This window comes from Tiliqua scincoides, chromosome 6 (genome assembly GCF_035046505.1).
Source record: "Tiliqua scincoides isolate rTilSci1 chromosome 6, rTilSci1.hap2, whole genome shotgun sequence".
NCBI classification, from domain to species: domain Eukaryota; kingdom Metazoa; phylum Chordata; class Lepidosauria; order Squamata; family Scincidae; genus Tiliqua; species Tiliqua scincoides.
In genome coordinates, this window is record NC_089826.1 from 67600026 (window position 1) to 67701998 (window position 101973).

The following is a 101973-nucleotide window of genomic DNA, read 5'->3' on the forward strand; positions in this document are numbered from 1 at the left end:
AAACAAAAGCACCCACTGACCATTAGCAGAAAAGAACACCTTTAATCTTTTCTCTCTCTCTCTTTTTTTTTTTTTTTTTGCTTTATTACCGAACCAAAACGGATGTATCCATCAGAAGCAACACAGCCTTCAAAAATAAGGCTTCGGCAGCCTAGATCTTCTTTCTCACGTTGCTTTCTCTCCGAGCACTGCCCTAATTTCGATTGTAAATTCAGCGGGGCAGGGACCTTTTTACTTTTTGCTTGCTGGCTTTTATTCTGTGCATTGATGGAGTTCCCCTCCCCCGCACCCCGGCAAGTGTGAAGTAGCTTCCAATTTCCTAATTTCGATGGTATGTAAAGTCATCGGGTCAGGGACCTTTTTTTCCTTTTTGCTTCCTGGCTTTCATTCTGTGCACTGATGGAGTTCAGAGTAGGCATGCCGCAGTACTGCTGAGCAAGATGCGCAGCAGAAGCGGCCAAGATCAGTCCCCCTCCGCACAGAGAGCCTTGTCCTCAGCCGGGCGGCTCCCGGTGGCTTCCAAGGCAGCCGCGAAAGCCGTAAGAGGGGCTTTTGCGCATCCTCGCCTGGGTGCGCGCGCCGCTTTGCCTGCCCGGCCCAGAGGCGCCTCCCCGGGCAGCTGCCCAGGCCCTGTGCGGGGTGTGGCGCACGCGAGCAGCAGCAGCAGGAGGACCCCGCTCGCGCTCTGTGCCCGCGGAGGCTCTTGGTGACACTCGCCTCGCTCCCTCTCGCGGCGAGGCGGAGGAGGACGCGAAGATGGCGGCGGCGACTGCAGGGGCCGCAGCCGCTTCGGAGCAGGTCGGTAGCGCTCTCCCGGGCTGCAGGCAGGGTCCTCGCTTCGGGTGGGTCTCCCAGGAAGGGAGGAGAGGCGGCCGGGCTCGCGCTTGCAGAGCCCAGTCCCCTGCAGCGCTCCTCGGAGGTACGTGCAGGGGACTAGCTGCCAGGAAAGTCTGGGCGCGCTTCCCCGGGAGTGGGCTGCCCTGAGCTCCAGGGGACTCGCTTCTGCGGAGACGCTCTGGGCTCGCAGTCTGCAGGGCGCCGAGGGGGCTCCGGGCGCTTCGTGCCTGGGCGCAGCGCCTGCCGCCGCCCCTCGCTCTCCCCCAGCACATTCCGGGGAGGGAGGCGTGTGTCTGTCGGTGCCTGAGCCGCGATGAGCCTCTGTGCGCACCCCAAGCAGGGGTGGAGCCAGTGTGTGTGTTGGGGGGCCTGGGCACTCCCTGAACTCCAGAGCCCAGGTCAGCCAGGCGGGTAGCCCTCCGGCTGCCCTTTGGAGCTGCCTCTTCCAGGCAGGTAGATCTGGGCTCCCAGTTGAACTGGCCTCCCCTGCAGAGGTTTGCTGGGCAGCTAGATCTGGGCTCCCTCCTGGACTTGCAACCCATATCTACCTGCCAGGTAGACCTGGACTCCCATTCTGCCTTTTTCAGGCAGTAGGCCTGGGTTCCTAGCTGTGCTTGGGCTGCCCCCAATCTCAGGGGCAGTCTTTCTCCACTGGCGCAACAGTTTGGGGGGAGCCATGCACCCATAGCCCCCCCTTGGATCCATCCCTGGCAGCAGGTTACTCTGGGCAGGACTTTGGGGATACTGGTACGGACACAGGACAACAGCTCTGGGGAAATGGGAGGCCTCATGGCGCATAAGTACAGTTTAGGAATTCTAGTAAGGAGAGGAGCTATGTGACTTCTGAATACAAATAGCACAGGATATTCTAAAAATATGACCCCGGCCTTTACAGAGAGCTGCGTTGATGGTTGTTCCTCTCTTTTAAAAGTAGTTTTAGGACACACAGAGGTAAAAGCACACAATTGTATTTGTGTTTCAAACACCTCTCACAAAAACTACAACCTTCGTGTGGTAAAATGCTTTCACTATTTTAAGAATGATTTAGGCTTACGTATTTCGCTCATGCTTTTAATATGCCTTCCCCCCCCCCCAAAGTGTTGATAGACACTATACAACTGGTTTGTTTGCCTCTCCCAGTTCTCAGCCTGTGTCTAGAGCAGTGATCATCAACTCTTTTCATCTCACAGCACACTGACAAGGTGTTAATATTGTCAAGGCACACCTTTGGTTTTTTTTACTACTTATAGCCTGTCTTTCCCATGCCAAAGCAAATGCCCAAGGTGGCTTCCAAAGCTTCATGTACAGGCTCCATGTCCATGGTGCAAATGCGTTTTTACAGTAATTGTTCTACAGGCAGCTAGTAGAACCCTTATCTTCCGAACGGAATCCTTCACAGTGTGGTCATCGCAGCTGGCATCTGGGTATGCCTTCCAAGCTTCTAACAGGAGCAGTTTCAGGTCAGCCAAGCTGTAAACAGCGACTCCTCCTGGCTCTGTTGTCTCACATCAGTTGACAAGGCACACCATGCTGCCAGTAGGGGTCTTGCATCTCCCAATGGCCTTATTAATAAAGGACCCACCCCCAGTGTGCCTCTAGTTGAAAATCACTGGTCTAGAGTTTCACCTTACTACAATGGTTCCCAAACTGTGAGCCATGGCTCTCCAGGAAGCCGCAGAAACCAGCCAGGGGAGCTGCAGAATCCTTGTGGAAAATCCACTGCCTTATACAATGTATAAGATTGTAGCACTAATGGGGAGCTGTGACCAATGGCCCAGTACTCCAAGGGAGCCACTCATCAAAAAAATGAGGGAACCACTGCCTTACTGGAAGAGCATCTTGTGATGTGTGTAGGTGCTGTTATTCTAACTGTTCATCTTTAGTATTATTATAATTATGGTATAGGGCCAAATCCTGTCCAGTTTTCCAATGCTGATGTAGCCATGCCATGGGGGTGTGCACTGCATCCTGTGGGGGGGGGGCAGTCACAGAGGCTTCCTCAAGGTAGGGCAGTGGTTCCCAAACTTCTTTGACTGACTTGACATACTGGGTCATCGATCACAGCTCTTCATTAGGGCTATAGTCCTATACATTGTATAGAGTGGTGGGTTTTTTGTAAGGATTCTGTAGCTCCCTAGGGAGACACAGCTCACAGTTTGGGAACCACTGAGGTAGGAAATGTTTGTTCCTTTCCCTTGAGACTACATTATGGCTGCATCAGTACTGGAAAATTGGATAGGTTTGAAACCTTAGTCACATTCAAGCCAGCTATTAAATGTAACTGATAGAACTTCTGAAATTTGCAGGAGCAAATTTTCAAGAGACATTTCTCTTTCATTGGCCTCTTTTTAGCTGTATTACTGTTTCTTTTTCTTTCTTTTTTTTCCTTTTGAGCAGGTGGGCATACTGCACTTGAGTTTTGGTTTTATTATATTTTTATGATTCATTTTTGTTATTTTTATGTTGCCTTGCTTTAATGCAGTGGTTCTCAAACTTTTCAGTGTTTGGAGTCCTTTATATTCCTACATGGAATTTTGGGATCCCCACCGGTGCATGCATGGAGTTTTGGGAAGCCCCAGAGTTCCTCCACATGCACATAGTGGTGCAGTGCCAGTCAGATGGTGGCCACTTATGGTGTGCTTAAGAACATAAGAACAGCCCAACTGAATCAGGCCATAGGCCCATCTAGTCCAGCTTCCTGCATCTCACAGCGGCCCACCAAATGCCCCAGGGAGCACACCAGATAACAAGAGACCTGCATCCTGGTGTCCTCCCTTGCATCTGGCATTCTTACATAGCCCATTTCTAAAATCAGGAGGTTGCACATACACATCAAAAAGGGCTCCTGCTTGTGGAGCCCCAGGGCTTAGGAGCACACTTTGAGAAACACTGCTTTAAAGGGACTAAAAGGCAGCAAGTATATGTTTTAAATAAATAAAATGAAGAGCATATAAAGGACCAGTGTCATGGTCCTACTACTTTTGGGTGCAAAATGCTTCCTACATTGCCTGCATATAAAACAAAGGCAAGCACATCGTTTTTCTGACATAGAATAGCATGTAGAAAACTAAGAATCTCTGGAGCATACCTACAGCTCAATTTCCCCAGAATGTAACCACTGCCTGTAAAAAAATCAAATTTCTTATACTCTTTTGAAAATATTTTTTTCTGTTTCTTCTTCTACTAGTTAGATTTTTTCACAGTTCCACCTCAGGAGGCCATATTTTTCAGTGGCTGTTGCTGGTCTTCTATCTTTTTTTAGATTATGAGTCCTTTGGGAGCAGAGAACCATTTGATTTATTTTGCTATGCAAACTGTTTTATGAACTACAGGTGTGCCCTAGTATGTGCGTGGGTTCCATTCTGGACCTCCTCCCACAGATACCAGGGATCCATGTATACCAGGGACACCCTTTTAAAAGGTAGGGAAAGTGAAAGGGAGTGTTAAAATATATTTGTTTACATTAGCGCAGTGAAAACTGCTACATTTTCAGGGCTATAGGCAGCCTTTCGAGCTGCCTGAAGCCTTTTCCTGGTCACTTCAAGGCTCTTCCTTTCCCCAGTGTTGCTCCAGAATGCATCGCGACCAGGAAGAGAATGCATCATGATGCATTCTGGGGCAACATTGGGGAAGCCTTGGAGTGACCAGGAGGAGGATGCAGGCTGCTTGGAAAGCTGCTTGTAGCACAGCAGATGCAGTGGTTTCACTATGCTAAGGTAAACAAAGCTACTTTTAACATTCCCTTTCACTCTTCTTATCTTTAAAAAGAGCATCCCAGGTATCCGTGGAACTGTGGATAACTGAAACCATGGATACTGAATCTGCAGATTCATGGGTATGCTTGAACTTTTTGTTGAGATGCGGTATATAAAGACTCTTAACAATAGTATTGTGTTGAAATGGAAAATACATATTATTTTGTTAGAAATGTGCTGAGTTTGACTTAATTTATTCTTTCTGGATGAAATTTTAGCAAAGCTCTAATGGTCCTGTGAAGAAATCAATGCGTGAGAAGGCTGTGGAGCGGAGGAATATTAACAAAGAGCACAACAGTAACTTCAAGGCTGGATATATTCCAATTGATGAAAATCGTCTACACAAAACTGGTTTGCGAGGAAGGAAAGGCAACTTGGCTATTTGTGTGATTGTCCTCCTTTTTATTTTGGCTGTCATCAATTTGATTGTAAGTATAATTGTCTGCAAAAGACATCTTGCTTGTACCGATATTGTTAATTGACAGAAGTTGCAAATATAGTATACTTTTGGAGCTCAGAATGCGTTTAACTTGAACATGGCCTGACCGATTGGATACAAGGTGAAAGCCAGCATTCTAGTCAGTATATATTTACATGTTTTAATATAATTAGTTATTTAATAATACTAATAAACACAAGGCAACTAATAGTATAAAATAAGCATAATAAAACTATATCAATTAAGACCAGTATAAAAATGGCAACCTAAAAATACGCATGTATAAAAACTGCAATCTGAAAACAGATAAGCATTTCACTGATAAAACAAGACTGTAAACAAAAACCAGGAGAAAAGAAACATTTTTCAGCTGCAAAAGAGGGAACTGCTATAACTCCCTAGGGATTGTTTAAGAGATGGTGCTACTAGTAAAAAGTCCTGCCTCTGATATCTGCCAAGCATATTCCAGTTAGAAGCAAGCAAGAAATCATATCAGTGAGGATGATTTTAGAGATTGAACAGGTTCTTATGGGATGGCAGGCAGGCCTTAAAGTAACCTGGCCCATACTGGTTTAAACAGTGGCATCCTGGCTACTGTGGCACCTGGGAGCACCCTTCCAGAGCTGCCAATCTGACCTGGAGGTGCCTCCCCCCATGCCTGCTGCCTCCCCCGATCCTCAGAAAGCCTTTAAATGTAAGCTGGTTTTCTGTTTAAGCCATTTCTGCCCAGTGTTGCATATATGCAACGGGGACCAAATGTGTACAGCTCTGGACTGGGCAAAAATGTGTTAAAGACCCTCCAGAGGCCTTAGAAGGGCTTCTGAGTTCTAGGGAGGCCACATACATCCTTTTTAGCCCTCAGAACACTTCTGGGGGGGGGGGGAGCAGGTTCAGGCAGCCCTTGAAGCAGCACGGCTGGGGTGGCAGAGTTGCCTACCAGCTATTCTGTCTAGGTCACTTGTACCTGAAGACCCTCACCCCAAGAATGCCACTAGTTTTAAAGGCCAAAACCAGCACTTTGAATTCACCTCAAAAGAATTTAGAATTCAGCTTACCTTCAGTCTTTTATCTGTTTGATGGATTGTTCATCAAAGCTTAATATTGTCATTGAATTTCTACAAAAGAGGAAGTATGAATGTGTGTGTGAAAGCAAATATAAGATTTACAGCTTAGTTCTATATTTTATGTGTAGTGGTGTATTAGTAGATTTTAAAGTGTAGGGCCTCATTGTGATACCTCCATAATTATGTCCCATTAAGACTAAAAAAAAAACAAAAAAAATCAACTTTAAACTTCTTCATTAAAGTGCTTTTCTTTATTAACATCATTTAGCAATCTAGCACATTTCATTCCAGAGTGTTTGAGTGGATTGTAGTAGTTTTAAATGGAGTTTTAAAAATCTCAAATCTATAAAGTTTTTAGGGTCTAATCCTATCCAACTTTCCAGTGCTTTCCAGTGCAGCCTCAAGGTAAGGGAACAAACATTCTTTTATCTTGAGGAGTCTCTGTGACTGCCCCCTCCATCGCAGGATGCAGCACACGTTCTGTTGGTACAGCTGCATCAGCGCAGGAAAGTTGGATAGAACTGGGCCCTTAAAGTGCTAGCTAGTAAAGTGTTTACTCCGAAGTGTGTCCCACTGTGTTTAGTAGGACTTATTCCCAGCTAAATTGCATAGAATTGTAGCCTTAACACAGCGGTCTTCAGACTCCAAACTGAAGACTGCTTCATTCTGGGAAAAGCTTCACCAGCGCAAACAGAACGCTCCAATCTACCAGGGAGCCTCTTTACTGTGCTGCCAATCTCCCCCAAACTGCATGCGGGCCAACTGCGTCTGCCCAGAAATCTGGGCGCAAAGCCTGCTCGGGTGACAGATCCTGGAAGCAGCTGGCCAGTGCACCGTTTGGGGGAGATCAGTGATATGGTAGGGAGGCTCCCCAGTGGAACAGAGTGTTCCGCTCAGTTGGGGGATGGATTCGGCTATGCACTGGATCCACCTACAGGACACAGTATGGAAAGCTCTGCCTTAACATATAGGGTAGCTCTTGGGAAAGACATGCCACTGTGATCTCTCAGTTTGCCTTCTGCTGAACCTGATGCTTCTTGATTCAAGTCCTTTTGAAAGCTGTTTCAAAGGGCGTCTGAATGCTGAGCATTCAGTCTGAGCATCTGAATGCTGCTGCTGATGTCACTGCTTCTGCTGTAGAAATCCTAGAGCCCTGCTCCCTCTCACTACAACCCCATATATATGTTTACAATTTGATAGTAAATTCCATAGTTTAACTAGGCTCACTCCTAAATAAGTGTTCATAGCATTGCAGCCTTAATTTCATTTGCTGAAAATGAAATTTCCTTTCCTTTTCCTTTCACTCACATGGGGATGCGCTCTCATTTGCTCAGTCAGGCTTCCACAGTTCAAGAGTGTCCAAGCTGAATACAGTTGGTTAGATTTGCATTGTGGTCTGCCAGGTGCTCCATCACTTGGCTGTTTTTGCAGTTCTTGGGTAAAGAGCAAAAACTGAAGGCTTGTCAAGGCTCTGGTGGTCCATGTTCAGCTTGGTGGGATTACAACTTGTATATTTCTTTAGCTACGTAAACCATTTTTAAAAAAATAATTTTCTTAATTATAGTAAAGGACTATTTTTAGAAGAAAACAGTATTTTTCTTAAAAGTGTTTGGTTCAAGCACAAATATATTTTACAAATAAGAAAGATATTTTGTTTTATTCTTCTAGATCACACTGATCATCTGGACTGTGATTCGGATTGGGCCCAATGGCTGTGACAGCATGGAGTTTCATGAGAGTGGCTTGTTGCGATTTAAACAAGACTCTGACATGGGAATTATACATCCATTGTATAAGAGCACAGTTGGAGGTCGACGTAATGAAGATTTGGTGATTGTTGGAGAAAACCAGCCAGTAAGTTATTTTATGACACAGAACAGCAGTTCTGCTAACAACCTTAAATGCAAAAAAGGAAATTTTCTACTTTGTAACACAATGTACCTAATTTGTTTTTGAAGATTGTGTTTCAGCAAGGGGATACAAAACTCAGTATTGAGAAGAATGTAACTACAGTTACTAGCGATATTGGTATGGAATTTGTTGACCCTCGGACTCAGAACACATTGTTCAGCACTGACTATAATACTCATGAATTTCACTTGCCAAGTGGAGTAAAAATTTTGAATGTCAAAAGAGCATCTACTGAGAGGGTATGAATTATATTTGGCTTGTTTACTTCCATCTGCAGGTTTTATAATGTATTCTTTAGACTTACACTTGTAATTCAATTTGCTTAGTGACTAGGACTTTAAGTACCATATGACAGTGTACTCCTGTGCGTGTTCACTCAGAAGTATGTCCCACTATGTTCAATGGGGAAAAGTGTGCATACTTTTCAGCCCAAGTAATTAGCACAATCACATGTTCTGCGCACAGCAAAAGAGCATGGTGTACTATATTTCTCTTAACCAGTTGACCACCATGTATACCCCATTTGGATGACAGCTTTATTTAACTAGGTTTGCATACTAATCTGAAAATAAATCTCATTCAACTCAGTGGGGCTTTCTTCTACATATGTAATGTATGTATTGTATCCATTGTATGTATAACCTGCTGCCCAAACTTTTGAGTAAATAGTCTGGTAGCAGCCTACAGGAACAATTGTCTCTGAGCTGGAAAAACCCCAGCTTTTAAAAAGTCTGTGGAGGTAGCAGTATCCTGTTCATTTGTCAAAGGCACGGGGAAAACAGGAAAGAGGGGCTGGCGCAAGCACCTTCTCACTATTTATTTGCAAGGCAGCATTAATTGCTGATTTTTTTTCCCTTGAAACCATGTGAGATGGAAGCCAGATAACACCATGCAGCTGGGTCCTAGACATGTTTACTTAGAAATAAGTTCCACAGCTTTCACTGGAGCCTAATACCAAAATAAGTATGTACAGGATTGCATTCTTAGGGCCCAATCCTATCCAACTTTCCAGCACCAGTGCAGCCATAATGCAGCTCCAAGGTAAGGGAACAAATGTTCCCATACCTTGAGGAGCCCTCTGTGACTGCCACCACAGCACAGAATGCAGCGCATGTTCCATTGGCACAGTTGACTGGCACTGGAAAACTGGATAGGATTTGGCCCTTATTCATTTTACAGCAAGAAAGGCACAATTTATGGTTAATTGTTGTGAACAGACAACACTGACATGCAGCCCAATCTTAACCATGTTTACTTAAAGGCAAATCCTACGGTGCAGCGACTCCTATGGAGTACAGTTTGGATTGTAGCCTCAAACAAATATTTTAACTTATTTTAATCTAGTGGTTGAACAGCACTGCTTGGAACACTGTGCATTGGGTGGTTGTTATAAAATGTTGCTATTTTTAGTAAGAACATTAAACAGCTATGTTCTTTCTTCTCAGATTACCAGCAATGCTACCAGTGATCTAAATATAAAGGTTGATGGGAATGCTATTGTCCGTGGAAATGAAGGCGTTTTCATTATGGGCAAAACCATTGAGTTTCATATACGGGACAATATGGAACTAAAAGCAGTGAGTAATTCCTGAGTTTGCACGTGGGTACAAGAAGCCATTTATTTAAAATATTTGTAACATTTGAAGAGGCACTGTCCTGCCTCTTCAAAGCTTTTTTTTAAAAAATGCAGTTAAAACAGCAACCCTGTGAAGACAACAAGAACTATAAAATGCCGAACTGCAGGAATAGCTACACTTCATTAGAAATCAGTGGCCAAAAACCTTTCAGAACAGGCAGGTTGTAAATGTCTCTCTCTTTTTATCTTCTGGAGAACTCTGTCTGACCCCCATTGCGGAGGATGTTCCACCACCTTGAGATAATTGCAGTAAAGGCTGTGCTCACTATCTTTAATCACGTAGAACAGGGGTGGCCAAACTGTAGCTCGAGAGCCACATGTGGCTCTCTGATATATAGTGTGTGGCTAATGGACATATGTTGGCTGAACTCCTATCTGCATTACAAGTAATATAAAAGGTAAATAAGAAATGTTCAAGCTTTAGAATTGTTCACCTTTTATGCCAATAAAGGTTAAATGAATGAATGAATAATTGTTTACTGGGTATAAACTTAGATTCCACAGGATTAAAGCATAAGTTTAATGTTTTTTGGTGAGTAAATATATTTAAGAATTTAAATGCTTCTTAAACAGGCTTTCAGACATCTGTCTTGCGGCTGTCAAATATCTGAGATTTATTGTATGTAATTCTTGCATTAAGCAAGTTTGGCCACCCCTGGCATAGAGCATGTACATTGTTGCAGTTCACCTGAATTATTTTTAACTGTTCACATACTGTTACCTATATATTAGAGTGATTCATCTTTCTACCTTGTGTCTTGATCCTAGAAGTTGATATTGATACTGATATTGCCTTATTTTTTGATGAGAGTCAGCCACAGTCCTTGCACAACAGAACTTGATCATAAGTGAATGCATAAAACTCCATTTATATACTGTCAGGCCATTGATTTGTCTAGATCAGTGTTTCTTAACTATTGGTACTGATACCACTGGTGGTACTTGAGGTGGTATCCAGTGGTACACGTAGGATCCCCCAGACCTCCACCGCCTAGAAGTGAGACCAGCAAAGCAACATGACAAGCAGCAGTAGGTGTCTCGATTCAGTGGGCAGAGCTCTAGTGTGTGTTTTTTGTGCACTCAAAAAATCCCTCCTGTCCACCCTGCGCCTCTTACTGGTTGTTGCATTGCATCTGGCCTCCCAATCCAGAAATAACTGGTAATGACATCACTGGAAGTTCCAGTGGTACTTCCAATAAGTGAATGATGCAAAGTGATATGGCAGGAGAGAAATGTTGAGAAACGCTGGTCTAGATCAGTGTTGCTTATGCTGACTGACAGTAGCTCTCCAGGTTTTCAGAAGGGTCTTTCCCAGCCCCACTTTGAGTAATCAAATCTGGAGCCTTCTGCATGCAAAACTCTACCACTGAACTATACAGCCTTTCCCTCCTCATTCATTGTTGCGGCACCGATATTGAGGACAAGCATGTTCCTGATACTGAAAAGCAGTACACATAATGGTCAGAGGATAGGAAGAAAGGAAGAGGCTATCTATGCTGGTGATTGCAGGGAAACAGCATGTCTATACTGATGTAGAGATAAAGGGCACAATCCTAAGCAGGTCTACTCAGAAGTTAGTTCTGTTGTGTTCAATGGCGCTTACTCCCAGGAAAGTAAGGATAGGATTACAGCCAAAGTTCTTAACGTTCCTAAAGCTGCAGAAGGGGTTTGACGAATACAGACATGTAAGCAAACTACAGCACAATCCTAAACATTCTGTGCTCAGAAGCCCCACTGAGTTCAGTGGCACTTACTCCCAGGTAAATGTGTACAGCATTGCAGCCTACCTGTACCTAAGGGGGGGGGGGTTCAGAGGGAAATGGAGAGCAACCAAGACAGGGATGCTGCAGCATTAGTGGCCTTTCTACACTACTGAACTAAAACTTCTGTTTTAACAGGGAGAATGACCATAGTTCAGTACTAGAGTAACTGTGTGGCATGCAGGGGGTTGCAGGTTCAGTCTCCATTTAAAGCAGTGGTTCCCAACCCATGGTCTGTGAGATCCTGAGAAGTGGTCCAAGAGGTTTCAGGAAAAAAAAGATTGCCATTGATCACTTCCAGCATCTGGCCAAGCGAGCACTCCCCCATGGGCTGCCCACAGTCACAGCTGGCACTGAAGTGTCGACTGCAGCTGCGGGCAGTCTGTTCTCCATTGTCACTGGTAATCCATGGAGGAGTGCTTGGGAGACACTTTCCCATGAACCATCAGAGAGGGTGGAAAATGGACTGCCTGCAGCCGGCACTTCCGGTGTCACACTGAGCTCTTCCCCATGGACTACCAAATTCAATTTCATTTTTTGTGTGCAGGGGGTAGGGGGATTGTATGTGGTCCACAACAATTCCAATTTGTGCCTTGTTGATCCACTGCCTCCTAAGGGTTAGGAACCATTGAGTTAAAGGATCTCAGGTAGCAGACTAGGAAAGCCCACCTAACACCCTGGAGAGTTGCAGCAAGTTGGACTAACAATGCTGGGGAAAATGGACTGGTATCCTTCACTCTGTTTTAGGAAATTGTAACCAAATACACAACTGAAAGTTCTACTTATGTCCAGTTTTCTATTAGACTAGAGCAGGGGTGCCTAAACCCCGGCCCGGGGGCCACTTGCGACCCTCGGGGAGCCCCCAGTCTCCAATGAGCCTCCAGAGATTTGTTGGAGCCCGTGCTGGCCCGACGCAACTGCTGTCGGCAAGAGGATGACTGTTTGACTTCTCACCTGAGCTATGGGACAAGGGCTCCCTCCACTACTTGCTGTTTCATGACTGTGATGCAGCAGTGGTAGTGAAGGAAAGTGAAGGCCTTTTATAGGCCTTGAGCTACTGCAACACCTTCATTCATTCATATAAGTTCCATCTCTAATATATTCATCTATGTAAATTTATTCAAATTTTAAATAGTAAATTAATTCCTTTTTCCCTGGCCCCCAACACAGTGTCAGAGAGATGATGTGGCCCTCCTGCCAAAATGTTTGGACACCCTTGGACTAGAGCATGAAAGTAGATCTATGCTTAGTATTTCCATATGAACATTAATTTCTACAAATGTTCCTTTGACAGGACAACAGCATCATCCTCAACGGAAGTGTGATGATCAATCCATCTCGCTTGCCAAGTTCTTCTTATGGGGAACAGTTTAACAACGGTGACTGGGAGCGCTACAAACTCTGCATGTGTGCTGATGGGACTCTATTCCGTGTTCAGGTCAAGAGCCGCAACATGGGCTGTCAAACCTCAGTTAACCCATGTGGTAATACATACTAAAGGCAAAGCTGGGTGCTATGGAAAAACAAAAGAATCATTTGTATTTCCTCTTTAAAGTGTTGCATGTTGGATTTTTTTTTTTAACAGCCCTTTGGAATAACATTACATGAAGTGCTTTTAATAGATGATGCTACACTTTGCGTTGACTCCATCAGTCAACATATTCAGAAGAAGACTATGCTACCTACATGTGACTGCATTTCAGTAGTTAGACAGAGGCATCACTTGAGAGGTACCTTGGCCATTTTGTGTGTGCTGAATTCTGCATTCCACTATCCAGAGAATGTGGATTTATATTAACATTTTTAAGTTATCTTAATTGTGGAGAAGCAGATCCTGCCCATACACTATAAGCTGTAAGAGGCTCAAGTGGCTATAGACTGTGTGGCTACGTGCCAGTTATTCTTGTCTCCTTCCAGCTATATTCTCTTGCTAGGTTGCATGCATGTACACAGTGGCCCAGTTTGCATGCAAGAAGATAAGAGTGAACACTTTGTTTTCACATTAAAACCAACTACAGTTCTGCATCATAGCACCTTGGGAACTGTGGTTTATTAACAAGCTATATATAGAACCATCCAGGATCCCAAACTATGATTTAGTCCTGGCTTGTTCCAGCTATAATTAGGTAACTTGGGTACGCACAGTGGCTGTTTCAGGTATCAGGATTGACAGTCATCTGAAGAACAGGATGCCATGAATGTTTGTTTCACCCAGTCCTACTTCACAGGTTCTGGCTTTTATTTGAGTATTGTAAACCAGTTATTTTAAATTTTTACTTTTGGCTGTAATGTTTTACTGGAGAGGAAAAGAAATTCTTGATTTTTATAAAAGCAAGGAAGCATTGGACAATCCAATGGCAAATGTTAACAGATACACCGAATTACTTTGGCTTTTCTCAGTGAACAGCTTGCTTACATGCACTAAGTGAAAAATGTTTTTATACAGCTTGAGAAGTGTTTTGAGGATTTTGTAGGTCAGCTATGACTGAAGGAACCCTTAAAAAGGGCATATATGTACTAAAGCAGGGGTGTCAAACTCTTTCCATATGGTGGGCAGAAAAGCATTCATGGTGCCTGCATGGTAACATTGTTTGATTGTAGGCTACTAGTCTGTTACCATATACCTTCTTCAACACGCTATATTTGTATTTAAATAACTGGCCCTTTATACAGGCTAGCAATACTGACCAACTTCAGAGGCCTATTGTAAGATTGAAGGATGTCAGTTTTTAATGTGTTGTGAAATTCTTCGATCACTTGAAAAGTGTCATGTAAGTGCTAAGTATTATAAATACAGAGCTGGCTCTGGCCCTATAGGCAGGGGGGGGGCACACAGACACCTCAATCATCCCATCATAATTCATACGGTAGTTTGTATGCTAAATTAAAACTTTGGTGCCTGCGATGCCTTGGTTTCTTTACCCTTGCATGGTCCTGGAAGTTCCTAGATGACCTGGAAGCAGGAAGTGGGCAGAAACCTTAGAAGAACTAAATAAAATTATGAAAGTCACTATTTAGATCAGCTATTTTTGACCATGAGTGGTCTGCAGGTGTGCTGCAGGAGTTTGGGGTTGGGTCATTTATTAGTAGTGCCATTGGGGGATGTGAGCACCCCACCTACAGCATGGTATGCCTTGTTAATTGTAAAAAAAACCAATAGTGTGCCTTGACAATTTTAGCAACTTGTCAGTAGGTACTGAGATGAAAAAGGTTGAAAATCACTGATTTAGATTGTAGACACTTGTAGGAAAAGAGCTAAGTGATTGGTTTGCTGAACTTTGCCAGATTCTAATGCTCGCTGTTGGAGTCAGAGCCATATCCAACCGAACTGCCTACCAAGCCAATGCTCTAACAGCAGTTACAAGAACTGCACAGAGCTTGCAGATACCCATTCTGCTTTCCAATATACCCGGACAATCTCTCCCTGCCCCATTTTTTTAAAAGACTGCTCATTAATAGTAACAAGATATTGGAAGATCGTATCATTTACAAACTAATTTGGAAACCTATTTGAAAGGTGCGTACATGGATCCCTAAATAAAATTGCACTAATGCTGTAGTCAAATTGGTAAAGCCACTAAATAAGTATATTAATTCTGGTTTACGGCACTGTATAATTTTTAAACAGACATCTGTTTATAGTTCAATTAAAACAATTATAGTCATCACATTACAGTTCCTTTCAGAAGACTTAATAGCAATCTACTGACTTAACTATTTTAGTTTTGCTCATAGTATTGTATTACTCATAATGAACTCTGTTTTGAAGATGACTTGCATCCCTAAATGTAACCCATTTCTGCCTGACCCACAGGTATACGCATTTGGTCCCTGTTCCGTATATGCAACATAGGGCAGAAACAGCTTAAACAAGGTTAGGATCCAAGGTTCTGTAAGGTTGCACCTAAAGCACTTTTGAGCATACCCAGCCAGGGCTCCAGTTGTTTACTTCGGCATCAGATGATGCTTCAGAGGGTTTTCTCTCAATTTTCAGGAACAGCTTTGGGAAATATAGAGGTTAGAAAGATCTAAAAGTTAAAATATTGAAGCTTTTTAAAAAATTATGCACAATGTGAAGCTTGATAGTTAGCTTATTTTATAGGTGAGTTGTTTGCTTCAGACCATTCTTTCACAGGGTGTGCCAGTTAAGCAACCAATCAACTTAGACAAATGCATTTGTCTAATAACACACTCCTCTAAAGGCATTGCTTATCAAAGCCAACTTTTGAGAACCTTTAGTCCATTGTACAGAATTGCAAGAATGCACAACTTGGTTGTATGTATTAGAACAAAACCTAAACACAAACCAAAAATTAGCAATAGATGGGCTCTTAACTGAATATTCCAAAACTATCTTTTCCTATTTTTTCAAACTGTGGTGCTGTTGCTATTTATTTGTTGTTACTAATAGGTCAGTTTATACAGACTGAAGCACTGCTGTACATTGTGTTGACTAATGTACTACTGTGTATAAAGCTTGTTTGAGGGAGTTGAGTTTTTTCATGGCTTCAGTTCAAATGTGCTGTGTGCCTCTGTATTCTGAAGGAATTTGAACTTCTAACAATCAGTAAGGGAAGTTCTCTTGTATGCATTTGTAAAACTTTCCTTCAAAATAAACTGTATTAAACTAGTCTGTTTGGAATAAAGTTTAAACGCCTGAATCATAGCACTAGAAGTGTAGAATTAGAGGGGCAAGCTTCTCATAACAGCCACCTTCCCCCTTTCTACAATAGAAATATTTTGGCCTAATTTAAGAGTAGTAAGAAACATACTGGAAATGTTTGAGCACTAACACAGGCCTGTACAACTTATAACCTATAGTGCTGAACATAATCACGAATTGTGGTCTGCCATATTCCAGAAGCATGGTCCCATTCCCCTCAGTGAAACCAGGCTTATAGAACTGTGGTGATCAGCTAGTTGGTGGATTGCTGTATGTTTATTGAATCACGAGCTGGGCAAGGCTGCTCTAACATACTTGGTTTAAATTGCAGTAGCTTAACTACATGAAATTATACTCACGTCAAAACAGTCCACTGTTCCTTTGCTTCATCAGATCTAGAAGTGTAGCAATTTAACAGGTGACATACTAAATTCTAGGCATAGGCTGTGATGAGCTTTAGAAGAAACAAGTCTCACTTGACTATATAGGAAAGGGCAAAGGAATTTGTCAATATTATGCCATCACTAGGAGTCCAATGCACACAAGGTTCTTGACTGCATCAGTAGAATCCATTCTCTTTAAACTGTGGGTCTTGTTCATGAACTTAACTAGCTCTGCAATCTTGAAACAATTTAGAAAACAGACTACCACAGATGGTAGTTATGAACCATATTACTCTACAGAAGAAGAAATGGTCAAGGCTTCAAAGTTATTCACTGGTAAATCAATAAAAGATCCTACTAAAATGAAGCACATTTGTACAAATACAATACAGTTTGTTTTAGGCAACTTAATTTAACCCATAATTAATGCTTCATATTTGCAGAGTGGTTTGAGTCTGCAAAGCTCTTCTCAATGTATTTCAATAAAACTATATATAACCTCTTAAAGCAGAGGCCTCCAAACTGCACTAGCAGCACATGGGCAAAAGGGACCCTCTGGACAGAGAATGCTCCTTCTATCCACAGAAATATTGCTCTGATGGTATTGTTTACAAAGTTTGTGCTTCTGTTACACAGAAGTAACATTTTGTCCAAATTAAGTCAAGATTCCTTAGCACTACAAGTTGTGTCCTGCTGTGCTTCTGCTATGTTACATTATAAACAGGCTCCACATGCGATGCAACTTTTTAAAATTAAAGAATTGTTCCTTTTTTTCCCACAAGAACAGCATGCTTTCTCTTAACACAGCAGGGCATATGGCCACCTTGCTACTGGCATGATTTTAATGTTATGTGAAAGATGTGCAAAGACAACACTGATTTGCAATTGTGCAACTTTGCATGACAAGTTCAGGAATGAAGGATTTAAGAGCCACATAAATCAGTTTCAGAGACTGAGACACAAGTACTGTTTATTTGTGGAATTTTTTTTGAAACACAAAACTGCAGTGTACTGAACTCTAATTAGGTGATCTAACACTACTTTAGTCAGGTTGAGCCACAGGACTTTAAGCACACCTCAAGTTTGCAAAATGAAAATACCCAAAGATGTAAAAAGCAATCACGCAGTCAAACTCTTTGTTTCTGCAACAGCAGTGTGTTACAGTAGAAATTGTGACAACACAGCCCACGTTTTTTCATCTCAAATTACAGTTTAAATCTCTGAACTATGCATTTGTAAAATCTTATGAAGACAAAGTCCAATGCTTTTAAGAGGTATTTTGCAGTTATAGTTGGTCTGTGTAAATCCTTACAAATTTAGCTTTGGGGTACTATTAGATTCATAATTGGGAAAGAAAAATAAGGTAACTTACTTTCCAATACCCCCCCAAGAAGGAAATATGCAACCCCTCACTAATGTTTAAAAAGTCACAGGAAATTTAACTGCCAGCATAGAGAGAAAATTGGTTATGCAAAATGATGCATTTTACAAGGTCTCCACTTAAAGAGCCTGACATGTACTAATTATGTAGAAAGGCAAAATACATTAGACACATTTAACTAAATTTTTGGGGGCTCATACCATTGCAGATTCTTCTAACAGAATGCTTTTCCTTATTGTTTTGTTGTTCCATATTTACAAAAACAGGGACTGATTTACACTACTCAACACTACTTTGAGTTACGATGACCAAGTTTAAATTTCAGTCTATATGGCAAGAAGGAAAATTGTACTGGTGGGTGTTATTTTGCATTACTTGATAATTCGATGTTTAATTCTGAAAATTGGTCAAGAGTGCTAACAAAGTGCATCAATCTTTGGTATTGTAAGGATTCTATCAATAGTTTCTGGATTCTGATTTCCCCACTGACCAGTTTCCCACTCACTTATCAGTTAATACACTAGGTCATTAAAAAGATTAGTAACATTAATCATGTTTATTTTACATCAGAATAATGCATACACAAACATCTTGCCAGAATGGTTTCTGTAGAAAAGGGACATTTGCATCAAACAATTTATTGAACAACCACCCTTAAATGAAAAAGCATACCAGACATACACTATTCAGAGAATTCCAATGATTTTCTCATGAAATGAACAGCTGCAACTGAAATTTGCTGTTTACTCAGAAAATATTGCACTAGTGAAAGGGAAAAAGGCTTTAGGTTTCAACCAAACATTTCCCCCCAACAGAAAAAAGTGTCAACAGTGTCAATGATTTAGGTTGTGTGCCATTCTGAACAAATCTAAAAAGGCAAACATGGAAATCTGTTAAATGGTACAATCAATACTTTTAGACATCAGGGCCAAAAACTAGCTGGGTCTTGTTTCTGTTTCTTAACTACATGTATAACAAAAGAAAAGAGACCATCAGAACACATTTACACAACTGTCTAGAGTGTTCACAACCAGATCCAAGGGCCAATTCTCACTTTTTGCAAATATGATAGCATAGTACCAGATGAATCTCTTGCTGCAGTGTGACATAATCTCACGTTAAAAATCCTGCACGTCCCCACAGTCTCACAGAACCGTCTACAGCAGCATTCCATGACTTAAGGATTGCTATTGAAAGGGAAGCAAGATAGTAACCTCCTGCCTTTGCACACATGAAAGTGTTTCGTACATGTCTCCTTGGGTCCCAGCCAACCACATTCTGTGCAACTTTGATTACTTCTAAACAATCTGATAGCTGCTGAAGTAAGGACCCCATCACTTTCCAATTTTTGCTTCCTTCTTAAGTAGGCCAGCAGAACTTTATACACGTGCTCTTGCACAATTTGATGAACTGCTCATGTCTTGTATTTCACTAGCCACATCCAAGTAAAAAATATAATGGAAGAGTCTGCCTCAAATCACAATTTTGACTCTTTGTACAATAGTTTTCATTTCCAAACTTGTTTACATGAACTTTTGGCTGGTATCCCCATTTTTGAAAGCTTGTTTTATACATCAGTAAAATGATTTGCAATAAATCCTGCAATTTTTAATTTTGGATCTCAACAAGTTATTTCCACCATGTCAATACGAGTTATAATACATACAAGTAGGTCTTAAAATCAGTAGTTTAAACAAGCAGCTTACTATAAACATTAGATTCTGCAGACTGCCTCATACTTGTAGATTATGTAGTGTACTGCATACAAACAAGGAACCACAGGATTTCTGTATCTGCTTTTATATAAATGAACTAAACAGATGAAATATGGGTCTTTTAACAAGAGCACAATTTGAACATATTTAATCCCAAGCTTAAAGACATTCTAGACACACCACTTTTTCAGGGAGCTTGATCTTGAATAAAATAATTTTCCAAATTCTGAATACTATTAAAGCTTCCATGGCTGGGATCCCTGGTGCCTTTGGGAAGATACCACCAAGGGTACTCTTCAGCCTCCTGCATTCCCCCCAAAAAACTGCTGAAGGGCAGGATAGGGCACATATATTCTAATGTGGAGGAACAGCACACACACCTCACTCCAATAAAGAAACACATTGTGAAGGAGCCTCTTTGAATCCTAATCCATTCCTTCTAGGGCACCTTTGATTGTTTAGCAGTACTCAGTCCTAAAGGGACAGATTCCTATAGTCGTTTTACCAGTAAGTCCAGTAATTTATAAAATTAGGGAAATTTGTATTGTATGATCCTCAAAATGATGAGATTTTAGAATATTTATGTATTTAGATTTCTGGGGGAATGCTCCCATACTCTCACATACACAAACAAAAATAAACCCCAACACCCTGCTGGCATTTTATTGCTAATTCTACAGTTATCACACTGTTGGTTTAATATACACCACTGGGGTTTTAAAGATATTTCCACTGTTCCTTCAGTGCAAGAACAAAAATTTAATAGCACTATCCCCTTAGCAAATGTGCCAAAATCAGTATCAGACTTGATAAGAAAGCTGAGCCAAAGATAACATGACATGTCTTAATCCATCCATTCAGCTTCCTCAAGCAAGCAATGGCTTGAACTTTCCTGTGCAAACAGAGAAGCAAAGTGGTCCCAAATGAACAGCAATGCTGGTGATTAGTGTGCCCATTGCCTGCAACAGGCATTCTAGCAGAGAAATTCCTGGTATGAAAGAAATCAGTATTGTTCTTTAGATTCCCATGTTGTAAGGTTTTGGGTTTAACAAAAAAGTCAATCCCAACACTCACTTGCAAACTTATTTTGTTTAATTTTACAAGATGCTTCATTTTGCTTGTATCACCAAGACTGTAAAAACATGGGAACGACAAAATATTGTTGAAATAAAGGAATACTCCAATTTATAAGTCTAAAACCCTCTTTAATAAGAATTTGTTTACCTGTACCTGTTTGCAAATTACAGCAGGTTGAATATCAAGAAGTCAGCACTGTCACCATGCGGAAGTCAGCACTGTCACCATGCGGAAATCAGCATGTACAACTCTATTCAAGCTATTACTATTTCCATAGGTTTTCAATTTAAAAGAGAGAGATGGCCAATACTTGCTTACTAAACAAAATGGGCATCTGCAGGTGATGAAATCATACTGCAGGATCTCAAAAATTGGCAAATAATGTTGCTAACTGACAATAGTGCCGCATGGGTAACCGTCCAACAGTCAATATTTTTTTCCTGAAATGCTACGTCTGAGACCAAGTGAAAATTAAAAATTAAGTTACATGGTTATTGAATGCAACTAGAAATATGCCACAAAATTATTTTTACAATACATTTCTGCTGAAATAATTCCTAGGTGAAGCTTTTTTATACACATATACAAATTTAGACAGCAATATACACATAAATCACAGTGAGGATGCTGGTAAGTTCACCATCTGTAGTGTAGATACAAAATGCAAAGCAGCCTTCAAAGAGAACAATGCTACACAGCAAGCAGAGCTGGCCTGTTAAACAGCAAAACACCAAAAGGTCCCTGAAAATGGGATACAGTGCAGGAAAAGCAGCATGCGCCTTTATACAAATAGCAGTTTATGGCTAATGGTTGACATAACTGTTGTAACAAAGACTCTTGAGCGGCTGTGCATAGTTAAAATTCCTATGTCATTTGTTTCTCTTTATACCACTCCACAAATTCATCCAGCAAGACTGGCCCTGAAAGAAAGAAAGTCACAAATAAAAAACCTCTTCTAAAAATGCACATCTTTTAAAGGAAGATGTGGGGCGAAAAAGTATCTGAGGGCACAAAGAGAAAGCAAAGAGTGATTTTTGTTTTTCATGCCATACGTACATGCTCCATCTTCATCATAATTGCTGAGGTCAAGATTAATGGTTCTGCTGAACTCCAAAACATTGCACCATTGGTCCTTGTTGATAACCTTGTACTTAGATTGCTGCTTAAAATGAGAGTGATAGTTACTGAAAATGGAATTCAGCAATTTTATTGTATTCCTAGAGTCTGAAGACACTTCAAGAGGTCTTATGAAAAATGGTTTACACTCAAGGCCATTATAGAAACCAGTTTTAGACATAACAAATGGGCTTAATGAACTGAAATGCCTTATGAAGCGTTAGGAATGGTCTCCTGAAAGATCAAATATTAGACATGGTGACAAAGCCAAGATGACATGTTGTAGAAGGATACGCTACTATGGGAATCTGAAAGCAAATTCTGCATGTTCAAAGACCACACACAACAAATTCTGGTATTGAAAAATACCAGAGTTTGTTGTGTACATTTTTGAACATACAGAATTTGCATTATTGCACAAGTAAAAGAGTGTAACAGAATTAGTTGACCTGATTCTTTTAAAAAAAACAAGGCCGTGCTAGTGAAATGCACATCTCTGGATAGGGTACAAAAAGTGAATAGTTTACACTCAAGGCCATTATAGCTTTTCAATGGGAATACATATACTTAGAAACAAGCCATTTTTACTGCTGATCATAATCAAGACAGAAAAAGAAATGTGTAAAAATCCTAGGATATGACCTCACAAAAGATCCTAAACTCATCCTTATACACACTGTAGAAGATGACCTCCATAACAGGTACCCACAAGATTCTCTTGCTAAATGTTTGACTAGCAGCAAAAATTGTGCAGGCTATTCGCTGGGAGCATACTATAACTGCTGCATATTGACCATAACCAATTAAAATACGGGGAAGAGCCATCATGTCAAAATTGACTTCAGAAGTTTGGAGACGCTCAGAACAGAAAGAAACCATTGGCTTCTATGACATTTGTCCTCCATCTCCCACTTTTAAAATTTCCTAGAACCTGCATCCCCCTAGGGAGGAGATCAATTAAAGCCAATTTGTACACCATCTCATTGGTTGCACACCATCTCATTGCTGTATCATCTTGAGATGACTATATACTTAAATCTAAGTGATAAGCATGTCTGAATTCACTTCTGTTCATTTATTTGTGTGTGGGTTTTTTCTTCTTCTCTGCTTTGCTTTTTGGTTTGTTTTATTTATTATTGAACTGAAAATTAAAATTTTCTAACACACACAAAAATTCATAATCTCCAGAACATCCTATAGCCATTTAAATTATATTTACAAAACGTACTAAGTATTCAAAGTACCTTAAGCAACCAGCAAGGTCATGGCTAATAAAAACTTCTAGCCAATTTTAACTGTTGGTATTTTCAGTCTAAAATATAAAAAGGTTTTACCACTTATACCTCTAGGAACTGGTGAAATACTGGGAACAGAGGCCATGTTTTTCCTAAGAGGAGTCCTAACATACACTTGGCAGTATTTATATCTAGGCTTCGCTGGTCCTTTTCCTATTAAAAAGAAAAAATAAAACAAAATTTAATTGCAGTATATTTCATTTCAGTGAAAAACAAGTCAGTTCATTCTTCACAAGACATAACTGATGTAAATTATAACTGATTCTCTTTAGTTTTCTCTTGCATTTTTCATATTTGTTTATACACAATGAAGCCAGATCTCCTAACTGAAGCTATTTAGCATTAAATAACTAAATAGGAAACTGGAGGAAGCTAGCCAGGGGTATAAATTTGAAGCCAGCTCTACAAGCATGAGGAAGCCACATGACAAAGCAACAAGGCAAATGTGGAGCAATCTGTGTGAGGCTAGTTAAGCATCCGTGTGAGGAGATGGTTAAGAACTAGTACTTATTTAACACATGAAATTTTAAATGAGGATATAGCAAGGAAGGGCATTTGTTATCAGCAACTGAATCCTAGGAAGTTAACTAGCTTTTCAACATTACTATAATAGAAGGTTTGACTGGCTGCAATCAAACTGAATTGGAAACATCAAATTTGAAGGGGAAAGCTAATATATAGATATTAAATTAAGAAGTGCCACAGTGTAGATTTTGCTAGACACATGTCAGTTTATAAAGCATCCTAATAGCAAAACACCAAAGTAAATACAGAAACAAACAGTTTTTTAAGCATATATGCGAATTCAGCATAAGGGTAAGGAGACCAGGGCACTGGCATTCCTTCTCCCCCTTCAAAACAAAGTTCTCTAAAATAAAATATAGAGTAGGATTCAGTTTTCAAGTAAACAAGCCATAACAAATCACAGAAAACCACAGTTATGAAAGTAGAAAGTCAGTGGGAAGAGTCTTTCCAGAGTACTGCACAGAGTGCCATGTATACGACTATCTGCCTAATGGGCATAAATCATGGGTGTGTTCTCAGAGTAATGTTCCCCAAGAACCAAGAGCTCAAGTTCATTCCCTTGAAGCCAAAGTAGCTGACCTGGAGAAGCTGAGAAAGACAGGTATATGGATGTGGCTATCATGCGAGAGAGGTGGCCCTTCACTGCTATCATGGAGAGAGAGAGAGAGAGGGAGGGAGGGAGTCTCAAGAAAGGAGGCAGCTATTCTGATGAAGAGTAAAATGAGCCTTTGAAAGGAGCCATTCTTTGGATGATGACTCACATCTTCTCATGCGGAGAACAGTGCTTGGGGAAAGGAGCTCCTAGTAGTAGATAATTTGATCATTCATGAAACAGAGAGTTAGTGATGGAGATGCAAACTGCAGGGTAACTTGCATGCCTGGTGCAAAGGTTGCAGATGTCATGCATCATCTGGATCAGCTGGTAGGCAATGCTGAGAAGGGGGTAGCAGTCCTGGTGCATGTTTGCACCAGTTACAATGGGAGTGCAGCTGGGTGGTTCAAAAGTTGAATTTAAATTGGTAGGTAGGATGCTGGAGGCCAGCCCCAACCGGGTAACAACTCTGGAAATGCTACATGTTCCATGCACAGGCCCACCAAGAGCTGCAGAAGTGTCTCAATATGCAGGTGAAAATATGGTATCAAGGGGGGGGGGTCTGGAATTGTTTGACACTGGGAAACATTTAAGGACAGGTCAAGTTTGACCAGGGTCCCCTACAGCTGCCATCTACTCTTTAAAAAACAAACAGAATCTTACAGTCTAAATCTTATAATTTAAGTATGATAAATGTGACTATGCATTAAGACCTAAAGAACATTCTTATGATAGTACCCCTCTGTGTTGTAATTGCTTTGGCCTAGTGGACACCCAAGAGTCATACCTTTGCCCATAGGAATTACAGTGGATCCTCTGTATCCACAAGAGATCCATTACAGGATCCCCCATGGATACTGAATTTCACTAATAATGAAATCATCAGGGATGGCGGCATAGCACCACAATTACTTACCTTGATATGGTCTCCTCAGAAGCCTCCTGGATGCAACTGGAAGTAACTTCTGGTTCACACTAGCAACTTCTGAGTCACAGCCAGGAGGTCTACTGAGGTGTGAGGAGGCTGCACATGGCCTACCTGTGCTTCAGAACATCTTGAATTAACTTAGCTGTCATAGAATAAAACAACAGGCCCTACAGCGGACGTGGTGTTCCTCAAGGGACAGTTGCTTTTTAACTTGTTTACAAAGCATCAAAGTTATTTGCAGATGACAGCAAAATATTCTTGGTGGCAAAAACAAAGCAGTTTGTGAAGTGCTCCAAAGTGACTTTTTGAACTGGGTGAATGGACAATCAAATGGCAAATGTAAAGGGATGTACATTCAAGTGACTCGACACATTAGATTATATATGGGAGTAAATTTCAAAAGACACAAATGGATAATTCTGTATAATGAAGAAAGCATAACTGACATAGAATTATTAACTCCAGAAATTCCTCTCCATAGATGCAACTGTATGGAATGTCATGAAAATGAAGTGATCAGAACTTTGGGCTACTCACACGAGCGAAGTCAAATGCATATCTGTATATAAGTTTAAAATTTGTAGGCTCATTTAATAAAGATCTCAAGTAATCCAAAGAATTTCGTAGCTTCTCTGTTGTATCACATCTGTAAAATTAGGGGAAAAGACTATTATGGACTTGGAGCTTTAGTTGATCTGACTGCTAATTACACTATATCTCATTACTAACCCCTTAAAAAAGCAACAGTTACAAATTTACTTAAAAAACTCAAGGATATACTGAATATACTGAACATACTGACCCCTCTGTTAAAATCCCCCTCCTCTCCCCCCTCCCCCGTTCTGGTGAGCTACTGTGAGAAACAAGATGCTGGAGTAGTTGAGTTTTTGGCCTGAGCCAGCAGCACTCTTATGTTCATTTACTTTGTACTCTCAGCCTCAAACATAGAATGATTTCCCTACTAGACTAACAGGTTTTCCTCACACATACTTCGTGAGGTTTCATTTCCTTTGATGCCACATGTTTAAATTTAGACCCACCAATCTATAGCATACTGAAAGTTGCTGAATCAGAAACTACAGAAAGTTTCTATGAATAATGATGTTAAAATTCCTAAGACAGAATGCAATAGATATTGAATCTGCTGAATCTACTTTTCATTTGATGATCAGGATAATACTTACTGCAGGGATGTCATTCCTTTTAACCATTCTTGCAAAGTAAAGTAACCCATGTTCTGAGCATCCAATTTCCAAGCTAATACAAGCATAACTACCTGATTTTTAAAAATACAAAAGACAAAAGCATTAGAATATGAGTGCCAGAAAGAATATTTTTAATGCTTCTGAATTATCATAAAGGCTTTATCACCAATCCCAATTATTTCTGCTAGCCCAGTGTTTTTCATCCTGTGAACCCCACTGGGGTTGCAAAGCTTCATTTGGAAGGTTGCAGCAACTATTCAAAGCCTGTCCAAGAAAGGGTGTGGATACAAACCATTAACTTTACTGCCTTATCACAACTGAGTTATTGATATAAACCTACATCTGTCTTCTTGCTGTCTTCCCCTGCAGCTCCTAAGGCCAGCTCTGCTTAGGCTGCTACCTCACAGGCTTGTTGTGAAGACACAAGAGATCAGAGAAACAGGGTGGGCAGGGACAGGCAGCAATGGAGGTAGGCAGATGGATCCCAGGAGAGGCGGATGGGATCAACAGTTGGTCCCCAGTCTCATACTTTATTTTTGAGGGTCATGACATGAAAAAGGTTGAAGACAACTGTGCTGGGCCACAAGTTTATATTCCTTTAATTGGCACCAAGTTGAATACTCTTGCAGCACACTCCTAGGCATGTGTACTCACAAGTAAGCCCCTGTGTTTAATGGGGCTTACTCTCAGGAAAGCGTGTACAGAAGTGGTTCTCACACATTTAGCACCAGGACATAACGAGTATCTGTTGGAACCCACCGGAAGTGATGTCATGACCAGAAGTGAAATATTCAAGCAGGAAAATTTTTTATTATCCTAGGCTACAATCCTACCCACACTTACCCAGGAGTAAGTTTCCTTTACTATCATTGTTAAAAGAATATACATAGTAGTTTGTTAAAAGTACAGGTCTATAACATTTCCCCAAATGAGTCACATATCATGGTAGCATCAAGTCTAATATACGTATTAAAAATAAAATATTGAAATGAATAGGGACACACCTGAAATTGTCTCGCGACCCACCTAGTAGGTCCCAACCCACAGTATGAGAAACACTGGTGTACAGGAATGCTGCCTTAGAGGCTCAGAAAGATTTGTCCTCTGTCTTCCTAGCCAATTCCCCCAACAAAAATGAAAAATCATATACATAAGCACCTAGATCGTGTACACTACTCACAACTTTTGGAATAGACAAGGATATAGACAAGTGAGTGAATAAATACACATCAACAAGACCACATATTCCCATTTTTCATTATGAGAAAATGAGTAAGTACTTGGTACCCATAGCAAGCCTGAACATACATTTTCTGGTTCAACTCCTATATCCTCACAGAATTTCTCCATTCCTTCAGGACCCACAATATCATCTGTCCCTACAACCAAACAAAACTGTGTTATTTTCACTTGAAAAGTTACAACTATGTATTTACAGTATTCCAAAATAAGGGATTGTTCAAACATTGCTCTAAGCCCTGAAGATATATAGCAGGCACAAGGCTCAAACATGTGTTTCCCACCCCTTCTCTACCTATAGGTGTCTAATTATATACACCTACATACAGCCTTCATACATGGCAAGTTCAAAAGAAGAGATTTCTAAGTTGGGGAACTTTAATAAACATTCTTAATCTCATTTGGAACTGCCTCTTAAAAAAGCGTGGTTCTAGACATAAGCAAGCTGTATTTATTTCATGGTTGCTGATTTACATACACTGCACCAAACAAGAGAAACTTCTATCCAAAAGTTAAACTTTCAGCTACTTAAACATGACTTAGAATGGCAGAATTTTATACTGTGTTTGCTATAGCAGAATTTTCATTAATTCACATAAAGTGCAATTTTAATCTGCAATTTAAAGCCAAGATTCAAGTTGTGTCAGCTCTGAAATTGGTATTTATTCATGTCTTATTCTTTCAGGTGGATACATTGCTTAAACATTGCTTTCCTGTTTAAGTTGAAGAATTAAATAATCTTTATACTTTGTTGTTGATCTTTATATTCAAACTAAAACCGATATCAATATTTTTTCTTGAATTTTTATTAACTATTTTTGCCCAGCCCACATGTGTGCACATTTGATTCCTGTTGCATGAACATAAGAACATAAGAACAGCCCCACTGGATCAGGCCATAGGCCCATCTAGTCCAGCTTCCTGTATCTCACAGCGGCCCACCAAATGCCCCAGGGAGCACACCAGATAACAAGAGACCTCATCCTGGTGCCCTCCCTTGCATCTGGCATTCTGACATAACCCATTTCTAAAATCAGGAGGTTGCGCATACACATCATGGCTTGTACCCCATAATGGATTTTTCCTCCAGAAACTTGTCCAATCCCCTTTTAAAGGCGTCTAGGCTAGACGCCATCACCACATCCTGTGGCAAGGAGTTCCACAGACCGACCACACGCTGAGTAAAGAAATATTTTCTTTTGTCTGTCCTAACCCGCCCAACACTCAATTTTAGTGGATGTCCCCTGGTTCTGGTATTATGTGAGAGTGTAAAGAGCATCTCCCTATCCACTCTGTCCATCCCCTGCATAATTTTGTATGTCTCAATCATGTCCCCCCTCAGGCGTCTCTTTTCTAGGCTGAAGAGGCCCAAACGCCATAGCCTTTCCTCATAAGGAAGGTGCCCCAGCCCCGTAATCATCTTAGTCGCTCTCTTTTGCACCTTTTCCATTTCCACCATGTCTTTTTTGAGCAGTAATATTGGGCAGTAATGGCTTAACTGGAAAACTGGCAACATGCATTGTATACCCATTGACTTACCTGCATATTCATAGAACCATTCTAAGCACCTCTTGCTTGAGAACATGTCATCTTCTGTCTTTATTCGAGCAGAATCAAATTTTCTATACATTCTAATGATGAAAAAGTCAAGAATATAATGTCATTGATTTCTAAATAAAAGATATATAAATAATGTTGATTTTTACTGCCAAGCATTTTACATTGGTTTTTACTCCTAACATACATACACCCGTTTTCAGGCCATTACATGAAAAGGAGAGAAAGGTGACAGCTATCTAAAAGTTGCACAGTAGACCATCCTATTAACTCACCATTTTCTATATCAAAATCTAAAGCCATAATTGTTCATACTATCAGAACATAACAGCATTTATTTGAACTGCATTCACACTGCAAAGTTATCAGGGCCATAGCTAAAGGGAAGTGAGAGAAGAGAAAGGCAAGCAGTACAGTAACCCAACCTATTTCCCTCAGTAATACAAAACCTATTTTTAAAGTTGTAACAAATATTTGAATGGCAGCAACGCTTGAGAATGGGAAGACTCACCATTTAGCAAGTATAAAGCGGCTTATATTAGCACATCTCATGTTAAGACTACCAGTTAGAGTACACCAAGGTTCCAAAGCAAACCAGAGATGAGCTTAAACACAATTACTAAAATTAAAAGGTTTAAACACACCTAATTCTGTGCTGAATTGTGCCCCAAGACTGTACTCCTATGCAAAGTTACTGAGATGCAAGTCTAATTCAAGTCAAACTATCAAACCAAGTTATAAATAGATTATTATACTTGACATTTCAATATTAATTTCATTGTTCTGTTATCCTGCTGACAGATTAATTGTTCCAAGACAAATGCTGAAGAGTGTTTGTGGACTTGTTTTTTAGATACTAAAGCACAAGAGTCTAACACTGGCCAATTTAAATGTATTGTATTATACCCACACGAGTATCTTTTGTATTAAATTTTAATAGTCTCTCATAATCTTAGCAATTGGACAAACTTTAACATATATGCACATATTCATATATATGATATAATTGAGAGCACACCAATTAAATGTCCACTGAAAGATACAAAATGAACAAAGCAGATAACATACCCATCATGTCTACTTTTTTTAGCTGATAGGTCATCTCCAGCTGCAGGTCGCCTCTTTTTTCTGGGTGGCATCACTTTGTTAAAGCAGTCCGATGAACTGCAAGACCTGAGACTTCCTATGGAGCAATTTAGAACAGTACATGGATCAGACAAATGCTAAACTTTAATAGTACTGTACCCTTAATAGCCACCATTCAAGCTCCACAAGCCTTCTATATGCAGTGTGATAAACTAGAATGTCAAGCTCGACGTAGAGAAACTGAATTCAATAACTGCCATCTTTCCTAGGCCTTTAAAACAGTCTTTAAGATATTTACTCTCTATGAGCCAATTCATTCTTGATGACAGAACGCATGTAATCTCATCCTGCCTCACCTGTACTGTCTCCCTTCCCCATCAGCTAGTGCAAGCAAAAGCAGCTGGACATCCCTCTTGAAGCACCCTCCCCTCCTCACCTTGCCCCATGCTTCTAAAAAGAGTTTGCTACCACTATTGCTTATCCTGCCTAAGCAAGGATTGGAGAGCAATACCTCTTTTACACAGATTCAGTTCCTTGTTCCGGTTGTTTGCAGAGCCCCTTCCTCCTGTTTGTATAGGGAATGGTTTCTACTCAGGGAAGATCACCCACCAGAGCAAACATAACCAGTTCTAAAAACTGCAAATTTTTAACCAGACTGCAAGCTGCATTTATGGGTATATTTTTTTCCTCAAAAGAGGCAATATACTGGCTGCTTCTCACATTTTAAAACAGGCATCTTTAGCCCCATATCATACCATTTTTGTACCTTTTGAAACTGTTGGGCGAGTGCAAAATTATAAGATTTTGTGATTTCTCCCTCACAAAAATCTGCAAGCTTACTTATACAGTTATATGAATGCTTCAGTGCTTTTCCATTAATGTACTTTTTCTCTTTCTTATAAACTGAATATGATTTGTCATATCTTTGACTGCAGCTTATCTTCAGATGCAGAGACAAATTTGAGCTTGTTCAGCCAACAGCAAAATCAGTAGCTATTTAGGCACTATTAGAACATCAGGCTTGCTCTAATCTGACTGTGAACCCATTTTACAAACAGTTTCTTATAAAGCCCAATTCTATGCAAGTTTATCTATAAATGCAGGGCTTACTCACTTTTTTCTTGCTAAGTTGTTCCTCACCTCATGAAGATACAGATAAGTCCAAAACCCAGTTGATCCCCATCTTATATCCTGTGCCTACAAACCTTGTTCCTCCCATATACAGCCAGTCACTAATACTCCAAATGAAAGCCTATAGGAAAAGCAAGTGTCAGTGTATAGGTAGGTGACCACTGTCACTGTATCTTTGGTGTTGGGTCATCGTTATCATCCCCACTTGCACAGGAAGAATGGTGGGGTTGAGAGACCAAGGAAAAACATGAGTACGTAGATCTTAAGTTGGAAGTAAGCACATTATACAAGACTACAGAGACATTCAGGTGAAATCAATTCAGGTGAAGGTTTTTTATCTTAGAATTTAAAATATATTAAGCAAACCAACTGAAGAATCATAGCTTAGTGACATAGCAAGTTCTTCTCTTGTAGAAGATCCTGGGTTTGATGTTTGGCATTTCTAAAAAAAATCTAAAGTAGTAAGGCTGGAGAAGATCTCTGCCCGAGACCTGGGAAAGCCACTTCCAATTGCTACTGGGCTAAATAAACAAATAGTCTGACTTACTATAGGGCAGCTTCATATGCCTAACATAAGCTCATAATACATTTGTCTCCATTGATGTTAGTACAGGCATGCAATGCTTAGCGACATACTGCTTAAGGACTGACCACATGTATGATGGTAATGCCCTAACTGCCTATATAAAGGAAAAGACTGTAAATCAAAGATGCTTGTGATTTCATTGCAAATTAAGGTTTTGTTTCAGGGAATACCTAACATAAGCTCATAATACATTTGTCTCCATTGATGTTAGTACAGGCATGCAATGCTTAGCGACATACTGCTTAAGGACTGACCACATGTATGATGGTAATGCCCTAACTGCCTATATAAAGGCAAAGACTGTAAATCAAAGATGCTTGTGATTTCATTGCAAATTAAGGTTTTGTTTCAGGGAATGAACCAAACAAATCCTAATACTGTTCAGATGAGTAAATCACCAGCTAAAGGCAACACATTATGGGTTTTAATCCTTTATTCTGCCTTCCAAACAGCAATTGCAATACCAGTATTTATTATAAAACATACACGGTCATTTTGCTCTTCATTATGATAATTCTTAGGAAAGATAACCCACTGTCCTCCTTAGTACAGGTGTGCACCACTTAACGATGGGGATATGTTCTCTGATCCCTGTTATGCGATTGAGTTGTTAAGCAAACATTCAGCCCAGTGCCTTAGTTGTGTAAACAGACACTCCCTGTCAGAAACTAGCTGGCTGCACAGGTTACTGGAGATAGACTACCTCTTCTTTGCATTAAGAGCCTCGTTGTTGTGTAAACAGACACTCTGCTGCAGGCTATGGGAGATCTGGTTGCCTCATTGTTGTGCTTTGACCACAATCATATATGTGGTCCGTCATTAATTAATTAATTCATTCATTCCACCTTTATTGGCATAAACAATCCAACAAGAAAACAAAATTAAAACATTCAGGGTAGCCACCAATCATTGATCAGGCAAAGAAATATAGAGGAATTTACGCCTTGACAGTGCCTTAAAAATATATTTTGCTACATTTGATGAGCGGCACTCATTTCTCCTGTCCAACAAGTACCAGACCAAGTCTGTAACTGAACCATGAAAGTTTTCCAGGAATGGATATAGAAATCAATGGCATAAATCATTATAGTGGGTACAATAGAAAAGTACATGGGTCAAGGACTCTTGAGGTCAGGTCGCAAGAACATGACTGGGGACTTTCCAGTGGTCTATTAAATCTTGCTCTTAGTACATTTGTAGGTAAGATATTAAACCTACCCAGTGTAAAGGCTCTATGAATCTGAGGTGAACACATGAACGATAGATAGCTTGAACCCAAATCAGAGGGCCATGAAAGACCTATAGAGGCAAACAAGACTTATAGGCTGCAGCTTGCAAATCCTGTTTCTCTACATCGAATAGTCGGGTCCAAGTAAGATTGTAAGCCGCAGAAATGGGTAATCCTCCTATCAGATCAGTTGATAAACCTAGGAGCTGGAGTCTTTTGTGAAATAAGGTTAGACCAGGGGAAAAAGAAACATCAGCAAGAATATTGGAGAGCATGATGTTCTGATTTGCCTCAAAACCGACCCTTAGCCAAAATCTCAAGAATCTCAGCCAGGCCAGCGTTTCAATTTTATGCAGACCAGCTTCGAGGCACAATGCTGCGTAAGGGACACAGTGAGGTATCGCAAAGATCTTATAGAGGAATCTGGATTGAACACGCTCTACTAGAGTGGAAATGACTGAAATCCAGATAGGAGTACCAAACAGCAATTGTGCCAGAACCTTGGACTTAAAGATCTGCACTGCTGCTGGGATATAAGAATTGCCCCAGGTGTAAAAAAAACCACAAAGTAGCTTGAACTAATAAACTGCTTGAGTTAATAGTAGCCTGGCGATGGGGTGACCAAGTATGCATATGATGAAACAGAATTCCCAGGTACTTGAAAACTTTAACCTGTTCAATTACCTTCCCACCAAAGGACCAAGAGGTAGGTTTCCATTGGGAACCAAAAACAACTATTTTAGACTTCTCAAAGTTTAATTGCAACTTATTGGAAGTTAGGTATTTAACACATGAGTTGATTAAACACTTCAAGCCAATTTTCATACGGGACAATAGCAGCATATCATCTGCATACAACAGAAGTGGGAACGGTAAATTACCTAATTTAGGAGGATGGGCATCAACTAAGGACAAATGAGGAGCCAGATCATTAATGAATATGTTAAACAGCATAGGGGCTAAGACACATCCTTGTTTGACTCCTAAATTAGTAGCAATGGGGGCCGAAAGTTTCCCACATGGTGTCAATTTAACACAGTAGCTAGTCTCCGAGTAGGGCTTCCTGATTAAGAGAAGGAGTCTCTTGTCCAGACCTAAACTGTACAGTTTTAGCCGAAGTAGCTCCCTGTCAACCGTGTCAAATGCGCCTTTTAAATCCAGGAAGGCAGCATAAAGATGGAAATTTTTAGATTTGGCATACTTAGTGACTAAATGGGATAGGGCTAAACAGTTTTCCAAAATAGGTTTACCAGGTAAGAAGCCTGTTTGTTCTGGGCCAATAATATTATTTTCTTTCAGCCACTTGGTGAGCCTGTCCAAAAGGTATTTTGTGTAAATCTTGCCCAGAGAGGATAGCAAAGAGATGGGGCGATAGCTCCCTGGGTGCTTTCTATCCCCTTTTTTATAAATGGGCAAAATGATTGATTGGGTCCATGAGTTGGGCATAATACCAGTATTATTTACAACTGTGAACAGGTCTGTCAATAGTGGTGCCCACCAATCTGGGTCAACTTTGAATATAACAAGGGGAACAACATCCAGGCCCACAACCTTCCCAGGTTTCAAAAGAAGAAGTTGCTTTACTTCAGACTCAGATACAGGAGGCCAATTATGTACTTCAGAGAATGAAGCCAGTGGTACAGAAGTGACTTTACAATCATCATAAAAAGTTGATTTAATATAATTTTCCCAAATAAATGATGAGATTGGAGAGACTGGGGAAACATAATTATGGAAGAAACCTGAAGTAATAATGCCAAAATTGTTCAGAATTCTTAGACAAAACAGCTCTATGGAGTAAATTCCACCTTGCAAGAGAGGATTGTTGATGCGCAAATTCAATAGCCTCTCTAAGTTGACTTCTCAGTTCAAAATAGCGTGGAACTAGAACTGAAGCCCCCGATCCTTTGAAAGTTCTGAAAAGCTTTCTAAGTTCTAATTTGGTCTCTAAAAAGGGATCACATGAGACTACATTTGCCCCACTCTTTTTAGGGCCCAAGTTCTGAGGCGGGGATAGTTTTAAGGCAGGGATAAATAATTCTAAAAAGGCTTCAAACTTGGCAGTGAAATCAGAAGGGGTCTTTGACCATATAAAAGTAGATTTGGCTGTAACTACCAAGTCAGAAAATTGTAAATTTTTAAAAATTCTTAAAGATGTTTCATCCCAGAGAATTTTGGGGTGAGATACACTAAAAAAGGAAGGCATATCTTGAGGAGAAGGAGAAGAAAAGGTCATTGTGAGCAGCAAAACACAGCTAAGGGGGAGGTGACCGCTAAGCAAAGGTTCTCCCACTTCAAATTCTCTCACAGAAGACAACATGGAGGCAGGAATCAAAATATAATCAATTACACTATTACCATGTCTAGAGATAAAGGTGAAATCTCCTTCATCACCCATATCTAATAAGCCATTGAGCCATATCAGACTCCAGCGTAGGCTGAATTTAGCTAAGTAAATACCAGTCTCATTGATCACTTGGTCCTTTGATTTGCGTTCAAACAGACAGTAATAGCGAAGATCTAAGTTATCCATGGAGTTGCAAATATGTGAAAAGATTACATGATCTGGACCGGTTCTCGCATTCAGGTCCCCCAAAATAAGAATTTTGGCTCCCACAAATCTGTGTTCAAGATCTCTCATAATCTGATTGAAATATTTCCATTGGTGCTTCCGAGAGGCTTTGGTTTGTGATGGTGGAATATAAATATTGACTATCAAAACGTCCCAGGGCAACGATGACAGTTTGATAACCAGTTTCTTACAGCAACAATCAGACATAAAAATAAAATCAATTGGGAAATGCGATAAAGACGGGATTGCCAGACCGCCTGAAGGATGGCCTTTGGCTTGAGACTTAGTTGCTGGTAAGGAGATAACATTATACCCTTCTAGAGTAATGGGACGGACTGTCCAAGTTTCTTGGAGACAAATTATATATTTTTTAAGAGAAGGTATAAAATCAGGGGCCTTGAGCTTAGAAGCCCAGCCCGCCACATTCCAAAGAAGAAATCTAGCCAAATTGGTATCTGTTGGAGTAGGCGGTTCTGTCGATCAATCCCTGTAATCTAAAAGGTCGGGACCAATTGTTAGGGACATCTCAAGAACATCAGATTGTGAGGGAACTGAATGTCTGGGAGTCTGTGGGGAAGTTGGAGCTAACCCTGACAAAAAGCCAGGGACTTGCTGGTGGCATGCAATAGTATAGGTAGCAGGGCTAATGGAATCATTTAGGCCGGAATCTGGGAGAAGGGTTTCTGTTTCTAGATGCAGAGAATTCTGATAAACATCACGAAGTGGGTGGGAATACTCAGAAAGATCTGCTTTAAGATTACATGTCTCTGCAGTAGTTGCCATAGGATCTTCTTCTAACATAGCAACAGTTGTAAGGTGGGGGAGATGATGAAGGTCAGGAGCTTCCTTCACATTGTGCCTGTTTGATTGAGATGGATTCATAAGGACTGGAGAATCCATCATGGATGGTTGGACCAGGTAGACGCTCCTGAGAACAGGTGGTTTCTTTGAACTGTCCTTCTTCCAGCCTCCTCTCTTCAGAATCCCTGAGTAATTCTTCTCTTACCTTCTCAAAGACATTAATGACCCTCTGTTGTTCCAGGTAAGGAAGTTGCTTTGTAGCCAACACCGCTCCATTAATTATGTCCTCCTCCTCAGGGTTGAGACTTAGCAAAAAGGCTTCAATAGTGCCCTTGGAAGCTGGTCCCTCGGTTGGAGGCATTCCCTCACTACTATTTTGTCTGTAGTCCCTTTGTCTAATCAAGGATGGAGTGAAGGGAAGTGGCATAACAGTCTTTTCGAGATGGACTCCATGAGCTACATCTGCCACAGTCTCCTCTAGCTCTACCATCTCTACAGAAGGAACTCTTATCAGCAGATCGTTAGCAGGAGGCATTCTCACACTGGTTTTGTGTCTTTTGTTCTCTTGTTTACTGAAGGGCCAGGTGAGGGATGGAGGCACAACTGCCTTTTCAGGTGGGGTAGCATGGGCTGCAGCGGGCGATGTCTCCTCTGCCACCTCCACTGACAGAACCCTTTTCAAAGATTCAGCACCAGTCTTAAGTTTAGCAAGGGATCTCTATAGATGGCGAGTTATTTCCTCCAGCTCGTCATTGGCTGCTTTAATTGGGCTCTCAGAGATAGATCGTGTCAGCTGCTCTTCCTGAGAATTAGTATTACATTTCTCCAAAAGTTTATCAGTTGCATGAGTTCTTGGTTGGATGCTAGCATGTACTAGCCTTGGTATCCTTACTGTAACAGGTGGGGATGTTAATTTCCCATTTCCAGATAAAGGTGATGTCCGGCCTGTGTTCATAAAAACTCTCTTAGCCACTATATCAAATGTGCTCAAAAAGTTCCTCATTCTAATGAGCATCAAGGGGATAGTTGCAGGTGTAAATTCCATCAACAGCCTGGTTTTAGAGGGAGGTCCTGATAGTTTTTCAATAGATCCCAAATCAATTTGATTAAATTCCAGCCTCAGCAGCCTGGCTTAGGAGTCCAAAACTTGTCGTCTGGTGGACCATCAATTAGAATTCCAGAAACTGCACTGTATCTCCAAGATTACTTGCTTAGTTAATAGGCGGTGAGTAGTTATTGTTTCCCCTCCCCCGCGTTCCAAAGCTGTAAACTTAGCGGATCTATGCTCCAGTCTAGGCGATTCCCTCCCGTTTCTCGCACGCAGCTGGTCTTGCAATTGCTGCAACTCCACAAGGCACTTGTTAAAGCCTTCCTGCAGGGCATGAACTTGTGTTGTCACATTTTTTATTTCCCTGAGAACAGCCAAAAGTGTCCTTCCAGTCAAGGTACAATGCTGCCCCATCAAAGCCAACAGAGAGTCATCAAACAACAACAAACCCTCCTTCACTTCACAGGGCTTGGAAAGTTCATCTTTAGCAGCTGTTTTCCTCTTTTGGACAGAGGAAAAAGGTGAGGTAGCTGTGCTCTGTCCCTTATCCAGCCACTGGCTATTTGGGGAGGAGAAGGAAGAGTTTTCCTGTGAGACAGCATTCTCCTCATCAGCCGCTGTAAGTGGCTCTGACTCCAGCACAGTAAAAATATTTGATGAGGTAAAATTAGTAGTTGCAGTCATTGACTCATGCCAAGAAACAAAGTCATCCAGACAAAGCTGTTTAGATGCTTTATTTGGAGAGTCCTGGCCAGGGGAAGCTCTAGTTCTCTTCTTCTTCTTCTTCCCCATTATGTTCCGCCTGAGGTTGCAAAGTAATTCGATGCAATCCTCAGTCTGTAGGACTTGAAGGTCAATAAAAACAGCAGAGCCTTAATAAGGAATCCTTGTCAAGAAAGGATGTAAAAAATTGTGGAGACTCACGTCCTAACAATTGTAAACTGGGGGAGAATTAAGACACTTTTCTATTGTGGAAATGTTAGCTAGCAGCCATCTTCCTCCAGAGCCTTGGATGCGAAATCATGAGGGGAACTCAGGTGACAGCTGCTGACCATCTTGGGAGCCTTGTTCGTGGCTGGGAATGGTGGCACAAGCCACTGGGCTATGAGTCATGGGCAAAGAGCCCTTTGGCCCTTGCACTTTGGCTCGCACCAAAGGCTCGCTCCTCTGGCAAGCCCTGCGATGAAATAATATACCTGTTCAACCTGCAGAGATCCTTCTTCCTTCTCTCTCCTGCCAGCAGCTTCTCCAGCCACCACAGCAATAACTTGTTCCTCAGCAGGTCTTGGGAGTAGCAGCCACACACCAATCTCCAGTAGTTTGTTCCAGTAATTCTCAGAAGTCCATTTACCCATCTGTCCATCAACCGGTTCAGTCAGTCCATTAATCTCTTAGTTTCCTTCCTCCAAGCTTTCCCCCTCCTACTACCCACCCGGCCCATCATTAAGTGGAAGGTTGTTAAGCTGTGCACACCTGTACTGACTTCTAATGGCCAGCAGTTAACAGTTTTAATTAATTTTCCCACACTTTGTATCCTTAAACACTACAATATATTTTACATTTAAGATCTCCAACCTGTTTGGCGATCGTCTTGACCAGCGTCCTCTGTCAAGTTCTGTAAAACATTAAGTCAATGCAATTAACTGTAAATTTAGTGATAACTACTTAATTTTCACATATTACAATCAATGCTGTAAAGCTGTAAGCCATTTTTAAAATTAAGTCAAGGAGCTTAAAACTACAGTTTAGGAAAAAAACAGGTGGACAATTCCTTTTCTTAAAGAGATCTTTCAGTTTCTTTATTTAAAAAAAATTTCCTATTCTAACTTTCACTAGAAGCTTCCAGAGCAACTTAGTACTGAGCAATTCACAGGAAGAAGGCATTCACCTTGGAACACTCTCTCTCTCCAAGGAAGAGTATACAAGCCCTAAAAAACCTACCCAAGATTTTATGCTGTAAGATGGTCCCACTGCACAAAAATTCATAACTGTTCTGAAAAAGGATTCAGGAATACTTATTTCCCTTTGACGCCTAAACTGTCAACGTGCAGATTTCAGACCAACTTTCCAGAAAAAAAATCCCAAGTATTTCACAACTAAGGAGCTGCAGTTTAATTTGGTTCCCTCAAACCAAACATCTATAGCCTGTTTGCAATGTGCTAGTTAACTGACAAAACAGCATAAAAAAGTACTAGCTCTTGATGAAGAATTAAGGACTTGACACAAAACTTTAGGCCCAGAAGTCTGCTTGCGAATTGGTTTGGGAAACAAGATGTTAATAAGGAAGAAGAAATTCAGAACACAAACTTGTCAGTATGGACCCAGATCAGGCACTATGCAGAACCATGGTTTAACCATGGCTCAACACAACTTTCAGGTGTCTTGAGTTTGTGCAGTTCCCACATGAGGGGGGACAAAGTTTTAAGCTTCTGACCCAGATCAGGATCCAAGCAGCAAGAGGCATAGTCAACAGTTCCAGAAATGACAATTAGATGAGGCAGAAAGGGTCTGCTTTTGCTACTACTCATAGTAATAAGCTGCTCAGACTAATGGGCCAGCTTGGAGGTCAAGGCCTTATTGGCCTGGATGTGCCAGAACTGATATGTGGGGCCAGCTGACACTGAATGCAACATCTACTAGGTTAGGTTTGTAGGGGAAGCAGAGTATCAGTGGAGAAGGAGGTGATGTGCAGGGTTCTGACTGCTGAATGCCCTGATACGACAGTCAGCTAACAAGATCCTTGGCAATTTCAGCAGGGTTGGCAGGAGCTTCATTTTTTCCCCAAGGTGTTGATAACAAAAAACCTATTCACACCTTGGCACTTTCTCCAGCAGAAATTCCAACAATCATCCTCCATTTCGCATAATAGAAGTAAGTCCCCTTCAATACATAGGGAGCAGATAAAACAAAGTGTTGTGATAAATGGATAAGCTTTGTGATGCAACTGTTTGAAGTAGTGTTTTCAATAAAATTTCAGGGCTCTGTCCTTGTCATATACCTATTTGCAAGGGCACAGGCAGCTCAGGATAATCTGTTTGGCAATATATGGTCATAGACACACAAAAGAGGTCTCAAATTACAATTACAGATTGTGGGTTACACAACACACATGAAGAAAGCAATTTTGTTTCTTCGCATAGTTGAAGAAAACAAATGTGCCCAGCTGCCTTAAAGTAAGGGGGGGAAACTTGACAATAGAATAAAACCAGAGTAAAATTCTGGCTGTGGTCTGAGAGTTCCTAAACCTATCTGCTATAAGCGTTCTTGCTTCATTTCATGGATAGCATCTAGCATCATAATCACTGTAACAGTTCAGGAATTAAAATTAGCATATGAAGCCTAGGAGCAGATAGGTCTCCAAGGTAAGGGATATAGCAAAAAAAGGCACTACTATGGCAGTGCTGATCAACTGTCCAACTTTGTGAATTTTGCGTGTCTATGACACATGAGAGTTGTTCACATATGATTAGTGTGAATGGACAAGTGAATGTTTTCACTTGTCCATTCTCACTAATTACGTCAAACAACTCACATTTGAAATACGGTATCTAACATACATCTTTTAAAGCCAGTGGTTCTCAAACTGGTGGACCTTGACCCACCAGTTCTATAGCCTTTAAGGGGCCTTTAAGGGGACCCTTTAAGGGGCGGGGGAAGGGGAAGGAGGCAGCGAAGCAATCCCCAGGATCATGTCGCTAAGGGGAGCGAGAGGGGGTGCTTTGCACTTACTTCAAGAAGGCAGGGCTGCAGCAGGCTGCAGGAGGCGCAGGGAGCCCTGCGCAGCCCTGCACAGTGCTCCCCAAGGCTTAGAATGTTCACTAAAAGTGGGAGCAAAGTACTTCTGTTTTGCAGGAGGTGCTTTGCGCCCACTTTCAGCAACCATTCCAAGCCTCGCAGAGCACTGTGTAAGGCAGTGCAGGGCTCCCTGCACCTCCTGCAGCAGCCCTGCCTACATAACATGAGTGCAAAGCACCTCCTCACCCCCCCCTTAGCGAAGCGATCCTGGGGAACGTGTCACTGCCCTAGCCCCTCCCCCGCAAGAACTTACTGAGGGAATAAAAGCTCCCTCAAAGTTTGAAAACCTCTGCTCTAAAGCAATTCATTTTTCTTTTCATAGAAGAAGAATTCCTAAATATGCATTACTAGATTAGCAGATTTTAAAATTGCAACAATTACCAGCCTATTAAGAGTGTGATAAATCTTGTGAATATTTGCCAGTGTTGATAGATGAGAATTCAGCTGAAAATCTAGAGAGGAAAAAATAAAATAAAGTTTTTCTGATCTTGGTTACGCGACCCTATTACAATGCTTAATCAATACCTTTCTCAATTATTGCACAGATCAGGCTCAGAATATGAAAACCTAACGATAGGCAATCTAAAGATTTTCAACCTGCCTACTGTCATCAGAAACAATATATCTACTTCTAAAAAAATCTCCTCTATTTGTTAACATTCCCAAATGCTGTATGGATCCTAAATACTCTCCAAATGTACATTTCTCACCAACTATACACTGCAGCAAACAGACTGGTGAAGTAGTATATATTGAGATTCGAGCATGATCCCTCACCTCACTTTGCAGAAGGGAAACAAGAAAATAACCTACCTCACAAGCTTGCTGCCAGGAGAAATAAAACAGGGATTTGTAAAGCACACTGCTTGCAGGGAGTACTATACAGAACAAGTATTTAAGTGCAGCCCTGCTATAATGTGTACAATCTGATATAGTGATACAAGCCTGCTCTGACATGATTCCACTTGGACTACTTTTGCATATTGACTAACATGTTAAAAAGCAACTTTTAAAAGAACAATCATTTATGCAATCTACATGCTGTGGGAGATGACAAATCGGGATATTTTGTATAAATTAAGACAAAATTTTTCAGTAAGCGGATAGCAGCAGACTACTGATAGATGACTAAGATATCAGTCACATAACCAGCACTGTATCTCATGCACTGAAAGAGCAAGTAGGCCTTTCAAGTAAACTCTGAAGAAAAACTTGCCTATATGAAGCTACACTGTAACGACGGAAGAATTGGCAGTCCTGTTTGAAACTTATTCAGACCATGATTAAGAGACAGGCAGTGTTACATCCACATGGGCTACAAACAGCAATGCACAAATCCAGACTTTGCTAGGAGCTATGAGACAAGGGTAGCTGGAACACACATAACACAGATACAGAGAGCCAACCTATGCAAGCCAAGCCAAGCAGAACTATGACAGACATCAACTGCAATAATACTGTAATAGTTTATGACAGACATATTTGAGCCAACATAATTGGTTCCATGGCAACCAGCGTCTCTAGAATTGTGCATAAACAAGTCACCTAAGCTAAAGCTTAGATGCTTAAAGCTAGTTTTAGTTCAGCTTAAAGCTATGCACCACAAAAGCTCTGCATTGCTGTAATACATTCAATTTCCTCCTAGGACAGCAGCTTTGAAGCATCTCCCCTACACCAGCGCAGAATCCAGACCTGTTCAACAGCAGACAATATCTCTCAAGCTAAATTATTTGTCAGTACAGTTATAGTATATAATCCCCTAACAGTACCTTTTAGGAAAATACTTTTTTAAAACTAAAATTCTAGACCTTAAGGTCACCTACCTCCCATAAAAACCATTGCATGATCCTGTGGGAATATTTTACTTGACTCTCTTCAGCTCCCAAAACACAGAACACAATGTGGAGAAGTTTTTCGTCTTCAATATTCTTCTCCAATGCAAAAAATGTTATATGAAAAAAGCTTTGCTCTGAATCCATACCAAATGCCTGAACCAAATGCCAATCTAGTCCCTATAAGCACACAGAGTAGCTCAGACAGAGTTAAAATGGTCAATCAAATTATTGCTTATGTCACAAAAGGAAGTGCAATGAGGTTCCGACATGGGTCTAAAGAAACCAATGGAGTCTCTAAATGCACAACTTAAAGAGACTGATTCTGTGATGAAACAGGATTGTTTATGCAGGTTACATCAACAGATGCATTTATGTGAGGCACTGGATAATTCTTTGAACCAAAGAAACACCATAGTTAGAGAGAAGGGTGGCCTTTACATCTAATGCAGTTTTTGTTTTAGGGTCCAATCCTAACCAACCTTCCAGCACCGATGGAGTCACAATGAAGCCCCCAAGTAAGGGAACAAACATTATCTTACCTTGAGGAGGCCTCCATGACTATCCTAGCCACTGCAGGATGCAGTGCGCACCCTGTTGGCGCAGCTGCATTGGTGTTGGAAAAATGGATAAGAGTGGGCCCTTAGTAACACTACCAGAAGAACTAATCCCAAGATTAGATCTTAGATTATAAGATCTCTTATAAACTATTTTGATCCTACTAGGAAGGATTTTTTCCAACCCTCCATTTCATCAGGGTTTACTAAATTCTATCTTACTTATACTGTACAATTGCCTGAATGAACTGTTACTAATCCCTGAAACACTCGTTCTTGAAGACAATCTCACATAAGGCAACTGGCTGTAACTTGACATTTGCTGTTGGCTTAATAAGATTATTCATAAAACAGAAAGATCTGAAGATACACAAGAGTCATCTTCAGTTCCTATTTCATGAGTGACTACAATGCTGTAACAGCATACTGACAAGGTCTGGTTTGGATGTCCGCTTAAATGCAAAACAAGCCTCAGAACACTGCAAAGGGCACTGGATGCATTTTCAATTCACATGGGCAACCAGGCAAAAGCAGGAAAGCCTGGAATTGTATGTTACTTTTATCATGGCAAGCTTTATGGCTGGAAATTGATCATAACATGAAGCACTCCATCTTGCTTGTTATTAAACAAGCAGTGCTTTACAAACACTTGACTAGTGTATCTTACCACACATATCTTGATTAGTTCAAATGTAGCCTAAACTATTAGAGTAGTAAAATCACACAAGCATAATTCTTAGATAAACTGGGAGTTTTTCTAAGAGTTAATTACTTGTTCCTAGTTGATTTCTTCAGGTTATTTGATCCAAGGATTTGTGACAGGCTCCCATTTAGAAGAAAATAAAAAAACTGGTCATAGAAAACCCACTTCATGTCTTAGAGCACAATCCTATGCATGCCTATTCAGAAGCAGCGAAGTGCAGGTTCATGCTTTCCTCTTTCTCCACAAGCAGGGAAAAGAAATAGAAAGAAAGCTTCCACCTTTGTGCTTTTTGCACAACCCACAGTTTCTTGTAATTCTGCACTCTGAACGTGGGAACCTGTGGTTCATTAAAAAAAACAGAGTCTCAAAATCATACCTAGATCTTTGTTTGAACTTACTGCATGGTTAGAATAATTCCTGTTCAGACATAATAGGAAGTTATGGTTGATTTAAACAAACATGGAAGCTTTCCATTTTTTCTACTCACACACAGAGAAGGAGATAGTATGCAATATGTGGCTAATTGAAATACCCTCATTTAAACCATTGCTTAGTATAACACCGTGGCTAGATTATTTCTTTCAAAGATGTTGTGATACCTGAGGGTTAAAATATCTATTCAACTCTAGTATACCGACCAAGCAGTGACATTGCTGTAAAGTGGACAGGAGCAGGTTCTCTTTCTTTTGGGATGATGCTGTGCCACAACTGATTTCAATGGTACTTCTGGGTTGATGGAATAGTGAACATTTTTGTAAGCTACTAACATTTAAGGGCGACATCTCGATTCAACCATTAGGAGTACCACCTGCAAACTGAAGCTTCTTCTTTACCAGTAATCCAGTACACACTGGATTACAGAACAAAGACTAATTTTTCTGTAAGAAGTTCTGAGTATTTCTGATACCTATAAATGGACTGCCATGATTTGGTCTAAACTAGTGGTTCCTGAACTTTTTAGCACTAGGATCCACTTTTAAAATGACACTATCAGGACCCACACAGCTTTACAAGAGGTTTATTGGACTGGGACCATTCTGGTGGCCTTGCATTCCTCTTCGCCTGGCCCTCAGTAAGTTCCAAGATATGGTCACCTACTCATGTGTAAATGCACATATGTGGCTCAATTTCACTTTCCATAGGGCTCAATACATTTTCCTTGTAAACCTGGGGGGATGGGGAAGACTTCTTTCTCGAGAGTTTGCTGGGGCCGGCACCCATTGACTGCCGCCATTCTGGTGGCATTGCATTCTCCTAGACCTGCCCTTCAAAGTCGACCAAGGCACAGAAACCTACATATGAGAAAACACACACATGTTACTCTGTTTCAATTTCCAAAGGGCTCAATACAGTTTCCTTGTCAAATATCAGTTTGTTAGTTTTTCAACCAACCAAAAATCAAGCCGCAACCCACTGGTGGGTCCCGACCCACAGTTTGGGAACTGCTGGTCCAAACAATTATCAATTCTCACTCAGCCTCATGCCAGCACATGCCTGCTAATGTTGGGTAATTTGGCAAATGTAATGAACACGTATCACAAAACATTCTCTTCTCATATGTACAGGTCCATGTTGCTTCAAAGCTACACAATAAATTCCATTCCTAATAAAAGCACACATACCTCCCTACAGGTACAAAGAATGCAAAGTCAGAGGCCAAAGAATTTACCAGACAAAAAAAATAAGTGGGACTGAAAAGTTGCAGGATGTATAGTCACTAGTGTAAAGTCACTAGTATAAAGTCACTAGGATGTCACTAGTATAAAGTTGAATTAATAACAAAGCAAGTCTGCACTTAAACATTATATTGTCTAGTTGCTATGTAAGAAGACAAAAAGGAGGTCGCAATCCTATTTATACGTACTTGGGAGTATGCCCCACTTAAGTTACATCTGAGTAAACATGCACAGAAGTAAGCTGCTTTTCTAGCTAAAAAGGGAGCCAATTATGCAGACTTTATTCACATAAGAAAACAGTTGTTATAAATCAGCAGTCTCCAATAGTGGGACCTCTGCACAATGTAAAAGCCCTCCACATTTCAAGTGGCACTTACCTTTCTGCCCTGTTGATCTTACCAGCCAATCTGTACAGAAAGACGCTCTGGGCAGTCACATTTGCTGCCCATTGCCCCAGCAGGCTTTGTGCTCAGATTTCCAGGCGGACACGACTGCCCACAGCGTTGCTCTGTACAGGCTGGCCGGCAAGATCAGCAGCAGCATGGTAAAATGGTAGGCACCACTCATGATGGGAAGGGCTGTTCTGCTGCACTGGATCTGGCCTGCGGGCTGTAGTTTGGCAAATGCTGTTCTAGATCAATATTAGAAGACCTATAACTGGATACAACACTTTGAGAAAATAACAAATCTAGATTGATGTATAGATGATCTCCAACCAGCATAATACACCCATTTTCATTTTAAGGTCATTTAATAATAAAAGCATATTTATTTAAAATAAATTCTATGCAATTATTTGTATTTAGATTATGATGTAAAAGACTACAGAAAACACTGGGAGATTTTCCTCAAAGAAATACACTTTTTGACCTATTCTTGGGTATATTTGGGGCGCTGATTCAAAAAAATGGCGTTGGTATGGCCATATCACCTCTAGCTTTGGAGAGATAGCATACCCACCTTGGATGCTGATATGCAAAATTATTGTATATTATGAATGGCAAAATTGATGCCATTTTTTGAATCAGCGCCCTAAATATATCCAAGAACAGATTTAACTTTAAAGTAACAAAAATGTGTTTGGCAGTATAATACAACAAACCGAATTAGCAGTTAACACACCTCACCCTTATAAACCTCTCAAATTTATAGATCTCTAACTCTTTATAATAACACCATAAAGATTAACAACCTAACACTAAACATGTTTATCCAAAATCAAGTATGTTCAACGGAACATAGATTTAACAAACTATTATATTCCCAACAACTTGTAAGTTGTAAATCCTGGATTAGGCAAAGTTTTATTTTGGAACCAATCAAAACAAATTGAAAAACCATGCACTTTTGAATTCAGAATTCATCATCAGGGAGGTGGTAAGCAAAACGTCTGACAGGGGATGGAAGGAACTCCTGTAGCCTGTACAGCACAAGACAGCATTCTGGAGGATTTTTGTAGATTTGAATCAGTTTGAGAGGTGAGGCAGTTTCAATACACACAACAGAGTGCTTAAACAAAGGAAGCAAAAGGTGGCTTAATCCCTCCCCCCCCCACAATATTCTGGAAATATAACATCCAGTCTCCAATGCTAACTTGAAATTCATAGATTTCTTTTGAAATGAAGATCAGAAGCACAGAACAAAGTTAAACTCAGCACCTGCTTTGGGAATATAAGGTTAAAGTGATGCACTAGGTAAATTGAAGCTACATTCAATGCACTACCTAACATAGGAGGGAATTTCACCTACTCAAAAATAGGATCCTATCATCTGATGATCAAGGAAGATTCTTTTTGATCCAGAATACACACTTAGTAAACAATTGCTGCACTTTCAATTTTAGTAGCTAAGTACCAATCGGCCTGAAAGTGGAAATGGAACCAGTACCAAAACCCTGGTACTGGTTTCTATATATTCAGTGGACTCAACTAAGTACGCAGAGGTACCCAAGTTTGTAAACTGAAATAAAAAAGTCCAAATACCACCCTTGTCCAAGAAAAAATATCCAAAAGCTTTCAGAACATTACTGACTATTAAGGGAAGAGAGAAGAAAATAATGGAGAGGTGATTTCCAATCAGCCACTCCCAGATCTGACCCTCTAGTGCAGAGGTCTTCAACCTTTTACGTGGCATGACCCTAATCAATCAATAAAGTATGAGACAGGGGACCAACCTGCTCCCTCTCAGGATTCAATCAACTGAGGGCATTTCAAGCACCATCTTAGCTTAGGGGAGAATGTGGATAATCATGTAAAATAAGTGAGTGATGTTCCAGTAAGTGGTGGGCTTTGAAAGGTTGCCACGACCCTCCACAAATGAGGCTTCATGACCACAGATTGAAAACACTGCTCTAGTCCTATACAGTAAAGCACAGCACAGTGAGTCTTCAAGCAACGGAAAAATAAAGTGTCATTTTCGCTTCCTTCCATAAGGTCTGAAGAAGGCTACTCTACAGATGGGGCCTCAGAATCTGCAAGGGATCCATTCTCGGAGTTCTTACTGATACCAAAAGTCACAGAGAATCAAATCTGCAATTTTCTGCAGATTTGATTCCAATGTATGAAATGAGCAAGACGATTTACAGTAGGAAACTGAGGTCAAATCCTATTGCTGGATCACATCTGTGATTCTTTAATTTCTAAGACTTATGTTTTTTAAATGACAGGGGTAGAAAAATAGCAATGAGGAACCTAGCAAAACATACTACTGATTTTTCTTTTTTAGCCCATGTACATTATTCAGTCTCTAAACATTTTTTTTATTCTTCTAGGTATGTACTCTAAGAAAATCTTGAATTATCAAGTGAATTCTTTCAAACCTGACATGAGAGTTGGAGACTGACTAAGCTTCTATGTTAATATATCTACTATGCCAGAATCCTCTATAAATATCCCTAGAGTTTTCTGGAAAGCATGCGAAATACACAGAAAATTAAAATACTTTGTCAGTGCTGCATCTCAACTAGCAGTAATTTGCAGTATGGCAGGTGGCTCTTGGCCCCACTGCCATGGTGACCATATAACATTGCCCTACCTGGTCCAACCCTACCAAAAATGGAGATTGTCGAGGCAGTGCTGCAACCAATGGGCAAGATGAGGTTGTGCAGTTAAAAGGGAGGAGGTTGTGCAGTTGTCAGGTCCTTAAGAGGGGAAGCATGGTTTGCAGAAGAAGTGTGCAGAGGAAAGCCCCAAACTGCAGGGCAAACCACTTGCTCCTATGTATACTTGCTGGAGCACTACAATGTGAGCTAGCCTCTATGGCTGGAATAAAGCTGGACAATGTAATTTTAATCACTTCATAATGCAATTAGACTAGCTGGCTTTCACACAGCATTTAAAAATTATAACCTACACTGAACTCTCGTTATAGCGCAGATTTCAGATAACTTATTCTGCATTTCATACTGGAGCAAAATGCATCTGAGGTTGGTGTATTTATTACTAACCTTAGTTCTAAAGAATACAATAAACCTGAAAGAGGAAAGCAGACAAATCCTCTGCAACTCAAATTCAGTCTTTAGAAAAACTAGTTTTTACATAACTTCCCCTTTATCCAAAGAAAAATATAAATGAAAATCATACAACAAATCAGAAAATGAGAACGATGAGAAAAGACAAAGTTTGCACATCAGAACATATTCAGATGAAAAAGCTACTGAAATCAGTGAGATATACTTCAATCAGATGTGTTTAGGACCAAGATATTACTGCAATTGATCCTGAAATTAACAAGGCAACCTAGAGAATGTGTGTATTTGATTTTTGTTTTTCAATCTGAAAATTTAGGAAGAATTCTTGCTTAGGACTATCTACAATGACAAGTCAATGCTTAGTAACAAAGAAAATAAAGTGTTATTTTTGTCACATGAATATGCTACAGAGTGACATTGTATATTCTGTAGACCTGTGGTTCCCAACGTTTTTTCACTTGCACACCCTTCATATTAGTAAAATACTTGTAATTAATATCATTGATGTTATTCTAAATGTATATGTCAGCGTGTGAGGCAACATGGCCAGAATGATGACCAGACAAAAAAGATTCATCTGAAATGTAGCGTGTTCTTGAAAGAATGAATTTATTTTTTATTGTCAAAAACCCCCTCTGAGGTATAGAGAAAGCCTGCCCATATAAACCTCTTGAATAAAGTCAAAGGAGTACTTCAGTGATAAAAAAGACAGTTTATAAAAACCAGTATTATATGTTTTCAACTACTGATCCAGATCTGATAATACACAAATTGATGACCAGAAACTAGCAGTGGCTGGAGCTTTCCCAGACAACTAGCTGTCTCCCTTCCTGCCTTGACAGCCCCACAAGGCATTCTAAAAGATCTGTCTTTTTCCACCATTATTCAATTCTTTTTTGAGCACCCCTAAAGGTTCTGACAAGTACTCCTGGGGGGGGGGGAATACATGTACCACAGGTTGGGAGCCACTGCCATAGACCTATGACAGATTTATATGAAAGTATGATACTGCCTTCGAAGAGAACTTCCTTCCATGAGGCCTGCTTGGGAACACAGCCAAAGATAGTTTTACTTCTCCCCCTTTAACCCATTTCTGCTCAGCCCACAGACATATGCATTTGTTCCCTGTTGCATATAAGCAATGTTGGGCAGAAATGGCTTTTAAATGACTTCTCCAGAATGCAGACAATGACAGCAAGGTGATAGGGAACTTTGCCCAGTACAGGCAAAATGCTATGGAGACAAGGAGACCTTAAACAAGTTAGAGAGCAGATGATCACCGAAACTATTAGGCTTATCTAACCCCCACCCCACCTGCTTCCCCTAAGCAAGTATACCCTCAGTGAAACCCCACCCCCAAGCAAGTATGCCCTCAAATAGTGTACCCCCCACCCCTTCCCACCCAAAAGCAAGTATGCCCTCAAACAGTGAACCCCCCACCCACACCTCCTTTCCCCCAAGCTAGTATGCCCTCAAACAGTGTACCCCCACCCCCAAGCAAGTATGCCCTCACAGTGAACCCCCACCTCCTTCCCCCCAAGCAAGTATGCCCTCCAACAGTGACCCCCCCCCATTTCCCTCAATACCCTGGATAGGACCCACCAGGAGGATCCTTCCTACCTGCGTTCCCCCTCCCCACGCAGAGGAAGGTCCTTGAGCGCCTGGCTGCACCTCAGTGACCCAACCGAGGAAAGAGCGAGGGAGGAGAAAGGAGGGGGTGTGTGTGGAGGGGGAAAGAGACAGTTGGCAGCAGCACGCGCTGCACTCTGGGAGTTGTAGTGCGCAGGTACCACGACGTTCTGCAGGAGCCCAGAAAGGGGACTCCAATTCCCATAATGCAATGAGAAGGCAAAGAAGAGGAGAGGGAGTGGGGGTGCTCCATTCTCTCTCTCACAGACGGGCCCCAGAGCCGGGGAGACGAAGGAGCCTTCGGTCCCCCTCAGAGGGAGGGCGGGGGGAGGGGTGCGTGGGGAGCCCTCCCGCTCTCCCGAGGAACCCCTGACTGGAGTCGGGCGAACTGCGTCACAGCCATTTCTCCTCCACATAAAGGCAGTAGCGCCGCCACCCCCTCCCATCCTCACGCCCCCCCTTCCCCGCTCCGGCCACGGCTCCCCTCGGCATCTTCGGCCGCGCCGCTCCCTCCCTGCTCGCCTTCCCCTCACGCGCCCCCTCCCACCGCCTTCGTTGTTCCCCGAGAACAACGGTCCCTTCCCAGCCGTCGCTCGGAAGCCGTTAGCTGTCAATCACCCCGCTACTCACTGACAGCGGCAGCATCCGAGTGCATTTTCGTGCAACGGCAGCGCACCAACTGCCCCGTGCGGCCGGTCTGACCGGCTCCCTCGCTTCTCCAGCCTGCTCTCCCCGAGCGCCGAGGCCCCGCCCCCTTCGCCCCACCCACGCCAGCACGCCATTGGCTCGCACCTCCTCGCGCAGGCGCTCCGATGGGGCGCTTCGGCCGCCGCTCCTCCAGGCGCAGCCCGCACGCCCACTGTGACGGCTCGCGCCTCCCCATTGGCCAGCGGGCCTGGAAGAGCTCCGCCCTCCCCGCTGCTCTGCATTGGGCCCAGCGAGGCGTCGATCATCGCGCCCAGCGCGTGCAAAGGATTAACAGGAACAGTCGTGGGGCCGGCGCGGCCTGATTGGACGGGACGCTTTGGAGGACACGCCCATCTCGCGCTCGGATTGGCTGAAGTAAGCCATTGATAGTCATTCGGAGTTTCTTGCTGGTGTGGCCAGGTCGATTGGAGGAACTGCAATCTGGAACTGCAAGCCTAACGTCACTTACCTGGGAGTAAACCCCATTGGTTGTAATGGGATTTACTTCTGAGTAGGCTTGCATAGGATTGGGCTTTCAGGCTGCAATTACCTGGGAGTAAACCCCACTGATTCTTAATGGGACTTACCTCTGAATAGACATGCATAGGAATGGGCTCGAACTGGGTATTTAAAAGTGGAGGGGCTGTTCACATTCATTTGTCAGTTTATTATCCATATTCTTAATAATTAGCGTTAATAATTAATAATTAAATATTTTTATAAAATCTTAATAGTGATGACTAATAATTGTCAATTACTAATTGGCAATAATAATTTTCCATACTCTTAATTATAATAATAGTTTTGTGACATAGAACAAAGTACAGAATCATTTATGTAAAACTTAGTGCAATTTTCTAAGTCTTAAATTCCTCTTTTTTTAATTTTCTTATTCTGTAAATTTTGTATTTTACTGCCCAATCCTATGAATGTCTACTCAGAAGTAAGTACCATTAGAGTCAATGGGGCTTTCCTGGAAGTGTGGATAGGATTGGGCTGTTAGTCTTTTTATAAGCTGTGTTAGGTGCCCTATTTTTCTACTAAGGAAATGTGGGGTATAAATATCTTAATCCGTGGACTAATGGTACACAGACAGGGGTGGTTGATGATGATGATAGTATTTATATACAGCTTTTCAGCTGAAAGTTCACAAAACAGTTTGCAGAGAAAGTCAAATAATTAATGGCTCCCTGTCCCAAAAGTCTCACAGTCTAAATCAGGGGTGCCCAAACCCCGGCCCTGGGGCCACATGTGGCCCTCAAGGTCTCTCAATGCGACCCTCAGGGAGCCCTCAATCTCCAATGAGCCTCTGGCCCTCTGGAGCTTTTTTGGAGCCCACACTGGCGGAACACAACTGCTCTCAGCATGAGGGTGACTGTTTGACCTCTCACATGAGCTGTTGGCTTCCTCCACTGCTTGCTGTTTCACATTTGTGATGCAGTAGTGGCAGCAAAGAAAAGACCAGCCTTGCTTTGTGCAAGACCTTTTATAGACCTTGAGCTATTGCAAGACCTTCATTCATTCATACAAGTTCATCTTTAATATATTTGATTATGTATACTTATGTAAATGTATTCAAATTTTAAATGTAAATTAATCCCCCCCCCCAGTATCAGAGAGATGATGTGGCCCTCCTGCCAAAAACTTTGGACATCCCTGCTCTAACTGTTGCAAAAGAACATCAGCAGACAGGCACTAGAAAAGACACTTTTGGGGTGAGGAGGGCCAGTTATTCTTCCCCTCATAAATAAGGGCCCAGTTCTATCAACTTTCCAGCACTGGTGCAGCCCCAAGGTAAGGGAACAAATTATCCCATACCTTGAGGAGGCCTTTGTGACTCTCCCCCTGCTGCAGGAAGCAGCACATGCCCCATGGGTACAGCTACACCACTCCTGGAAAATTGGATAGGATTGGGCCCTAAAAGAGGAGCACCCACTTGAAAAAGTCCTCTTACCCAGTTAGCAGGGAGCACTAGCAGGTTGCAGTTAGCTAGCAACACTAGCTAAAACAAATATTGTAAGTGAAGATTGTATCAAATGCTACACTATGTTACACAGGTTACACTATGTAACCTGTAGATGGCACCCACCACATTTATAGCTGATGCTTTGCCATAAAACTGAAGGTAATTGAACACTGCGTCAGAGTATAGTCTGGCATAGAGGATAGTTGCAGAGTTTTCTAGAGGAAGCAATATAAAGTACAGCATATTGCCTCTTTTGTTAGATCAACTTCTTTCAGCATAAGAGTAATCAAATCCTCAGATCCTCAGATATTTCAGTCAGGAATGAAAGCAGGTACTTGTCACCTGGACACAAAGCAAGGTTTTATTTCCATCAATTTTTAATATCTTTTGCAGGTAGATAAAGTCCATCAGCATATAACTAATAGCCTTTCAAATGCTTTATATCGGTGATCTTCACCCTTTTTTTGTGTTGTGACTCCAATAAATAAATAAATAACTGAAGTATGACACTGGGGACCTACTGCAAATCCCACCCCCATCCTGGAACCTGGTTTGCCCCCATCACTGCCCACCCCCTGTCCTCACCTGCCCTGTTCCTCCACCTCTTGCATCTTCACAACAACCCTGTGAAATAGAAGCTTGAGCAGGACAGGCTTTAGGAGCTGTGGGCAAGACAGCATGAAGAGACTGCAGGATTATATCAAGAACTCAGTTTGGATACATCAGTACCATTTTGGATGGAAACCAAGCCGTCTCTTGCACAGCCTTTGAAAGTTTGCCACGACCCCAAAATGACACATCACAACCCCACTGGGGTCCTGACCCACAGGTTGAAGAACACTGCTTTAAATTGTGTGAGTGTTTGAAATGCTTAAAAGTTGCATGATGGGACCATTAATTGTTTGCTGCAGCTGTGTATACTGCATTTCCAATAGGAGAGTTAGGATAGTGTAGTGGTTGTGGTGTAGGACAACCTAGGAGATCCAGGTTCAAATTTCACATAGCCATGAAGCTGCCTGGGTGATCTTGGGCCAATCATTATCTCTCAGCCTAACCTACCTCATAGGATTGTTATGAGGAAGGAACCATGTAAACATCTGCAATTAGTGTAATTAGTGCCCATGTGCTTGCTGGAGGTCAGTGGTTTGACTGTCAGGTCACTAATCCAGCAGCTGCACTGGCTGTCCATTTGTTTCTGGGCCCAGTTCAAGGTGTTGGTTTTGACCTTTAAGAGCCCAATCGTATGGTCGGCGGGACGTAAGGCATGTTCACGGGGCTCACCGCCGGGCTCCCACCAGTGCTACGCAGCACTGGCCAGTGCTGGGCTAGCACCTGGCAGTTGCCCAGGTCCCATGGCTCAGCGGTCTCCTGGACTGCCGGGCTGCAGGACAGTAGATGGGGGCTTGGACAGAGGCGGGAGAAGGCGTTCCAGGGAGGGGGGAGGCGGAAGGGGGGCAGAGAGAGGGCGGAGGGTGGCATGCCAGGGGGCCTGTAGGAGGTGTGCCAGGGAATCTGCGGAGCTGTGCTCCGCAGGTTCCAGGGCGCTCGTGGAGGGCTGTGCACGAGTGCCTTTTCCTTACCGCCGACCTTTTGGTCGGTGGTAAGGTGAGTAACCCCATTGCAGGGCTGCTTACCTTACTCAGGGGAAGGGGACAAATGTCCCCTTCTCCCAAGGCGCCCCCCATGGTAGCGCAGGAGGTGCTGGATTCAGCGGCAGCCTCTCGGTGCCGCCAAGCCTGGGCAGCTCAGGATTGGGCTGCCCAGCCCTATAGGACTTGGGGCCAGGATATCTGAGAGACCGCCTTCTTCCATACAATCTGTCTCACCCTCTTCAGTCATTGGAGAGTGCCCTTCAGTAGGATTCCCTCCCCCTTAGCTTACAAACTGCTCCTTGCTTAGAGGCTTTCTGGTGGGGCCTAAAGATGCTTCTTTTTATATTTGCCTTCTGAGTTTAAGGCTTTATAGGGTTTTATACTGTTTAGTGGGCTGCTTTTTATCATTTTACTGTTGGTTTTTTTTATTCTACTCTGGGTTTTTAATGAGGTTTTCTTTAATTTGTTTTTTGGTTGCTTACTTTGTTAACTGTGTGTGTGTGTGTGTGTGTGTGTGTGTGTTTTTGACAACTTTCTGGAAGTTGCTTTGAGTGCCTGGCAGGGAGAGAAAGCAGGGTAAAAAAAATCTGTAAATAAATGAACAAACCACCTTGAGCTCCTTGGAAGAAGAGCAGTATAAAAAAATCTGAAAAATAAAATAAAAATAACTGTGCTTTGTGTATGTGTGAGAGAGAGTTGTCTTTGTGTCTTGTAACAGAAAAAAATTTTTTTAACTAACTTATTTTTGCACAGATTTTTGTGAATTAGAGCCTTCTTCATCAAGTGCATGGAGTGGCTAAAAAGGAGTAGATGCAAACCAGTGATGGTATTGGAGTTTAATGAGGAGGTTCTTCCTATTACAAGATTTCTTCACACAATTATTTTAGAATGTGGCTAAAATACTCTAATCTGAAAACATCAGGCTTTTTGATGGGGAGCAGATATTCATTTGTAGGAGCAAAGTTGGAAGGATGTATGTATGTGTAATCAAACCCTCCCCCTCCCCTACTTTTTCTTCTCTACTGTCACTTAAGCAGTCATGTGCACATCCTTGCTCTCTCCTAGTGGTACTCCATGCATTCTGTGGCCATTTGGCTCTGCTGTTCATAAATTTCTATGTGTGCATGTACTCTTAAGTTAACACAGAAGGTCTTGTTCCTGCTTGACCTATAGCTGAAAACTACTTTTTTTCTGACCAGTGTAAAGTGTAATGTTCTGCAAGTGTTTGTATATGCCTAGCTGTAGCAATTCATCCAGTAAACTATCTTGAAGGCTTCCAAATAGGGATATTGTGTCTTGTGTCCTCTGCACAGCTATGGTACTCCCAGATGCTGTGAATTTATTGGTCTTTAGGAATGGTGTTCCATTTACATTGCATCTGCCTTATTGCTGGGCTTGCAAGTCCAACATAGAAGAAAGCGTTGCAAGGCAAACTATGTTTCCACTTGTTGATGAGGGTTGTCATATTCTCTTTTCTAGCAGTAGCCTCCATCCCAAAAAAGCCCCCCTAAAGGTTGGAGGCCCTCCAAAGCAGCAACCCTGTAGCATGTGTAACAAAATTGGCCACAGATGTCCCCTGCAGAAGACTTTTGTGTTTACATGGGCCTCTGTTGATTTAAGCCAAGTATCTTTAGCTCCTACTAAGGCATTTTCCAGTTTTTATTTCAGCAATAGATTTGCAGCTGATTCAGCTGCAGTAATTCCAAATTACTGGAAGAGCAGGTACATTTAAAAAAAAAAAAAAGGAAAAGAGCCGATTTAAAGTAATGGAGACAGAATTATTTTTATACAACAAGAACAATTCAGAGTTAAGCATTTCAAATTCCTGTTCATTTAAACTGGAGAAAACCAAGAATGTGCATTCTGGATGAAAAAGGTGTCAGGTTCAATCCCAGGTGGGGCTGGGGAGGCTAGATTACTGACTGAGAACCCAATCCTATCCAACTTTCCAGCACCAATGCAACCCCAAGATAAGGGAACAAACCTTCCCTTAAGGAGGCCTCCATGATGGCCACCCACACCCACAGGATGCAGCTCATGTCCCATTGGTATGGCTGCATCAGCACTGAAAAGTTGGATAGGTAGCCCTGAAACCCTAAAGAGCTCCTGGCAGGCGGTGTAGGCAATACTGAGCTAGATAGACCAATAGAATGAAAGCTGGTTAGTGAATTAGGGATTTTCCTTCATCACAGTGAGGCTAACATTAGGCAGAGGTGGCAAAGGATTCAAAATATGCAAAAAATGGGGTGTGACTAAAATGTCCGAGATTTGTACTAAAGCCTTATTATCCTGCATTGCATAAAAGTAAACCAGTTGCAATCATAGAACAAACTGTAGCTGTTCTCATAACTAATACACAGTAAAGCATCTCCATGCAGCTATATATCAGGTACAGAATCATACCGAGAAAATAAGTTTGTAAGCACTTCACTTCTTGTGAACCTGCTCTGAGCCACAAAATGTCTACCCCATGAGGGTGTGTGCAGATACAGAATTTTACTATAGTAGATGTCAAAACATTGCTATATTTATGTGTATTTTTGAGTGATTTTGTCAATTTCTTTTTTTAATGTGCGTACTGAATCTGTGCTTCAGAGCTGAGATTCCATTGGACAGCTTTGTGGAATGAAAATGGAAATTAGGGGTCAAAGCAACCAAAACAAATCAAACTTGCTGATCAAGTTTCAGCCCAAAGTCTTTAGCCCAGGGTCCCTGTTCTGCCAGATTCCCAGTTCAAGCTCCACCTGGAGAATTACACCCACTTTAAGCTCATTAGCACCCCTTCTTTCCTCCAAAATGACCCTAGTTCTGCCTTGCAGTCCAGCTGGACCCCACCTCCAGGGTAGCTCACCTGTTCAACCTGCAGAGGTCCTCCCTCCTGCCAGCAGCCTCCCACCACTACAGCAGCCCCTTGGTCCTCAGCAGGTCTTGGGCACAGCAGCCACACACCAAACACCAGCAGTCTGTTCCAGCAGCTTCCAATGCCCATTCACCCATCAATTCCTTAGTCCAGTCTGTCTTTCCTCAAGGTTTCCTCCTTCTGTTACCCACACCCCCCCTTCCTGCCTCAGGTGCTCCTTATATCCCTGAGGGCCCTATTGCCTTCAAGTGGTTGCAGCTGTGTGGCACACGCTGCTGGATGCCCAGGCCTTACCCTTAAAGGGGCCACTGCTGACACCACATCTACCTCCTCGCCAGATCTTCCGAGATTCCAATACGGTCCCCAGAAGCCTGGAACCAGTACTGAAGAAAGTGTTCATCTTATTGACTTAAGTAGGGCCAAGTGACTTAGGACATTTATAGTTCACCTTTTTTCCATAATGGAACTCAAAGCAGTGTTGCAGTGTACTGCAACGGTAGACTGAGGGCAGGCTGGGTGCAGTATACAGCAGCTGATAACTGGCTCCCTGGTCTCCACTTCACCCTTTTACTGAGTAAACTGGGAATGAACTGTGGAAAAGGTAGTTTGCTGTCACCACTCAAAGCTGGAGACCCCAGATAGAAAGACATTGCTTTGGAAAAGCCTCCTTCAGGTTCATAGGGAGTTCCAAATCTGCCTGTGTGCTTGTGCACACGAGAGAGAGAGAGAGAGAGAGAGAGAGAGAGAGAGACCTTATTGCTGCTACTTGCGGAAATCAGGTGAATTTCACAGTCCAATGAACTGCATAGTGATTGTTCACCTTTCACTTCATTTTCTGCTGTTTTTCCCTTCCCATTGTTCCTTATGGGGTTACACCTACTTACACCAGCTCTATTGCTGATGTAGTGTTTTTCTGGTGTTGGGGACATATCATGGTCTGAAGGGGGGTTAGGATATGGCATGCATCAACTCCTCTCATGTTCCTTCCATGTTATGTCCCAATCTCACAATAGCTTTTATCTTTACTTCTTCTGGCAAGATTCCAGCTGAGTTTAATCTTTCACCTGCCATAAGTTTGTTATAATGGTTATTTCAAACTGACATTTTGCTTTTTTTAACTTGAGATTGTTTGCACTTGCAAAGTCCAATACTCTCTGAAGTCCTTCATGGTGTTTTCGTGGTAGTGTCTCAAATTATATTATTATACACTTTTACATCTAGAGCACTTTGCAGCACCTGGCTCATGGTATAGTTTAATGTTTCAGCTGCTGAACATGGGTGAAAAAACAAACAAACTGTTATCTGCCCAAAATTATATTGGAGGTGCAGACCTTCAAGGTCTCTGTGTCCATTAGAATTTACTAGTTTTTTTGAAGAATTTGGCCCCTGCCATTTCTGACAATATTTTGTAGCTTGATGGAAGGGCTCTGTTCTTACCTTTTTTTCTAGCTTTTTGGGATCTATGCACAATGTTAGTATCCCATCTTTCTTCAAATACTAGAGAGTGAACCCAGTCCTGTATTCCAGTGGTTCTCTAACTTTTTGGACTCAGGAGCCCTTACACTCCTCAACAGTCTCAGGGAGCCCTGCAGGTGCATATGTGGAGTCTTGAGGAACCCCAGTGTGCTGGCAAATGCACAGAGTGGTGCAGTGCTGGTTAGATGGCAGCTACTTAATGATGTGGAGCCTCTAAAGGGGTCTCAGGGAACCCCAGGACTCCTAGGAGCACATTTTGAGAAACACTACTGTGTTTCTTTGACTATGCCTTCTGCTATCATTTTTGTAGCCCTTCCTGTGCAGTTTTTTCCTTAAGGCTTGTGATATATTTCTTATGGCATATCAAAGATACAACATCTTCCTTCAGCTGTATTTTATTTGTTACTCGAAAACATCATTGTGTGTATTCTTACTGGCCTCTATCAAAGTGCTGATACTTCAGGACTGGCCATGAAATGCAGTGACGTGAAATTGCCTTGGAGTTGGAGTTGCCTTGGAGGAGAGGTCAGATGTATGAGTCCCCAGTTCACCTGCCTGCTGTTCCCCAATCCATCTGCCTGCTGTGTACTACTACTTGACAGATATGAACAAGCACAGCATGGCAGGCAGGAGTTTTGCAGCTATGAAACTGACTAAAATATTACAGTATTTTAATACACTACTTTCAAATGTATTTCACTTATTCTGAAAGAGAATTACAATTTATCCAGTGGAAAAAGGGAAAATCCTCTTTTTAAAAAATCTAGATTTCCTCCCATTTTTATTTCCCCCCTGGTTAGGAAGAGGTTAATGGAAACATTATATTGGGACAGTTTGAGGTGTAAAATATTGTTCTCAAGTGTCTCCAACACATCTCACTTTGTTGTTTGGTCTTTTTGCATCCATTTCTTTTATTGATGTCCTGTTCTGTTTTGGCTTTTACACTACCCAAGTTTTTGCTACTGAAAAGCTCACAGAAAACCAGCTGCACTACTTGTTCTTCCTTTGAAGGTGCTGCGTAGTTGCCATTCAACAACAAAAAATCAGGCCAAAGGCAAAAACAAACCAGTCAGGCAAAGTAAGGTGTGTTTCAGTTTTCAGAATGTTAGCAAGCAGTAGCTTGAAACCCTGGAAGTCTTTGTTTGCCTGGATTCATAGACTCCCCTCCCCCCCAGCAAGTTCCACATGCATATGAATGTCCCTTTCAGAAATAAAATTTCCTTCCAGATTTGTAAGAATACGAGCTATGTAAAAAATAAACAAACAAAAAAACAGAACCAGGGGACATCCACTAAAACTGAGTGCTGGGAGAGTTGGAACAGACAAAATGAAATATTTTGTGATTTGTAATCCAGTGTGTAATATGGAACTCCTTGCCACAGGATGTGGTGATGGCACCTGGCCTAGATGCCTTTAAAAGGGATTGGACCAATTTCTGAAGGAAAAGTCCACCACAGGTTACAAGTTGTGGTGAGAATGTGCAACCTCACACACACACCTGTTTTGTCTGGCATTTGGTTACTGAGTGGATATCTACCCTCTGCGCTCTGAAATACTGCTGTGGCTTGACTGATCCCCTGGACTAATCTGTTCCCCTGTGGCAGTGATATGTGTTAGGTTTTGCTTTGTATTTAAGTTTCACTGTTTAATGTTAAAATTAACTTTTTAATGCTCTATTTGGTGTCTTTCTACTGGCTGTGATATTTTGTACATTTATTATGGAGCTTTGTGAGCTGCTTTGGGCACTTGCTTTGGCATGGGAAAAATGGGATATACAGTTCTCGAATAAAAAGAATAAATAAACCAGGTGCCAGGTGTAAGGGAGGACATCACTATGCAGGTCTCTTGAGGTCTTGTGTGCTCCCTGAGGTATCTGGTGGGTCACTGTGGGATATAGGAAGCTGGATTAGATGGGCCTTTGGCCTGATCCAGTTGGGGCTCTTCTCATGTTCCTAAAAAAAAAATACAAAACGTTTTGCAATAGCCAGTGCAATCCTCAGTGTAGGTCAAAAACAAAGGACATCTATTAGGAATCTCAATGAACTGAGCAGCCCTGTGTGAAAAGGAGAGGCTGCAATCCAAACTGGAGTAGCAAAGCAAACTCTAGTACAGTGATTTTCAGCCAGTGTGCCCTGGCACATTGCAGTGCCCTGAATGGTTTGCAGGTGTGCTGTGGGAGGGAGATCGTAGGGCTATGGAGGGATGTGAACCCCCTACCAGCAGCATGGTGTGCTTTCTCAATTGTCAAATAACTGGTGGTGTGTCCTGACAATTTTAGTGCCTTGTCAATGTGCCCTGAGATGAAAAAGTTTGAAAATAGCTGCTCTAGTAAATCACTGGACTGGTAAATCAGTAGACGTGTATACTGTGCGGAGACGGTAGCATGTCCCAAGATTTATAAGTTAGGCTTCAGTGGTGTAGCTAGAGGGGGTGCAAAGCACTAAGGGCACAAGCCTAACCAGGTCTACTCAGAAGTAAGTCCTATTTTATTCAATGGGGCTTACTCTCAGGAAAGTGTGGTTAGGATTGCAGCCTAAGTTTTTCAGGGAGCCTCACCGCAGCATGCTAGGGGTCCCTCTTGCACGCTGCGGTGAGGCTCCCCTGCAAACAGCAGGGAGGCTGCGGTGAGGCTCCCAGAACAGCAGTGTTCTGACCCCTAGGAGGAAGGGGCCGCTTGCATGCTGCGGTGCGGCTCCCTGCAAAACTGAGTGCTTTGCACCCCCCCTCTAGTTACGCCACTGGTCGGCTTCTTTAGAATATATGCTGGAGCAGCTGCGCGGACCACCGACTGGGAACTGCAGCTAGATCCAAGCTGGGCTTGTTGTTTCCCAGGAAGCGTCCCCTCCTCCAGCTTCTGCTGCACAGGAGCCCTTGGCCAGGCGCAAAGACGAGAAGGCTCCGCCTCTCCAGGGCATCCTGCATAAGCGGCTCGCGCGCTGGGAAGGTCCGCCCCGGGGCGGAGGGCGGGGAGCCCCCAGTGGAGGGAGCTGGAGGCGGAAGAAGCGGAGGCAGAGCGCGAGGAGCCTTGCCTGGGGTGTGTGTCGGACGCCAGAGGTGAGCGCGGTGGCGCGGCCGGAGGGCTGGGGCAGGGCTGTCGTCACCTCTCCAAGGCAAAGTGCCCAGGCGCAGGGCTGGCCGCAAAGACCTACCATCTTTGCATGTCTACTCGGAAGTAAGTCTCATTGAACTCAGTGAGGCTTGGGCTGCAATCCTGCCCACACTTTCCTGGGAGTAAGCCCCATGGACTACAATGAGACTTATAGTAGACGTGCATAGGATTGGGCTTGCTGGCTGCTATCCTATCCGCACTTTCCTGGGAGTAAGTCCCACAGAGTATAATGGGGCTTACTTCTGAGTAGACATGCGCAGGCTTGGGCTCTTACTCCCAGGGAAGTGTGTAGAGAGGATTGCAGCCTCGGAGATGCAGGGGCGCTGATTGTGATTAAGGGACTGCGCTCCGATCGTTTCAGGGGCACTCTTGACATGCTCTAGGGATGAGAGGTTGTGCTGAAAGCAGTTTGCGGGGCCGAGATCTTTGTAAGAGCAGCCTTATGCCTGACCACGTTTTGTGAGAAAACACACGAGTGACGGCATAAGTGTTGCGCACAGTAAGGGACATATTGAAAGCACTACTTTTAATCTGTAAGAGCCTATCCCCGATATTGATCTGACTAGGGATGCAATCCTATCCTCACTTACCTGGCAGTAAACCCCATTGCCTATAATGGGACTTACTTCAGAGTAGTCGTGCATAGACTGGGCAAGGCTGTAAGTCTTCAAGGCACGTGTTGTGTAGTAGACTGAGAATAAGAAACTGGGTCAAGATCAGTGCTGAATAGGGGCAAGGCTCAGGTGAGGTGTCTAAAGTTACAATATATTCCTAATTTGATGAGTAATCCAGTTATTCCTTTTCATTGTTAATGCTTTATTTCTGAACTGAGAGGTGCTGGCTGGTGCTCCAGCCCAAATGACTTATCATAACTTTTATATCTCCTTTTCTTCAAAGAGGTTGGATTGGTGGACTTTGAACAATGTCTCCTATAAGTAGAATTGCCACTCTCTGCTTTTTCCCCCTCCCCCAGGCTGCTCCTCTATTATTGCCTTGCATTAATTATGTCTGTCCAGTTTTTCCCCCTGTTCAGTTATTCCTACCATGGACATAAAAATAACTTGCTGAATTTCAATGTACCTAGCTATTGTTGCAATACAGAAGCTGGGCCTGTAGAAAAAAAAGTTGGCAACACTGTCCAGCCTCTCTGTCCCATTCAAGATGGGTAGAGCTACTCATTGAAAAGAAAACACCCTCTGTGCATGTTAAGTGTGTTGTTGATGTCATTATCATTCTACACTTTCCAGAGCTGATATGTAGCATTAAAACAAATTTTTTTTGGGGGGGGGGGTGAGTTTTACCTGAAATTAAGCCCCTTGTGGCTGACACTTATTTTACAAAATATGTTGGGAGTTATTAATAAACACATATAATTGTACATGCTGTGTTTCATAATAATTTTTTCTAAGTTGCATAACCATTTGTAGAATTATACTCAAGGTTACTATAGAACCATATTAAAACTACACTGTATAAACTGTATAAAACTAAACTATAGATCAGGGATGTCAAACTCATTTTATACAGAGGGCCGAAGTTAGAATTCATAGAGCCTGCTGGGGGCTGGAAGTGACATCATTAAGCTGATGATGGCCAGAAATAAGCAGTTTGTTCTCACATAGAAAATGTGCAAATCTTGTTTATATTTTCAAATATGAGAGAGCCCAATTAGAATGGGGGCTGGATAAATTGCTTCTGTTGGCTGCCTTCAGCCCACAGGCCTGCTAGGCCTGGTCCTAGATGGTCCTAGATTAAGGATCTCAACCAGAGTTGGAAAGGGCTTCCACCTTGGAGAGCTACCGGTGAGTAGACAGTACTGAGTTATGATAGACCAGTGGGCTGGCTTGTATAAGATAACTTCATATGCCTACATGGGAAAAGAACAACAAATGGAATAGTAGAACATATTGAAGTTGCTTTGAAATGCATGTTGTTGAGTTCTTCTTAACAATTGACTTTTTGTTTTAGGAAACAGTGTTGCTACATCCAGCTTGCTGGAAGGTATAAGCCATGGCTTCTGTTCCAGATGAAGGGAAAGTGCAGGCCTCGCCAACTGAACAAAAACCAAAGGTTTGTCTTTTCTGTTCCACTTTTGGAGACTAATCTGAGATTTCCTCTTCTACGGCATAGCAGGAGCCCTGTCACTTCTCACTTTTCCAAAGCACTAGTGATGAGAAAAGAAGAAAGAATATATTGTTCTAATACACTGGAGCAGCAGTTCCCAATCTTATCAGTGCTGCGACCCACCTCATTCTCCACAGTGAGTCACAATGTTCTTGGTGGTGCCAGGGAGGCCTCTTCTTGGACATGGCTCACAGGCTAGGCTCTCCCATCCACCCTTGCATTTGAATGGCTCAAAATCAGGGCCATTCCAGAAGCATTGGGTGGCCCCCGAGGCTTCTTCCAGGTCAACCTGGGCTAGCAACCCACTCTACCAGCCTCTGCAGGGCTCAGAATGACCTGTAGAAGCCTCCAAAAGCCACTTCCGGTTTTCAGAGGAAAACTAGAAGTTGTCTCTGAAAATGGGAAATGGACTTTGGGAGCTTCTGTATGCAAATTGCATACAAATGCATACAAATCCATTCAAATGCAAAGTGTCTTTCAGTGGGACCCCTCTTCCCTATGTGCCATGGCTGCAGCTTGCTGGAAAGAACTCTGCCACAAAGGAGCCCTATCCTCCCTGGATTAGTCTTGAGTTTGGAATCAGCAGTGAGCCCTGCTGAGGCACTGAAACCCTGTCATCTGCTTAAGGGTGCTGCAGAAGCCCGCTTGAAAGACTAGCACCATTTTCCCCCTTACCTTATGTAAAACTCCTCAATACCAGTTGAGATTTGCAAATTAAGGAGAAAAACGTTTGAGACTAATACTCTCAATCTTATGGAATGATATTGTTTCAGTCTGGCATTGCATGATTGCTTGTATTGCCAATTACAATGGTAGAATATTTCTAGTGATCTTGCATGTTTACAAAAAATTACTAATTTCCTCCCTCTTTATGTTTTAATTTTACTTTGAAAAGTAATCTGTGATATGACATTGGAGTCTGTCCTAAAGGATTAAGTCAGAGATTCCAATTGGCATGGCCAAGACTTCCTTTTAATCCAACCTTATTTTTATTGAAATATGTTTACATTTTAAAAAACCCTTATCTAGGCTTCAGTTTAAGTACACAAGGGGTTGTATCCTAACTGATTTGCACAAAGAAGAGGCATTCCTGACCACACAAGAGAGGGGCGATGATGATTTTTTTGCAGATTCCCCTGCCCTCCCCAGCTACTCATGTTACATCCCATATTGTTCTGGAGGGTCCCCTGGCCCTCAAGAATGGATTTTCATGTCTCACTGGTACCAGGAGTGGGGAGGAGGTGGTGAAGTTCCTGGGTGGGAATTGTCTTCACATGTGCACAGGTTAGGATAAAACCCATAAAAAACAAAATAAGTAGTAGAACATAGATTTATTTATATTCTACAGAGGGAAGATTTTAAAAAAGGATGCTGCCCTCTTTATAGTTCTCTAAGTTCTTATAAAACTAACAATTGTTTTTATTTTCAGAGTCTACTTCATTGTCCAATTTCAGGTGCTGCTCCTGAAGAAATTGCGAAGATCCGTCAACAATGTAAAGAGGAAAGCTTCTGGTACAGAGGTACATCACCTTGTTCTTAACTTTATTAATACCTTCCTAATACCTCAACTATGTATTCTTATCCTTATAGTGCTTGCTTTATTACTGAATCTCTCTACTTGAAGTCCTCCTACTGCTAGGACTGGTGTGAGCATTGTTTTCTCATGTTACATGAGTCATGTAGCATTTAAGTTAGGGGAAAAAAACCCACTGGGGTTTTTTTTTGGCCAGTAGGATTCAGGGTAATGTCTCTGTTCTTACATGAATTCAGGAAGAAGGGGAGGGGTTGGATGCTGGTGACTACACTTTTTGGCTTGGCTGTCTGGGTCAGTTGAAAATTATGGACCCATGACTCACATAAATAAAAAACTAGCATTTTTACAGTATATAAAAGGCATGTATTAGCCACTCATCCAGTCACCTGTGGTTAGTAATAATTTGTTCCAGGTAACCAAGTTGTGTTTTTTTGTTTTTGTTTTGTTTACCTTTAGACCACACATGTAGCATCTGAATGAGATGTTGTTTATAGACAGTACCAGAGAGAGCCTGTGTGATATAGTGATTTGAGTGTCAGACTGAGCCCAGGAAGACCTGGGTTCAAATCCCAGCTCAGCAACCTTAGCCCAATAGTAATTTCTCAGCCAATCCTCAAAAGGTTGTTAATCTAAAAGTGGGAAGAACTGTGCATATTGCTTGCAAAGCTAATATAATAGTAATCAGTAATATTCCTTCTCTCTTCTTTCACTGGTCCCTACATGCTCCAATATATAGATACACTGTAGCTCCTTTATTGAAAATGGGCTTCTGTATGTGCAGTAGATGTACATCTGAATTTACTTCTGTATTATGGTGCTCATCCAACCCCACAGAACTTGGTGCACACATTCAAATTGAGATGTACCCCATACATCACTAGTGTTGCAACAAGACCTTGGATTGGCTAGGGTTTGTGTGTGTGTTTAATGTGGAGGCTCTAAATTTTTTCTATTCATGGTGGTGCTGCAAAGTAATGACTATTGAGCAACCCAAAATGTAAAACCAGTGCCTCCATTTTGCTCCCACCTCCAGGAATGGCTCCGAAGGGGAGGGTGCTGCTTGCAGGCTATGGTGAGGCTCCCTGCAAAACTTAGTGCTGTGCCCCTCTAGCTATGCGTTCCTTCTTGTGCCTAAGAGTTCCAGATTCCAAAGTTTTGATTTATTTCAGAATTGAGTAACAGTTGACAAAGCCACATTTAATGCTAATTTTGGGGATGGGATATGTATTAAAATTTATGCAAATGCTATAATTATTTATTATGTTTGTTTTCAGCTCTTCCTCTTTCTCTGGGAAGTATGCTTATTGCTCAAGGACTGGTTGCCAATGGTAAATGGATTTTTTTTGTTTTAGTAAAATGAAAGAAATCCTCTTTATATTCACTTCACTTTCACTTTTGAAGCTTCACAGAGCCCTGCAGACAGCCGCGAAGGGCTCCTCGCACCCCAGGGAGGCTGCAGGAGGCTCTGGTAAATGTACCCAAGCTCCTGCAGCCCCCTGGAGCGGAGCGATCCTGGGGATCATGCTGTTGCCTTCTCCTGCCCTTGCTGCCTCCCCCCCACCCCCGCAAGAACTTACTGCAACTTTCAAACTTCGTGGGAGTTTGAAAACCGCAGCACTAGACATTTTGGGAAAAAATTAAAATATGTCATTTATTTTCTTATTGTATCTAAACTGCTTTTTAGTACTCTATACAGCAGTGGCTCTCACACATTTAGCACCTGGACCCACTTTTTAGAACAAGAATTTGTCAGAACCCACCGGAAGTGATGCCAAGTAATATCATCAAGCAGGAAAAGTTTTAACAAAACTAGGTTGCCATCCTACCTACTCTTAACCAGGAGTAAGTCCCATTTACATCATTGTTTAAAGAATATACATAGTAGCTTGTTAAAAGTTCAGGTCTGTAACATTTCCCCGAATGCAGTCACATACCATGGTAGCATCAGTCTAATTTATTACAAATGAAGTATTGAAATGAATGGGGACCCACCTGAAATTGGCTTGTGATCCACCTAGTGGATCCCAACACACAGTTTGAGAAACACTGTATACAGAATGCATTTGATGCTCTTATCACATAAAAATTGTACTGATTGGTATGTTAATAGAATTTTAAAGTATCAATAGCTTGTTTGTATTTGAACAATTACAAATACAGCCAGTACCATATTAGATATGGAGCAACAAGCTGTCTAAACTACTTACAACACAATGCTGTGCATGTCTACTAGGAAGTAAGTCCCACCTAATTAAGGATTGCAACCTTAGTGTTTATCATTTGAAAAAATAGGAACAAAATAAAAGCTGAGAACGTAAACTAAACAAAAGGAATTTTTTTAAATTACCTGGACTGAAATACAATCTTCTCATCATATTTTAATGTCAGTATTCTCCAGCAACAGAAGAAACACCACATAAGCCTGCAGCACCTTTCTACATGAGGCAAGAGTGGAATGAGTGTACATACCACAAACAACCATCTAGATTTTTAAACTTCTTTTAATTCCCTGGAAAGAGACCTAAAATTAGCCTTTAACCCTGATGGCAATCAGTAGATCTTATGATATAAAGGATGCCGTATAAATATATTTCCACAGACATGTGTTTCACATGCTGCAGAAGATGGAGCAATCTGAAGCAGATGAGAAGATAGTTATGCTTACCAAAGTATACAGGAATTGTAATTATACAGTAGCTGGTGCCCTAAAAGTTATTATAAAGCATTCTGAAATATTAGAGCAGCAGTTTTCAACCACTGTGCCACAGCACATTGGTGGGCTGTGAATGGTCCATAGGTGTGCCACAGGAGTTTGGGGGAAGGTCATTTATTAATAGGGCCATTGGGAGAGGTCCAACCGGCAGCAGAGTGCCTTGTCCAAAAACCGATGTGTCTTAACAATTTTAGTGTCTTATCAATGTTGTATGAAATGAAAAAGGTTGCAAATCACTGGATCTGACAGTGGATACAAAAATGTGTTGAAACATTACCTTAAACATATTTCATTCCTCATTAAAATGTAAAATAAAATATATTTCTTTGTAAAGAAAGTAAGAAGTCTTATTTTCTTCTTCAGTGTTTTTTACTGGAAAATTTAAAGAGGGAGGATAAAAATTTTTTTTCCTAGTTTTCACATTTCTACTCCAAGAGTCTATAGAGGTCAAAGACATTCAACAGAATGTAACCTATGAACCATTTTAAATATGCTGAGGCAAAGCAAATTTGCCACTGGTTGCATGTCTCTTTTGAAATGTGTACTTGACAATCATGGCTCCCTGACAAAATACTGTATGACATGTTTGCTGCATTCACATGTCCATTCTTTGTTACTCAGAAGTAAGTCCCACTGATTCCAATGAGACTTCCTCTCTTGTAAGTGTGCTTAGGATTGCAGCCATGGTTATGTCTGAAATTTTGCTTGATTTCTACCTACTGTTTCTTAGCTGAAAAGGATAAAGGTGACTCCAGCTAGGGAAAGCTCACTGCACTCTTGAATACCAGCTAAATGAATGTTTACTGATATACATGTATTAAAAGAAAAAAATTGGTCCCTTCTCCTGAAGGAGCAAGGCTTTGAAATGGAATTCTTTCACATAGGAAAATGAGGCATGGCTTGTTCTGAGGCAGTGGGGTTATCACATGTATATGGGAATTGTACTAGGAGTATTTTGTACATTTAAGGATTTTTTAAATCTCTCTCTGGAGCAGTGATTTTTCAGTCTTTTTCATCTCATGGCACACTGACAAGGCGTTAAAAGAGTCAAGGCACACCATCATTTTTTTGACAATTGATAAGTCACACTATGTTGCTGACATGGGGATTGCATTCCCCAGTGGCCCTAATTAATAAATGACATTCCCCCAAACTCCCTTGGCACCAGGGTGACCAGACACCCTCTTTTTCCAGGACATGTCCTCCTTTTCCCTGTGAGTGGGCCCAGGCAGGCAGCACATAACTTTCTTGTAATTAATAAATTATACGTAATATAGTTTTAAATTTAGTAATATAGTGTTTAAATTAATAATAATAATAATGATGATGATAGTAATAATAATACAGGTATTTATATACCGCCTTTCTTGGTCTTTATTCAAGGCTGTTTATGTAGGCAGGCTATTTAAATCCCCGTAGGGATTTTTACAATTGAAAGAAGGTTCTATCTTTCAAGAACCACAACATTTAGATTTTTCTTTCTGATCTGGTTTCATGTTCTGGCCTCCATCCTCCCACGCTCAGAGCAGCTGGAATAACTCGGCTCAGCTTGTCAGCTGCTTCAAGGTCACATGGTGCCGATGGCCTTGAACTGGTGACCTGCGGATGTTATCTTCAGGTGAATGGAGGCTCTACCCTCTAGACCAGACCATATGAAATCAATGTACAAGTGTTTGTAGCTTTTATTTTGTCATGTCCTACATTTTTCTTAATGACCTACATTTTGGGGTGCCTTGTCCTCTTTTGTGGTTATGACATCTGGTCACCTTTCATGGCATACCTGTGGACCATTTGTGGCACACCGGCTGCTCTGGAACAATGCACAAGCTTCAGGTAATTTATAGTATGAAAGGCTCTTCCTGACAGTTATTTCTTTTTTCTAGGTGTCCTCAAACCAAACCCCAAACTTGGAGCACTCCCTAAAATAGGAAGTAAGTCTGAATATTCTTCGTAACATTAAGGGATAAAAAGATTAGAATTGTACAAGTTTGTTATTAGAGTAGTTGTCAACAGATGCTACCAAGCTTGCGTGCCAACTTGTATGGCATGTGTGGAATGTTGCATAGCTTCCGTTTTCTGAGAATCTCAATTGTCACTATTGAATGAAGTCAGTCTTTTCAACTTCAAGGTTGCAGAGAGTAAAAAATCCTGCTGTTGCTATTTATCACTTTTCCACAACAAAGAAGCTCCCAAAGCAAAATAACTGAGTTGTTTCTCGGTCTCAAGGGGCTCACAATGTAAAATACAATGGCCTCTAGAAAAGACCCTTCCTTGAGTTAATTGGCTATCTCCTCTCCTCATTGAATGCTTTCTGCAACCTGTATGTACTTTCTGTTTCTCGGGTGGTGTTTGCCAAAAACAAATACAATGCTTTGAATTTATACTGACTCTTTTATGCATCTTATAATAATTACCATAGTTGGGGCTGTTTTTAAATTTATAGCGCTAGATCAAGGGCGTCAATAAGGCCTGGTTACAGCCTGTGGAAGCTCTTTATCTGGCCCATCTGATAATTGGGCTCTCCCAGTACTGCCCTTTCAGAAGCACCACTTCTGCCAAGGCTCTGGGAGACAGTGATGGAAGGAGGCCTCAGAAGGCAAGGAATGCTGTGGAGGAGGGAGCAGACCAAGAGGGGTGAGAGAGGGTGATGCTGCCAAGATGGTGGGAGATCCCAGTTATCACTTTTCTGAGCACCTCTCAGCAGCCGAGCTGTGAAGTGACACCTGGGCAGAAGCGGCGCTTTCCTTAAACTTGCTGTTCAATCTGGGCTCCTCAACCTAGTACCAATATTCTATTTCATGACTTAACATGCAGAGATTCTTTGCAGTTGCATGCATGCAGCTTCTGGCTGCATGCAAGGAGCTGTAAACTTGGATGTTCATCCAGTGCAGGCATTTGAAGAGAAATGGGACATTCTTAATTCCCTCCTTGACACAAGAAACAAAACAGCAGCTCTTCTTGGATTTTGTTTTTCCTGTGTAAGTCAAGCAATAACCTGATCTGTGCAATGTTCTTTCAAAATAAATTGTTGATATCTCTTAAATTTGATTGTCATGCAGAACAATATTTTGATCTGTCTTTGCAGTTGCTGGTGCCCTGGGCTATGCTATTGGGACAATGTCATACATAAGAACATGTCAGAAGAAATTTGAAAGTATTGGTATTCACCCTTTTGGCCCAGGCGGGAGATGGTTTGTTTGAAATAAATATATATAATGATGAGACTTGGATTTTATAAGAAAATAAGATTGGGTTTCTAGAGGTATAAACCTGATATTTTAAATTACATAGTAGTACTTCATATGTGAATACACCATATGTTACAATATTTAATGGGCACAGTTACTGTTAAGTGAATACTATTTCACAAATGATTATGATTATACTCAAATGTCCTTATTTTGGAATGTGGTGTGTATCTCTAGAAGCTTACATTAGCATTAAAGAACTGAAATGTAATTTGTAAAATTTGCAATGATTAGGAGGCATCTGTGACTTGCAGCAATTTAATAAAAATTTTATTTGGGAGGAAAATTGGTCTTTAGAAAATGTGGCTGCATAAGACCTATTGAGTCAGTTACATTCAGGGTAAGAGTTATTAAATATTGGCATGTAAATATCACACAGTTTAGGCAGGAAGGGTTGTATACAGGCAGATTGTAATGAGATGTGTTAGTGTGGTATAATATGAAAAGAGAGAGAGATTTACTACATGCTCAGCGGCAGCTTTAGTGGTAATTTTGCAGCAATAGGCTAAATTTTAAGGTATTGCCTGACTTTTTAAAATATTCTGTGACATTCAAATTTGGCATTTTTAGCTATTTAGTGTTCTTAAAGGATAGCTGATAAAGACATCCTGCTCTCCATGAACTTTCCATAGAACCTGTGTGTATTGCAGAGAAACCTGGAAGTGAATTTTAGGGTGTACTCATTAACTTCTGTGGAGTGTTGACTCATCTAGTTAAACCTGAATATTGCCAATGCCACCTACATGTCCAATGTTCCTATTACCGAACATTATAGAGGAATATTAATAAAGACAGCTTTCTTTTAGGCTTCTTTCTATCATTGCCAGTCTTAAGGAGGGGCCATTAATAAAAAACAACTTTGTGATAAGTCTTAAAACCACTATGTTAAGTCACAACGACTCTAAAATATGAGGGATTTGTGAGAATATGCAGGAACCTGCAGTGATTTCAGTTCTCTTCGTATTGTGCAGAACACAGAGATCCACTTTCTTTGCCTCTTAAAAAGTTCCTTACTGTAGGTACAGAAGCTGACAATTGATATTAATGGAGTTGTCTTCTGAAGCATGTCTTGTCTTCTTGTACCTACAAAGGGTATATCTAATAAGCAAATTTAATTTTGTAGCCTTAGAACTCAAATGAATCTTTCTTTAGGTGGCACCTCTGGCTACAGAAGCCTTAGTAATTACATTTAACAATTTTTTTCTTTCTGCTGCCATCTTCCCCATGTTTTTAGGCACTGTCCTCATGTTTGTAATGAATGCAAAGCTAAGCATGAAACAAACAAGCTGGAAAAATTGGAGACTGTTGCATAAAACAGGTATGTATCTTAAGGTTCAGCAACCTTTTAATATTTAAGTATCCTCTTTAAACACTTTTAAAATGGAGATTAAACAATGGACTAAGAAGGAGATCTAGCATTGGCAAGTCTGGTTATTTTTTCTTCAAACTCCTGGGTGTGAATTCAGACTGAATAAGCAGCCCATTTGTGTATTGGTAATAGCTATTATAATCTTTAGGGCAGTGGTTCCCAACCTGTGGTCCACAAGACCCTGAGAAGTGATTCATGATGTCTCCAGGGGAAAAAATTGCCTTTGATCACTTCTAGCAGGCAAGAAATCTCCCACAGACCATCATAGAGGGCAGAGAACAAACCACCTGCAGCTACAGCCACAGCCAAGTGCCAGCTGTGGCTGTGGACAGTCCATTCTCTGTCACCTTTGATAGTCCAGGGGCGAGCACTCGGAAGATGGACCAAAGAGGGCGGAGACCAGACCAGCCACAGCTGCACAAGGTCCACGACGATTCCGATCTTTGACTCAGTGGTCCACAGCCTCCTAAAGGTTGGGAACTCCTGCTTTAGGTATAACTACTGATTCCGTTTAGCTAGTGTATTCTTAAGTAATGGTTTCATTTGTAAGTTGATGATAGTAGAGAATGCAACCAGGGAACTACAATTGCTGTGTAGAACATGAATTGTGTTGAATATCCATTGAATGTAGTGAAAAGCACAATACCGTTCATAAATATTTTAATTAAATAATTCAAGATTTTTGCTGCAGAGTTAGAAGCAACTCTTAATATAGCCTAGTTCATTTAAATGTTTCAGACTTTTTGCCATGTAGCTCATTTCTTGGTTGGTAGAATGAAGTTTTTCATCATATTTTAGCATACATTTCGTACTGATGACACAATACACAAATCTTTCAAACTTATTTTACTTAAGTCTTGGACTCAATATATTCCAAAATAAATCTGAATCATTAAGTATTTACATATAAAATTCTCATTTATGAAACAAGTCAGTCATCTCCTTTCACCTAAAGCAGACCTGTTAGTTCTACTAGTAAGATTTGACCTCTGCTTTCATCAAAAGCCCCATCCCTTTTCATAAGATACAAAATAAAAATTTAGTCATTTTATGCCATTCCTTAACCAAAGATGATGATGGGTCTGAAATAGGTACCAGGAAAACCCAAGTATATATAAATTTTGAAAATTCTCCGTCATGGAAGAGGCTATCTGCATTAGTTTGATACAAAAGCACAGAAGAATAAACTGTAATGGTAATATACTGCATCAGTACAATAGTATTTACAGGGAGATGCACAGACAGAACATGGGGTGCTTATAGGCCATGCAAACCCATGTCACAAGTTTTTCAGGATGTCTATTTTAATACTGATGTGCATCACTAGAAGAACATCACAAATCCAGCCCCATGAAGCTAACTAATGAGACCAGTGACTGGTTTATGTAGTGTAGTGTTGACTGGCAGATGGTGTTACACATAGGTCTTTCCATAATCTGTTACCTGTAGTTGTTTAACAGGAGATATGAGATTGAACTTGATATACTGAACAAAACACGTGTGGCACCACTCTCCGAGTGCTATTTAAATATGGAAATCTCTTCCCAAAGACTGAAAATTGTGACATTTTAATATTTCAAAGTCTACATAAGATGAACCACACTACCAGTGTTTTCCATCATCTTAGGAGTATTCAACTGCTAGTTTTTACACAGAAGGTAACATTTCTTCACTTTGTTTCTTTGAATTGCCTTTAAAGTGACTAAGTTCATTTAGACCCCCTGCCATGCAGAGATCTCCTGGACTGCCCCAATACCCCAGAATGCAGCAGTAGCCATTTTGCATGGGGGACAACGACAATAAGATTGGGCTCTTTTAATTCCTTCCCTTTCAGTAGTGCAACATCTAAAGCAGACTTTATGTATCCCCTGATATAATTCACAGAAAGAAGCAATTTCTAGTTACCTACTACTGATTCCTTAAATATACTGATGGTGCTTTAAAAATTGTAGCACCTTTGTTTTTACTATCAATTTCTTGAGGCTTAAACACTGCTAGGGACAACAACCCATTCTTATTTTGTCAAATGAAAGGAGACTTAAGTATTTTTATTGTGACATATTTGCATTCCAAATAGTACATTCCAAATAGTACAGCAGAACATTTAGATATGATACACTGATAAAGCTGAAATGCTTGATTGTAGAGAGGTCTTCAAGATGCAGAAAAGCTTTCACTCTTCCCAAGCATCTCCATACTTATTAACTTTAACTACAAAAAGAAAAAAACCATAGTAGTACAAACAGAATTTAGTTTGACCTCTGACCAGAAATTACTTTAGACCTCATGTTTATAGCAGGACTGGCCAATGCAGTTGTCACAACACTGTGAGCTTCCACTGCTATACCATCACTGGACTGGGTGCACCAACTTCATGAAAAGCTGCTGCATGATACCACACCATTTGGACAATAAATATAATTCTGGATTACTCTTCTCTATGGTATTTTAAAGAATTACTGGCGAATATAGACCAGTTAACATCATGAGACTAACCCATAGATCTTCCACTTGTACTTGTGCCATGGCACACAGAGAGGAATCTGCAGGGTTAAGCTGATATGGAAGACTATTGTCAAATAAGCCAGTTTGCCAGCAGTGGGGGAAAAGAAGAGACATTGTTCAGGCAATCCTACTCATCATTCAGTTTACTAATTGACTTTGCCACAGTGTGACCCAATATCCTATCCTCCATACTGGTATATCACTTGTAGCCTTTTGTATGCACACATTGTTTCAAAAAATTCTTTTCCTACATGTAAACACAATGCCTGGAAATTCAGACCTGGGAAGTGCACTGAAAGGCAAAATACAACATATTCTCAGTGTTTTCTACTAAATGAAATAATTTCACTTTGTAGTCAAGTTCACTTTGTTTTCCCCATACAGTTTCCTAAGCAGAAAAAGTCTCAAGATTAGTGCCAAGTGCTGTTTCCTTCCAGTAGATCGGTGAACAGAAGAAAACAATGGCACATCCTTTGGATTATGCTTTGTATTCATAAGCTTGTTGAAAGACAAGACCCCCCCCATAAGCTTTTCTAAAAGAGCCAGCGGATTCCAGATAACTGATCTAGAATACCTTGATTATGCAGATCTCTTAAAAGAACACAGAACTGAAAGGGACCTTTGGGTTCACGTTTAGTTTGATCCCTACAATGAAAGGTTCCCAAGGATTATTCTCAACCAATTTTCTCCTAAAACTGAGGGTTTACATTTTTCCTTAGCATTAGATCAGGGGTGCCCAAACCCCAGCCTTGGGGCCATTTGCGGCCCTCGAGGCCTCTCAATGCGGCCCTCAGAGAGCTCCCAGTCTCCAATGAGCCTCTGGCCCTCCGGTGATTTGTTGGAGCCCACACTGGCCAGTTGCAACTGCTCTCAGCGTGAGGGCAACTGTTTGACCTCTCATGTGAGCTGTGGGATTAGGGCTCCCTCCACTGCTTGCTGTTTCACATCTGTGATGCAGTAACAGCAGAAAAGGAAAGGCCAGCCTTGCTTTTGTGCAAGGCCTTTTATAGGCCTTGAGCTATTGCAAGACCTTCATTCATTCATATAAGTTCATCTTTATATAAATGAATATATTAAACGTATGTAAATTTATTCAAATTTGAAATGTAAATTAATTCTTTTTTTTCCCTGGCCCCCGGACACAGTGTCAGAGAGAAGATGTGGCCCTCTTGGCAAAAACTTTGGACACCCCTGCATTAGATACTGAATTGCCAATTTTCTTATCCAGCTCTAAACTGATTTTCTGTTGTGTTTCCCTTTCTGATCATCCTTTTCCTCTGTTACCACCCCTTCAGATATTCGTTACTAATTACATCACCCTTCCTCACTAGGTTTATTCTTTTGTAAGTTAACTCACTGAGTTTCCCTTCATGCTTTGCTCACGTGTTTCAAATCTTTGTATTTTACATTGTTCTAAATTGTCTAAATCAGTTGTCTTACTGATTTCAACAGTGCTTTTTTAGGATTAATGTTATTTGGATATAACCCAATGTTTCTCTTACTGCAACCTGAAACAGGATTTGCATCCCTATCCCAGGTTAACTCAAGCCCCATCGGGCTTGCTCAGATTCAGCTTACAAGGGCTCAAAGGTACTAGTGTTCAAGCAGTCTTCCTTGTTTTCATTCAGGTATTTAGAATTCTTTCCAATGTGTATTTGTCATGTTCTGATTGAATGCATTCTTCTGTCTCCAGTGTATTAGGTTCATTATCTTAATCTTGCCTTTTGTAGTATTTGTAATTCCGTGTGGTTTTGCGTAGTTTACAAATCTGATTTTTTTCTTCAGTTATTCTGTTACACTGATGATCTGATTCACATGTATATAACCTCTTCTCAGTTGGATATGAATTGCCTTTATTAAAAAGCATCATGTTATGAAATCTGACTTTTGAGTGCTATTTCCAAATATGTTTAACAATGCATATTTATCAGTGAATGACAATGTTTGAACCTGTCCTTGGATGAAAGCAACCCATAGAGTACCTGTTTATAGAATCACTTACTACTATCTCCTATTGGCCAATGACTGTGATCCATGTTTATCTGCAATGTAGTAAATTGTTTATATACTTTACAGCAGCACCTATCCCACTTGCCTCCAATTTCCTTGCAAGAACACTAGTAATGCACTCATATATTCTTTCAGTATATTATCTTTATCCACCAAGGAAGAAGTCAGGAATAACTTAAAACTACACTGGAAACTCAATTATCATTAAATCAACAAATAGCTACAAAATGTCTCAGATGGACATTTCAAATAAAACTAAGGCAATTTGTGTTTAAGCAGGCCAGTACAACAAACGGAAATTAACAAATGAAAAGTAAATGGAATACTCTCTATTTAACTAAAGAGCAGTGAGTTTCTAGCAGAAAGACAAGGTGAAATATGAACATCCATCCCCATGATGCAGCTGCTACAGATACTATTACCAAAGGTTTCAATAGATAATTTACCTTCCTTCTTTAATGGTCTGTCCTGTGAAGACTTTGATGGAACTTCTGATTTCTGTGTTACTCCTGCCTCATACATCTCTCTATTTCTACTTCTTAATTCTTCATATGTAATTCCTTTTCGCTTTGGACTTTCTTCGATCAATTGGATAGGTTCTTAAGGGATAAGTCAGATAAAAATCACATTCAGTATAAAATAAAACTGATTTTGGATGAAAGTTTTTCATAAAAGAAATTTTATTCTTGAGCCTCCATTCCTGTGGACTGAAGTGCTTTGAAAATGTAGCTTTGCTAAAGACCTAAACCCCATGCTTCTTATTTTTCTAACTGTATAGAACACTATATGAGCACTGGCGTCGCTAGGGGTGTGTGGGCCACACCGGGTGACGCGCCAGTGGGACGTGCCCTGGGGGGGTGAAGTGCTAAAATCGCGGTGTTAGGAGCCACCGTGTCGTGCCATACACTGTTGGATGCGGAATGGCCAGAGGAGTGCAGTGCAAAAAAGAATTGCAATAGCTCCTTTCCTTCAAAAGTTATGGCCAAAAAACCAGAAGGAAAAAATGCATGGAACCCTATGGAAAGTGAAAGTGAGCTGTATCATGTGTTTACTCGTGAGTAGGCATACTTGCCATATTCCATCGGAAGGGGCAGGCTGAGAGGAATCGAACACCACCACAATGGTCCTGATCCAATGAATGCAGCCCCCCAAAAACACCCGAGAAGCTCCCCCCTCCTAGCTGCAAGTCTGAGCCCAAACCAAAGTCACGTGGCCACATTTACTTGCAAGTAGGCGGACCTGCCTTAGTCAAGGCAGGCTGAGAGGCTCCAAGGACGTCAGAATGGTCCTGATCCAATGAATGCAGCCCCCAAAAACATGGAGAAGGAGGTCCCCCCTCCCAGTTGCAAGTCTATGGAGCCCTATGGAAAGTGAAGCAGCCTCATGTTGCATTTACTCGTGAGTAGGCAGGCATGCCTTGGCTGGTGGTCAGGCTAGGCAAAGGGGAATGTGAGGATACCAGAATGGTCCCAATCCGATGGAGCTGGAGTGCAACAAATGTTCAGAGGCAGCCTCCCCCCCCCCCACTAAAAAGGACAAAAAAGTGGCATGAACTGGTAAGGGGCATGTTTTCTATTTTGCACTTGCAAAGCCAGGTGGGTCTTTATCTTGATATGCTTGAAATAGAACTTTAAACTGGGGCTGGAAATCTCACTGATTCTTTTGGGGGCTGTGTTATTGCAGGCAGGCTACAGCGTAAGCTCCACTGACCACTATGGGACTTGCTTCAGAGTAGACATGCATAGGATTGGGCTCACAGGCTACAATTCTACCCACACTTTCCTAAGAGTAAGCCCCATTGACCCCTATGGGACTTACTTCAGAATAGACACGCATATGATTGGGGTCACAGGCTGCAATCCTACCCACACTTTCCTGAGACTAAGCCCCATTGACCACAACAGGACTTACTTCAGAGTTGATTCACTTGTGGAACAGGACTGGCCCCCCTTATTTATTTTATTTTAATTTAATTATTTATTTTAATTTGCTTGATGATGTCACTTCTGGCCATGACATCACTTCCAATGGGTCCTGGACAGATTGTCATTCTAAAAAGTGGGTCCCAGTGCTAAAAGTTTGAGAACTGCTGCAATAAGGTGTTAATAAGTTGACACAGGGGTGTGTGTGAGTGGTGTGACTCTACAAGTTTTCAAAATCACTAAAATCAGAATTTGGAGGAATAATACCATCATGTTATATATCAATCAATGCGTAATTTCACGCAGAATGCAATGAAACAAACCACATTGAAATAGCTGTTCTAACAAAAGGTACAGCCAAAAAACTGGTGGGGGCAGGGTGATGGTACATCACCACATCCGCCTGGGGCGTTTTCCTGCCCACTGCCTGGGGTGATGTGCAGGCCTCCCGCACCAGGTGACGCAAATTCTAGTGACACCACGGTATATGAGTTTCATATACTTCAATGTCAATGCTAGTGTTCATCTGATCCTCAGGACACCACCCCGCGAGACGACGCAAGCCAGATGAGATGCATTAAACAATTTAGCTTTTTTAGTTTTTGAAATTGGAAATGTGTCTATATTACCATAAGCAAACAAGTTATTAAAGAAAGACAGTTGTTCAGTTGTTCTGACTCAATTACAGGTAGTGCCTTGGTATGTGTAGGGTCACTTCAGGTTTTATGTCAAAACTGAAAGTAACATTTGGAGGGCTGGGCCAGGCCTCCCAGGACCTCCAAAGGCCTTAAACGTCACTTCCAGTTTTGCATCAAAACAGGAAGTGACCTTCTAAGGCTTCCCAGAGGCCTTAGAAGGCTTCCTTAGAAGGGTGAGGCTTCCATGGCCTCAGAAGAGCCTCTGGAGGTGACTGGAGCACAGCTCTGGGCAATGGCGTAGCTAAGGGGGTAGCAACTGCACTGGGCAGCACGTTTTAGGGGGGCAACAAGCTGAACTTGACACTAGTGGCCAAAACTGTGAAAACCTTGGTATGTACAAATAATACAATCATGTTATATCATTGGAATGGTAATTTAATGCAGAATGCAATGAAACAAACCACACTAGAATATCTGTATCCAATAAAATAGTTATGATCAATTAACCAGAAAATGAAAACACAACTAAATTAAATTTAATTTTGTTGTGGAGGGTGGGTTACAAAATCTTCTTTGACCTCCAGGTAGCAGATAGATGCCTTAGCTATGCCACTGGCTGGGGAGAAGCAGCAGAGCAAGTTGGTGGGAGAGGAGGCAAATTTTCCCTTTTTTAAAAGCCCTGATGTGATGTTGCTTTAGATTGTGACATCACTACTGGGGCTTCATTTTGAGCTTAGCACTGAGCTACATGATGATTAGCTATGCTACTGGCTCCAGGGACCTGTGTTGAGCCAGATTGGTGGATACAAAATCCACAGATAGGTAGGCTCAACCTGTATTTCCGTTTTGGCACTGGATGATGACTGAGCCATGTAACTTACATAGTTTAGTGCTGCGGTATTCAATCTGTGCATCCTGCCTCCCTAGTGAGGCGTGGCTAGCCTCCAGGGGCGTCGCCAGGCATCCCAGGAAGAGAGGTGGCTGGCAGCTGCTCTGCTGCTGAGTTCTGCTCAGCTCAGCTGCGCTGGCTGCCTCCTGACTTGCTGCTTTTCGGAGGCTGAGAACAAGGTGGGTGGAGCAGTGTGAGGTGAGGTGGGTGGGGCAGTTTGAAACATGGTGGGAGGAGGTGGCAGAGAAGGCTGGCTGGGCAGGCAGAAGTGCTGCATCTCATGGAACTCTCTCCATGTGCAACCTTGCCCCAAGGACTACATTTCCCAGTGTGCCCCTCACCCTGGGCATCCTGGGATTGGTCAAGGCTGGAGGAGGGAAGAGTGAGGAGGTGCTGCATCTCATCCGCACAGGGTGTGCTCCTGGCAGGCTTCAAACTGGGAGGGAAGCAGCGCTTTCCTCCACTTGAGAAGGAGGGAGCCTAGCCTGCTCTTGGGGGGGGGGTATCCAAATGCCAGCCTTCATCCCTCCATCTTGCCTGGGGGGAATAGGGGTACCTGCATGTTGGGGTGTATGTGGGTGAGCATGTATTTCGGGGGTGAGTTGGAATCTTGCTCTGTGTGGCTGCAATCCTAGTTGCACTTTCCTGGGAGTAAGGCCCATTGACTCAAATGAGACTTACTTCTGAGTAGACCTATATAGGCTTGGAGTCTGTGTCAGGTTAACCAAGGATCCTCAACCTTCTCTTTTTCCTCCCCCTTCAAAAAAGAAAAAAAGCCACTCTTGATGGCTTTGTCTCCAAAAATGGATTAAAAAAATAAAAACGCCATTCCTTTTCAGCCACCCCCATTTTTCCTCCTGCCTCCTTTTGGGGGGGGGGGTTACTTCCCATGTTAGCTGCTATTATAAGGCAAAAGGCACAATCCTAGTTAGGTCTACTCAGAAGTAAGTCCTATTGTATTCAATGGGACTTACTCCAGGAAAGTGAGGTTAGGATTGCAGCCACAGTCTCTGGGTCTCAGTTTGCATCAGTTTGCAATTAGTAGATGCACACAAGACAAAGTCTTCCCCTCCCCCAGCAAACTCATAACTTCCCCCCTCCCTTTCCAAACCCCTCCAGGTGTGCTGCTAACAAACTCAGGGCACAATCCTAACCAGGTCTACTCAGAAGTAAGTCCTATTTTGTTCAATGGGGCTTACTCTCAGGTAAGTGTGGTTAGGATTGCAGCCTCAGAGTGCTAGCAGCTGTTTTTTTGTTTCTAGTGTTTAATCTTCATCTCCATTTTGGGGGTAACTGAGGTGAGGTGATGTAATGGGGAGCCGCGGCCAATGGCCACAAGGATCAGGGGAGCCATGGACTGGAAACGTTCGAGAACCACTGGTTTAGTGTTATCAGAGACACAGAAGTTCCAGTTCCATGAGCAAAGGTCTTCCACAACATAATCCTATGCATGTCTATTCAGAAGTAAGTTCCATTGTAACCAATGGGGTTTATTCCCAGGAAAGTGTGTACAGGATTGCACCCCTAACCCATGTTACACCTCATTCACAGAAGCTGCCACTGGGACTTTCATGATTATGCTTATCCAATGTTACCCTGCTCAAATGACTAGCTTGTTTATATAAGCAATCATTTGTGCAAATAAACTGATGGGTATCACTTCCAATTACACCTTCTTTGTTGATACTCTTTGTTGATAATACTCTTTGTTTGATACTCTTTGTTGATAATGCACAATTGCATCATAATAGCTGCCTTTTTACAACTGAAAAGTTTATACCTACAAGTCTACAAAGTAAGATCATTATAAGTATTCTGTTTTTGACCAAAGAGATACCACTATAAAATTTAAGAAAAACTCTACCTTGTGCAATACTGTCTGTTATTCCACTAGGAGTAGATTCGTTCATGGAAGAACTAAATGGGATTGGTTCATACTTGGAGCGAACATCTGTCATTCCACGATTATCACCAGAGTAAGTGGCAGATGATGATCCTTCTGGAAAAGTTTCAAAAGGCGATTGGGAAGGCACATTTGAAAATCCTGGCTTTTGAGAATAATATCTGAAAAGAGGAGTCACAGTTGGTTATTCAAATGCAATTTTTAATCATTATATTAATTTGAGATAACAGTGGTTTTATGTTATGTATCTCACTTGGGGGGAGGCCTCTAAGGCAAGATAAAGCAGCATAAAATCACTAAATACACTATAGCAACAAAATAAAAAACAGAGGTTAAGTACTAGCTCAGTTTCTAAAAGAAAAATACTCTCAACAGTATATCCATCTTAAAATGTCAGTATTTCCACAGACGCATTCTTATTTGTACATTACGTTATAAGCTTATTTAATCTCAGATAGAAATTTATCAATTTTTTTTCTACTTTGTTGTTACAGTACCAAAGATGTTAATTTTACTACACAGAATACTTCCTAAACACTTTATATCCATTCTTCAAAAACAAGTCAATTTCTGCCTTTCCATCTTTTAGGTACATTTATCCTAACTCTGTGTTTTTCAATTGGTGGTATGCATACCACCAGTGGTACTTGAGGTGGTGTCCAGTGGTACTTGCGGGACCCCTGAGCACCCACCACCTGACAGTGAGACCAGCAATGCAATGTGACAAATGGGTAGGAGGCTTGGCTTGGTAGAAAAGGAGAATTGATTTGGCGGAAAAGCTCCAGCATGCACTTTTTGCACTCTCAGAAAAGCCTTCCCATCTGCCCTGAGCCTCTTACTAGTATTTGCCACATTGCATCTGACCTACCAACCCAGAAGTAACTGGTGTTGAAGTCTTCACCAGTTACTTCTGGTGATACTTCCAATAGGTGGACCATGCAAAGTGGTACAGCAGGGAACAAAGGTTGAGAAACAATGTGACCTAGCTGTTCTCAATAAACAATGAACTAATTCAAAACTATTTGTAGGTATGCTAATGGCACAATCCTATACTTACCCAGAACCAGTGCAATGACTGCTGTGTCGGCGCATGCTGTCACAAACATGCCATAAAGTTCCTAGCTCCCCCCACACCAGGGTACATTCCACCCTCCACCAACCTTAACCTCCCCTTAAAACTTAAGCTCACATCAATGTAAGCATGATTAATGCTAACCAAGGTTCAAATTCAACTATCTTCAAATCCTAGTTTAAACTGAACCATGGTTCACATTGTCTTAGTTTTAGATCAGTACCAATATATGTCTTAACTACAATGAAGGCCAGCAGGAGAAATTCATTTGCAAATAGCAAAAGGCTGGGGGAGGGAAGATGCAATTCTATATCCTGTTCCTTTAACTATGGTTAAAGGGACTGGACTGTACTCCATGTGCTTCAGCCGACCATAGTCTGTCAGAAGAAGGTCAGAGAAGAATTAAGAGTATCAGATATTTGACTCTGTCATAAAGTGTCCTTTGGTTAAAGTGTAATTTTTTTTTAAGCCTTGCTTTCCTATGCAAAAAGAACATAAGTAATATTTGCAAAATTTCAAATACATGGCATTAACAGACTGGATTTTTACACAATACTATCTTCATTTTGTTAGTACAAGTGATGTAACATGGTGAAGTTTTTATTCCATGTGACTTTGTGTAATTTCAGTTATAGGAAACAGTTAACAAAAATGTGGAAAACTCATTTATTTTTTAACTGCTTTAGGCCCAAATTCTAACCCACTTTACAGTACTGGCATAGCTATGCCAATGGGACATGTACTGCATCCTGCAATTGGGGGGCACTCATGGAAGCCTCCTCAAAGTAAGGTAATGTTTGTTTCCTTACCTAAATGTTGCATTGCCCTTATGGAAAATGCGTTAGGATTGTGCCTACTATAGATTTTCTCAAGGTACAAAGAAAGCAAGTAGAACCTGACTTTCATTTAACACAGCCCAGATTTCACCATCAACTTTTCCCTCTGCTTTTTAGTAAATGTTGTTTCCAATACACAGGACATGTTCCAACCAAACACTTACTGTAGGTTTCAGTGGGGAAGCAGGCTTCTAAGGCTGCAATCCTATGCACACGTACTTGCAGTAAACCTCATTGAACATAGTGGGAGTTGCTTCTGGGTAGGGTTGAGCTGCAAATCTGTCACACTTAAAATCAGTAAGAAGATGGCTGGATCATGTCCAGATATTCTCCACCTTCCTCTTATCTCAGTCCAGATTCCTTTTTGACCAATTAGCCCACAAATACTCAGCAGTTTCATTTTGTGTTTTATATTCCATGGAAAAGTCAGTGGTATACAAACACAACCCAATGGTATTCACTATCAAAGCTAGTTTGCCCTAGCTTACAAAACTGCCCTTTTTCATATGAAAGTGCTCAAAATTTTCAGGCCGGTACTACAAGCTGTATACAAAGCACAATTATTTTCTAGAGTTATACAATAACCTGCTGCAGGAAGATTTCCCAGGACTACCTCTAGTTTTAATATTTAAATGAATTTCTAGAAAGCTTTAACTTTTAAATGAGTAAATACGATTTCTTACTCAGGCGGAATTGGCCTATGTTGCCTCAGAGCTTCTCCCAGGGGTGAATTCTCCAGCCTCTTAAACTTCTCTTGGCATGTCTTCATATAGGAAATCTTTCCAGCGATGTAGCCACAAACGCCAGCAACTTAATCACAAAGAAATGCAAACCATGATTAAGGGCCCAATCCTATTCAATTTTCCAGCACTGGTGCAGCCTCAGTAAAGTCCCTGTGCCAAGTAAGGTGCATCTGTGCCAATGGGTCATGCACTGCATCTTGTGGTGGGGCAGCAATCACAGAGCCCCCTTAAGGTATAGGAACATTTGGTCCCTTATCTTGGGACTTTACTGAGGCTGCACCAGTGCTGGAAAATTGGATAGGATTGGGCCCTAAGTCATTTCTTGTACTTATTGTACTCTTGTACTTATTAAAGAGAATATATAAGTGGTATAAAGCATATGCAAAGCCAAACAAATCTTTAGAGAACTGGAAATTCTTAACTTCATAGGGTGGTTTTTTCCCCTCCTTCTGTTTACATGGCAATAAACCCAAAGTTTTATAAAATGGATAAGGCAAATAGGTCATCAGATACATCAGGCAAAAACTGATTTGCTTATCAACTTATCAACTTGCTTATCAACTTATAAAGAGTTGCTTATTTTAAAGGTCCTGTGTGAACTGTCAATTACTCACAAATAGCTGCAATTTGAACTGCTCCTGGTCAAATCAATGATGGCTGCCTCCCATGGCTTTCACTGGTACTAGATTAGGTTCCTATCTGGCACCTAATCCACTTCAATTCATATCAGTCTGATTTCGGTTCAGTTCTGGAATCTCAGATTCAGTACAATACTTCAATGTCCGATCAGCCCCATGCAACAAAAGACATGCTGTCCAGTGAGTGCAAGTATCCCAGTCATTCCCTTTTTGCTAATTTTGCAAAAATCTTTAAGAATTTTTGCTAAATCTTAAGTAAAGCAACTTCTGCACATATGAAGAAGTAGTTCATATGATTTCAGTTGGGAACCTTCAGTCTCGAAAGACTATGGTAGCGCGCTCTGAAAGGTGGTTCTGGAACAGCGTCTAGTGTGGCTGAAAAGGCCAATTCGGGAGTGACAATCCCTTCCGCACTGGGAGCAAGTGCAGTCTGTCCCTGGTCTGTCTCCCTGGCTATGGGTCTTCCTTCTTTGCCTCTTAGCCTCAGACTGTTGGCCAAGTGTCTCTTCAAACTGGGAAAGGCCATGCTGCACAGCCTGCCTCCAAGCGGGCTGCTCAGAGGCCAGGGTTTCCCACTTGTTGAGGTCCACTCCTAAGGCCTTCAGAGTTCATATGATTAAGCACCTCAAATTCCCCAGACGCATGAAGAGAGGCTAAGTGCGTGCTCCCAAAGCGCATGTATCTTTTATCGCATGGGACTTATAAGACATTTGAAGTGCCATCCGAATTGGGCCCATATCTTCATTGAATCAAAGGAAATAAAGGTGTATTCATTTACTTAGCGTGTATTTTGGTGCTAGTAGAGGCCATTGGGCAGGCTTTGTTTCCATGGGCTGCCACATGTGACTGAACTTCATTGTGCTGCTTCATTCCCCTACAACTTTTTGTTTTTCTATCCCTAGGCCTATTTAGAGGAGGAAGAACACCTGCAAAACAAACCATCATTAATTTTGTATATCTTGAGCTGAACTCACTAGCTAAATCACTAAGAAATCTTGGTTTGGAGCATTTCCAGTAAAAAGCATGGTCTTTCCTACACAACCAAATGTCCTCTGATAGTTGCACAATTGTTACACATTCACGATACAGTTGTCTTTGCTGAGTGATTCCCTCAAGCACTCCTTTTTTGTCAGGAAATCGTATTTTATCTGGACACAAATCACAATTTCAAAATGCTAGAGATTCCTCCCCACTATACAACTGTTAAAAACATAGAACCCCTCTTGCAAAGGATGGTATAACATAAATCTCGATTGTGATCCATTAACTATAAATGGCAATACAGTTAAAACTCACATGCAACTTTTGGAAGAGAGCCAAACCTTGAATGAGTTGTAAGAATTCCTGAAAAGAAGAAAGAAGAAAGCATAACTAGCCAAAAATATTAATTAAAACTATAACAATGAACTTAGTTCCAGGAAAGTGTGCATAGGATTACAGCCAAAATCTTCAATCCAAACCTGTTGAATTACTCAAGTTTTTATTGAATTTTGCCAAGTTCCCCTACAATTGATACAAACTGCAAGAGAGGAGATTCCAGGTGGACATGGGGAAGATATTTTTAACTATAATGGCGGTTTGGCAACAGAATAGATTGCAAAGGGAGGTGATGTCTCCCCTCCGACTGGAGATCTTCAAGCAGAGGCTCAACAGTCACCTGCTGGAGATGCTTTAGGAGGATTTCCTGCTATGTAGGGGTTTGGACTAGATGACCTTTCAGGTCCTTCCAACTCTATGTTTCTGCATGTGTCGATATTTTACCTACTTTTTGCAAGAAAACACACAGCTCACTCCTGTGCAAGTCTACTCAGAAGTAAGACCAACTGTGTTCAATGAAGCCAGGAAAGTATGGATAGGATTGTAGTCACATTTTAAAGAATAAAAATGATAAAACACACACTAAAATTGCTGTTAAAAAAAACTCTAAACTCTAAAATCACCATCAGCAGCAGAACAAAAACACTGGGCAAAATAAGAATGTCTTCATCACAGTGTCCTCATCACTGCCTTATTCTGAATCAGTCCATCTAGCTCAGGATTCCTGACACTGACCAGCAGCTGCTTTTTTGAGTTTCAGACAAGGGTCTTTGCCAGCCCTACTTGGAAATGCCAGGGATTGACTTGCTGTCTGTAAAACATGTGCTCTACCACTGAGCAATGGTCCCTCCCTGAACAACAAACATGTAAAGCTGGGCAAAGAAGGCGCCTGATGAATCTTCTTGGGGACAGAGTTCCAAAAATGTGTTGCCACTGAAAAGACTCTGGAGATCCCAGCAAACTAAATTTTAGTTAGTCATTTCTGCCCAATATTGCATATATGCAACAGGGACCAAATGTGTACACCTGTGGGATGGGTAAAAATGGGTTACGGAAACTTACGTGTAGGGCCACAGATACTCATGTAAGAGCTTGAACAAGTTCATATAGGAACTGGCAATCTTTATTAATGGTTTTTTTCTCCCTCCCCACAACATTTTTTATCACTTTCCCACCACCAGGTTTCTAAATACTTTGAAAAGCTTGTATGTTTCAGAAGTCCAAATTCAATCAAAAATGATTGAAACTTACCTTTATTAATTAGCATCTGAGTGACCAGCATGCTAACAGCAGAAATAGGCAGGGCTGTGAAGAGGGGAAAGAGACATTATCTATTTGGGTGGAGAGTAGAGTTCAACATCTTTTTCACAACTAAAGAGTCGGTCAGACACAACCTGCCAAAGGGCCTTTTTACAGGGGGGAGGCTTCAGCAAAAATATCTTAATCAGGTAATACAGAGCCATTGAGATGAATGAACTATATGCAGCCTGAAGCATAACTGGACAGCCCAAACACTTCCTTCTTTAATAATCCCAGCTTTCATTTAGCAGTTTCAAGTCTTCAAGAATGCACAGGTAACTATATTCATTTCTTCCAGTGCTAGCTGCAGGTTGCTGGGGGACAAAATGATATATTTTCATTATCCTGGGTGGGCAAAATCATAAGCTAAAACTACATACTGTACCAGCACATAGATATATGTGCCAGCACAACTGCACTGGGAACACCCACCATTGCCAAAAGCACCACAGTGCTAGCAAGCAGAGAAAGTGTGCAGAAATATTTTTAGGGACACCAATAACTCTAGGGGAATTGGTGTGCTGTAATCAGAAAGAGCCTTGGAACAGGACTGAGGAAACTTTGGTTCAAATTCCTGCCAGGTTACCAAGCTTACTGGGTCACCTTAGACCAGCTGTTGTCTTTCAAAGCCTCACAGTCTTCCAGGGTTATTAAGATGATAAAATGGGGTAACCCTCAGAAGCATCTTGGAAGAAGGATGGGATACAAATAGGAAGCAGGACAGATGTGATGTGAGAAGTGCATATCAGTATTAAATCTCAGGTCACAAGAAAATACCCTAGCACCTCCTATAAAAACATTAGAGATTCTGAAGTATAGTCGGCCTGGAGAAACAATGTATCTTGGTAATCCTGAATCCACAACAACACTGACTTTCCCCAAGCAGAATCAGTTATTTTGTGAAAGGTCAGTTTGCAAGGAATTTGTGACTGAAGCCCTAAGAAAGTGGCTTTACATAGCACTGGATCACACACTTGAAGAATTATGCAAAAAATTTTGTTTTCCTCACAGGCTATCAGTAAGCTCAGTAAAAAGCACAAATATTATGGTATAAGCCGTGCTATTCTTTTGCAGAACTGGACCCTCATTGAACAGAACCATGGCAAGACAAGAGCTGCTAAGATGTAAACATTATTTCTTGGCACATTCACCAAAGAGCTGGTGTATGAGGCTGAGGCTGCAGGCTTATACATACTCATCTGTGAGTACATCCCACTGAACTCAGTGGGGCTTACTTCTGAATAATGCATAGGGTTGGGCTGCGAGTTGAGAGTGGGATGAATTCACTTGGTGGCCTTGGAGAAGCAACTACCTTTCAGCCTCAGCCCCCCAACCCTAATATGGAGATTAGTATTTGCCTTACAGGGTTGTTTTAAGGATTACAGGAAGATAATACAGTACATGCAAAGTGCTTTGCATACACAGAAAGTCCTATACAGGCATTAAATATTATTTCACTTACATCTATACCAGAAGCTCTCATTGTTGCATTCTCTGAAGACTCTCCTTTCATCCTCTGTTGGTATGTAAGTCATATCTATTTGACTCTTTATTTAGAAAAAAATTGAACATTAAAGGTCAATGTGCAAAGTACATCAGCATTACTACAAAATGTTCAAAAGAAATATTTGCTTAACATTTACCAAGTGTGCATGTTATTTCCGAAAAACCCAAAAAGCACTTGTTGTTAGAGGTCTTTTTTTTACCCACATAGGAAATACTTCCTGTACAGTTCAATCAGAAGTAAGCTTAACTTCTTACTTCTGGGACTTAACTCACAGTCCCAGTCCTAAGGATTGCAGCCTTAGGGCCCAATCCTATCTAATTTTCCAGTGCTGGTGCAGCCATGCCAATAGGGTGTGTGCTGCATCCTGCAGTGGAGGGGCAGTCATTGAGGCCTCCTCAAGTAATGGGAACATTTGTTCTCTTACCTCAGGGCTGCACTGCAGCTGCACCGGTGCTGGAAACTTAGACAGGATTGAGTCTTCAGTCTCTTGCAATTTCTTTATCTTTTGGAGACATTTGTCAAGTTTCTTCCCCCAATGTTTGCCCAATATACTGTATACACCTACCCCTTTATGTCACTGACTAAGGGCGAAATCCTAACCCCTCACTTCAGTGCTTTCCAGCACTGGCATAGCGGTACCAATGGGATGCGTGCTGCATCCTGCAGTTGGGCGTCACTCACGGAGGCCTCCTCAAAGTAAGGGAATGTTTGTTCCCTTACCTCAGAGCTGCATTGCCCTTAAGTCAGTGCTGGAAAGCACTGACATAAGGGGTTAGGATTGCGTCCTAAGTTGTTTATAGGCCACATCTGAGGGGGCTCTCCTACAAGTGCCACCTTTGCCCCAATACAGAGGGATGGCAACACAAGTCTTCTCTGTAGTGCTGCCACAGTTATGGAATTGCCTGCCAGAACTACCACCTCCCTTGCGGCTTTTTGGCCATGGGATGGTGTCTCTCTGTGCCTCTGTATAAGTGTTTCTGTTCAGTTGCTTTATTATGTCTTAAACAGTTACCCTCCCCAAAGGTTTAATTGTTTTTTATTATTTTATTTATTGTTTTTATGTAATGAAAATTTTATTGTTTGCGAGCTACCTTGGACATGTGCTCTAGTATGGGAGAGGCAGGAGAGAGAGAGAGAGATAAAATGGTTAGAGACAAAATGGTTATGCCACAATTAATTTATTGAAAGTACAATTCTATGTGTATTTACTCAACAAGAAGTCTCATTAATTCAATGGACCTTACTCCCAATATGTGTTTACAGGATTGTAGTTTAAGACCCCAATCCTACGCGTTTCTACTCAGAAGTAAGTCCCTTTATAGTCAATTGGGCTTACTCCCAGGAAAGTGTGTATAGGATTGTCATCTGGGGCTGCAGTCCTAACCGCACTTTTCTGAGAATAAACCCCATTGAACAAAATAGAACTTACTTCCGGAGTAGACCAGGTTAGGGTTGTGCCCTGTCTGTGACAGTTGCTTTTGCTACAACTAATCAAGACAGTTATCTTTGGAGGATGCATTTATTATTAATAAGATTTCTCTAGTTTCTCAAGACCATGGGGGGGGGGGCACTTTAGGCACAGCCCTGTGCCATATTGCAAAAGTGAACCATGCAACTAACTCCATGCACCAAAAACAGCCAATGCCCAATTGAATTTTTAATTTATTATTTAACAGCAGTGCCTGGTGCTGCACACTAAACCACTTTTGAAATAACAGTCTCCAAAGCATTTTGCACAGGGCTTGTTATTCCAAGGTAAAGAGCCCTACATCCTGCTTCTGGACATACCTAAAGAACTATTCTTTTTAACAACAAGCAATTTGAAGACTTAAAAGGTGGGCGCTAGCATCATGCGGATGAAGAAAGAAATACACATTACTACACCAGTATTTATCTTCCCACATTAATTTTTGTAGAAGCTCCAAGTGGAGGATTCTAGTTTCCTAACAGATCCTACTTGCAGGATCATCACAGCTAATGGATGATTAATGCAAATTTTAATCATTTTTGCTGGTACATGGATGCTACACCCACTTCCACTCAAATCCTGCAAAGAGCCTGCAAGGTTACTGGAGAGTACAACAGCTGTACTGTATACTGCAACTACCAAATGCTTATAGTGTGTCAATTTCTTATGTTCTTTCATTGGATACGTTCAAAGTATAGTCATTGGATCATATTGGTGTTTCATGAGCCACATGTGGCTCTTTGACACATAATGTGCAGCTCTTTGAAATACATTGGCTGAGCTCTTTTTTGCATCACAATTAAAATAAAAGGTAAATAAGACATTCTCAAGCTTTATAATTTGCCAAGAATAAACTGAGAGTCTCCTAGATTAAAAAGTTTTAATGTTCATGGTGCATAACTACATTTAAGAATTTGAATGCTGCTTAAGTATTGCAGCTCTCAAACACATGATGTTTATTATATGTGGCTCTTATGTTAAGCAAGACTGACATATTGTATATGTACCCCTTGTATATACAATATATCTAATTGCAGAGAAAGATATATGGGGGGGGGTCGATTGGGGGGAATCCATGCCTTAATACAACAATTTTCAACCAGTGTGCTGCAAATGGTCTGCAGGTGTGCCATGGGAATTTGGGAGAGGGTCATTTATTATTAGGGCCCTTGGGGGATTTGAACCCCCCACCAGCAGCAAGGTGTGCCTTGTCAATTACCAAAAAGCTGATGGTGTTTCCTGATAATTTTAGCACCTTGTCAGTATGCCCTGAGTTGTAAAAGACTGAAAATCACTGCCTTAATGGCTTGGAATTTCACCACTTCTTTGCCTAACTTGCCCCACCAGGAAATTAGGGGGTGTATTCAACCCATCTTTGCCCAGCCCACAGGTGTACACATTTTATCCCTGTTACGTGTATGCAACGTTGGGCAGAAATGGCTTAAAGCAATTGTCTTTTGTCTGGGAGAGAAGGAAAATCACTCAAAATCATTCAGTTAACTTCTAATTATTCCACATGTACCAACACCAGGGGCTCCAGGGGAGCACAGAAGCTCAAGACCCCTCCCCACTGGCAGCCCAATCCGATCCACACTTTCCTGGGAGTAAGTCCCATTGACTCCAATGGGACTTACTTCTGAGTAAACATGCCTAGGCTTGGGCTGTCAGTGTGCAGACAATCGCATGCATATCTATTGGAAAGCAAATTCCAAAGGGTTTGCTCCTGGGAAAGAGCACACAGGGACGCAGCCCAAGCGCGGCAGAACGTACCTGGCTGGGGTCACCGTGATCAGGACCGTGGGACCCTCGCCCCAGCTGGCCGGGTGGATCCATGGGCGAGCAGGGGGGAGTGTCCCCCAGAAGAGACGTTTGCAGCCAGGGACGGTGAAAGGAACAAGGGGAAAACGGGGCGATGGGAAGCCCAGCCTCGCAAGCCGGAAGGGCACCGAGGGCGGCTGTTCCCATAGGGGAAGGGGATTGCTCTAGCACAGCCCGGAAACAGACGAAAAGGCACCCAGCAACCAACCGGAAAGGAAAAGCCTCCTTGCACCAAGTGCAACCAAAGCCGAATTGCAATTGGCAACCAAATGCAGCCAAAACCCAATTGCAACCTCATTGCACCAAACTGCAGTAAGAGAGAGTAAGCCCCTGAGAGTAAGCCCCCTTGAACAAAATAGGACTTACTTCTGAGTAGACCTGTTTAGGATTGGGCCATGAGTTGGGGAGGGCTTGCAGCCAAAGCCAAATGCAAATCGTAAACATGCAATTAACTGGTGGTTGTATTGTGGTCTGCAGCCCTCCCACTCCTGATCGGAATTCTGTCTATGCAGGACAGGAGTAGTGAGAGCTGATATAGGAGTCAGTGTGAAACGCCGACATAAAACAGGAGAGTCAGAGGTTCCTTTTCTTCGCAATGTTTTGGAATAATAATGCTCACAAAACAATGTTGCCCTGCTCTCTGGGACAGCCTACTCTTTCATTAGCTGTTGGGACAGATGTTCTGGGGTCTAAACATTCCTTGAATGTTAATAGTTTTGCCCTCCTCCAATTGTTATTTTATTTATTTATTTATTGTTTTTATAAATTGCATTTATTTAATTTTTTTCCTATAAATTGTAAACTGCCTTGGGCATCTCCTCTGGCAGAGGAAAGGCAGGATAAAAATCTTTTAAACCAACAAACTGTGGTTTGGGCAATTTGGTGATTGTGGTGAGAAAGAAAGCAGACTGGTGGAGGGAAACATTTAAAAAAGGGAGGCTTGTGCTGTGATCCTATGCACATTTTCCTGGTTGTAAATGCCACTGAATACCATGCCACTTACATCCAAGTAAACACATAACAGCCCCGCTGGATCAGGCCATAGGCCCATCTAGTCCAGCTTCCTGTATCTCACAGTGGCCCACCAAATGCCCAGGGAGCACACCAGATAACAAGAGACCTCATCCTGGTGCCCTCCCTTGCATCTGACATAGCCCATTTCTAAATTCAGGAGGTTGCACATACACATCATGCCTTGTAACCTGTAATGGAATTTTCCTGCAGAAATTTGTCCAATCCCCTTTTAAAGGCATCTAGGCCAGATGCCATCACCACATCCTGTGGCAAGGAATTCCACAGAGCAATCACAAGCTGAGTAAAGAAATATTTTCTTTTGCCTGTCTTAACTCTCCCAACACTCAATTTTAGTGGATGTCCCCTGGTTCTGGTGTTATGTGAGACTGTAAAGAGCATCTCTTTACATGCATAAGAACACACTGCTAGTCCATGAGTTTGGTTTGTTTGTAAATAGGAGTAACAAAGAATAAGTGTGTGGGAAAGTTAGTGCATCCTCTCAATCCATGTCACACCATGCAGTTGATAGAATATAAAGCAGCATTTTAGGTATGGTGTCAAAGTATGAACAGACCATTAATAAATGAAATTGATGCAAAAAACAGCAGGATGTGTTAGAAATACTTGAGAACAATATTTTAGAACTGACACAGTTCCAACCAGGGGTGTGGGTGTGGCAGGTGAGGCAGAACCATCCCATCATAGTCCATGGAAAACACCACAGCTGCCCTGCCTGCTTACATTGAGGAGGCTCTCCTTACACCTGAGAAAGCTGGTTCCAAACATGTGCTTTTATTAACTTCTTCGCAGCCAAAACAAAAATGAGAACTCCAAATGACCCCAAATTCCATGTTCAGAACCCAATCTGCATAAGAAACACTTTCCCAGGTAAAGGGACAAGATCACTCACTTCTGAAATAGGCAGAACAGTCAAAATTATGGGGCCTTTGGAAAAATTGGGATTTTCACAATACACACCCCTCAGATTCCAGGTTCTGGAGGATGGTGATATCTGGATGAAAACTTCAATGGTTCTATAGCAAATTAACAGCCCTATCCTATCCAACTTTCCAGCCCCAGTGCAACCACAATGCAGCCCCTGGGTAAGGGAACAAATGTTCCCAAACCTTAAGGAGGCCTCTGTGACTGCATTCCCAACAAGGAAGCAGTGCATACCCTATAGGCACAGCAGCACTGGCACTGGAAAATTGGATAGGAGTGGGCCCTAAGGTGTTTTTTTTTTTTAAATTCTCTGGAACTCTAGAATATACTGTACTGATTTTCTGTTGATAATCTAATAAGAGACTTGCTTCCAGGTAAGCATGCAGAGGACTATAGCATGGCATAATGTATGCATGATGTATGCATGTATTCTGTCTGTTTTATTTTTGTATGCAATAGGTCAAACAATAATAGTTTTTAAAAGTATGTAAAATATATCAACACACTTGGCCATGTAAAGTAAGTGTTTTTTTGTATATAGTATATAAACATTACAATAATGGGAATAAAGACTCTTCAGAAAGTATAGGTCGCAATTAAGATTTTGGTAACAGGATACATTTAAATCCCTTGCAATCCTCTTAAGTCCACAGCAGAGTGAATTTGAAGCATTTTGATATTTGAGAAGGATTTTGCTACTGCAAACTTTAGGCGGGTTCAAACAACCAGTTTTCACCTATGAAGTGAATTCTCACAATGGAAGATCCATGTGAATCCTGGTCTTCTGAATGATTCACCAAAACATGTTGATTTTTGCCTTGAAGTGATCCTCTAAAGCAGGGGTGTCAAACATAAGGCCAAGGAGCCAGATGCGGCCTGCAGAAGCTTTTTATCAGACCTTTGGGCTCTCAGCTGCTGAGCAATGCTGAGGTGGCACAGCTGAAAGGGCAGCCCACATGAAAATTGGGTTCTCCCATGTCTTGAAATATGATGAAGATTTGTGTGTTTTATCTTCTATGATTTGCAGCTAATGAGATCCTAAGTGAAAAAGGTGCTTATTTTTGGTTATGACCTGTTTAATGACATCACTTCCTGCCTAATGACATCACTTTCAGCCCTTAGCAGGCATGTTATTCAGCCCTCGGTATGAAACAAGTTTGAAACCCCTGCTCTAAAGAAAATGACCCTCTGAACCAATTTTTACTACTTTTTAAATTAAAATTAACACTACATATATAAATCACACTTCATATTATTTACTCTAAGGGCCCTTGGGCTACAAGATATTATCTGAACAAGGAGGCTATTTTTGAAGTGCACTCAGTGTGATCTATGCAAAATGGCAATTTTGTTTCTAAGACTGAGTTCAAGGAGATATTTTTTCCAAAAGGAAATGAACATTTTACTGAATGATTTGTATTGGGGTATTCTACGGAGAAAGATAGTCAGCCTACCTGAAGCCTGGGAAGAGAGGCAAAACTGATGATAGAATCAATCCTGAACTGCTGGACAACACATTCCAATTCTGTTCTGAAGACCAAGGGAGACTGACTGTATCCTGCACAAGAAAAACTCACTACAATTCCTGTGTTAATGTTTAGTTGTATGCAGCCTAACTGTACAATACAATGTCAGCAATTCTTCATGGAGTTCAATCAATTTTAACATTGCTGGCATTCAGATGGATTTCAGATGAATTATCACAATTATAGTTGCAGTTTTATGTATATGTACATAAGGCAGGCTTTCAAAACAGATATTTTCTATCACAATAAAAGGCATAAGAATACTGTTCAGTGATTTATCACTATGCTACTTCACACATCCATTAGTATCAATTGATTACTAGGACTTGAGAGAAGACTTGCATGTTGAATGAGCCAGTACAGATAATATGAAAGTTCTATCTATCTTATGTCACATAGTGCATGAACAAGTATGTTACTGAAAAGAATCTCTATGAACACATGAAATGGGAAGCATCTTGCTTACAGAAACTGAGGGCACAATCCTAAGCAGGTCTATTCAGAAGTGTCCTATTTTGTTCAATGGGGCTTACTCTCGGGAAAGTGTGGTTAGGATTGCAGCCTGAGAGCCCAATCCTAAGCATGTCTACTCAGAAGTAAATCCCATTGCAGTCAATGGGGCTTACTCCCAGGAAAGTGTGGATAGGATTGGGCTGTGAGTTGCCAAACATAATTTCTCTGAATGGGGTACAAATTATAACAGCCTCCATTCTTCCGCTAATCCTATGACATACACACAATCCATGAGTCATACAAGAAAAATGTCCATTTTATTTAATAGGACATACAACTTTGTAGCTTGCCATTTTTGTTCATCCAGTTTCGCAGTTGGTGAATTGCCCGAGTTAGATTGTAGAAAGGTCTTGTCTGTTTTGAAGAATTATAGGGCACAATCCTAACCAGGTCTACCCAGAAGTAAGTCCTATTTTGTTCAGTAGGGTTTACTCTCAAGAAAGTGTGGTTAGGATTGCAGCCTGAGTGATTTGTATCTTTTAGCTTCTTTAATTCCCTTTGTTTATAATCTGGCTGCCTGATTTGTATTTATAGCCAGACATGGCAGTTTGGCATGGATGTATGTTAATTATACAAAGAAAGACAAATGCCCTTTTAGATACTGCTTGCTGATCCTGGAATTAAGTGTCAGTTCTATGCATGCTGGAAGCCAGAGGTCTAATTCATTTATGTACCTATCAGCTGCACAGGGTCTCACTGTCTCTGGGATCCATAGGCACCATTGGAGGTTGCCCAGGTTGGGCTTTGACCAAGTGCCCCTGAACTCATTGAGCTGACCCCTAAAGCCCCTGGCAGTCAGCAGGCAACAATGGCATTAGCTGTTCAACTGGGCAACTTGCTTCACTGCTTCTTTCTCCTGCTGTCCCCATCTGCAACTGGGCTGTGTCAGAGGCCCCTCAGGTGATGCAGGAGCCTCTGAGAAAGCATAATTGCTGGAATGCAAGACAGAATGCTTGCCACTGGATGCTCCTTCCTCTAAGTCCCTTTGGGCACTGAAGAAAAAACAGGCAGTGAAACTGCCTGCTGGAAGGTAAACAAGAGGGATCTATAGATACTTCTTTCATCACCACCACAGTTCTGAGAAAGGAACAGCTGAGTTGTTCTTATATTTTACCTTTCCAGCTCTTTTTACCTTTCATGTGAAGGGAAAAAGGGGACAGGCAGGTTAGATTAGATTGCTTCTCTTTCAGCTTCTGGTAGTGCTAAGAAAGGAGTGACCAGAGTGAGGAGTGTGTACAAAGTATATGCATGCATGCCAGAGAAGATGGGGAGGGGGAACATTTGACTTTATTTCGGGGGCTGGTTCCTGAGATTTTAACAACTTTGATTACTACAGTGTTTGTCTTGGCCTCCTGTTGCCACACTGTTGGCTGGTATGCTTATAGGAAATGCCAGAAGAAATAGCGTAACACTAACTTAAGAAAGCATGTTACAGAGAGACATATGTCTGTGTCTCAAACGATAATCTCCTAGAGTTCCTAGTAGTTCAAGTTCCTTGTACTATAATTTTCTCTTTGTGTCTTATAGATGCTGACTTGGGCCAGCAGCTCATAGTTCAGAATACTGCTCATTCTGTTCTAGCATTGCGTCTGATTGGTTAGGTTTCAGCAAATCTCACAATATTTACCAAAAGCTGGATATCCCAATGGGAACTGTAGTGGTTCGAATTATTGGACTAGATCCTGGAGATTTTGGTTCAAAATCACCACTACACCAAGACATTTGTGGGTTCAGTTGCTATTTGCAGCCTAAGTGCCCAATCCTATCCAATTTTCCAGCCCCGGTGCAACTACAATGCAGCCCCATGGTAAGGGAACAAATGTTCGCATACCTTAAGGAGGCCTCTGTGACTGCTGCCCCACTACAAGATGCAGTACATGCCCCATTAGCACAGTTGCACCAGCACTGGAAAATTGGATAGAATTGGGCCCTAATTTGTCTCACAGGGTTGTTTTGAGGATTAGAGGGCAGGTATGCTGCCCTGAACTTCTTGGCGAAAGAGTGGAATATTTAGTGTAACACATAGGGAGAAATAAGTTTGTAAACATCCTCAAGAATGATCTACAATTTCTCCTCCATTATTCCTCCTAAATTAGCATGGATGCTAGATCCCAGTAGATCCCTAGATCCCATTTGAACTCTTCCTGACATACCTGCAACCTAAATTAAGCTGTTGCCTGACTGAGAGCAGCCCGTTTCCTTCTTCATGTGCTAAACCTCACATTTCAATATACAGAGTGTGCTCATTATCCACTAAGGTTCCATTTCAGAATCCCCAGTGGATTAAAAAAAAATCAGTGAATACCAAATCAGTGGAAACATAGCTCTAAAGACCCACTTCCAGGTTTCTTGCTCTATACCACTGCATTCTGGGGCAACAATGGAGCAGCGAGAAACCCAGAAGTGGGTCTTAACCCATTTTTTGCCCGACTCACAGATGTACACATTTTATCTCTGTTGCGTATATGCAACGTTGGGCAGAAATGGCTTCCCTATCTTTAACCTCTAGAAGCTTGCAACCAGTGCAGTTTAACAGCACAAAGTCAGGAATTTTTTCTTTTTTACAAAGCATTTAAAGGTGGACCTTGGTATCAGCGATGAGACAAATCAGTGGATGCCAAATCAGTACCTGTATGTATATATTTCATTATATACATATATATTTGAAATAAGAGGTTTACCACATGAAGAAGGAAACAGGGTTAATAAAGCGGTGGTGTGTGTGTGTAAAATATAACTCAAGTTATCCAAGTTTTATATAGGTGTGCTTCATTTAATGATGGGGATTAGGCTGTTAAGCAAAATTCAGGCCAATCTAGTACCTTTGTTGTGTAAACAGACACTCCTTGCCAGACACTACTGGCTGCACAGACTACAGGAGATAGATTGTCTCTTCTTTGCATTAAGAGCCTCTCTGTTGTGTAAACAGACACTGTTGCTGCAGGCCATGCTGAGCATGGGCTGTCCACTTGTGCTGGGCGCTTGCAAACATGCTTTATTGTTTAGGATTGGACTCTGCCTCATTAAGAGCTACTTTGTTGTGCTTTAACCACTGGTGTTTATGTGGTCTGTCCTTAAGTGGAAGGTTGTTAAGCAATGCATGCCTCTCTCTCTCTCTCTCTCTCTCTCTCTCTAATGTTTACCACATGAGGAAGGAAACAGGCTTAGTAAAGGGGTGGTGTGTGTGTGATTGATTATTCATACATACATATTCACACACACACACACAATTTGTGTGTGCATACATACATACATATACATACACACATATACAGTTGAACGCCACTTAACAACCTTCTGCTTAATGATGGACTGCATATATGACAGTGGGTCAAAGAGGCAGGCAGTCAGGACTCCTGTAGTCTGCAGCAGAGTGTCGCTTTACACTGCAAAGAGGCTCTTAATGCAAATAAGAGGCAATCTATCTTCTGTAGCCCATGCAGCCAGCTAGTTTCTGGCTGAGAATGTTTACACAACAATGGCACTAGGTTGGGCTGAATATTCGCTTAACAACCTGATTGTATAACAACAGGGATAGGAGAAC

At 41.6% G+C, this 101973-nt stretch overlaps 4 protein-coding genes across 8 annotated transcripts; 2 read left to right on the plus strand and 2 right to left on the minus strand.

Annotated features, from left to right (window-relative positions):
- Positions 1–659: 659 nt before the first annotated feature.
- SGCB (sarcoglycan beta) lies at positions 660–16033 on the plus strand. 2 transcript variants are annotated; one of them, XM_066632657.1, is made up of 6 exons: positions 660–798; positions 4811–5020; positions 7764–7949; positions 8054–8245; positions 9452–9583; positions 12697–16033. In XM_066632657.1, exons 1-6 carry the CDS (start codon positions 757–759, stop codon positions 12898–12900), a joined length of 966 nt encoding a protein of 321 aa, XP_066488754.1. In that variant the 5' UTR covers positions 660–756; the 3' UTR covers positions 12901–16033. The 2 variants fall into 2 exon arrangements, with proteins under 2 accessions (XP_066488754.1, XP_066488755.1); XM_066632658.1 differs by lacking the exon at positions 660–798 and adding an exon at positions 841–919.
- Positions 16034–18370: 2337 nt separating this feature from the next.
- On the minus strand, positions 18371–51934 carry DCUN1D4 (defective in cullin neddylation 1 domain containing 4). 4 transcript variants are annotated; one of them, XM_066632660.1, is made up of 11 exons: positions 51822–51934; positions 41707–41777; positions 39106–39145; positions 30147–30261; positions 29061–29152; positions 27591–27661; positions 26262–26353; positions 25615–25723; positions 23081–23185; positions 21678–21780; positions 18371–21541 (listed from the first exon to the last, which is right to left on the minus strand). In XM_066632660.1, exons 1-11 carry the CDS (start codon positions 51844–51846, stop codon positions 21486–21488), a joined length of 879 nt encoding a protein of 292 aa, XP_066488757.1. In that variant the 5' UTR covers positions 51847–51934; the 3' UTR covers positions 18371–21485. The 4 variants fall into 4 exon arrangements, with proteins under 4 accessions (XP_066488757.1, XP_066488756.1, XP_066488758.1 ...); XM_066632659.1 differs by having other exon boundaries at positions 21678–21783; XM_066632661.1 differs by lacking the exon at positions 41707–41777 and having other exon boundaries at positions 21678–21783.
- A 10799-nt stretch (positions 51935–62733) lies between these two features.
- OCIAD2 (OCIA domain containing 2) lies at positions 62734–77094 on the plus strand. The gene is made up of 8 exons (XM_066632138.1): positions 62734–62826; positions 64850–64951; positions 66435–66525; positions 67814–67867; positions 71136–71183; positions 72338–72443; positions 73735–73818; positions 76759–77094. Exons 2-7 carry the CDS (start codon positions 64892–64894, stop codon positions 73811–73813), a joined length of 438 nt encoding a protein of 145 aa, XP_066488235.1. The 5' UTR covers positions 62734–62826; positions 64850–64891; the 3' UTR covers positions 73814–73818; positions 76759–77094.
- Positions 75952–94605, minus strand: OCIAD1 (OCIA domain containing 1). Its single transcript, XM_066632137.1, has 8 exons — positions 94387–94605; positions 91104–91188; positions 89594–89647; positions 88322–88369; positions 86328–86454; positions 83698–83897; positions 78831–78983; positions 75952–76080 (listed from the first exon to the last, which is right to left on the minus strand). The coding sequence occupies exons 1-8, from the start codon at positions 94579–94581 to the stop codon at positions 76043–76045; spliced, it is 900 nt and encodes a 299-aa protein (XP_066488234.1). The 5' UTR covers positions 94582–94605; the 3' UTR covers positions 75952–76042.
- Positions 94606–101973: the final 7368 nt, after the last annotated feature.

Bases quoted from the DNA above. Each gene is read 5' to 3' on its own strand.
- SGCB (XM_066632657.1), top strand. From the start codon at position 757: ATGGCGGCGGCGACTGCAGGGGCCGCAGCCGCTTCGGAGCAG. The intron at 799-4,810 runs GTCGGTAGCGCT...ATGAAATTTTAG, and splicing joins CCGCAGCCGCTTCGGAGCAG to CAAAGCTCTAATGGTCCTGT. The intron at 7,950-8,053 runs GTAAGTTATTTT...TTGTTTTTGAAG, and splicing joins TTGTTGGAGAAAACCAGCCA to ATTGTGTTTCAGCAAGGGGA.
- DCUN1D4 (XM_066632659.1), bottom strand. From the start codon at position 51,846: ATGCACTCGGATGCTGCCGCTGTCA. The intron at 39,146-41,706 runs GTAATTGTTGCA...AATGTTTTACAG, and splicing joins ATCACACTCTTAATAGGCTG to AACTTGACAGAGGACGCTGG. The intron at 25,724-26,261 runs GTAAGTATTATC...CTAATTTTACAG, and splicing joins AAAGGAATGACATCCCTGCA to ATGTGATACAACAGAGAAGC.
- OCIAD2 (XM_066632138.1), top strand. From the start codon at position 64,892: ATGGCTTCTGTTCCAGATGAAGGGAAAGTGCAGGCCTCGCCAACTGAA. The intron at 64,952-66,434 runs GTTTGTCTTTTC...TTTTATTTTCAG, and splicing joins CAACTGAACAAAAACCAAAG to AGTCTACTTCATTGTCCAAT. The intron at 72,444-73,734 runs GTTTGTTTGAAA...CCATGTTTTTAG, and splicing joins TTTGGCCCAGGCGGGAGATG to GCACTGTCCTCATGTTTGTA.
- OCIAD1 (XM_066632137.1), bottom strand. From the start codon at position 94,581: ATGGGAACAGCCGCCCTCGGTGCCCTTCCGGCTTGCGAGGCTGGGCTT. The intron at 89,648-91,103 runs GTAAGTGAAATA...CCCTCTTCACAG, and splicing joins TGAGAGCTTCTGGTATAGAT to CCCTGCCTATTTCTGCTGTT. The intron at 86,455-88,321 runs GTGAGTTTTAAC...TTTGTGATTAAG, and splicing joins CTCTCTTCCAAAAGTTGCAT to TTGCTGGCGTTTGTGGCTAC.